The following is a 121,896-nucleotide window of genomic DNA, read 5'->3' as shown; positions in this document are numbered from 1 at the left end:
TTCCTTTTTTCAATATTTTATGTACTAAATAACGAAGTTCCTTGCCCTTCAAAATTTGTATTTGAAACATTTATTTTTAGTCCTGTTTCATTTAAAAGAGGAAGCACTTTGTGTAAGTCTTAAATCTGTCAATCAAATAAATAAACGTATTTTTACATACGGCCAGTCTCAAAATCATGTCCATGGCCCTTTGAAAAGTCGCGAGAGCTCCGCATAAGCCGATGACACTCTTAGGAAAGATGCTTGACTTTGTGATAAATGCGGTTTTCAAAATGTCTTCTTGCTTTACGCCAATCTGAAAGTATCATGAAGTCAGATCTAAAGTAATCATATACTAAGTCGATTTAACTGAGAATTATTTCTTCAATTGTTGTTGTTGCGTTCATATTACATGGAACAATGGTTGCCAGAGCGCACTTCGAAGAGAGGTTGGACTTCTGTTTTCCACCCCCAATTTTCAGCGAGAGCACCCTGGGGGATCCGGGGTCTCCCACCCCTCTCCACTCCCACCAATCCACATGAGAGGACTTTCGGATAGCCGCATATTTAGAGTGTCCCCAGTGCCCCCATGGCATCACCGTGCTTTTAGGTCTGTGAGTGAGAGATTATTTTTTTTTTTTATCACAGAACCACCGGGCTATAGTAAGGGCTGCTTATCGAAATTATCAGTTTGTTTGTTAGCATCTCTTGTATTACGAGCTTCTGTTACTTTTTCTTTAACTTTATATCGTAACGATAGGACTTTGCTCTTACAGGGAAGGCGTTTCCACCATCTGCCTTACAAATTGAATGTGGCCTGTTAAGACAGGCTGATCGACATGACTTTCGACTGATCAGTACATGAAAAAGCTAGTATGAGTTTAACTTTGATCCCATATATGAAATTAATAAATTTTGTACTCCAACTTTTAGAAAGCAATAAAGGAATGTAAAATTTATAATTAGATATTAATTAAGTAGCATAATTTTTCCGTAAATACATGCAAGCTCTTAATTTTCATGGAAAGTAACATTTCGTAATCTGTTTCAATGTATCTCTATGAATTTGAAACAAAGCAATGGGAATTAGAATTTAATGGCTAATAATCAATATGAATGTACTATAATAAAATATTCCTATTTTGGAAATACTGATTTTTACATTATGTGTCTTAACCTTCCAAACGTTACATGTTTAGCCCTGAAATTTCAAAGTTCTCAAAATGTCATAAATAAATGGTATTTTCTTGATTATATTTAAAAAAATGACTCTTTCAATTTGTACTTTGATATCTTTTCTGCCAATATACATTCTACCTGAAATCAGATACATTAAAAGGTAGCAGAAACTTTCATGTGTAATGATTTCGAAAGCCACCCTTTTGTATGGAATTTTCCATCTGTAACAACAAGAGGGTTAATACAACAGTTTGAATCCTAAATAAAATTAATTTAAAATAAAATACTATTCTGACATCAAAATTGTATAACTTTTATTCGAAAAAGTGTTCAAATAAGAAAATACAGTTCCTATTTACATATTTCAGCAATCGAATATTTATCACATTACAGTATTATATATTCAGGAATTACTTATTTTGGACATATATATATATATATCAAGTACAGGCAAAATTTAATTGTATCTAAAAATTGCAGACTATATATATCAGTTTAATAATAAAAATGTATCACAGATTACATTTTTATACATTTAGTACAATACAAAGTCCGTAATCCGGACTCATCGGGACTTCGGCGATTCCGGATTATAGATCATCAATTTAAATCTGGTAAGATGGCATGCAGAAATTATACAATTCAAAATATGAAACCGTAATTTATGAAATAAAGAGCAATTATGATCAAAAGGGTATCAGAATTTACAAAAAAAAAAAAAAAAAAAAAAAAAAAAGAGCTTAATATTTATTTGTTTACTTTATTAAACATTTCTTTCAATGCAAGTTGTTTAAGTTGATTCGTTTTTGTGCTAAACGCGCATGTGTAAAGCATACAAAAAAAAAAAAAAAAAAAAAGTTGGTGGCTTTGAAGTCCGGATCTTAATTCCGGATAATGGTCTTCCGGATTACAGACTTTTGTACCGTATAAAATATCCTTTCAAACTGCATGTCTTTAAAGTAAATTAAAATGTTGAATATTTCTCAGTACCTGTTTATTAGCCAGTGAAAAATAAATAAAATAATGAGTTTACTGAATGAGAATAAATTTTAACAGTGCGATGCAAAAAATAGCTTGAAACGTTACACACTTACAAGAAGTCCATACTAAATTGTCAGAAAATGACAATAAGAAATCAGGTGCGTATGGTCATCAAAATGCACATAAATTTGTATGCTTATGTAAAAACCAAGCTAGTTAGATTCTTCGTCAGTAACAGGTATTTGATAGCATATGCCTGAAAATCAATAAGTGCATGGTGGACTACACAAAGCTAAGAAATTCAACTGTATGGTCATGACACAAGTTGCAATTTAAAGGTTCCCCCCAGACAGACACCCATATGAGGTGTGAGACAACATATTCACAACATTACAGAAGCAACTAACTCGTTCAACAATGTCTCTACTAGACATTACAAAATTTTACAACCAGTTTTAGAGGATTTTAACATGCACTATATCTGCCATATAAGCCTCTTGACTGCAAGGAGCTAACTGACCAATAATTCTTCAGCCCATCTAATATTGTGTTCAACTATCATAAATCAGAGGATATGAAATACAACAGAAAAACTAAAAGGGCATGTCTAATTCCTTCAACAAAATGTGCCATACAGAGTAAGTTAAGCTGAATGCTGAAATTCTCAACTAGGGAGACTTGCTGCTAGTAAGATCTTAACATAATGAAAACAATAACTGTACATATCCTTGAAGCTATCTAATAACCGCTCCCATGCATTTAAATACTGATTATTTTTTTATAATGATATTAGTTATTTTATAATATTAAGTTTTTTACATATTTATAATAAGGATGTTAAGTTCAATGCAGCGTTTATACATGCAACCAACCAACAGCTGTCCATACTCTAGCACACCCTCATAAATGACAATGAATTCCTTTCAAGAAAAAATAAATAAAAAAGATGGTTAAGAAAACATTTTGAAAGACATTAAGCATTTTGGGCCTTGCAAAACTAACTTACAAACTAAGTAATTATTATTAAGCAACTGGCCACTGACTAAATACGGATGCTTTAGTTTCTTACCTAGTTTAACAAGGATAACATATTTAATGATTTATCACACTACTTGCTCTTAATATTCATAAAATCATTTTCCGCCTAGCTAATAAACAAGTATTCATCTCTAAACAAAATATTTAATTTCCATTCTTTAAATAGAAAATAGTTTTAAAAATATTTGTTCTGACATATATATTATGTTTAACAATTAATTGCACTTAAAATAGTTATAACTCAATAATAGCACATTTATATATCACATGTTTGTGTAAAGGCACACATTTGTGTCTGAGACAAATTATATGTAGCTATTTTATCCGATCATAATACTCCATGACTTAATATAAAAGCTACCAATACACAAAATACTGCATTATCAAGACAACAGATAAAAAAATACTAAATCCATTAACAGGAATTTTATCACAAAACAACTGATTTTAATATATGTCTCTTATAAATGCAGGCATAATATACACTGAAGTGACAAAAGTCATGGGATAGTAATATGCAAATATACAGATGGCAGTAGTATCACGTAGAAAATGTATAAATGCGAAGTGCTTTGGCAGGGATTTCATTTGTGTTCAAGTTATTCATGTGAAGAGGCTTTGACATGATTATGGCCGCACGACGAGAATTAACAGACTTTGAACGCGGAATGGTAGTTGGAGCTAGACGCATGGGTCATTCCATTTCGGATATCAGTAGGGAATTTAACATTCCGAGATCCACAGTTTCAAGAATGTGCCGAGAGTATCTAATTTCAGGCATAACATCCCACCATGGACAGCGTAGTGGCCGACCACCTGCACTTAACGACCGAGACCAGCGATGTCTGCGTAGAGTTGTCAATGTATACAGACAAGCAGCACTGCGTCAAATAACCGCAGAAATCAATGTGGGACGTACGAGGGACGTGTCCGATAGGACAGTGCAGCGAAATTTGTCTTCCTTGGGCTATGCCAGCAGAAGACCGACTCGGGTGCCTTTACTGACAGCAAGACATCGCCTGCAGCAACTCTCATGGGCTCGTGAGCATATCAGTTGGTCCCTAAACGAATGGAAAACCGTGGCTTGGTTAGATGAGTCATAATTTCAGTTGGTAAGAGCTGATGGTAGGGTTCGAGTGTGGCGCAGACACCACGAAGCCATGGACCCAAGTTGTCAACAAGGCACTGTGCAAGCTGGTGGTGGTTCCATAATGGTCTGGGCTGTTTTTACATGGCATGGACTCAGTCCTCTGGTGCAATTGGACCGATCATTGACTGGAAATGGATACCTTCAGCTGCTTGGAGATCTCTTACAGCCATTCATGGACTTCACGTACTCAAACAATGATGGGATTTTTATGGATGACAATGCGCCATGTCACCGGGCCACAATTGTTTGCGATTGATTAGAAGCACATTCTGGGCAATTCCAGCGAATGATCTGGCCACCTAGATCGCCCGACATGAATCCCATCGAACATTTTTGGGACATCATCGAGAGGTCACTTCGTGCCTAAAACCCTTCACCGTCAACACTTTCACAATTATGGACGTCTTGTGATGATACAGCTACTAGCTTCCCCCCCCTGCGGGCAAAGGTGCTGAAGTATAACTTCCTGTTTGTTCGCGGAAGAAATGGACCATACCTGCAAAAAGCAGGACTGCAGATAAAACCCCTTGGGAGTTTCCGGACACAAGGAACTAATTATGTTTCTCTTCGCAGATAACAAAACGAGTGAAATCTTTGTGTAAGAGATCTTCATGTGATTTTGAGGTGACAGGACGCATCTTTTACGTTCTAAACCACGCCAGTGGTTTCTGTAGAACAATAGTTTTTTATGCTGTAACTACAGTAAAAAGGACCCTTTTTTGCGTCCAATCTGCGTTAGCGGATATTGTATGATTTAGGGCTGTAATGATCAGTTTATTTTTATGTTTTAATCAAGAAATCTATTTTAGTTTATCAAATAAATAATTTAAAAGACAACCTGTCTTTCTTTCACCCGACACGGGTGTACTGATGTTACAGCTATAATAAATGGTGGCAGCGGTTCAGATGAGAAAATCCATGCAGAAATTACAGACCGTCAGGCTCTAAAAATTCATCTCAAGATTGTGGGACAGTCATTGTCCGGACATCAACAGTGTTTTGCAGATATTACAGACCGTCAGGTTCTGAAGTGCAGCACGAAAAGTTACGAACATCAGTTCGAAAAAGTGATTACAGCTCTCCGAAGCGACGAGATTAGAAAATCCATGCAGAAATTACAGACCGTCAAGCTCTAAAAATTCATCTCAAGATTGTGGGACAGTCATTGTCCAGATATCAACAGTGTTTGCAGATAGTACAGACCGCCAGGCTCTGAAGTGCAGCACGAATTTACGAACATCCGTTCGAAGAGTGATTTACAGCTCTTCGAAGTGGGGAATAGAATCCACGAAGAAGTTACGGACACCAGTCCAGAAAAAGAGGAACATCAGTCTCCTGAAATAACCTCATCTTTAAGCGCGGTGATAAAGGTGTTACTTGTGCGATCATCTTTGTGTTCGAGAAATTTACCGCAGTGAGCGTATGGGACAATCATTGTCCGAAGATCATCAGATCATTGTGATGTGTAGGGCATTGAAAAAGTGATATGTGGGTGATCACCCTTGTGATCAAGAAAATTTAGATCATCAGATCTTGTGTGTGTGCGTTATAGGTGCCTGGATCACCAGTGTCCATAAAATCTTAAATTGTGAGAAGTGAAGTCTCCAATCCAGACGGGTAAGTACCTTGGATTTTTATATTGAGGCAGTAAAGTAATTTAATTTATTTCTGTAAATCAGTATGTAAGTTCCTACAACTGTTTTAAGTCAACTTGTTCCTGTAAAGCTTAAAGAAATGTGCTTTTTGGGTTTTATGTTACAATAAGAAAGTATAAAATTTAGAATTTAAACCTGTGTTAATAGATTTTTTTTTATATCTGAAATGTTAATGTGTTGTGCTTAAATTAAACTTATATATTGGATTGTGTAAAGAGGTAGAATTACTGTAACTTGAAGATTTTAATGTTAGGTGGCATTCTGACATATCATTTCTAAGACGTTTTGAATGTTATAAATATTAGAATTTCAGTTAAGGTGTGTCAAACTTTTATTTGTGTAAGAACTGAGAATTTTTTTTTTTTTTTTCTATTGAAGGAGTAAAAGGGGAATGATAAAACCCCCAGTATCTTTCCTTTTAACTGTTGTCATATTAATGTTAATTACTAGCATATGGATAGGTATTGTGTAATTTATTGTATTTCTGAATGTATATTTTAACATATCCCAAATTTTGAGGAAAGTATATTGAATTATCATAAGCAAGTGTGTTTTACGCAACTGAATTTAAAGCTTTTCAGAGGATAATATTATTTGCAGTTTCATACGTCCTCAAGTAGACAATTTTTGTTTTTATTTTTAAATGCAATGTGCATATTATAGTGTAAACTGTCTTGTCTTTGTCTAACATCTGTAAAATAGGTTGTGAAAAAAATTATAAAATTTTAATTTTTACTCTCTCTTGTGAAAATGATATCTGTTTAAATCAATTGTATGTATCTGTAGCGTGAGGGAGCTAAAATTGTTAGGATCATAATTTTGGTTATATCATGGCATTCTTAGCAAAAGTTAGGAAAGAGGATCTTAAATCCTTGGCTGAAGAGTTAGGGGAAAAAGTTAGCCCTGAACTTAGGATATTGGGTTTAAGACAGCTGATTATGGGAAATAATCCTATGAGGAGGAACTAGTGAAAGGCCTGTTAGAAAATATCACTTCAACGAGGCTTGAGAGAGAAAAAAAGGAGCAGGAGAGAATTAGGAAAGAAGATGAAGAAAGGCAGGATAGAATTAGAAGAGAAGAAATGGAATTTGAATTATCCAAGTTACGTTTACTAGCCGCTAACGGAAATGACGCTGGAAATGGTGGGAATGAAGGAAATGGACTAAAAAAAAGCCGATACGATCTAAAAAAAATGATGCCAAAATTTGATCCTGAAGAGAACGATATCAGTTTGTATCTAGTCATGTTTGAGCGCCAAGCAAAGCGTGCAAATCTTCACCAGTCAGAATGGGTTTCGGTTTTATTGACAATTTTGCCAACGGACATAGTTCAGCTGATTATGCGAGAACCAGAACAGCAGGCTTATGATTACGCTTATATAAAAGGGATACTGCTTAAAAGGTTCAAACTTAGTCCAGAAAAATTTCGCATCAAATTCGTGCAATCTCAGAAACACCCCCAAACCACTTGGAGAGATTTTGCCTTTGAATTAAGGAATTACTTTGAAGAATGGATTGCAGGTTTGGAAGTTACGTATTTTGAACTTTTAAAAGAGCTCATGATAACGGACCAAATGAAGCGTCGTGTAAATGCCGAAGTGCGACAACTTTTAAAGGAGCTCATGATAACGGACCAAATGAAGCATCGTGTGAATGCCGAAGTGCGGCAACATTTTATTGACGAATGGTCGAAGATAACGACTCCAGAGTAATTAGCGGAAATGCTGGAAGAATATGAAAATGTGCGTGAACCCCGGAAGATCTCTCCTGTTCATAGTTCGGAGTCACAAAGGGGAAATACAAATAATTTAAATTCGAGGGATCCGAAAAAAGTATCACCAGTATGGAGGGGAAGATAGATATGCCTCTGAAAGAAAGGAACATCTCTGGAATCAGGATGAGCGTCAATTTGATATGAGAAGACCAATTAAGTGTTATTTCTGCAGTTCCACCGAACACTTAAGGCCTCAATGCCCGAAAGTTCAAAAAGATTTCAAATCGCCAGCTGTAGTAAATAGGGTACAGGAAATTGAAGAAGATTGTTTAGCCCCGTATCTAACGATGGCTAAAGTGAACGGTTTTGATCTTCCAGTTTTGAGAGATACCGGGTCATGCATTGACGTAATTTGCAAGAAATATCTCACTCCTTCGATGCTGACGGGCGAGACTGTTTGTGTAAAACACCCGTTTGATGAGGCCCCAATTTGTGTACCCTTAGCAAACATTACAATAGAAGGAACTTTTGGCCAAGTAACAACAAAAGCAGCGGTCACTCGAAATGAATTGGAACATTATCTGTTAGGAAACAGAACCGCCGAAAAATTAGCCGTAGATCAACAGGATAAACTTTTCTTTCAGGTGAAAACAGGTATTCGAGCTCCGAGTCAATCAAAGAATGAAATGGGGGAAAGTTGTCCACTGGAGTCTGAACGCGGCGAACTCGAACCCTCAAGCGAAGTTTCTCCCCTCATTATAGAAAGGGGTAAAGTCTTGTCTCAAACACAAAGGATAGAGAAAACCAATTTCTTTCTGCCTGAAACGAAAGTGAATGAACTATCACTGCCTACAATAAAATATTCTTTTATCGCCGACCTACAAAAGAAAAGTGACATTGTAAAGCCATCTTGTGACTTAGTCGCGTTAAACGATCACAGTAACTCTTGGGGAAAGGTGTACAAGTTAAGAATTACCTTTTCGGTTCGGCACGAACAAGAAACTGTAGATAAGCTAAATGACGTTTTGTACCAACCAGACTCCGGAGGTTTGCGAATGCCTAGAAATTCCGTAGGAGAATTGCCCAAGACACCTAGTAGTGTAAATTTACCAAGGAAAGTAGAAGAATCCCCAGTTTATCATTTATCTATACTAGTGCCTGATACTGAGCGGTCAAAGGGGATTAAATATAGCTACTTCATGAATGATGTAAATCCAACTTGTAATGAAGTGGTTTTCTCTGATGTTAAAGCCACATTCACGTGGGAATTGTTTTTTCATATGACAAGAAACCATGCATTATGGACAAATTAATATTGACAAACTCTCAGATTCAGAAACTTTGGATATGATGTACCGGAAAGTATCTGTTGAATTTGACAAAAAATTTCACACAGTGACAAAGTTGAATTTTACGAACAGATAACTATAGCTCATAATTCTTCCAACACCATGTACATGGTAAAACAAGGCAAGTTATTGGAAAAACTCTCGAGAAAACCATTTTCATGTGTAACAGAATTTGAACACCCTCTGTAACATATTTAACACTCCAATGATCAATTATGTAATAGGACTTTGTTAAAAAAAAAGAAAAAATGCACACGATACATAGTAGAAATGCCGAACATTATGAGAGAATGAGAGAAATAATGAAGGACTCAGCTTGCTTCAATCAGCCTGATTGATGCAAGGATGCATACTACACTGTACTTAACACATATCCTCAAATATTCATCATCACATGATCTAAAAGCTCCAGTATGTTATGAATTACCATTCACTAACTGGCATAACCACCATCTATTTAAGGGAAAAAAACACTGTCTACTCAGCCATGAGAAAAGAGTTCCAAATTATATATCACAGTTGTTCAGCCATCTCATTTACCCAAACAGTCCCTTAGCTGAACGTATGTCTTTCTTTCAGAGTAAGCAAACAAACATGCATTCTCTAAACAGTATGTGACATCCACGGAGATCTTATCTTCCAAATAAATAGTATAACAACTCTCCATACTATCACAACTCCCACTAATGCCCGTTCCATGATTCAAAGCAAACTTCATATATGTAAAATTGATTACAATTAATTTTAAAGGAATGCTAACTAAGAGCAATATTTACTAATTCTTGTTACACAAGAAATTCTCTTATGAAAGGAAGGTTTAGAGCAGCATATGCTTAGGTTTACTGCAACAGTTTAGAATTATCTTCCATTCAGGGTAAGATGAAAATCCATCATCATCATCATTTTCTCCACCGCCAAATTTAAAGACTGCATTGAAATGCATTTTCACAATGTTTTGTACACAATACAGAAATGTGAAATATTTTTAAATATTTAGAATGGAAAAAAAATGTGATATTAGTTATGCACATGGTATTCTAGCTTTCGGTTGCGATATGAAATATAATATTCAGTCACATTCATTTTAACACCTGCAGCTTGACATTTCCTCCTTCCTCACCAAAAGAAAACCTCCTATATAATTACCATAAAAGTACGGTTTCCCCCCCTTCCACATGGCTCCATGAAAATATGTACTCATACCTACAAATCCAACTCAATTGCATGTTTATCAACATTTGCATTGCAGCAAAAGACAATATTTTGATATCACCTCAATTTTTAGCATAAAATAACAAGAAGATAATTAGCGATGCAATAGCTTGAGAACTGTAAATATAGTCAGAAAACGCTGAATTGATGATAAAGCATACTTTAGTTAGAAGTAATTCATATTCTATCAATCATATTTGTATGTACCTTATGAATTAAAAATACATAATTCCATTATTTTTGTAGAGCTAAATTATTGTAATTTATTAATAAATCATGCTCAAATATATCTTTTATGAACTGTAATAAAAATTACACATTACATGTTGAGCTTGGATAATCAAGATTCTACTGCTGCTGCAAATGCCAAGCATTTAGCATAAATTTAAATATTAGAGTATAATAATAAAATCAAATATGATCAATAATTTACATCTTAAATTTCTTTTTTTAAATACAATACACTGGCAAATACTTCAAAAAAATCATTCAAAAATAACAAACAAAAATTATATTTGAAATATAATTTTTGTTTGTTGTACAGTACTGAAAGCCACCAGGCTTTCAGTATTAATTTTCAGAAACACTTTGTTAAACATTACAATTGTTACAAACCATAAATTGACCAAATATAGGTTACTGCATTACATCAAAAGAAAATATTTAAATGTTGTTTGTTTTTTAGCTAGAAGTAACAGCAAGAGAACTATATGTGAAAAGCTTAAAGAACTGTACACATATAACTATGAATTTCATGAGGTCCACTTAGGAGCCTTGTTAAAGTAGTCTGCTGAGCCCAATTACCCCTAAAAGCAATAGCATCTCCCATCTGCCTGCCAAAGTACTAGGCATGAGGTGGAGGATAATGCCAGGAAAAGGCACAGTAGATTTGACTCTCAAGATCGCCAAAAAGTTCAGGGACTTTCCTCTCAAGTCCTACTAGTTGCCTCAATGTGGCCTGGGGGGTGACAAAGAGTGAAGTACATCAGAGTTTCTCCTGGTAGGGCCACCCTAGGCATGAAGCCTCTTTACCCATTTAAATCTAATAGGCGAAGTCAGCTATCTACCTTTTGGTGCTCCATGTCTCTTGATGAACAGAAGCGGTACCACTCTCCTTTTTCCATGAACAAGACTTCCAATGAACCAAATTGTTCATTTTTAACATAACACTGAATGGACACTAAGTGGTTTTATTTCAATAATGTTTTCATCTCTAAATTTAAAATATTTGAGCTTTATTACTTTGCAAATATAAACAGTAATACTACTATATATTTCTAAAAAGTTGTACCACAAACTCTTTTCTTCCCCACTTTACATCACGTTTCTCATGTTTTATTTTATTTTTTGCAGAAATTGGCAGTTTGGCAATTAAAGATATGTCAGGCAAGACGAAGATATCATGTAAGTTCCATGCTCTTGAATGAAAAATCATTCAAGTTACATGAGTCTTTATAGTTGTTTCTTCAATTTTTTTTTTGCCACTATATATCCACAGTACCATAGCCAGTTTTCTCACCAGCAAATCTTCTTGCCACAGAACTAGGACACCTACATTAAGGGTAGGGTAGTGAACCTATCCTCAATATTTCATATTGTTAACATTCCATGACTGCCAGAATATTATGAATAGGCCCTCCTAACTGGAATACCACAAGTCTGTTTACAAAAAAAGACAAGAGAGGGGCATTGACATCACTTTCAGTCATGACGCCACAAAATAATAACTAACAGTTAATCAGCCACCAAATTTGCACAAACAGTTCATACATGACAGGAATTGTCACTTGTTCTGAAAACCAATTCTAAACAAAATGTTTACAAAACACCAGAACTGTTGGTATGGAATTCTGATTCCCACAACAGTTTTAATGGGAAAATTCAAAAAAGAAAGAATTTTGCTTTTTTCACTCGAAAATCATGATTCTATAGATTGTAAATTAGGTAAAAATATATCATTAGATCAAAGAAGCTTATTATTGTACTATAGAATGGAATGTGTTTTAAATGTTTAATTCCAAGCTACATCTAAAGCTTGAAACAAATTAGTTACATGCACAACATTATTTATCAATTACTATCTGTTTATGGGCTCCAGCATTAATGCATTTTAATAAACTGAAAAGGATTTCCATAAGCTGACAGCTGAACACAAAATCTTCGAGAAAAATCAAGTATAACAGATTCACTGATGGAAACTTTGAGGATCCAAATATAAAGAAAGGACAAAGTTTAGTCTGAGCTCTTGCAGACCCTAGAGCTCAAAGACCGTGTGTATTATGATGGCATTTACATCAGATATGGAGCATGAAACAGAGACATCAAATCTTGATTTGTACTGAGAGCAATTCTAATGCACTCACCTAGGGAAAGATGTTACAAGTTGCAAACCATCTCAATAAACAACAAAAGGTTTCAATACACGAACTTTGTTTTGGTTTTTAGCAGAAAAAGAACAGATTATGTGAGCAGTTTAACATGTTGACTGCCAACTATGTGATAACTTGTAGATTACATTCTTTTCTAGGACGCCAATTACGAGTTATATCGTACTGTGTTTACTTGCAAATTTTGTGCAGCTACGATTAAACTCAGAATATATCAGTGCTAATATCAATAGATAGCTTCTGAGAAAAAGAACAAAAAATCAATGCTGGCTTGCACGAACAGAAAATTTATTAAAAAATGAACAAAAAATATAATTATAAAAATTAATAACATATGATTAAATCGATTTGGCTTCTCAGACCAGAATTCGAAAAGTGCCATGGCAGTCAACGTGTTAAGAAATAGAAATATATAATTATGAACATTACAAATATATAATCATGACACATATTTTATACACTTTATCCTCAATGGAACAAAACCCAAGAAACAGACACTCTTATTACATTAAGTAATTTCACTGAATATTTCCTCTAAAATGAATTTATCAAGCTCTTAGCCACATTATAAAAATTATATATTACAAGTCAAAAATACTTTTAACCAAATTTCTCTTCTTATTTCAAAGAAGCATAGCACTTGTAAAGTGTTTTTAATATCAGGTATTCAACTGGTATGCTACTTTCGGTAGTAAAATTTACAAAAATATGAAAGTACAAAACCTCGAGTTACTCAAATGACTTAGCAACAGTGGATCACAATTAATATTACATAGGAAAAATAACTTTTAAAAGATTCAACAAAATAATCCATACATTCATTTTTTAGCACACTTGTTTCATTATCTATTATGTCATCTCCATTGGGCTAGTTGGGCATTTATTTGTGCTAACAAACTTTTGCATAAATACATAGCAAATAGCTGTAAAAAATAAAATTATTTTATTAAGAAAATGCATTTCAGTTATGTTTCAGATGAATAAATCATACTTATTATAAAAATGTGTTTTCACAAAATACAGCAGCATTCAAAACTTTAGACAATGAAAATTTTGTTTGATGCAAACATGTTAATTTTAAGATTTGGGAATCAGTATGCTTTACATTAACCAATAATGCATCTTATGCAATGAAATTTGAATGTGAGAATAGTTTGTAGAATAAATACTAGTTTCTGTTGCTCAAGATTCAAAAACCTTTTGATATGTACAGTTTAAGATGCACAAAACAAATAAGTAATGTTCCAAACAAATAAGTTTGTTGTTTGACTTCTGAATAAGTAATGTTCCTTTTGCACTTTTTGTTATGACATATTATTTAAGTTTAAAATACGCGTTAATAAAGAAATGTGTTTTAACTGAAGTTCAGCATCTTAAGCTACGAAATTTGATGCCAGTTACCTTTTTAAATTTCATTCTCATTTTAATGCTATAAAGTGCAATTTTTTTCCTCCTCACTGCTGACATAGAATCATACAAACTAACAGGTTTCTTATTATTAAAAATGTTAACATAAGGCTTTAAGTACAAAGGTCAAATATAAAGGGGCATTACAAAGCTTAATTTCCACCTTCAGATGTCCAGTTATTAAAAAGAAACCCAGCCAAATGTCAGAGAGAGTAAAAAGTCTTTAATCTGGACTTCGGAGATTCCAAATTATCGATTTTTCTGGATTATAGATCATCAGTTTAAATCTGGTAAGATGGCATGCAGAAATTATAAAATTAAAAATATGAAACCGTAATTTATGAAATAAAGAGCAATTATGATCTAAAAAGTATCAAAATAAAAAAAAAAAAAAAAAAAAAAAAAAAAGAGACAGAAAGCAGCTTAATACTTATTTGTTTACTTTATTAAAAATTTCTTTCAATGCGCGCATGTGTAAAGCATATATTACGCATAGTCGAAATTAGAAAATTGCAACCAGAAAACTATTTGATGTGTATCCGTGATATTTATAATGACGAGGAATTTGATTTAAATCATATCAAAGACGGAGTACATCGAGATGAAATACTACATTTAGTGAGGAATTATAAGCCGAACAAAATAAAAACATCTGCCCTGAAGATAAGGAGAGTGCTGGCAGATCAACTTCCAGTTCATTAAGTGTCGCGACGTTTCTCCCCCCTTCGCAGAGCAACGTGAAATTGATAAACAGATTTCGGAATGGTTAAAGAAACAAAGGATATGGCCTTCATCCATTTTTTGCAGCAATTCCACTTTTTGTTTGATGGACATCGAAACATGCTTTTGCTTTGTAGATCCTTTGGCAGCTCCAGAATCGGAAATTCTTTTTGACATAATCGAAAGTTCAGCTCTAACAGTCTGCAAAAAATAATAAGCCGGATCCAAATCGAAGATTAAGGAACAACGCAATTTGCAACATTACCTGAAATAGTTAATTAGATAATTTTAGCTTAGCTTATACCGCACGTTATACATTAAACGCGCATGGGTAAAGGTATTATGCGCATGCGCAAACGCATTATGCGTTTATGCATGTGCAGAAAGTTTGTAGCTTTGAGGTCCGGATTATAGATCATTCCAGATTATGGACGTCTGGATTAAAAACGTTTGACTGTAATAGCCAAGCATATCAGCCAGAGGCATGATGGCATATTTTGGAGAGAAAAGATATTCTATTCATATTTGTGAGCACACAAATGTGTCTTCTATAACGAAGCAGATACATCCATCCTCCTTTAGAGATTCTGCCTCCCTGTTTAATATATATATATATCTGCTGCGACATTTGCTTGTAAAACTGAGACTATTACCAGTCCAGAATTATAGTGTTTTACCATGAAATTGCTGTAATGTTATTCTTTGATAAGAATGAATAAAAAAAAATTAACTGGTAAATGCTTTCTTTTCCAAATAAGGCACTGCCAAAAAAAATATATGTATATATATATATTAGAAAAGAAATTAGCTCCCTTCAAACAAATTTAATTTCATAAACTGAAGCTCGTATTTATTCCAAGAATCATGTGTTTTGTACATAAATATGGTTTCTATATCAATTTAAAAGTTGAAAAACAGGAATTTTTAGTGATACAGTCAAAAGTCGTTAATCTGGACTCCTCGGGACTTCGGCGATTCCAGATTATCGATTTTTTCGTATTATAGATCATCAGTTTAAATCTGGTAAGATGGCATGCAGAAATTATAAAATTAAAAATATGAAACCATAATTTATGAAATAAAGAACAATTATGATCTAAACGGTATCAAAATTTACAAAAAAAAAAAAAAAAAAGCTTTATATTTATTTGTTTACTTTATTAAACATTTCTATCAATATAAGTTGTTTAAGTTGCTTCGTTTTTTATGTGATAATACATTCTCTTTAATTCTATAAACAGACATAATTTCTTGTTCAGTTACAAAGTTCCGCTGCTCAAGTCCTATAATTGCTGTGTCTACCGACTAATTTGTCAATCAAAATTTTTTCGTTTTCAATAACCTCTGTTACTTTCTTCGCTATCGGAAGCGAATTATAATGATGAGGAATTTGATTTAAATCATATCAAAGACGGAGTACATCGAGATGAAATACTACATTTAGTAAGGAATTATAAGCGAAATAAAATAAAAACATCTGCCCTGAAGATTAGGATAGTGGTGACAGATCAACTTCCAATTCATTGTGCGCCGCTGCGTTAAAAAGTTTAGATAAACAAAAGATATGCCTTTATCCATTTTTTGCAGCAATTCCACTTTTTGTTTAATGGAGTTCGAAACATTCGCTTTGTAGATCCTTTACATATTAGTAAATATATATCAGAAATTCTATTTGACATAATCGAAAGTTCAAGCTTACTTTCATAAAATTGCTCTAACAGTCTGCAAAAAATAATAAGCCGGATCCAATTCGAAGATTAAGGAACAACGCAATCTGCAACATTAAATGAAATAGATAATTAGGTAATTTTAGCTTAGCTTGTACCGTCCGTTATACATTAAACGTGCATTCGTAAACGTATTTTACGCACGCGCACACGCATATTCGCAGCCGTAAAGGTCTTACGCGCATGCGCAGGAAGTTTGTAGCTTTGAGGTTCGGATTATGGCTGTCCGAATTAACGACTTTTGACTGTATAAATTTTTATTTTAGTTCTAACACTAAACACATTTTCCTAAAAATTTTTTTAATTAACCTTAAATGCAAGTTTTTTTTTTTTTTTTTTTAAATTAAAATCTTTTCTTTAAAGGGGCCCTTGGGCTGACCTTACTTGAAATTTCAAAGTTACAGATGTGAGCAAAAAGAACTTAATTTTTATAAAGCCTTATAATTAATATATATATATATATATATTTCTGTAGACAAGGATTTCTAAAATACATTGGTTTCTAGATTTTTTTTTATTATTTTATAAAAAATTAAATTTTTTAAGAAAAAGTTTAATTTTTTTTATTATTTTATAAAAAATTAAATTTTTTAAGAAAAAGTTTAATTCTTGACTTTACTTGCTTGTTTCTTAAAAGACTTAATTAGTATTTTCCTTTTTGAACTTTAATTCTTAAATGTTAATTTCTAAGAGTACAACGTTATTGGAATTACTTTTGGTTTTGACTTTTACCCTTGCCTGAATGAATGACGAAACACGAATTGAATGATTGGAGAGTTACGTTTGGAGGCAACTTCCCCTTGATAAGTCTGTCTCCTGCCTACTCTACGATCATTCACATATGCATTTTTTAAAAAAAAATGTTTAATTTAATTTTAATTTATTAAATTAGTAGATTTAATTTCATGGATAGATTTTACACTTGATTTGCTTATGCTTCTGAATTTAAATGATATTGTAGATTAGTTCGAGAATTAAATCTTTTACATGTTTGCATATTTTTAAATTATTTTAAATTATTTTGGCTTTTTTCCTTTTTTTTAGAATTTAAATTTGCTTTTCTACTTTTTTACTTTTATACGTATTTGTTTAGAATTTAAATTTGTTTAAATATATATATATATATATATTGCTTTAATTACAATGTTTATATTTCAGAGAACTCCTTTCAAATGGATAGACAGTTAAATTTAAACAGAAAGAATAAAAATGATGATGGCACAGCAGGAAACTCATCACTAGCAGGATATAGCACTCAAAAGAGTAGGATTTAGCTCAACAAGAAAAAGAAATTTTCTTGATTCATTTTTATCATTTTGATTTTTTACACTTATCATAATGATATGAAACAACTTATTTCCTAAATTATCAATGAAGTTTTAGCTGCTAGCAGCACGAAATCATCCAAACAATAATGACATCTTAGTTTTAACAAACACGTAATGTACTGAAAAAAACCAAAGGAACACTTTGAAAAACTTTTAAAATCAAATACAGAAAAATAATGATTTGAAAAATTTTTTGCTATCAACAAAAAATATTAAATACTAACTTCTAATAAAAGGGGAGAGAAGAGAAAAGAATAGACTCCCCAAACAGATCTAGTGTAGCCTGTTGCAATAAAAATATCAGAAAGTATTCATAAAAAAGTATGAAGATGAAATCTGTATGGTTTCCAAAAGAACTGTAATTAGTATTCACCAACTGCAGCAGCTTATTAATAGACTTTACAACAGCCCAAAATTTGCAGTTCAAGTTGATGAAATAACTGATTTTTCCTAGTTGACACAATAATTAGTTAAGATAAGTGAAGGAAGTAGACACTGTGAATTATTGTTCAGGAGCATGCACAAGAGGGCTAGATATTTATTCATTTTAAGATTTGATGATTTTTTTCGGAAGTGAAGGTTTAAAATGGATTAGTTGTGCTGGTATCTGAAGATGAAGCTGGGGCAAACTGGGTGAAAATATAGGATCTGTATACTGTATACTGGAATATGTGATTTTTACTTTCTGGATGATGCATCAGGAAGCACTTGTAGATCCCCCCCCATGGGAAAAAAAAAAAAAACACTAAGACTAAATGTTTTACTCTGCCATGTTATGAAAATGATTAATTTTATAAAATGCTGGGTGGTTAACATTTGTCTTTCTCAAGCTTTTGAAAGATATGAGTTCTCATTATCAAACATTATTGCTAAATGAGGAAATATAGCGACTATTTGAAGAGATTGAATTTATACAGATTATTATAACTGAAAGACGAAACTATTATTTTTTCAACTGAGCAGAAATCCAATTTGGGTATTTTTTCCATGATCAATTACAGCATTAAAACTGCATTCATTGTCATATATTTTTAAAAACTGGATGATTCAACCATTTCGTTTCATAGAATCGGTTGTAACATTTACATTAAAATAAAAAATTAAATGTTTCATTAAAAAAAATGGCAGTATGGGAAAATTTAGTGGAAAATGGATCTTTAGATATATTGATAGCTATAAATGCTTTCATAACTGAAAATTATCTTTCCAAAGATTTAATTCTGAAAGTTGTAAGTGATCACTCAAAACACCTGGAGACTAAACAAAACTACTTACTTTCTAATTTTAATGTTGAAAAAGATAATTGGGTCAGTTACTTAACATTAAATGAAGAAGAATTTTCTGAATTATTGAGTGACACCGGTTTAAAACTTGAGTTTTTTAAAATAACTGTTAAATGAATTTGGACTGGAATTATGTCTTCTGAAATGGCATTAAATGCACTAACATTTCGCACTATGTATTATCTAAAGTATTAACATATATATATATATTAAAAACAGTCATTTCTAAAAGATGTCGAAGAAGCTCCATGTTTTGTAATGTCAAATATTCAACCAAGATTTAGGTCTTTAGATAAAAATAAACAAGCATGCATAACTCATTGGATTATTATGAATATTTGGCTTTGCCTTCAACACATGGTAAAACAACATTTGTTTACATAGTAAAGAATTGTTAATAATTTTTCCTTACCATTAAATATCACCAAATGTTTTAATTCATGTTTATATACCTCTATACCCAAGGTAGCAAAAATAGTTGCTTGAGTAAAAGCAACTGTCAAGTTGCAAAGTTTGAGAACTTCACTCTAGTTATCAAAGTGAATTCATTTTTATCAGATGACGTAAATTATTAAATACCATTCAGAGAAAGATATGATGGTTTATTCCTCATTTTAAACATGATACTAGGCATAATTAATTAGATACCATATATGAGCACCAATGTTTATTAGAGCTTTATTCAAAAGATGATCAAAATAATACTGATTTAATTTTCAAAGAAAAGAGCAATCTTGTGCAAAATGTTTCCAAAATACATACACATACAAAATAAATAAATAAAGATATAATTCCAACATATCTTTAAAAGGTTCAACACAGCGCAACAAAATATTTCCTAAAATAAATGTTTAAAGTTATTGTTAGAAATTGTTATTTTTTTCATATCTTATTAATATTGGGTAAAACTGTTAACATATCATTTCTGTTAAATTGCATAATATGCTAATTCATTTTAGTGTAAATAATTTTGAATATGGGATTTGTGTGGAAAATTTATTTACAAGAATTGTTGATAGGTAAACTTTAAAACATTTTAAGATAAATGTGAAAGGAGAACATGAGATTTCAACAGCCAAGGTGTAATCTGACACAATTACAGTAATATAAAATATGAAGACTTTTTTATGAATGAAGATGAACTAGTATACAGAAAGGTAAAAAATTATATACAGAAATGATAGAGAATGGTATACAATGTTAAAAAATTCCAATTTGATTTTCATACTGAGATTCCATTTTAACACCTGAAACTGTTCTAAGTAAGTAATCTTGAGAGGCATAGAAATCAGTGACGTAATTTCCATAAATTCAATACTGACAGTACAAAACTTTGAGCGTTCTTCAAAACAGCAATTCTAGATGGCAGTGAAAAAAATTTGCTATGTTGTATTCCATCAAAAATTTAAGTCACTTTGCATTCAATTTTCTTTTTTTAAATTAAGATTCAGCTGTGCACTTCATTCACTGGATCACTTTCTTATAAGGTTTGTAATCCATATTTTCCAGCAGTGAATTGAAATTAATTTGCATTTTGCCAGACATAAAATCTACAGAGTAAAAGTAACATCATATAGGAACATTTCTGAATAAGAATTCTGGGTGGGATGAATCTTTAAAAAAGTCATAATCCTGACTTAAATTCTATAAAGTGTTTGATGGAAGAACTTGAAAGAAGTTAGAAGTACTCAAATCTTAGCATTAATTTGCAGCTATGTAAAAGGTATGGAAATCCATTCTTTAAACAAAATTACAAAGATAATTCAATATATGTCCAGAAAATAAGATTTAATATTTGACAAAAAAGCAGCCTTTGTCTGATGTAAATTTTGAATAAAACTTGCTAATTTTAAGAGCGATCAGCTCTAAGTCCCTCTTCTTCAGAGACTGAAATATTTTTTAAATGAAAATGAAGAGGTGATAAACATTTCATATCAAAAGCAGGAAGTGCAGCAAAGTAAAAACAAATGTAGAGCCATCAATCTAGGAAAATAGTAATAAACAGTGAAAAATTGAAATATTAGAATTCTGAAAGCATTTGGAATTAAAAGCATGGAAAATGCACTATATTATTTTCTGTTACAATAATTTTCATCCATAATTTTATCAGGTCAAAAGCCTTAATCCAGCCTTCATATAATTTTATTTGTTTACTAATGTTTTTTGTACTCTTAAAATTTTAGATACTTGCTGCATTTGATTTTGCAATGTATACTATTAAATAAAGTTGTAGAGGCATTAGAAATTTTTTGAAAGCAGAAGAGATGAAAAATGAGCAATGCCCTCACTGGGACTCGAACCACGGACCTCTCGAATACGCGTTGAGCGTGCTGACCACTACACCACAAGGGCATGCCAAGAAGATCGGAGAAATAAATACCTTATAAAGTAACAGAAGTCCTTGCGAAAATCTCCTTTTGTCAAAAGAGTTTTGAGTATTAGGTCACTAGAGGGTGATGCAACAGGTGAAAAGTATTCAATGACAATGAAAACAACAACAAAAACACAAATATGTCTATGAATTAAACTTTCCATCGAGAAATACACGAAAAAAATCATAATAAAAATAAAGTACAAGTTTCAAAATAAATTTCTGTTTTAGAACAATAAAACTTGATAAAAAAATCTTACTTGTATTAAAGACACTCCAAGAAATATTCCTGCAACAAGATGCAGGTTATGTACAACATAATCCTGAACAGCTTCAATACAGCCTCGAGAAAATATAAATTCTGCAGCATTTGTCACAGACTATATTAAATGATATTAGGATATTAGTTTTGCAATCTATACCTCTTCAAATAAAAAAAAAGAACATTTTCAACACAGAAAACACTCTTTTATAGAAGAGGACAGTCTTTAAATACAACGAAAAAAAAAGAAAAAAAAAATTTTAAACAGCAGTGAATTTTACTAACAAATACAATAAGTTTCATAAGTTGCTTGCATTATAAATAGACTTCTTTGGCCTTTAATGGAGACTAATCAAGGATTAACTGACACACTGCTCATTATAGAGCAACTGTCTCTTTCATGATACAACACAGTGCCAGTTATTTTAAACAGTTTCGTTCACTATTTGAATGAATTTGTGGATGGATGATAAGAACCATATTCTAGATATAATCTCTTAATTTTAAAAATAGACTTTAAGTCTGCAAGCCATAACACATGCATGGCTTTCTACAGCATAGACACCATAATTACTTAATGCAAGTGTCCCATACACATCACAACACCAATAATAACATAACATAATATCAATTTTGGACAAAATAATCCAACCCAAGTTCACACTCCAAAATACAGGTTTGCTGAATGTATGTTTTTGTGGTATTCCTATGTGTAATGTAAACACAGTATATCCCTTAGAAAGCTCTCCATGAAGGCATTGTGATCTTAATAGGTTTCCCAATGAAAAGGAAGTTTTAATTTCCTTGATGTTTTACGATTTTCTTTGACCAAAATTAATAATTTTTCTGCCAAAAATGAACTAATTGTCAAATTAAGTACGAGTATTTGAATGTATGTATTTATTATAAAATGTAATGAAATAACTAAGAACATTAAAAAAATCTACCTTAACCCCTTAACTGTTGTGGGTGTATATATACGCCTTGTTCAGGTATTATATGCAAAGCTTTGGAATGCAACATCACAATGATCTTGACAGAGTATGCGAAGTAGGATACTATTTCAGAGAAGAGGGAGAGGAACTGGAAAGGGGATGTTTCTAAAACAGTGAAAGTAATTGACTGTGTGGTTATTGCTCGTGTTTCTGTTTGTGTAAATAAAACACACTTTTTTATTCAGTATCTTCCGTTTTTGTTAACTGTTTCTGTTACTGGCTTCTTTTCTCAAATATGCCTGACAGTGATGACTAATGACTGCGTAGTTATTGCTTGTTTGAGTAAAACATACTTTTTTTAATTCTGTGTTTTCCGTTTTTATTTATTGTTTGTGGAAGGTGCTATTTTTCTGAATATGTCTGAAAGTGAAATAGCTGATTACTTTCTGTCATCTTCAGGATCAGAAACCTCAGAATATGATGTTACGTCAGATGAAGAGAATTGCAACTATTCTCTGATGTTGGTACGACTTGATATGGAAAACTTGCCTATGGCATCCAAGCAATTCAGAAGAAATATATGTTTTGATAGGTATACCGGTTTTACAAGGCATAACACTGAAACCTGATATTGCACTTTACTGGTCTAAAAATAAATTGATCAAACCTCCACATTTTGGGATCCTATTTTATACATCTTTTTTTTATTATATGAACATAATTTTTATTATACTTTTACTCTAAACATTAAATTTTGTATTTTCAGTTTTTCTTTTATTCTTTAGTTCGTGAAAGTAAACAGTTTTCAGATAGCAAAACTTGCATTTATTTCCCCCCCAATACATTGCATAATGATGTTGCTTCTTCAAAGTGCAATTGCTTTATACATTGCATTAAACCCAAAGAAGCATTATCTGTACTTGGCAATATGTGCAAAAAATCAGATATTCCAACATCAGGCAATTGGAAGATGTAATTCTTAAAGTATTTATAAACATGCTCCATGATACCCTCTTGCTGATAATTAATGTTATTCTATATTTACGATATTTATTACTATGTTTTACTCCCTGTTTCTGAATAAAATCCTTAATTTTTCTCTCGGTAAAATGCATGTTTTGAAAGGATTACAAATACCCAATCAGATTCAAATTACTGAATTTTCCACTTTATTGAAATATCATTTTTGCAACCCTTTCTCGGTAATTCTCATTTTTTAGAACACCCTGATATCTTTTCTTTGTTTTTTGCAAATACAGTAACAGTAGTAAGAGCAATGTTAGTCTTTTGGAATATAAGAAATATATCATAAACCACTTTATGCTGGAGATAGTTTATTGCAAATCAGATCCTGCCAAATAGGTTGACTGCATGAATGTATTCATGGTTTCTCAAGTGGAACAGAACCTTAAAACAGTTCACCTTAAAAATTCTTCAACAAAGGCATTCCTTCCATTAGGTAGATTTAATTAAACAAATAAAACTGACCAAGTTGAAGGTTTCTTAAAATTTTAATTTTGGATTTTATGGTAAAAATAATTTGTAAAGCATAATTTTTTAAAAAAAAAATCATGATTATAATTATCCAGACATCTTCAATACAAAGGAGAAAAATTATCCCCAAAACTGAGCCACCTGCTCCAAAACTCATATACAAATGACAAAGCTCATAAAATAATGGGGAGTAAAAAACATTGTTACGACATTGTGCTAATTTTTTCAAAAAATGCATTTTTTTCTTTATTAGAAGGGCTATGAATTTGTATTATTGACTTAAGCACATATTCATTTGGTTTGGTGTATCTGGAATATTGACTTATCCAAGGATCGAAAACCAAAGTTCCACTGTATATGAAACAAGAAAATTTTGCTCCTCACATCCTTAAAACCATAACTAGAAATCTGGTGATTAATTAAAGCATATAAGGAAAAATGAATTATAAACATTATGATTTACTTTATTAGAGTATTCGATGTGAATGGTTACATTTTTCTGACTGTTCAAAGTTTGATAAAAAGACTCATAAGCTACTTCATTTTTAATTAATATCAGCAAATTTTCTGACTGTTCAAAGTTTGATAAAAAGACTTATAAGCTACTTCATTTTTAATTAATATCAGCAAAAACTAACAGCCTTAATGTTTGTTAATACAATTTTATATTACAAATAAGTAGTATAAACATCTTACATTAAGTAAATCCAGAAATTTTTGGTCTGATATACCACCAAAACAAACAGAAAAAATTTTAATTACATTTTTTTTCAATATGATATTCTTTTATCTAAATATGATTTTAATGTTTTTAATGAGCAGTTTCATGCCATTAAAAAAGTAATCTGAAAGTTTGTTTCTGACATTCCATAACTGCTCTTTTCCCATCATAATTAAATAAATCTCTTTCCATGGTAGATTTCAGTTTAGAGCACAGATAATAATAATCATGTGGGCTGTAAGGAGGTGGTCAAGTTCCTTAAAACTAAATTGCTGTTTTCGAATAGCTGAAAGAAGTACCCATCTTGCAGAAATTTTGTTCATGTAGAACATTCAAAACAACCGTTCGATAAATCCATTCTTGCTGCTACCTCTGACTTTCCTCTTGAACATGATCAATAATTTTTTATGACAATGTTTCCAATGGTTGACCTCACAAGAATCACCATCTATGAATTCTCTGCCCATGACGAATTGTTTTACACATTTTTTCACAGTAGAGCAGGAAGGCCAAGAATTATCACACATGATGCGTGCACTGTTTCATTTCTTTGGGATAAAGACATTTAGTCAAAAATCTAATCACAGAATATTACTCTTTTAAATATTTAAGGAAAAAATTAGCTCATCATTCTGGAAACAGTTTAAAAACGCATATAATTTCCTAAATAAAAATTCAGAATTTCCTCAGTTAGTATCACCACTACAGTACAAGAGGAATTTATTGACAATTTTTTTATATGTGAGGGCATAAATTTATGGATCTGCTTATGTAAATGCCTTACAAATTTATCATTAACATTCAAAATATATCAACTGTGACAATTAGAATACTCACTGACGCATTTTGCATTTGATAGCCACACATAATATTGATTAATCCACTCTGCAATAAAGAAGTATATTAATATATGCAAAAGAAAGATTATTACATTAATTAGACTATGTAAGATAGTTGACACGTTTTGTACATTGACCAAAATTTATTCAAAAATCCAAAAGTTCCTTTCAGATATTTCTCCTCATTAAAAAATTAAGATTTTTCTTTAACTAATATTGAGGTTATAAACCACTGACAGAAACAAAATATCTAACAAGTTTAAAATAAATTAATTAATTACAATATGCCCTCTTCAACTATGAATTAACCATGCACTTCTAGTCCAGTATTTATTTGACATTCTCAAAATTAAAATGCATTTGCAAAACCTTTTGCTATTCTTCATGGTCACAATAATCAAAAAGGAACACAGGCAACTATGCTGACAAGAAAATATAGTAATTTATGAAAAACTGAATATCACTGGCAAAACACAAAACTGTGAGGAAAAAAAAATATTTCCATGACTCATTTTTAAAATTTTAACTCTTAGACAGCAAAGGGTTTTGCTAAGAAAGTTGTATTCCCCAAAACAGCCATGAAATGCATTTTCTTTTAATACCAAAATTTTTATTAATTGCAAATTGCCCCTGGTATTTCAGACCTGGATTTATGCACTTTTAATGCATTACATTAATTTGTTACTTCTGCTCTTCACACTTTTCATGTTACATTATACAAAATTTGTAATACTGAACATAACAGGGTTGCCTTTCTCTTGATGACGAATACACATTTATGAGCAAGTAAAGGAACTTTTGTCTTGTTTATGATGCTTTATATCAACATAGATTAAAAAATTAAAAAGAATATAATATTTTCGTCCCTTAATAAATGCAAGGCTATTTTTTAAAGAACTAAATTTTAGTGAAGAAATTATTTTTGTCTTGGTATACAACCTATTTCAAGTAAAAGGGAATAACAATATTAATTTTTCATTTATATAGGCACTAAATCTAAAAATATTACTTTTGTTTTCCTTAAGTGAAGACACAGCAGATATGATATCACCAAGTGTTTAGTCAAAAAGCAAAAGATAGTTATTGCAAAATATTGTGCTTATTTTAAAGATAACAGTTTAGTGACCATAATTTGAGTGTTTACTTTAAATTTTATACACCATAGATGTTGTAAAAACTTTACAGTGATTAAAATGCATTAAAGATGTTGCTGGAACTGTTGCAAAAAGAAGTTAACAAAAAAGTACAACAGATAAATTACTGTTGCATTTACTTTATATAGTTCAAACTGTTTAAAAAAGTGATTAATCAATAAGAAAACAATATACGTAGAACTCCCATGATAAATTTGAATGACTTAAAAGGAGTTGTAAAAAATTTTGAAGTTACTAAAATAAATAAATAAATAAAAATTTCTGCAATACTTCTTGCTTTACACAAAATCAGTGTCAAATTTAAAACATTTACCTAAGTGTAAAACAATTTTTTTCTATGTTGTCTTAATTTTGATTATATCACTTGTTAATTATTTTTGTGATTAACAGCATCATTTGTACCTTCATTAATGTAACGATAAACACATACCTAGTGTCCCATCAAATCTGCCCAAACCACACAGCCCTTGCATGCCCAAAGCCAATACATAAAACATGCCCAAAGAACTGTACCTGACCCATAGTTTTCAAGATATATACAAAAGAAAAGTATACTTGATTCAAGGGGGGAGGGGAACCTTTATTGGAAACATGAACATTGATATTTGTATATGTTTACATAAGATGTTCAAAATATCCACTGTCAATATAGAGGCATGCATGTGTGTGCCATGGAATAGCTGACTGCATATGTTTCAGCATCATGGTGCCCACCAAAGCAGAGTAGCATGAAGTAACTATGACACTTTTTGTAGTAAAAATGTCTCAACAGACCAATTCCTTCAGATCCATAAAACTGGACCCCCCCACATCCAATCCAGCAGTCTGGATATTCCACATCCAGTCAATCACATAAACAAAAGTACTAAAATGTGTCAAAGCTCCATCATGCTGAAACAATAGCCCATGTACTACCACCAAGGATATTGTCATCTAGGAAATCAGTTAATTTATCATGGAGAAATACCAAGTATGAATGTCCAGTGAGCTGTTCAAGTAGCAGATATGGTCTGATCATGTGACTAGTATGGTGGCCCACACTTTTACAGACCTGAAAACCCAATGCCTCTGGAATGGACTGCATGAGGATTGGACCCTGACCACATACAGCTATTGAAGACCCCCCATCATGTGTGAAATATGTTTCATCCACCCACAAAATATGTGCAATGAAAGCATTATCAGCTTCATGTTGTTGCAATAGTCATTCACAAAACTTAATGCATCAATGAAAGTCATCTCGATGAAGACACTGCACAGCTGTGTACCAAAATGGGTATAACCCCTCTGAATGTAATAACCTGTGCACAGTACTGCTACTGGCATTTAGCTTCCTGGCATGAGGGTGTGTGTTCAACTTAGGAGTTTCTCCCATCTACCAATGTATTGCATCTTCCCATGCTGGACTAAGCCCACAGTGTATTCTTCCACCATCATCACAGAGATTGTGTGTGGGGTGGACACTTGCAGTATTTCTTAGTCTGTCATACAAGCTGCATATGATTTTGGAATCAGGAGGTGTCATAATGGCTAGCAACAGACATACTCTCCAGCAGTTTGTAAGGCATTAGCATTACACTTACTGAAGATAAAGTACATATCACAATATTCATGAATGGAATAACATTATCACCATGTGAAGATTACAGGTAGCTACTAGATTCAGCCTTTTAAATATGATTCAAACGCCATACTTTCCTTTTGCATTTATCTAGAAAACTATGGGTCGCACAGGAATAGTTCTTTGGGCCTTTTAATATTCCAAGCAAGGAATCTGGCTGTGCAGGGTTTGGGCAGTCTCGATGGGATATCCTGTATCAATGCTTTTCTGCATTGATACAGAGTCATCAATGCATTCTGCATCAATGCTTTTCTTTAATAGACTCCAACAGGTGTGTATAAGATTAATATGTTGTGCACACCAATAATCAATGCCAAAAAGTCATTTCTAAGAAGACAGCTTCCTCATACCTGAAAATCATATGGAATAGTGGATGGTCATTTTAGAAAGGATACACAGCACATGTAAAAAAAAAAATTAACTTTTTTCAAAAAAAGTGACACAAATATTTACATGAAGTTATCAGTTTTATGCATTAATTAGAGATAAACTCAAGAAAAATCAAACCTCAATATTATGAGGATTTTTACAACATGAGTAAGGGACAGCACATCTTTCAGGACTCAAATTTTGTACACTGCAGTTGAAGTAAATGTTTTTTGACCAATCCTTATATCCTTGATCAGATATTCCACAACACTGAAACTGAAATAAGACAAAAAGCAGTTATAGCAGCCTTCATTTATAACGCTGGCAAATGAACATATATTCCAATCTTAAAATAATAGACAGTAATGCTTAAACATTGCACTTTTACTTAATAGCTCATAACTGCAGATTTTGTTCCATTTTTTTAAAATTTCTTTACAATAATACCCCTACTAATGTTAATTAAGATACGTGGTTCTTTATTTCATTTTACACATTTGTGCTTGTAATTAACTTGCATTTGAAACTATCTACAGTTCAGAAAATGGTGATAAACAAAGCCTTATTGTCTCTATGTAAGAACTATAAATAATATGTATCAATGCATAAAAATTTATGCTAAATGCTCTAAAATGCCATACCAATCTTTACTACTTTTGTTTTCATCATCTTAAGTAATGTATATTGCAAATAGTGTTTGAAATTTTACGTGCGCACAGGCTCCTTGTATTTTTTACATACAATTTGACATCACTTGCATTCACAGCATCAATCTGTATGCTTCATAGTATGAGATTAAAATGTTTAAGAAAATCAAGCACTCCACCAACTGTGAAATAGTCTTAACAGTTTTTAACAACAAGGAACATGAAAGCAACAGATATTCATTATCAGATATATCAAGCGTATTGTGATAATATATGTGAAGTAAAGTATGAAAATAGGTGAGATATAAGAGCAGTTCAAATGAAAGTGGCCCTGCTGTAATAACTCTGCCATTTCAAGAGAAAGATGACTACGCATGCACCCATAGAGGACAGTGAGTGTTGGGATTGCAAGGGACATCATCAGAATCACATTAAGAGGCAGCGTTTGTATCATGGATGCCTCCAAACAGTGTCAATGCACGATCCTGCAATTTTAAACTGCAGGAAATGCAGGTGCTTCTGAAATCTATCACCAAATGCAAACTGTGTATGGCATGTAGTGTATGAAAGGCAGATCAGTATTCCGACAGTGTAGGGATTTGTGTAGTAGAAGCAGCAGGACTGACGACAGGCCACAACCTTGTCAAGTGCATGACAGTTTTTTTAATTAAATTTAAAATTTTGTTTACTAAATATTTATCAAAACATACATAAATAGAAGTAACATTGATGCAAAGGAAAAAATTCAATTTGTATTTATTTTTAGAGGTTGATATCTGTGATCTGAATCTAGAAGTCGATATCTCTGAGAATTTCTGGTGGTGACACTTTGCAATTCAAACGTATTGAGAGCAAAATATTAAACTTTCAGGTGAACATTTATTTCAAATAATTCTAATATGTTAAATTAACCACTAAATAACTGAAACAAAAAAGGAGCAAATTATGATAGACTTTTAAGTGGAAGGAAACTTGAGAATAAATAATGATAATTGTTTACCTTTTATTTATTAAATTTTTCTTTGTTGCATACAGAAAAAGATACACATATTTGTTATGTAAATAAACTTTACTTCTTATTAGAACTATCACCTGCAATACCTCACGGCATTTCAATTTTGATAGTTTGTGACCTTGAAAAAATATTACTAGCACATTTTTATCACAAGTTGTACATGCTCATTAGACAATCCAGCTCTTTTTTTAGACTTGCAATTCTGAACTGTGGAAAAAAAACTATTAACACAGAAATGTATTCCAAACAAAGTTATTATTCTTATGGCACAAATCTGTAACTCGGGTAACTCACATTTAACAGAAATGATTAATCAAACCTGTATATTCAGATTTTAGAATAAGATGTATTTAACAGTGTAAATTTAACTTCCTTTATAGGTTTTCTGGGGCATTATTCCCATTCATTTTCAAGGGCGATGAAAATGTAAAATTGGACTGAAAATCATTAAAATCTTAATTTTTTCAAATTGCCATAATAATGCTAATTAACTTATGAGAAACATACTTGTGGGCTGCATATGGGCCCTGAAGGGTGCCCTTTTGCGACCACTCTGTTAAAATACAAAAATGGCCTTATTTACTACAATTTTACAGTTATAAATCTGCAAAAGGGCATTCTTTTTTTTTTTTTTTTTTTTTTAAATCTTTTAGTTGACATTTTTTTTTTTGGAAGTTTCACAACAAAAGATTTGTCAAAATGTTATAAGACACCTAACAATACAAATTCATTCAACTGCTTCAAATTTATACACCGTATACACTTCTCAGATCTTTTAACTAAAATTGGATTATACAAAAACTATTCTTACCATTCATCAAATTAATTCTACTGTAAATTAAATTAATGGCCCCAAAATACCACCGCTCTAAATGTAAGTTTTTATGAGGATAGAACTGCAAGTAGAAATATAGGATGATTCTTTTTCAGTCAAAATCAGTTTCATTCCTTACTATTTATCTTGTTGACAGTACAGGTTACAGATCTTTTCAGTATCTGTACAGAAAAGCACTAAGAAATGGAAGCTCTATTCAATTAAATAATAACATATAGAAGACATGGCCAAACTATGGCTCTCTGACATCTTAACTGGGGCTCACGAGTTACTTGCAATCCTTTGCCCTCTGAAATGTGACTTGTTTTGAATAAACGTAGTTTAATTTTTTAACACAAATGGAATTTGAAATAGAAAACATGTAGTGCCACGTTTCTTTATAAGTTGCTAATTTAATTTCTGATATCATGTATGTAAAAATTTGATAGATCTCAAACTGCTGGCTTATTGTCAGAGCAACAAGTACATAAGACTACATATAATTCCACTTCGGGTAACTACGATTCCACTGCAGTGTACGTTGACATGTATAATTTAATTTATCATTTCTAAAAGCCTGCTTATGAGTTAAAAAAAGACGCTCTATTTTCTTTTAATTAACGATTTGTAATTTACTCAAAGTTGCCCAGTAGAAGAGTTACAAATTTTTATTTTCTTGTAACTTAACTTTTCTAAACACAAAAGAGTGGATATAAGAGGTATTTTTTCATATTTATATGTAACCATGCTAATCACATGTTCATTAATTTACTTAAAAAAATTTCTTTATATTCAAAACGTGTCTCATTATTTTATTATTATTTATTCAAAACCTATCTCCCGATATAAATTTGCACTTGTAGCTCTCAAACATTCATAAAATCTATCATGTGGCTCCCATTGTCTTGAAATTTGACCATCCCTGACATATAGCAAAATAAACCACTGGAAATAACTCAAACAGCACATAGACATAAGGCAAAGTCCCCTTAAAGACATGAGAAGTATAATATATAAATATAAAAAATAATAACATTATGTATCAGCAAAACATTAACTGGATTTGCACGAAAGAAACATCAACCTGAATAAAGTCTTGCAGCAGATGAAATCATATGCTAATTTTCAAGCTGATAAAGTCAAGAGTGGCCAGGCAAATTTAAATTTGAGTGAACAGGTTGGCTGCAAGGAAATTCTTGTAGTTTCTTTAATGCATAACATGAATATAAGCCAGTTTACCTTAAAAAATCCTCAATGAAGGCATCTTTTTCTTAGGCAGGTAGTCCTAATGTTATTTGCCATAATTAAATAAATAAATCAAGTTGATAAATTAATATTGAATCTTTTTCAGTAAACAGTTGTCACTCATAAAGTTGTCAAAAAAATTAAAATCACCTATTAAAATGTTTCCATTTAATAATGCTACAGATTTTTATTTCTACACACTAAAAGTAACTCAAGTGAGCTACACTGGAAAAAGTCTCAAATGGTTCCAGCAATGATCTTTGAGAGAAGAAGACTGTGACACTGAAAAACATGGCACCATGTTTCGTCTGATATTGTAAATGGGATATACAGTTACTAAATTGGCTATTAACTTTTCATATGAAAAATGGCTTATATTGTTGCTTATTTAATTAATGTAAGTTCTCAAAAACAGGCTTGATAAGTTATTTTCATCTTTTAAGATTCTGGAGACATGCTTTCAGCAACAATACATAATAGCAGAATTTCTATAAGTGCTCACATCTCAGGATGAAGAGGTGTGCAGATTAGAAAATTTTACAGATGTCATGGCTTTCTGAGTTTTGCTTACATATTTTCTTTCGAATTTTAACATTAAATTTGGTTTGATAGCACATAAATAACAAAACTATACATATTATACTTGTGGATATCAGTTTCCCTTAGAAAGTTTACCATGAAGGCATCCCCATGCGAGATAGCCCTTATGTGCTTTCCCATAATCAAACAAACCAATAGTTCTGGAGTATATAAATAAACTGTGCAAGAGAAAATTGGGAAGAAAACATGACAGTTCCATAAAAATTTTTAAAAAATAAAAAATACTTGAGCAGTTGGTGAAAATATGGAAACAACTGCTTAATCACAAATCTCAAGTCATATCATCAATGTATCCAGATGGAAGACTACATAAATTGGTTAATAAATGTAATTAACTATCTTTTAAATAAACTAGAACAAAATATGATGGAAATCCTTTTTCACTCATGCAGAATTTTGTTATTATCATCATAAACAGGAGATGGAAACAATGAAACTTTTAATGGTTTAAACAAACATCTGCAAATTTATTTAGTAGTTTCCCAACGATATGAAAGAAATCAATACTGCAAAACTGGCAGATTTCATTATTAAGTAGTCTACAATAATTACTATAAATTTTTAAAAGTGTAACAAGAAATAAGTGCCGATTTTGACATTTTAAAAAATGCACCTAATATTTTTTGAAAAAATGAGCAAGTTATTAAAAGTTCAATCACTTTTCTATGTACACTGCACCAAAAAAAAAGGGGCAGACAATTCTATATCTTCCGTTCTACTAGGCCGATTGACGAAATTCAAATTGCATTTTTCATGTCTCGAAAGCGTGACTTAGGATATATATTAGATTTATATATAGCATTGTTTTAACATAGGTATTTTGACACAAAATTGGACTTTTTCTGAAATAAGATAAACCAATTTTTTTCCATACTTTGATTCTACTACTTAAAATTATGTCAGACTGCCAAGTTTTGTAAAACTCGTATGAGTAGCTTTTAAAAATTTAGGTCTCAAAATTTAAGCTCGTCAATATTAATTGAATTTTGGTACATATTTATTAATATCTTTTTTTATTGTTCCTTTCACATTTCGAAATTTAGGTTCATTCCAAATAAATTTCACTCATTTTTTAAGATTTATTTTTAAAATTTCTATTTTTTTAAATTTTTATAAATTTTTTGAAAAAAATTTTGAATTATAACCTATAAAATGTTTACCACCATCCTAAAGTAAGTGTGTTTCTAAGCATAAATGAAAAAAAAAATAGTTTTTTTATTCAAAATTTCCCAAGATATACACAAATTTACATATTTTCGTGTTTTGAAATTTGGCATCTTTTTTTGAGCGATAATAACGCCAATTCTGGTTTATGGATTTTGTTACAGTGAATTGCCATAGCTATTTTTAACCTTAAATTTCAAATAAATTTTTACGGAGAATTAATTATATGAAATTTCCCCCCCCCCAATGATGCGTAATAAGTATTTATTAATACTATATGAAAAGCTATTTTTTTAAATTATTGATGACGATATTCAAATTTTAACCATTTTTTAAAAAAATTTCTTTCTTTATTTTATTTTGTTATCATTTTTTTAAATATTTGTAAGAGTAAATTTTTACTTTTGCCGCATTATCATCTGCTACTTAACTTTTACTGCATTGTCTAAGACTGAGAAAGCTCATTTGATGTTTATTTTCATAATGTTTTTAAGCAAACAGAATGCTGACAGTTTGGGTCATGGTCCGGCTTCAAATATATATATATATATGTAAGAGAAAATTATATGAATCAGAATTATAATATAAGTATAAATATTAATTCTTCCTCTCTATTCCAAAATCTTAATAACTTCTCTGCATTACGTCATTTGTAGATCACTCTTTGGCCCGCGCAGCTCTGATGGCGTAATAATTGCGAACTGAAACTGTCCTTGTAAACCAAAACTTTTCTCTTCGCGTGCTTCCATCTTTCATAACTACGCACTTCAGCTTTTGCTCTCTACTGTGCTAAGATGTAATTTCGCTGGCTTGCTTTCTATCTCGCCAATATCAAAAATGTAAAGCTTCTGTGGAAAGGCACGACTAGAGTGCCAAGTGATTGTGGCCACAAATATCAATTGCAAATAAAAATGGAATTAAAACTGCCTCGACTGCCAAGTTCTTTAGATATCACCAAGTTAGCATTACTAGCATACTGCGCAATCAAAATCTTCTTCAATATGGGTCTAATCACGCATCGACACTGCTCCGGCTTCTCCTTGTGCTTTTAATACTACAATTATTATTATTATTATTATTTTTTTTTTACATTTGCTAGTGCTTTAACTCTTTCTCATTAAAAAGGCTTCCCTGTCGCTATGCCTTTTTCTTTTTGAAGGGGGGATATGTAAGAGAAAATTATATGAATTAGAATTCTAATATAAGTATAAATATTAATTCTTCCTCTCTATTCTAAAATCGTAATAACTTCTCTGCTTTGCGTCATTTGTAGATCACTCTTTGGCCCACGCAGCTCTGATGGCGTAATAATTGCGAACTGAAACTGTCCTTGTAAACCAAAACTTTTCTCTTCGCGTGCTTCCATCTTTCATAACTACGCACTTCAGCTTTTGCTCTCTACTGTGCTAAGATGTAATTTCGCTTGCTTGCTTTCCATCTCAACAATATCAAAAATGTAAAGCTTCTGTGGACAGGCACGATTAGAGCGCCAAGTGATTGTGGCCACAAATATCAGTTGCAAATAAAAATGGAATTAAAACTGCCTCGACTGCCAAGTTCTTTAGATATTACCAAGTTAGCATTACTAGCATACTGCGCAATCAAAATCTTCTTCAATATGGGTCTAATCATGCATCGACACTGCTGCAGCTTTTCCTTGTGCTTTTAATATTACATATATATATATATACCGGGTGGTTATAATTAAAAATCCCCTATAAAAGGCATCCTACAGCGCAAACGGGTGAACGGAATGCAACGAAATTTTGTATACACGAGATGTGCTCACAGAATTTCGGAAAAAAAATTTAGTTCAAAATGATAACTAGAGGGCACCTTTCCTTTTTGTGAAATTTAACACAATAAACGACCAAAACGAAATACAGAAACAATGTTAACAATCCAGAACAAGAATTATGAGTAATAAAATGCAAAACCGGGAAAAGCTGTCAGTTGTATGAGAAAAATGTCGAGATTTGCAGGCTTGCAAAGAAGAGGAAGCTTTATGTGAAACAAGTTAGGGTATAAAACGTTTGCAGACATTGTCATGTTTAAGTTGATGTTTCTGGCGGTACTAATGACGGTCTCTTTAGTTGAATGTGCGTTATTGGGGAAGCTGTTTTAAGAAAACAAGGGAAATGCTTCTGCTGCAGCTTGTGAATTTCGTCATAGAAATAATCTATGGCGTGGACCAATGTGTACTAAAAGTAGCAAAGCCATAATTAAGAGATTTGAAGAGACAGGGAAATTAGGAGTTCAACCTGAAAGAGGGCGTAAACGTGTCACCCCAACACTTGTTGATGCCGTCAAGACAGCTGCTGATGCATAGTTCAGACATCAGAGTTTCGAGGCAGTAGTGCACATGCAGTTTCTTTACAGATAGACTATTCTTACAGCACCATCCAAAAAGTACTCAAACATAATGCACTACTTATCATACAAGATCTGCCATACACAGGAGCTGCTTGATAGGGACAAGCCACGTATCTCATTTGCAGTCAGTTTTCTCAACAGAATGACTGTTAATTTGTCATGGTCTTGGAATACTCTGTGGAGCGATGAGGCTCATTTCTATGTCAATGGGACAATCAACATACAGAATTGCCAGATTTGGGCTAAGAAAAATGTGCGGATCCACATAGAAATTCCTCTACAGTCTCCAAAGGTCACTTCTGGTGTGGATTCACGGCGACATTTATCCTTGGCCCATTCTTCTTTGAGGAAATTGGTGAATGTGAGCCAGTCACATGTTCCATTATGGGCCATCAGTACCATGACATGTTGCAGACGTTTGTGGTACCGCAACTACAGCAAAGGTGGGTCCTTACATCGACTATTTTCATGCAGGATGGTGCACATCTACATATCCATGGCTCCATAAAGACCCTATTGCTCCAACACTTCACAGAGGAATGTGTTATTAGTGGCTCCTTCCCTAATCCATGGCTACCACGTTCATTGGATCTAACTCTGTGTGATTTCAGGTTATGGGGCTATTTAAAAAGTCTGGTGTATCAGAGGTGTTGTGACGTTGAATGATGTAAAGAACTCCATAATGCTTCATGTGCAAAGTCTCACAACCGATCAGTTATGATCTGCTGTTGAACACACTGTCCATTGACTTGAAATCAACTTAAATCAAAATTCTGAACATTTTCTAAATTTTCATTCTACAGTCAAAAGTCGTTAATTCGGACACCCATAATCCGGACCACAAAGCTAAAAACTTTCTGCGCATGCGCCGCGTTGACACATGCGCATAGGCGTTTACGCGTGCGCGTAAGACCTTTTACGACTGCGCATATGCGTGTGCGCAAGTGCAGAAAACGTTTTCGCGTGCCCGTTTTATGTATAACAAACGGTATAAGCTAAAATTATCTAATTATCTATTTCCATTAATGTTGATGATTGCGTTGTTCCTTAATCTTCGAATTGGATCCGGCTTATTATTTTTGCAGACTGTAAGAGCAATTTTATAAAAGTAAACTTGAACTTTCGATTATGTCAAATAGAATTTCTGATTCTGGAGCTCCCCAAAGGATCGTACAAAACGAAAGTATGTTTCGATGTCCATTGTCCATAATGCAAAAAACAAAAAGTGGAATTGCTGTAAAAAATGGATAAAGACATGAAGAATGTGACAGAGAGGTTAGTGAAAACAAAAAAATTTCGATTGACAAGTTAGTCGGTATTCTCGGCATAGCAATTAACGGGACTTGAACAGCAGAACTTTGTAACTGAACAAGAAATCATGTCTGTTTATAGAATTAAACAGAAAGTATTATCACATAAAACGAAGCAACTTGAACAACTTACATTGAAAGAAATGTTTAATAAAGTAAACAAATAAATATTAAGCTTTTTTTTTTTTTTGTAAATTTTGATACCATTTAGATTATAATTGTTCTTTATTTCATAAATTACGATTCCATATTTTTAATTTTAGAATTTCTGCATGCCATCTTACGAGATTTAAACTGATGATCTATAATCCGGAAAAATCGATAATCCGGAATCGGCGAAGTCCCGACGAGTCCGGATTAACGACTTTTGACTGTATAGCAGTTTTTCTTTAACCCTTTCGCACCGGTGCACCTTTGTTTAAGACGCTCGTTCAGGACGGAAGCAAATTGAAGGCAGTCACCGTACAAGATGGAGGTTTTGCATCGCTAAGCCTAATTTTATAAAAAAAAATCAGAAAAAAAAAAGTTTCACCTCTAGCATCGTAATTCTTGGTATCATTTTAGATTATTACTTGAGCTCTTATATATGCTAAAATTAGCACTTAATAACATTTTTTTCTTTATGTTACATGAAAATATACTTAAAAAATTGCATTTCTTGGAAAATAATTTTCGGAAGTGCTATTCAAATTATTCCAAAGTTTTAATTGATAAAATCCTTTAATAAAGTTTAAAATTAATAAAAAAACACAATAAAGACTATTTACAGTAAGAAGTAACAAAATTTAAAATGAAGACTGAATGTGGTAAATCTCGAAGTGAGGAGAAGTATCACTTAACTCTTACAAAAAGTATCATTTTCTAACTCTTTAGAAAATGAATCATCACTTTCATCTGCGTTAGTAAATGGTTCATTAACCATAACAGGGTATTCTTCTTCTAATAAATAGCGCCTTCCCGCCATAACAGACTGGAGGTGAGGCTTTCCGAAATAAAAAGAGTAGAAACGGAAACATATCTGAAGGCAATGCAAAACATAACAGAACTCCACATAGTAACCCTAAAAGACTGTACATAGTAGACGGAAAAAAAAAAAAGACGAAAAAAGGAATGGGATATAAATCAGACACGCGAATATTTATATTACTACACAGTGATTTAAAGAGCCCCTGTTTACGCTTCCCCCCCACTCTCCCAACAGTTGATGAGTAAAATACCAAAGTCAAGGTCAGAAAAGGTATTCATTTCAAAAGTAATGGGCATAGGATGCCATCTAGTGGCCTTCGGAAAAACATTCCAGCTTTAAATGTGTATACGCATCACCCATCCTCTGAATGCAATCTCTAGTGATATGTGGATGGGACGCCCAGCTGCAAGAGACATTTTTATGAAATGCATATATGGGACGCCGTCATGAAAGGGTTAACAGATATTGCAAGCAAAATAATTTAAGTAAAAAAAAAAAAGAGGAACTTTTCTGAAAATAGAAGACAGAAAATTGCTTCATGCAGCCGAATTCCGAGTATGTTGGTTAGTTAAGCCTTTAACAGTAAAAGCTTAACTAACGAACATACTCGGAATTCGGCGATTATCTGAAAAATTCCAGATAGTCGAGCGTAACTGGTTAAGAGAGGAAGGGGTTAGATTTTTCAGCTAAATAATGCTTTTGACATTTCGATATGTGCATCATATAAAAAATAGCCCAATGGAACTGAAAAATAATCTGCTTAGCAAGCACAGTTAAAATCTTTTATCTCTGCACAATATCGCAAACGTTATTGAGCAATATGTGTACCTTTATTCTTCCGCATGTGATATTATGCAATCGGAATCAACAGCTGACAGTATTCGGAGAATAAATAACTAAATAAAGGAAAATGCACCTTTGCTTCATCCGGTTTTCACCGCCATGCAGCCATATTTATCGTCGAGCAGGACACGTCAAGCTCTACGCAATATCCCTGCCATACTCATATTGATTGAGAGATTTACCAATCTGGGGGGTTTTTCATTCTAATTTTGAACAGACTGCGTTAAATTTCTGGAATAGAATCATTCTTCGCTTGGGTTGATAGACCGCAGAACTTTTAGTCCTATTCAATCCAGGTTGGAAAGAGACCCAAAAAAAAAAAAGTCCGTTGCTTGCTTTGCTGTGAACTGTAATGGTTTCAATATTCGAGATTTTGCGGAGAAAGGGGAGAACCCCCAACTTCCACACTGTATAATGCATTTGAAAAAAAAAAAAAAATTTTGATTATTCGATTACTTTTACTTTATTTATGCCATTCCAAATATTATTCCTTAGAAAACTAACCTGTGTTAAAACACACTTACCCATTTTTGAAGTTTATCTCTACTTCAGCAGTTACTGCAAATATATTATAAATATTCATACATGTGCTCATAATATAAGCATACCAATCATAATAAACTCGAATACAAATTGACCAGGCAGAATGAGAATGTAAATTATTAAAGTCTTGATAGAAATTCAAACGTGTGTAATATTGGGTGGGAGCAAAAGAATACAGAATGTACTGGAATTTTCTACCGTTTTCGCAATTCTTTGACCAACAGAACAACATGCCCCTGTCTGTACTCGCACGCACCAAAGGTTACGTTAATGCAGAGAAAGGGTCAAAAAGTTATTTCTGGGAGTATGATTCATCATCTGACGCTCCATAAGGAAGAAAAGTTGTTTATTTAGTTTTGGCTTTGGTACGAGGAAAAAATGTGCGTTTGTTAAAAAAAAGCACTAAAAGCAAAAAAGTAAGAGAAAAAGTAAGCACCTATAAGGGATTTTTTCTTTTATTTTCAAATATAAGGACTTATAAGCACTTGTAAGGACCGCTACGAACCCTGGTTACACATGAGAAAAACCACGAAAATGCACCTGTAACCAGCCCGTTCGCTAGGATTCAAGCCCCGAAGTGATCTACCAGTGTTTAGCGACTTTACAGCTTGGCCTTTTGAAATGGAAGGCAATAACTTTATTTAAAATTAATGTCAGAAATACCAAGATGTTTAGAAAAGTTGGATGCTTTTTTAATACTTGCCTGAAGAAATACTAATAAGAATGCCTGAAGAAAAAGAGTAAGCCATTAAGAAGAAAAAATAAATTTTTGCATAAAATTTAGTACTTTTTTAATTAAAAATTTTTTAGTTTTATGATATCTGATTCTTGCGATTTCAAAAACAAAATATTTGACTAAAATATGAATAACACTTTAAGAAATTAAATGTAGGATGATAAAATTGTGTCAACCAATGGGCACAATGATAAAACTGTTTAAAGCAATGTATACAAGTCATCCTAAATTAAAATGTCGGATATACAACTCTTTCATTTATATACCTTTTCTGAACAGAACATTGAAAGGCATTTTCACGGTGCATTACTGTATTTTCTCTTTTAATATATGCAGTTTTCAAATGCATTGCAATCTGGAAGTATTCCTCCAAAAGAAACACAATTCATATAAATAAAATCAAATTCTGGAAAATTTATATTAATAAATATATTTAAAATGCACAGTTCGAATGAATGAACAGAAAATTTTAAAACAATTATCTGAAGAAACAATGCAACAAAAACAATTAAAATAAAAATTTCAAAATTACCTAAAATAATAACTGACTTAAGGGAAAGGAAAATTGGTTGCCATATATTAAGAAGTTTGCTAAGTGAACTAACTATTCTTGGCACAAACAACAACAACAACAAAAAAAAAAAGTGAAAATATAAGTTTTTGAATTTCTCCGTAAATTTTGCACCAAATTTTACAAAATTTAATATTTAGGAATAAATTGAGTTGTAGAATCGAAATATGCGAAAAAAAAAGGGCATGTTATTTCAGAAAAAGTCTGCTTTTGTGTCAAAATACCTATGTTAGAATAATGCTATACAGTCAAAAGTCATTAATTTGGACACCCATAATCCGGACCTCAAAGCTACAAACTTTCTGCGCATGTGTCGTGTTGACGCATGCGCATAGGCGTTTACGACTGCGCGTAAAACCTTTGCAGCTGTGCATATGCGTGTGCGCATAATACGTTTACGCATGCGCGTTTAATGTATAACGGACGGTATAAGCTAAAATTATATAATTATCTATTTCAATTAACGTTGCGGATTGCGTTGTTCCTTAATCTTCGAATTGGATCCGGCTTATTATTTTTTGCAGACTGTTAGAGCAATTTTATAAAAGTAAGCTTAAACTTTGGATTATATCAAATAGAATTTCCAATGCTGGAGCTCCCAAAGGATATACAAAGCGAAAGTATGTTTCGATGTGTATCAAACAAAAAGTGGAATTGCTGCAAAAAATGGATAAAGGCATATCCTTTGTTTCTCTAACCATTCCGAAATCTGTTTATAAATTTCATGCTGCTCTGCAACGGGGGGAAATGCCGCAGCACGCAATGAATTGGAAGTTGATCTGTCAGCACTATCCTTATCTTCAGGGCACATGTTTTTATTTTATTTGGCTTATAATTCCTTACTAAATTTAGTATTTCATCTCGATGTACTCTGTCTTTGATATGATTTAAATCACATTCCTCATCATTATAATTCGCTTCCAATAGTGAAGAAAGTGACACAGAGGCTATTGAAAACGAAAAAATTTCGATTGACAAATTATTCAGTATTCTCGACAAATTATTCAGTATTCTTATCAGTATTCTCGACACAGCAATTATAGGACTTGAACAGCGGAACTTTGTAACTGAACAAGAAATTATGTCTGTTTATAGAATTAAAGAGAAAGTATTATCGCATAAAATGAAGCAACTTAAACAACTTACATTGAAAGAAATGTTTAATTAAGTAAACAAATAAATATTAAGCTCTTTTTTTTTTTTGTAAATTTTGATACCCTTTAGATCATAATTGTTCTTTATTTCATAAATTACGGTTTCATATTTTTAATTTTAGAATTTCTGCATGCCATCTTACCAGATTTAAACTGATGATCTATAATCCGGAAAAATCGATAATCCGGAATCACCGTAGTCCCGACGAGTCTGGAGTAACAACTTTTGACTGTATATATAAATCTAATGTATATCCTAAATTGTGCGTTCAAGACATGAAAAATGCAGTTTGAATTTTGTCAATTGGCCCAGTAGAACGGGAGATAAAGAACTGTCTCTCTCTCTCTTTTTTTTTTACTTGCGGAGTGTACATCAAGCATATAAGTAACACAAAGCACATCGTAAACTTCTATCACTAGATTAAAATTTACTGTTATTAATTATTTAAAAGTTATTAAAATTAGTTAAAATTTAATGATGCATTTAAATCCACATCCAAATAAACATCAGGAGGTTGCTAAATTTGTTACTTAATAAAATGGGCATTTATTTGGCGAATGCATTATTGCAATTTTCACCAGAAGCTCTTGTAGATGTAAGTAAAATAAATAATATAATATGGGCATAACTTCTTCAGTGCATGATAGAAGCTAGACTAAATTTAGTGGAACAACATGTCTCTAGCTGCCACTCTGATCACCAACAGTGTATAGCAGATGCTAGCTCTAAGCTTTATAATGATAGTCACAAATTTCAAGTTTTTCAGATATTGCAGCAGAAGACCAAAAATTTGCCAATACCTGATTACAGCATAGCCTCTAAAATGCAAGCAGCAAATAAGATAATGACACCATATAATTTTCAAATTAAAAATTACTATCTCCAAGTCTACGTAGAAAAAAATGCTGCAAAAGGCATGCTCATTTTCTTCATTCAAACAGAAAATGATGGTTATTTTTCTGGATTTAGAACTAATTAAAGACTAAGTTAATTCTTTATGTAAAATAAATAACAATAAGACAACATTGTTGATTGGAGAACAAATTTGGATGCACCAATATCATTGGACATCCAAATTTGTTTCATTGGACATGCGAAGAACTGCAATCGATCTCTGGAGCCCAGTGCCACGCAGACATAACCTGAAAAACGGAATGATTTATTTGCATTTTTAAAAGCCATTATATGAAGCTAAATGGTAACTGTTTTCACATAAGTTGATTCATATCGCATTTGACCTTTGTGTACTGGCATTAGTTTCTGTTCTGTGCTTATGGTTTTGATAGATTTATTGGTATAAACAAACTGGGAATCACGGATCTTTATAAGTGAGCCTGTGAATTAAAGGGGCACGTGCATTTTTTGTTTTTTCGTTAGGAATTTCTCCTTCTTTTTCTTCATTTTTGTTCTTTGCGTTTTTGTTATTAGAATGTGGGTAAGTGCATCCAGCTCCTTTTTTTTTTGTTTATCTTATTTGCTTTTTTTGTTAGGAAAGTGCATTCAGCTGACTATAGCAGGTGTAACATCGCCAAACTTCTGTGATGGAAAAACTCAAGACCAGTTATCCTTTATTCCATTTATTTTGAAACTTAAAATAAGCTTTCTTGGTTAATTAAAAAGTAACATTACAACATTATTACAGAAGGGGAGATACCATCAGCTTTCTCAGCGCATAATGCATCTTACTCGCTCACATTTCTCCGGAAAGTATATCTCCTTTTTGTTTTCATTACTCGATTTACTAGGTCATTATATATAATGTCTTGAATGCTCATTATATATAATGACCCAGGCATTATATTTTGGTATATAATGTATTTACTTTACATATAATGTAATTATATATAATATATATGTTGGACGTGATCAGTAACAGATATTCCACCAATGGGGATCTTTTCTTGACAACTTTCCGGTCATCTGGCGAACACTGTTTTTCAATCTAGAAAAGCAGAAAGTTTTCTAATATAAATCTGATCTCACACAGGGTTTGAGGATGAAATATTTCTGGGCGTCTTTTGAAGAAGTTTTGGGACATGTGTTGAGGTTATATTCAGTTGCATTTCATTAGTGATTAGTGATGGCTTAGAAACCTTACTTAAAAACTTGTCCAAAATCACCAGACACTCAACATTTTTGTCTAACTGGAAGACATATTCCGAAAATTTACATTGATGGTAAAGGTAATAAAGGTACGAAAAGATGTGTTGCGTGCTCTAAAAACAAGGAAAAGTGAAAGCAAACTACGTATTTTGAGTGAAAAATGTGCAATGTAGGACTGTGTGTCAATCCTTGTTTTGAATTATTTCACACAAAACACGATTTTTAAATTGGAATTTAATTACCTAGAGGTAATTCTTGCTCAGTTTTTCTCTCTTTTTCTAAATTCCGCATTTGTAATTTTGTTTTTATGTTTATAATATTTATTTCTGTGTGTATTGTTATGATTTTCGTATTTTGCCTGTTTAATTTATTTCTATTAATTCTTTATATTATTACGCATTAAAAAACAAGTACATTAAGTATGCAACTTTTAAAAATTGAAATAATTATATCAAAATGCTGATTTTATATATATATATATTTGTAAAATTAGGCTAAACTGCTGAAAACGTGCGGGCCGGTGGCGACGATTCATTTCAGCAGGTGCAGTCCTATGACTGTGCTTCGTTCTACGCTCACTAGTCTTTAAGGGGTTAAAAAGATACCATTTCATGACAATTTGGTTCAGGTTATTTAAAACAGCTTCAAAAATCATGTAAATGAAAGCTTTTTTAAAGAAATGAGCATAAAAATAAATCCATAAATGAGTTACATAAAAGTATTTAACAAATAATTCAGAATTTTATACATATATTTTAGTACTAATTAGCATAAAATACATAAATGGAGATATATAAGAAAAACTATATAATAGAAAACTGAAAAAAAACTAAAATTTTACCTCTGTTTGAAAGGCATCAATGACATTTTGCAGGTTGGTATCATCCCTGTATTTAACAATGGGTTCCTTAGATAAACCTTCTTTTACGATATTGATAAATTGATTAGGAAATACAAAGGCAAACACTGTCAGGGCCATTTCACCAATAAACAGCAGCAGCAATGTAAAAGAATACTACAAAATAATAATAATAATAATAATAATAATAATAATAATAATACTGTTCTTTTCTTCAATCAAATTTCCACAGCAGAACCAACTAAGTAATTACAAAATCAATACAATATGAGCATTATAAGATATATGAATGTCTATTGGTGTTTTTACAATATGCTGTTCTGATGGTACATTTACATTATCCACCCAGCGATGAGGAAGAATCACTGGCAATGCACTGTGTCACCAAAGTAGGCAACCCAAAATATAACAAACAAGTATTTTATCTGACAGTCCACTAATGATTGCATGCCTCTTATGCCAGCACGTAATGGGGAATTCCCATGAAGCAAATGATCGAATTGTATAAAAATGTACTGTTAAAGATTGGCAACAAAATATTTGAATGAAAGTAAAAATTGGTTTCAGATTATCCGAATATCATTTACGACAGTTGTTTGCTTTACTTATTGTAGGTTTAAAGCACGGTTTCTTAAAACTTTTTGGTGTAGGGACCCCATAATATTTACAAAATTTTGTGGGACCCCATAAGCATTGCACATATAAGGTACACGCACAAGTGAAACAATTAATTTCTTCATTTGTATTGCAATATACTATTGCAGACTTTAATTTTCAAAGTAAAATTAATGTTTCTATTATAAAAAAATGCATCAACACATTTTCGTTTTTCTTTGTCTGTATTGTCTTATCTATTTTCAGATACATTATGTAAAAATATTTGATAATTATAAAATTATTATAACAAGTGAAAGAAATGTCAAAGTTCCTAAAATTTTTGGCAATCCCCTACTGGCAGCTCCCGTGACCCCAACTGAGGTCACGACCTACAGTTTAAGAAATGCTGGTCTAAAGAATATATGTCTGGTAAGCTTTTGTCATTCTTATAGTTCTTGTTGTCTCGATATGTTTCCGAATACAACTACATACATATTGATGCAATTAATTATCTGTGAGAAGTATGTGTGGCTAGTACAGAAAAATGTTTAAAAAAAAAAATTTTTTTTTTTTTTTTAATAAAAGCAATTCTCTGATATTTTTTTCAAGCTAAAGCAGGTCGATGTGTAAATGGAGAACAGTGCCACATAGTTGTGTAATGTAAGAAATTCTACAATTCTCTGATTAAAAATAGGTCAATATGTATATGGAAAGCAGTGCCAATTTGCTGTGCAATGCAGAAAATTCTGCAATTCTCTGATTTTTTTTTTTTAAGTTAAAATAGGTTGCTGCGCACATGGACCAAGAAAATAGAAAGTTAAATATTTTACTGTGGATGTTTGTGACTTTTTAATTTAGTTTATTTACTATTGTTTTATGAAATTTTGGCTGTTTCATTATGGATGGTTCTTGCGTTTTTAATTTTATATTTTTCATAGCCGTTTTATGTAATTTTCAGTGTGTAATTTTCCTTCTTTTTAAAATGGCTACATTTTTTCAGGTGTTAGATTGGCATAAAAGTAGTTGCAAACATTTGGTGATTGCAGGAGTGCTGGGTGGATAATGCAAAATGTATTGTTCTGATTTTTGGCTCCAGTTAGAAGTTTTTCAGCCTAGAATGCTTCTTAGGATCCCATAGAGAATGCTTCATTAATTATGACACAGAAGCAGAATCAGAAAAAATTTCAGCATGTTTTTGATAGAGTAGAAATTTATCGTCAGCAGAAAACTTTTGCACTCTCATCCTTCATATAAAATCTAATGCAAAGTACACCAGATTAAGTGGAAACAGTCAAACACAGAACTGGAAATTAAAATAATGCTTTGTATAGAAAATTTCCAAAGAATACCAGTAGACTGTATACAAACTTTAGCAGCTACACCTTATATTCTAGACTTTGATCCTCTCTCATAACTTGTATTTAACCAATCAGGCTAAGGCAGATACAGATAAACATCCCTTGTTATTATTATTATTATTATTATTATTATTATTATTATTTTGTATAATACAGGAAATTAACTAACTCCTTAATGCACTCAACTGAGTTAATTTGGATACACTAAATTATTTTCATGCAGCCAAGTAAATATGTCCAAGATTTTTGCTTTCCCCTGCAGATATGAATATAACAGAATATACCCACTACGATTCTGAATTAAAATAAAGAAAGAGGTTGATGCATTAAGGGGTTACTGTATTTCTTGTAGTTACACGCACATTTCACTTACCAAATATACTTAAATACAGTGTTAATGATCTGCCAATCAACATGTGGCTTCTTTAACTCACTGATGACATGCTTGTTCCTTCCACACATTTCACTTCACAATACCCTAAGTAAACCTAAGTAAAAAGAACACTACCTATGCTTCTAGTTAAAAAAAAAAAAAAAAAAAAAAAAAAAAAAAAAAAAAAAAAAAAAAAAGTTATGGCTACTGATTAATTGCATTTCAGTGTCATAACACTGAAAGAGGAATCATACAAGCAAGCGAGATTAGTTACAGGAAGCATATCATGATATTCATCATGGTAAAATTTAAAGTGCATCATATCCTAAACAAGAGATCTTGCTTAAACTATTAATGACAACATTTAAGGGACAGTTGCAGTGGCTCATCAGTGTCAGACTTCATGTTACAGGAACACAAGTTGTTGAAAACTGGAAAAGCATTCATTCAAAGCATCTGGAAGGTTACAGCTCTCATAAGATATTACAAATTTTTAACAAACGTTGTGTTGGAGTGACTATAAACTGCCCTATCTTCTAATTTTGCAATGAAATTGACAAACTGACAACATAGCAAGTAATATACTCATCTGTTGTTTCATTTACTACGAAACAGAACATTCTGCTCAAAAAGAAAATTAAAAAAAAAAAAAAAAAAGAGAGAGAGAGAGAGAGAGAGAGAGAAAAGACAAAAAGAAGTCTCTTTTTCATGTATGCGTGCATTTTAAGGCAAGAAAAATGGAGAACACTTTTAGAAACCAGAACAGTAACATGTAGTTGTACAAAACAGAAAAAACATACTATGAAGGTACTATACTACCTGAACAATGTATTGTCAACAGCATTTGTTGAAGAATAAGCGAGTCTTTTTTTAAAACAGTTGAAAACATAACTCCGTAAATTTTAATGGTAGTACTTACAGGCAACGTGAACAACTCAATAATACAGTACAAAGTCAGAAATCCAGACGTCCATTATCCGGAATGGTCTAAAATCCGGACCTCAAAGCCACAAAATTTTTTTTATTAATGCTTTACGCATGCGCATTTGATTTTTCCTTCCATAATAAAACATGTGGAGATTTTCACTTAAAACTTCCGATTTTTAATTTCACTCATGAACTAAATAAAATACCTCGTTATGGGAAAACAATCACGTAAGCATAAATTTGTGAGATTAGTAATTTGGCTCCGTAGATGAGTATCTACTTGGCATACATCTCAAACCAAAACATTCACCTATTTTTTATATCCCTGATGTCGACATGACTAGTTATTATTTATTATATTTTGCTTTCATCACCGCATGTTTATCAGTACATGACAGCTTCAGTAATAACTCATGCTGTGATGTCTAAACTTTTTTTATATTAGTAATTAAATAACAAGAGTATGGCAACCTTTTTATGTAAACATTATGTTTAGCAATGATTATAGATTTTTTAAATGCTTTAAGAAATGTTGACGAGGAAAAATTCAACAAAAATTTCTTTTCATATGCTAAAAATAGATTTTGTTAATGAAACTCATAGGCCAAAATATTACATTTAGTGCTATAACTGATATGTTATTCACCATAAATCCAGAAGCGGCGGCAGAATATGTCGGCACAGGATGGGAGAATTTAGGGAAGATGAAATTTTTGGAATTTGGGGAAGTACCTAGCAGCAAAATTAAGGGATGAGAAGTTTTTATGATTTAAGGAAAGTACTGGGATCCAAAGTTTAGGCACGGTGAAAATTTAGAACTTAGGAAAGCGCTTTGAAGCAGAATATTGAGGACCCGTAGAGACTGCACCAGCAGTATCGGACGCCGGCCCTAGATAAAGCCTTAAGTATATGTGGGAATTTATTTATTTATTACTCGGATTAGTTTGAAGCACGTGCAAGAAATAAATGTAGGTATACTAAATAACTAAACTAATACAATTTAGGCTTAATTCAATAGGAGCAAGACAAAATTTAGTGAAACAACTTGGCTTTTGTCGCAAATCTTGTGATATACAGCCAATAATGTATAACGGATGCTATTATGCTAGGCTAAAATTACCTTTAAGGCATTTAATTTAAAGATTAAGATTTGATTTAACGCTGATTTTAAGGCATTTCAATGAATGTAGCAGACTGCGCTGCTCCCTGATCTTCTAATTTGATCCAGCTTCTTATTTTTTGCAGACTGTTATTATTACGGCAATTTTATAAAAACTAAGCTTGAACTAATTCAGAAGTCAAACGACAAAAACTAATTCAGAAGTCAAATAACAAAAATCAGCGTAATATTTTGAAAATTACGCTGATTTTTGTTGTTTGACTTCTGAATTAGTATTTAGGCGTGTTATTGTGTCTTAATTAAGCTTGAACTTTTGATTATGTCGAAAAGAGTTTCCAATTCTGGAGTTGCCAAAGGATCTACAAAGCGAAACCATGTTTCAATATCCATTAAAAAAAAAAAATAGAATTGCTGCAAAAAATGGATAAAAGTATATCCATCTCAAAACTATACAAGGAGTATGGCATTGGAAAGTCCACTGTATATGACACAAGAAGAAAGGAACTTTTTGAATTTTTTAAAGAAGCATATTAAACAACTTACATTAAAAGAAATGTTTAATAAAGTAAACAAATAAATATTAAGCTTTTTTTTTTGTAAATTTTGATACCCTTTAGATCATAATTGTTCTTTAATTCATAAATTATGATTTCATATTTTTCATTGTATAATTTCTGCATGTCATCTTACCAGATTTAAATTGATGATATACTATCCAGAAAAATCACAAATCTGGAATCGCTGAAGTCCAGAACAGTCTGGATTTCGGACATTGTACTATATTTGCAAAGTGCTGCAAAGAGTATTTGATGTAAGGGTAGATAGGACTGATCAAAATGTCTCTGGACATGCTTCTATACCAGAAATTTCTTTGCACCAAAAAACCATAGCCAAGAATATGTGAGCTGATATAACCAATAAGCATTGTGAACTCCAATGTCTGAAAAAAAAAAAGTCTTCAACATCTGAAAATATGCAGAAAATTATCTATGGGCATATATGGTTTATTCTAATGAACATGTTATTTCTCTTACTAAATCCTTCCTGCACGTTTATGATTCCACTAAAAAATGCAAATGAAGTGAATTTAAGTAACAAGGGAGAGCTTTGGCAACCTTGGCCCAAAACACCATGGCCATTTCTTATGGCTGGTTGGTGAGTTCACTTTGCTACTGTAATTATGGAAGATGGCACTTCAGCAATAAACAGAAGCCAAGTTCCTAACATTATTTGTGTACATTTTTTTTTTAAATGGAAATTGTGGACTTTTAAGGATTTTTAACACCCACAAATTAAAAAAAAAAAATAATTGACCTCCCTCTAAAGGGAGCTGAAGAAATTACTTATGCAAGTGCTTTTACTCTAGCAATAATGTTCTAAAAATAAACAAAAACATATAAAATGCATTATTATTATGTTAATTATTATTATTATTATTATTATTCACATAAATATCAAAACAAGTTTTGAAATACTGATATGGTTTAGGAGCAGGGTAGCTGAATGCCACTGTCTTGAGCTGGGCATTTAAGAAAAGGCATAAATGTTTATAATTGTATAATATCTTTGTGCAATGGAACACTTAAAATACAGCTGAGCTGAAAGTCCTCTCGAGGTGTTTGGTGATAGGGGAAGAAGGTTGGAAGACCATTGGAGCCATCCCTTCAGCTGTTTCTCAATCAAGGTTGAAACAGAAATTTTCCTTCCTTGTGAAAAATTCCCTTCCCTCACTGAGAACGTTGTCCATTCAATTACTGCATGGACAACGTTCTCAGTGAAGAGATGGCTGAATGACCGATGAGCCTGGGCTTTTCTAACAAATGCATTATGCTGCAAGTGTCTGGCCATTTTAAATAGCAAGTTTGAAAATAAACTAACTCTTCACAACTTTTCAAGTAATTAACATTAAATTAACCTTTTTAAGACGGGCGCCTCAGTCATTGAACTGCTCTCTTGGGACAGTGTGCTGACAGGATGCACTATTTTACTGGGAAAAGCAATTTGTGCTGCTAAGCCTACCTTTGGAAAAAATTTACATAAATTAAATTTGTGGTTGAACTACTCCAATTTTTGGCACATTATGAGAAGAACACTCAGGCATTTGTTAGAATTAATTTGGAAACTTTACCACTTCCCACTTGAAATATAAAATATGTTTTACTAAACAATGTACAAAATATTCACTTCAGTGCTAGCCAAACTTAAAATTAAAAAAAGAAAAAAAAAAAAAAAAGTATAAAACCTCTAAAACAACAAGACGCATAACTGCCTATTGAGAAAAATTTCTAAAAAAAAGGAGTTCAGAAGCGTTAAGAATATCCTCATGCGTTTATATTGGCTGACAGCTCTGTTTATTTACATTACTCAGCCCTTGATTTCCACTTTAATTCTGAGAACAAATTACTAAAAATAAAAAAATAGTGCAGTGGAACCAAGACATTTCCCACTCTCGATAAATTCCACCTGCAGTTGGTGACCAATACATATATGAATACGAATAGGGATATGAATATAGTGTTTTGAAACATTTATAATATTCAAACATACTTTAAAGAAGGCTTATGCGACCACCAATTTAAAAAAAATTCATTTTTAAAAATTATTCATTAACACAAGCATTTAAATCACAACGTAAGAAAATTTTGCAGTTTAAAATAACAGATAAAAGATTACAATACATAAAATTTAATATGCTGATTTTAAAATTATATTAAAACAAACATTAAAAGATACAAATAGTCCATAACACTAAAAATTTTTGTATCCTGTTCATCTGAAAACTTTTCAAGTATTTTAACTTATTTAGCTCTATTTTTCTGTCTTTCATTATCTGAGTCCATTTGCTTTAACATACAAATCAATATTTCTATTAGTCTCTGCATCACCTGCTACAGTATGTGCTAATTTATTAATGTCTTTAACAATAACCCTTTGGAGAAAAATTTTCTTTTGCTTTGAGAAATCAATTTCTTTCTCAATCAGTTTTGCTTGAATTTTTATTTGAAAATATTTTTTGTTCTAAAAAATTGCATTAATTTTTACACTGGCTTCTAAAAGTTAAGCATTAAAATTAATATTAAGCATGTAAAACAACATAAAATGAACAAAAACGGAAACGTGAAGCTTTGATTAACATTAAATTACATATGTTAGCAAATGCATTTATTCGTAGAAGAAAAGAAGCATTAGAATAAAAATGAAACAATATTTAATTTTCATAAATGATATGATGTTACATTTAGATGATTAACAAACTGATGCTTAAAGTTAAAAGCAAACAAACAAAACCTATACTAATAAAGGTATGTGACCATACCAGGCATTCACACAAACTTTATAGTGACTGCCCATGCTTTATTAACCAATAATGTTATTAGCCATCACGGATGCTAACAGTGGCCATTCATTCATTAGGGCAGTTTCCAACTATCTGCAGGAGGTAAATTTGCAGAGACAGCGTACCTGAGGCCACGCCAAAGAATTTTAAGGTGAAGGAAATACAGCAGCCACTCCAAAAAAGAAATGACTTCACTCTTCAGGTACCCGTTAAGAATGTTGACCCAATGGGCATGGGTATTATCATCCTTAAGAGGACACTCTTTTATATAACCTCTCTTTGATTATGTATTATGATCTTCCAATTTCCAACTACAACCTCTTTTTTGATTAATCCAGTTAATTAGCTATGATCTTGCTTGCACTGAATACAAGATAAGTGAAATTACTGTATTCTCTACTTTGATAATTTGTTGCGAAATTGTGAGGCTACAAAAAAATGTTTTACAGCAAAAGATTATGAGACTGAATAAAAAAGTCATAATTTAATAAAATAACAACAAAGAAAAAACTGTAAAGGCTAAACTTTAGTTTCATATCAAAACCGAAAATAAATTCTTTCGATGAGACAAAAAATATTACATTCAAGTCAAATGCAAATTGCAAAACTGAATCCTAGTTACTACTCAACATGAAAATTCAAAATGCATATGGTTTACTAACAAAGGAGGATCTTTACGATATAATCGAAGACTTTCCTTTAAGTCCTATTACGGAACAGTGGAGTAAATGGGATTGGCAATGTTGTACAATGATAAATTTATTTATTGAAAGCAGCCAAATAATTCATATTAAACATGAAACTACTGTTAAAGCCACCTGGGAAAAACTCAGACAGTTACATGAAAGGTCTAATCTCTCAAGAAAACTATTTCTTTTGCAAAAGCTTTACAGTTAAAAACTTGAGGAAGATGAAAATATACAAACACATATAAATACACAACTGGAGTTAGTCGATAAACTCAAAGCAATAGGTGAGGACATAAAAGATGATCATGTTTAAGCACTTTTGCTTTGTTTGATGCCTAATTCTTACGATATACTCATAACAGCTCTTGAAGCGAGTACAAAATCAGAACTCAATCCAGAATTTTTAAATGGGAAATTAATTGACGAATTTAACAAGACAGTTGAAAATAATTCATCAGATTCAAAGGCATTTAAAGCCGCGTTTCAAAACAAATCAAAGAGAGAAAAGTTTTGCTCATACTGTCACAAAAATAATCACTTTACATCAGAGTGTTATCATATAAAATCGAAACAAAAAATAAACCGCGCCAAAACTCAAATAAAACATATGCGGATTTTAAAACATGGCAAGCAAAGAATGAGTGTAACCCTGCGATGAATCAAAAAGAATAAAAAAATAAAACACTGGGAATTGAATCCAGATGTGGTGCCATAGCTCTGTCTGCTGACAGCATCATACGTCAATCAGCAGAGAGTTTCGTTTTTGACAGCGGTGCAAGTAATCACGTAGCAAATAATAAGAAATATTTCGCCGAATTTAAAGCCATAAATCCATCAGATATTATAATTGCAAATGGGCAATGTGTTAAAAATCAACGACAATAGGAACTGTCCATTTTAAAACATTAAATGCTAAACAAAAAAATAACTGAAGTTCTGTTATCAGAAGTTTTGTGTGCTCCTGGATTAGAAAGGAATTTAATCTCAACCAAGCAAATAATGGAAAACAGACTTTTGGTTCTGTTTGAAGCAAATAAATGTATGATTGTGAAAGGGAGATCAAATTATTCTAGCATGTTATGCAACTAACAATCTTTACCAAATTAAACCAATCGACATTAATAATAAACCATCAGTTCATGTAGCATTTCACTGCAAAAATGAAAATTGTATTCAACTTCGGCACAGACGCCTTGGTCACAGTAATGATGCCGCGATCAAACAACTTTTAAACAAAGAACTCGCTGAAGGAATTAAACTATATAATTGTAAACATTCCAAATTCATTCAGTGCATAAAATGTAAACTAACTGATTTCCCGTATCGCAAAGAATCAAAATTCAGAGCATCTATACCACTTCAACTCATTCACACTGATACCCTGGGATCAGTACAAACACCATCTGTCAGTCGTTTCCTATACTTTGGAACTTTTATTGATGATTACAGTAGATTTACAATGGTTTGCCTAATGAAAAAGAAAAATGAAGTAATTTCTAAACTAAAACAATTTGTTGCTCTTACAAACAATAAATTTGGAAGAAAGGCAAAAATCCTAAAAACTGATAATGGTGGTGAATACACAAGTAAGGAATTTGAAGAATATCTTATAAAACATAGTATAAATATTGAGCTAACTGTACCACACTGTCCAGGACAAAATGGAATCAGTGAATGCAAAAATAGATCTTTAAGGATGCTATCACACGCCGGTTTGTTTCAGAAGAACAACTGTTTGAAACAATTTTTCCGCTTTGTCACAACAGCCAATCATCATAGATCGCTTTGGGGTTAACACGGGAAACTGGTTACCCATTACAAACAAGCTGATAGCCGATTGGTTGGAAACGAACAACTTGCAATTTTTTTTAGAAATGAAGGAAAAAGTCACACGTCTTTCTTTCAGTAGTAAACCAGGGAGAAAATTGTCTGAAACAGTTGTTCGTGTGAAACAAACGCCGTGTCATATGGGCCTAATAGAGATGACAAGATGTCTTTTAGCTGACTTGGGTCAATCTCACACATACTGGGCAGTGCTGACTGCAAATTATCTACAAAATCGTATACCTACAAAACCAAATGCAAAAACACCATATGAATTATGGAATAACAAGAAACCGAACCTCTCTCATCTGAGGACTTTTGGGTCAGAGGCTTTTGCTTACATCCATAAATCTAAATGGAGTAAACTGGATGATACTGCTGCAGAAGGAATACTCGTTAACTACGACAGCAGAAGTAAAGGCTACAGACTTTTAATTCCTGGAGACAAAATCATAATAAGTCGATCTGTATGATTTATTGAAGACACTGGAACTAATGAGCCTGTAAGCATCTCTTTAAACCAGGAATCCTAAGGAAGAAAGCTCAGAACAAGGAAGTAATAAAAATTAAAGAGCCAATAAAGAAGAAATATAATAAGTCGATCTGTATGATTTATTGAAGACACTGGAAGCATTTCTTTAAACCAAGAATCCTAAGTAAGAAAGCTCAGAACAAGGAAGTAATAAAAATTGAAGAGCCCACAAAAGAAGAAACATCAGAACCCAAAGAAGAACCGCTAGAACTCAGAAGATCGGACAGAATCAGAAAAGGTAAATCTCTTGATACGGTTTTTCGATGCAAAATATCCAATCTCTCCCGAACCCAAAACTTGGAAGGAAATTCAAACTTTGGAAGAAAATGAAAAAAGAAAATGACTGACAGCTGTTCAAGAAATTAATTCACTAAAACTTGGAAAGTAGCTGATTTACCAAAAGGAAGAAAACCAATAGGCTGCAAATGGTCTTTCAAAACAACTCAATGCAGAAGGGAAAACTGAAATATACAAACAAAGCCAGATAAGCTGCAAAAGGATTTAGCTAGAAGTTTGGATCTGACTATGATGAAACCTTTGCTCCTGTAGTAAAATACACAACTCTATGAGCTTCTTATGTACAGCTTTATATAAAAACATGTCTGTCAGACATATCAATGTCAAAACAGCTTTCCTTCAGAACTAGAAGAAGAAATCTACATGACTCAACCTGAAGGAAACTCAGAAGCTGGAAATGAAAACAAAGTTTGCAAACTTGTAGAGACATTAGGTGGTTTTTTTTTTTTTTTTTTTTTAAGCAGGCAAGATGAAAAATTAGCAACGCCTTCACCGGGAATCGAACCACGGACCTTTGAAGAAATATCTGCCCAGCGTGCAAAACCACTACGCCACGAAAGGAAGGCGGGAGAAATACCTTATATATTCCCCCCTTTTAAAGGGCAACTCAGGTTTTTTTGGGGGACTCAATCGCCAAATCCTGGGTGTGGAGAATCCTCTTCGAACACCTTTTCTTTAGTTCGGGTGCCACTGTAGAGACATTAGGTATTTTTTGGAAGCAGGCAAGATGAAAAATTAGCAACGTCTTCGCCGGGAATCGAACCACGGACCTCTGGAATACCGACACAACATGCAGAACCACTACACCATGAAGGCACGCTAGGAAGGCGGGAGAAATACCTTATAAGCTATTGAAATCAATATACGGACCAAGCAGATAGAGCTTGGAATCTGAAAACTAGAAAAATACTTCTAAACATTATTATTTAAACAAAGTAAAGCAAACCCATGTTTATTTTTCAAAAACATCAATGGAAAATTTACGTATATAATATTATATGTAGATGATATACTTATAGGAAGTGAAAAAGAAGATGTCATGGAAACAACCCAACAACTAAAAGCTAAACTGGAAATCAAAGACCTAAGAGAAGTCACCTACTACTTCGGCATAAACATAGAAAGATCGAAAGATGGAACCTTTGCCATAAACCAGAGTTTCTTAAACTGTGGGTTGCAACCTCCGAACAAGGGGTTGCCAAAAATTTTAGCAGTTCTGATATTTCTTTAACTTATTATAATAATTTTACAATTACCATATATTTTTATGCAATGTATCTTAAAATAGGTAAAGATTAGACAATACAGTTAAAGAAAAAACGAAAATGCTTTGAAGCATTCTTTTTATAATATAAACGTTCATCTTACTCTGCATGTGATGTCTTTGCATTTTGTCTGTTATTTATTTAAAATTTCCACATTGTTCTATGTCTTAAAATTAGAAATTAAAGTTAATGACCTAAAACTGTAATAGTATATTACAGTACAAGTGAAAAAATTGACAGTTTCACTCACGTGTGTGAATCTGAAATACACAACATATGCACACAATACCCTGAACAGAAAAAAGGATCCAGGAGATATGAAAAGAATTTTAGATTAAATGAAATTATTTTGAAAGGTAAGTGATATTTCTGGCTCTTTGAAATACACATGAAATAGCGTTAATATAAGATAACGCTATCCACAAAACCAGATTAAAACAGCCTGTAGCTTTAGATACAGCAATCTTTTAGGAACTTCAATACTTTGTTTTATCTGGAGGGAGGGAGAAGATTATGAGGAATTATAGGGTGTCCTAAAATCTAAAGCTGTAGACTCAGAACTTGCAGACCAAGGCACACAGAAAGCAGAAGAAATAAAATACTTTACAGCCAAAAAAAAATCTGATCCACAAGGATTTAAATTGGAATAAATGAAATATTCTGTAACGGCTATTATCAACAGCAAAAATGCAATGCACATGATGGCATTTGTGGCGATGGTTTAAGCCCCAATACAGTCAAAAGTCGTTAATTCGGACACCCATAATCCGGACCTCAAAGCTACAAACTTTCTACAAACGTCGCGTTGACGCATGCGCGTAAGACCTTTACCGCTGCGAATTCGCGTGTGCGTGTGCGCAAAATACATTTATGAAAGCGTGTTTAATGTATAACGGACGGGATAAGCCAAGCTAAAATTATCTAATTATCTATTTCAGTTAATGTTGCAGATTGCGTTGTTCCTTAATCTTCGAATTGGATCCGGCTAATTATTTTTTGAAGACTGTTAGAGCAATTTTATAAAAGTAAGCTTGAACATTTGATTATGTCAAATAGAATTTCCGATATATATTTACTAATATGTAAAGGATATACAAAGCGAAAGTATCTTTCGGAGTCCATTAAACAAAAAGTGGAATTGCTGCAAAAAATGGATAAAGGCATATCCTTTGTTTATATAAACTTTAACGTTTGTTTATCTAAACTTTGTTTATCTTTAACGCCGCGGTGGCATGCAATGAATTGGAAGTTGATCTGTCAGCACTATCCTTATCTTAAGGGCAGATGTTTTTATTTTATTTGGCTTATAATTGCTTACTCAATGTAGTATTTCATCTCAATGTACTTCGTCTTTGATATGATTTAAATCAAATGCCTCGTCATTATAATTCGCTTCCGATAGCGAAGAAAGTGACAGAGGTTATTGAAAACAAAAAAATTTCGATTGACAAATTAGTCGGTATTCTCGACACAGCAATTATAGGACTTGAACAAGAAATTATGTCTGTTTATAGAATTAAAGAAATGTATTATCACATAAAAAACGAAGCAACTTAACCAACTTACATTGAAAGAAATGTTTAATAAAGTAAACAAATAAATATTAAGCTTTTTTTTTGTAAATTTTGATACCCTTTAGATCATAATTGTTCTTTATTTCGTAAATTACGGTTTCATATTTTTAATTTTATAATTTCTGCATGCCATTTTACCAGATTTAAACTGATGATCGATAATCCGGAATCGCCGAAGTCCCGACGAGTCCGGATTAACGACTTTTGACTGTACTTCAAATTTTCAGAAAGTTTATTAAAAGGTAAAATAAAAAATTAAATGCATAATGATAGGCCGATGTCAAAAGTCGACCATGAACAAGCAGGAACAGTAAAGTACAAGTGTAAGTCAGTCTCTTGGCAACATGTTCAAGGTCTTTACACTTGCGCTATAACGAGTGTGCACAAGTACAGCATAGCTACATAGATGATACAGCATGCAAATGTTAAAACACAAAAATTCTCGCTGAAATGCAAAAATCCCCCCCACACACACACATGCCGAAGGCATGAGAGGTCGAAGATACCTAGGGTTAAATTTGACTCTTCTGCCAGAACAAGTAGTCTGCACCGGAGGTATAGTGCCATTCGGTCTTACTGTAGGAATCTGCTCAAGAACCAATGCCCCAGCCCCAGTACCTGAAACTAAAAATGCTGGTTTCAAGAGATCAATACTGATCACATATTATTTGACTATTATAAAAAGGGTAAAATTTTTATTACTTCAAATGGGCTATCACAAGGGCGAGTCACTGGTGGTTTTACTGCAGCATGTCTCACAAACATGTTAGTGAATAATTCTAAAGCTGGGTGCACGAAATACCCATTGTTAGCATGGGCTGATGTAGGTATCGGTGCCATCTCTCTCTCTCATTGCCTCACATAACTTCTGTAAAAATGAAATTGGATCAGAAGAATTAGAAACTTGGGTGGGTTGCAAAAATTCTGCAGGAAGACGAATAGTTGCTCCATACGCCATTTCGAAGCAAGTTTCTCCCAAATCATCTCTGTATGTTGCTCGAAGACTGAGGAATACAACTGGAGGGCTCATTGTGCATTGGACATTATTATGGCACATTAACGCTTGCTTTAGTGAACGACGGAATCTCTCAAGTAATCTATTAGCTGCAGGGTGGTATGGAGAAATCCGAATTCGGTAAGCACCAAGAATGTTATTAAGGGCAGTGATAACATACATGACTCAAATAGTCGGCCTTGATCGGTACTTAGTAGGACCTCCAAACCTTGCAATCGAATGGGTAAAAAAATGCTTCAGCAACAGTTTGCACTGAAATATTCTTAAGTGGTATTGCTTCCAGCCATCAGGAAAATTGGTGGATGAGGGTTAAAAGGTAGGAGTATCCTTTCAAAGGTGGCAAGGGCTTGACTATATCCAAAGGCACATGCTCAAAAGTCAAAACGCTAACTGGGCACAACTAAGGACTGCAACGGACTGTGAGCATGCTATAGGACTTCTGACCTCTGGCAGTTGCGCAAGCACGAGTCCAAGCACCACAGTCTTTTGACACAGAAGGCCATACAAAATGAGAGAGATTGAGTCTTTTTGTCAATCGTATACCTGGATGAGAAAGTGCATGGAAAGAATCAAACACTGTCTTTGCAACTGGTTAGGAACAAAAAGATGGATCTTGTCACCACTTACGTCACAAGTTCTCCAGGTATATATTTAAACTAGAAGAAAGCTCCATCTCTTTTAGTTTTAATGAGCTACCTTCTGTAGACATTAACTGAGTTTGGAATCATTCTGCTGCGACTCAGCATTCACTACAAAGCTTATTACATCCAGCTTACCTATAGCAGCAATTTGTGACAATGTATCTGCACAATATTTTCTGGTGCAGATGGTGGTGTATTTAATTATGGCAAAGCACACAAGGGCTATCTGCCTAAGGGGAGAGATGCCTTCGTGGAGGACTTTCTAAGGGAAACTGGCTCGTATACACATTACACATGGGGAAAACCACGAAAACGCCCATGCAGCCAGCCCGTTTGGGGGATTCAAACCTCGGACCGAACTACCAGTGTTCAGCGATTTTAACGCTCGGCCGCTGGTGGGCTTTCTGGTCCAGGAATGTACTATATATCAGTACTGAATTGGGCAATATAATTCATATCTTATCTGCCTGGAGGATGCAGAATCTGATTTTTTTTCCAAATAAAAATATTAGAGGCTGATCATGTGTGTATACTGTAAAATGCTGTGCCTAGAGATTATGCTGAAAATGCTTTACAGCGTAAAAAATAGACAGTAATTCTCTATCATATGTGACATACTAGTTTCAGCTTGAGTTAGTTTTCAGGGGGAAAACTAGTGGTTGAAATTGCAGGGAGTGCCAAACAGCTCCAATAGCCATATCTGAGGTGTCAACCATTACCGACAAGTGCTGATCAGGGGTATGGTAACCAAGTGTCACTGTAATTTGCTACATCAGTTTTACATTTTTCAGAGGCAGTAGTTGTTTCTGAGGTCCAAAGAATACGACGTTTAAGGTTTTTCTTAGAATCTTTCAAAAGAGAATGAAGGGTGCTTAGGAAGCTGCTGCCTTAGGCAAAAATTGGTGATAAAAATTCAACATTGCTATAAATCTCTTGCGTTCGGACACTGTTACAGGTTTACGGAAGTTAGAAGTTATTGCAATTTTTTTCATGAAGGGGCCGAATACCAGAAGGGGTAATCAAACAACATAGGAATGATACCGATGACTTCAGCAGGATTCAATTATAGCCCATATTTCTTCAGTTTATCAAAAATTAAACAAAGGTGGCTTTCCTGCACATTTTTACCTACTGAAGCCAAAAGTAGATCTTCAAAGTAGGGAATGCAAAAATCTAAACGAGAAAGTACTTGATAAATAAATCTTTAGAATGTTTGACCTGCATTTCGTAAACCAAACAGCATTAAAGTCAAATAATCCAAATGGGGTGGTCAAAGCTGCTTTGGGCACATCTTCTGAATTAACAGGAATTTGATGGTACGTATTAGCCAAATATCGAGTGTTGAGAAAATATTTTTTCCAAACAATATCTGTGTAGAATCTTGAATATGGGGGTACAGGATACAAATCAGAAATAGTCATAGCATTCAGGTGATAATAATAACCAATAGCTTTATGGACCATGTGAAGAGGGCTGGCCTAAAGATTCTTTGTAACATAAGGAATTCAACACTTCTCTTGATGCTTGGAATAAATCCAGCAACAAACGATGAGGTTTAGAGAACACGGGAGGACCTTTAGTCTCAATACAATTGAAAATTGTTGAATTCTAATTGGTTACATAAGGATTAGTGGGTTTGGGATACTCAGTTAGTAATCTATCAAATTTAGAATCACCACCAGATATGCTCAAAATCAAAAGAATTCCCAAACAATTCAATACATGATGACAAATCAGCAATACTAACAAGCAATTAATACTTCTTAAGAAAATCTACATGCATAATTGGCTGATTTACACCCGCAACAACAAACAAACAAGTAAAAGTATAACATAAATTTAAATTCAAACTAAGGAGTTTAGTGCCAAATGTGGGAATTCTAGTTCCATTGGTGGCAAATAAAATCAAATTCTGGGAAAACCTAGAACACACAGCATACTTTTTAGTAATACTGACACATTCACACCTATATCAATAAATATTTTATTTCTGAAGAGGGTCGACCAAGAGTATACGATTCACCTGGCGTCCACTATTTTGGCTAGAAAGCGATCACCCTATTTGTTTCCCTTTTGGCAAAAGGAACACACAGACTGACATTTCCTTGCTTGTTTCCGAACTTTACATGATAAAAGCAAAGCTCATTTGTTCACTCTTTATAATATTTAATATGTTCACGTGACCTGTTGCACTGGTACGAATGCCAAAAATTACACTTAGGACTGTGAGACTTCAGAGTTCTAAGGTAAACTCACTAACTTATTTGGTTAGTTGTGCTAGCTGAAGTTCCAAATGAGTAGCAGCAGATTCTCTTGGCTCAGGGGTCACAAAAGGCATATTCACATACGAATGAGAAACAAGCTAATATTATCAGCAACCCTAGCTAATTTACTCAAATCATCTTCATCCACAGCAGCTAAATTAGATTGTGTACTATCAGGTTGCCTGCAAGCCACAAAGATCTTAAATGTGCACCTACGGTATCACCTGCCAAAGTATGCATATGAGTTAATAACAGAAAAGGGCATTGATCGCCAAGCTCAACCTTGCAAGAGAGTAGAAATTCAATGCTTCACTCTCAGAATGCACTGAAATCAATCTTTCTTTTAGGACATCATATTTTCCAGTAGCAGGAGGTTTTAAAATTATATCACCAACAGAATTAAGTATATCAGAGTCTGTAGCAACAACATGGTTAAATTTTGTTAAATCTGAAGTTACGTTAGAAAAGGGAAACTGCTGCGATTTCAGTCTGACAAACAATAAGGCAGGGCTAGTTTCCCAAAAAGGAGGCAATTTTATCAAAACATTCGACACGTCTGTAGCTGCTCTTCGGCTGCAACGTCATCAGTGGAATTTTCAATATGCGACATTACCAACTTTCTACAACTAAGTGTTACAAATATTAATACTGTTACAAAATGTCCAGGCACAGTAAGATAGCTTCCCCGCAAAGCAGGTTTAGGGTTGCCATAGGCAAGAAATCACCCATTTGGCGAAATTTGGTGACAAAATTGGCAATATGTCATAGATGGATGGAGAACTTTCTGGAACAAATTCTTACTGGTTTAGCCTAGAATACAAATCAAAAGCTACGTAAACCCTGCTGGTATGCGGAGAGTTAGTCAGTCAGTGAGAGTCCATCAAGTAGATAGTCAGTGAGTGCCAAGTAGGTTGTCGAGTGCACCGAAAGAGTCTCTTAGTGTATCACGAGTTAGTGCATCATCAAGTTTTATCTTAGAATGTGTTGAGCTCCAGGACAGCTGAACCGAGGAGTTGGGAGCTGAACTCTAGTGTAAAATAGAGTGCATCGCAAGTTGTAATGTGGAGATTCTCAAGAGTACGTGGAGTTCTGAGAATGCTCAACCAGAGTCAGGAGCTGTACTTTGGTGCTTTGCTGTGAAGCTGTCTTCACCGTTATAGCCTGACAGCCTGAAAGCTGTGTTGCTGATTGTTACAGCGTGGTTATAGTAGTTTTTCAACAACTGTAAACATGCTATTGGAGCTGTCTTGAATAATCTTCTTCAACGGCCAGACAGCTGAGGATGGACCCTTGCCTTCCTCAGAATCGAATTCCAAGCTCGGCCATGGACATCCAATTAATTATTTTTTAAAAATCTTAAGTTTGTTTCCAAACAGTCGAGCCACTTAAGTTTAGGTCTCCCTCTTTTTCGGGTGCCGAATGGTCTGGCCGAGATCTTATTAGTTACATGATTTTCATCCATTCTGCCACAGGTGTTCTGCTCATTTAATTCTCTGATTCCTAATATATTTTACTATATCTAGGTCTTTAAAAGATTTATAGAATTCAGAGTTAGTTCTCCTTCTCCAGATATTGTTACATTTTATGCCACCAAAAATACTTGTCAAATTTTTTCTTTCAAAGACAGATATGACACTTTTAGCTTTTTCTGTCATTGCCCAGGTCTCAACAGAGTATGTAAGAATGGGTCTGGTTAAGCTTTTATAAATTGTCTTGAATAATACTGGTCAATAAATTGTGTCTCGATACTTCATCAAGTGTCGTCGTTATTCACTCCAAATCCATGAACCCGTACGTTCGTAAAGAAGGAAAAAATATGCAACATTACTTAAACATAACATAAAGAAATAGAAAACCTATCACACATCCATACCCATTAGAATACATAATGGAATAAAAATGCATATCAATGAAAATATAAAATATTCACTATATAAAATACTGTACGCATTAATATAGAAGAAAAATCAACACCCATGAACCAGTCCTAGCTGCACTCTTAAACACATTACCTGGGAAAATTAACCAATATCAGCATTGATACACTCAGAAATAAATACTTTCACAAAAATATTCCTGATTTGTAGATCCACAATAGAATCATTTCCTCAGATACTGCTGCCATGGAATCTCAATATTCAGCTTCTTCGAATACTTCACTATGGCCAAGCATAACTGCAGTGTTCTTGGTTCATCAAATGTGGCGATGCCACATTTAAGCCACAATACTCCAAATTTATCAGAAAGTTTGTAAGGATCTTAAGTTTTACTAACGTTTATTTTATTTTAAATCTTTACTATCACTTCTTATTTTCTACTTCCGGCCAGAATTAAAAGCGTTAACTTATGCAAAATTTGTCTGGCAAACGCCAAGTACTTAAGTTGTTGCTTTTTGCCAAGCGAGAGAGAGGAAGGAGTTAGTCAAAGCAGGCCGCTTGCCTTAGAAGTTTTACTCGGTTGCTGTTTGCCTTCCAGGCCAGAGGTTTAATCCTCGTGATAATTTTAAACGTATTGTAGTGTTAACAGTTCTCTGTACTACATACTGCTTCCTGTTAATATCCGGCCAATCTTACACGTAGGCCCTTGTTGATTATTCCAAATTTAAGTTAGAGTTTAGTTATATTTTTATATTATTACGTTCAGACCACAAGTAGTTGGTCTCTGTATTCTGAAGTACGGAAATTATTGTAAAGAGTGAAAAATAAAGGGTTTCGTATACCCTTCCTGTGTATCTTGTCTACTTCCCACAGTTATTGAACATAGCTTTAGTAAGCTCCCTGTTCCGAGTCAGGTCTGTGCATGTTCCCAAAGAAAGTAAGGCGGAACATTGAACCTGATAGTGGCGCCCAACGAAGAAGAATAACCATGGCCGAGTTTCAAGAAGAACCTGTGCTGCCTGCAGAAGCGGCTCAGAATCCAGAAATGCCAGCTGCCGCCCTGGAAGGATTTGGTTACATCGTCCAGACCATGCGCGCTTCGATGAAACCAGAAGCAACATTTAATGGAAACTCACCGGTAACCAGTTTTTTGGAAAAATTGGATGACCACTTTACGCTCTAACCCGTGCACGAATTTCAAAAAGTTACCTTAGCTATCAGCGCTTTGAGGGGCCAAGCACTTAACTGGTTCAAATGTATAGGCAGAAGTCTCTTGGGTCAAGCAGGAAGTCCCACCTATACTTACGAGAATTTCAAGACTGCCCTAGTAAAAGCCTTTCCTGTCGTAAGGGATCGTGCGAAATTAGAAACGGAACTTTTCAGCATATATCAGCAAAGAATCGAAAATCTCTCAAGCTTTATTTTAAGAAAAATTCACGTCTTCAAACTCTTGTATGGAAACCGTCCGGATCCTGAGATAATTCAAGTGATTTTGCCGAGGTTACTTCCCCAAGTGCAAGACTTTATTGAATTAAGAAATCCGACTACACTGGAAAAGTTATTTGAGCTAGCAATCCAGTTTGCAAGTAGAAGAACGGCGGACATTGAAAGAAGACGCCAATATCAACAACGAAACCAATTTGGTGCGGCAAGACCACAGCAAAGTCAACACACGGCTACGGAAGCAAAGCGAATCAGTGGGCAAGGAAACCCGAGCATTCAAAAACAGCCGGCGAACGTCGACAGTTCAATAGCAATCCAGGAAAAAAGTCTCAAGGCCAGTGGAAAAAGAAGGAAAGCATGGAAACGAAAAAGGATTTAAACTAAAACGGATTTCTGCTGACGGGAGGGTGCAGAAATCCGAAGGCCAAGAAAACCCCTCTTCCTTCAAGTTAAATACAGTAATGATGAAAAATTTGACTCTTCCGAAGATTGAAGTGTTGGTGAATAATATCCCAGCCACCGCACAGGCGCGCAGCGTTCCTGTGTGGCAGAAGATTTTTTTAGGAAGTATTTTCGGAAATACCGCATATATAATTCGGATAATACGACAGTGTTAGCGGCGCAAGGAGAAAGATGTAAGTGCATAGGTAAATTACCACTATACATCCGTATCAAGGACGAACAAGTAAAGGTTATGTTTTTCATAGTAAAGAATCTGCAAGCACATATTATCTTAGGAATAGATTTTCTTTCACAGGTACAAGCAACGCTGGATTTTAATGAAGCGTCCCTTAAGCTGACAATGAAACCAGTTCGAGAAGAAAAGGCTGAACCGCCGATGTTAAACCTTGACCACCTGCCTAACGAAGACCAACGAAGTATCCAACAAGTGGTAAGTGAATTTGCTTCATTATTTAGTGATATTCCAGGATTTACTCAGGTTACTAACCATAGTATTGACACCGGAGATTCAATGCCAGTTCGCCACAAAGCATACCGGTATGATAAGAATAAGGAAAAATTATAGAATGGCATATCATCGATATGCTACGTAAAAAGATCATAACGCCCATCTCAAGTAGTTATGCTAGCCCGGTGGTTTTATGTAAGAAAAATAATGGCTATCCATTGACACATCCAAAAAGGTGGAGATTCGCAATTGACTACCGTAAATTAAACTCCATAACTAAATATCCGGTATATCCGTTATCTATTATTGAAGAAATTCTAAGGAACATAACATCGACCAAATATATGACGACTTTAGACTTAACGACTGGTTATTTTCAAATAGGGCTTAGGCCTGAGGACGTGCCTAAGACTGCTTTTATAACCAAGTCTGGCCCTTATGCATTTCTGCGTATGCCGTTTGGCCTTTGAGGGGCACCGGCAACATTTCAGCGATGTATGGACATTGTGTTAAGGCCTGTTCTTGGAAAGTCCACATTTATCTATTTAGACGATATCATTATTCCTAGTGATAATCTCGACCAACATGTACAGGATTTAAGACAGGTGTTTTCTTTATTAAATGAGGCCGGTCTAAAAGTTAATGTCGAAAAGTGCAAATTTGCAGCCCCTGAATTAAAATATTTAGGTTACAAAATATCTCAGAAAGGAATCGAGACAGACAAATCAAAAATAATTGCTGTACAAAAGTATCCGACTCCAAACACGGCGAACAAGCTCTCTTCTTTTCTAGGACTTGTTCATATTATAGGTCCTTTATAAAAGATTTTGCAGCTATTGCTGAACCATTGTTAAAATTAAAAAGGAAAAAGGCAAGATTCTCGTGGACGGCCGAAGCCAATAGTGTGTTCGAAAAATTAAAGCAAGCATTAACGCAAGCCCCTGTGTTGAAATTTCCTGAAAAGGATGAGAGTTTAGAAGTTTCAGCGGATGCTTCGGATTATGCGGTAGGAGCGGTACTTTCACAAAATCAGCAGCCCGTGGCATTTTTTAGCCGAACTTTAAATCAAACACAAAGAAACTATTCCGTGACTGAGAGAGAGGCACTTGCAGTTCTGTTAGCAGTGCAAAAGTTCCGAGTCTATTTTGGAAAGGCGCCAATAACAGTGTACTATGATCATGCAGCGGTAACTAGATTGTACTCAGGGAAAAACTTATCCCCAAGGTTAATAAGATGGGCACTCAAGTTACAAGAATATAATCTGGTAATCAAGCATACCCCCGGAAAGGAAAATATCGTAGCAGATGCCCTATCCAAAATTAAAATAGATGAAGGTAATACTGTAAAGGTGGCAATGCTCACAGCATGTACAATAAATTCCCGAGAAACTGTAATAACCGAACTGGGTAAGGATCCTGAGTTTGGAAGCATTTATGAGTATTTAAAGGATCCTGAAAATTTTAGCCACCAAGATATTGTGGCGATAAAAAATAGGGCGGCCCATTACGAACTAATAGATGGTCTATTATTTTATACAAAAACTACGAATTCCAACAACGAATTTCGACCTGTTATCCCAGCTAGTCTTAGATTAAATATCCTGCAGGAGTTGCATGACAGCCCTTTAGCTTCTCATGCTGGTATTCGAAAAACTATACAACGCGTACGTGAGGCAGTCTATTTTCCTGAACTGCAAAAGTTAACAAGGGCGTATGTCCAGTCCTGCCCAACATGTCAAGCAGTTAATTATATTAATTTCCGTCCGACCGGGTTTCTAAATAGTATTAAATCCGAATTTCCAAATGAAATAATTGGCATCGATTTATTGGGCCCTTTCCCAAAAAGTCAGTTAAATAAAAGTCGCTATCTCCTTGTTATGGTTGATCATTTTAGTAAGTGGACCGAAATTGTTCCCTTAAAACGAGCCTCCGCGAAAGTAGTTACTGATTCTATTTTAAATAAATATATTTTAAAATACAGGGCGCCCCTAAAAGTTATATCGGATAATGGTCCTCAATTTGTAAGTAATGTATTTGAAGACATGTGCCAAAAACTGGGCATACGTCATTAAAAAATGGTCCCGTATCGGCCGCAATCAAATATAGTGGAACGGGTCAATAGAAATATAGTGAAAATTATCCGTAGTTATGTTAAAAATTTTCATAAAAGCTGGGATAACTATGTCAATGAATTTGCTTTCGCCCTTAGGATCGCAAAACATGATACAACGGGCAAAACTCCTGCTGAGTTATTTTTAGGCAGAAAGATTATAACGCCGTTAGATAAATTATTTTATGTGCTACAAAGAGCCCCAGAATTTAAAATGGGTGACATAGAAAAATTAATTAAAGAAGCAAAAAAGAATACTGAAGTAGCACAGAGAAAACAGAAGCTTTATTATGACATGAAACAACGGGGAGTAACTTATAAAGTAGGGGATGAAGTGTTAAAAATTGAGCATTCACTTTCTACAGCACCAGAAGATAAAACTGCCAAATGTTTTCCACGATTTGAAGGACCTTATGTCATAGAAAAAATAACTCATGCTGTAGTGGTGTTAAAAGCCAGAAACGGTGAAACATGCTCCGCAAACATTGATCAAATAAAACCCTACTATGATCGTAATAAAATGCAAATTTTCAAAGATCTTTTGCAGGATCCGGCACGGCAGACACGGCAGGCACAAGCTCCAGAGGTGGAACAACGTCAAGCACAAGGACAAGCCATTAGGAGGCAGGAGCAATTGAAAAGAAAGTTTCCCCGCTGGAAAATTGAAGGTAACAAGAAAAAGAAGCCGTTCCAACGTCCAGAAAAGAGAGCTCACGAACACCCCCAGAATGAAGAAGGGAGAAGTACGACGAATGCAAAGAAGAAGGCCAGGAGAAATAACGGCAACTACAACCCGGCTCCCAAACGGAAGATCAACTCATCGGACATTACTCTCCGCAGCAAATGTCGCCGAACTGCGGAAGGGCCACCAGCGGCGGAGGAAAAGTTACAAGGAAAATTTGAACGGCCAGCAACGAGGTCCAAGCAGGAATGCGAAAGAAGTGTCCCGGTTCCGCCAAGACCAGCTGCCATCAAACGGCCAAGACCACAGGCAGAGGCGAAAAAGAAGGTATTCAAGGGTGACCGAACTGGAGGAAATAGAAAGCTTCTAGAGGAAGGCACTGAAGGGCAAGCCCGCACAAGAAGGAGGATAAATCAAACCAGAATCTGCACTACCTTCCAGGACTGGGCTCAGAAAAGAATGTCCGAATATCACAAAGATAAGTAAAATTTTATGTTACTTTGCAAACTTAAGTTAATCTTTCATTCTTACTGCAAGTGGCAGATTTCAAGAAGTTTTACCTCATGTGAGGTCTACCTTTATCGCCAAAAAGGCGAGAAATGAGTTGTTACCGATTTTGGTATTATGTTTTTCAATTACTCGCGCGTAAAACTAAAGTTGATGTATAATAGGAATGTGTAAATACTTACATATCGTAAAAGTTATTGTATAAATTTTATTTAAAACATTCTGGCAAGAAAGAAGTTTTAGTCTGAAAGACTTTTTGAAATGTAGTATTTCAATGTAGAAGAATTGGCACTTGCTTTGAAAAGAATAGAAGTTAACAATGTACTACTAATGTATGTTTTAAAATGCGTAAAATTAACGGCATGTTAATATGTTCTTATATACAATGTGAAATGTTATTTTAAATGTTAAGAAATACTATGATATGGTAAAAGTGAAAGTAATGCCAAAAATTTTAAACTTATTCGTGTGACTGTAAAAAGACCAAATTATGGTGAATATGTGTTAAAGGTTGAATGAATGTAGTTAGGCTCTCTGATGCTACACTTCAGAGTTAGCCACTTTCAGTATAGTACCTCAGGGTTTAGAGTTGAAGATAGGGTGTGTTACGAGGTCTTGTCATGTTGAATTTTAACACGTTAGTGTTTTGATTGTAGGAGGCAGTGTTGAACACGTATACATAAACACATTTGTGTTTGGTGTTCTTTTACAACACATGTCAGAGAGCACGGGGAGAGATAATTAAAATAGTCATGAATGAAATAAGAATGTTAAGAGAAATATAAATATGCATGTTACTTGCCATTTCATTGTGTAACATTTCATTAAACTAGTTTTCCTTCCAGATCTCTGGAAGGAACCAGATTTGAATAAAAGCTCCTGTTTAGATGCAGTACAGATGAAAAATTGGGTGTCCATGGAGCTGCTATTGTAAAAACAAATTTTTTTTTAAATTTCTAGTTTCTAGTGAGAAATGTTTGTAAAAGATTGGCCTCGCATTAGATTCTAGAACTAAAAGTTTTCAACAAGGTCGTTTTAGACCTCAGTTTCAAACTAATTAACTCTGGCGGGAAGTATATAAGGATCTTAAGTTTTACTAACGTTTATTTTATTTTAAATCTTTACTATCACTTCTTATTTTCTACTTCCGGCCAGAATTAAAAGCGTTAACTTATTTATGCAAAATTTGTCTGGCGAACGCCAAGTACTTAAGTTGTGGCTTTTTGCCAAGCGAGAGAGAGGAAGGAGTTATTGGAAGCAGGCCGCTTGCCTTAGAAGTTTTACTCGGTTGCTGTTTGCCTTCCAGGCCAGAGGTTTAATCCTCGTGATAATTTTAAACGTATTGTAGTGTTAACAGTTCTCTGTACTACATACGGCTTCCTGTTAATATCCGGCCAATCTTACACGTAGGCCCTTGTTGATTATTCCAAATTTAAGTTAGAGTTTAGTTATATTTTTATATTCTTACGTTCAGACCACAAGTAGTTGGTCTCTGTATTCCGAAGTAAGGAAATTATTGTAAAGAGTGAAAAATAAAGGGTTCGTATACCCTTCCTGTGTATCTTGTCTACTTCCCACAGTTATTGAACATATCTTTAGTAAGCTCCCTGTTCCGAGTCAGGTCTGTGCATGTTCCCAAAGAAAGTAAGGCGGAACATTGAACCTGATAAGTTCATTAAAAGGAAGACTGAAGACCTTAATAAACCATAAAATAAACTATTTAAAATTAAAAAGTAAAATACAAAATTAAATACACGATGATAAGCCCTAGTCAAACGTTGACCACGAACAAGCAGGAACAGTGAGGTACAAGTGCAAGTCAGTCTCTCGGCGAAAAATTCAAGTCTTTATACTTGTGCTATAACAAGTGTGCACGGGTACAGCACAGCAAACGTGGAAACTGCATACAAATGTCAATATACAAAAAAATTTCATCGGAATACAAATATTCCATCACAGCATTACCAACACCTTTAAAACTTTTATGCATATTCCTAATAGAATATATGCAGAATTAACACAGAAGCAGCATTAAAAATTGACATAAAAGTTCTTTCAGTCTTTAAAACTATGTAAAAAAATATATCATAAAATGCATAATATCAGGTTTTAACAAAAGTTTCCTGCCACCACAAACAGTTCGTGTTGGCATGTTTATTCATATTTTGTCAAACATTTTTTGGTATTTGAAGTAAAGAAACTTGCTTTAGATTGCTGTGTTGTGAAATTTGTAAAAAAAAAAAAAAAAAAAAAAAAAAAAAAAACTGTTATCAAATACAAGGTGTCTGAAATGGAACTATCATGTTACCAGATTAGAACTATCATTGACTTCCAGTTCTGTTGCAAAACATCAGCTACAGAATGTCACCAAATCATGTGTACAACTTTAGATACTGATGTCATATCATATGACAATGCGAAGGCTTAGTATCGAAAGTTCGAAAACAAGGACTATGACATTCAAGAAGCAGAGTGCTCTGGCCAGCCTCCTGATGTTGATAAGGCCCACCTGAGGGTACTTCTGAAGTACTTCAGAATGCATCTCCTTGAGAGCCCGTTAAGGAGTTAGACGTTAGTTCCATTCCATTAGTTGTGCTATGCATCACATAAACTTTACATACAAGTTCAATCACTGTGTGCCACATGAGCTGTCTCAATCACATAAGAATAGACTTGTTTGGCCCTGCACTAATCTGCTCGAATAGCAACACAAAGACAAAATTCTGGTCTGGTTTATCACTTGTGATTACTTCAACAACACAGGCTGAAAAGGGGGGTTGATCTGCACCATTGAGCCAGTCAGCAGCGTCACAAAGTGCAATTTTACCGACAAAAGGATCATTTTTTGTATCTGGTGGGATTGCCATGGTATTGTTCACAAAGAAAGAGTACCTGGAAAAAGGTAAAAATCTCGACAGTAAGGTGTACAGTGAGATGATATTCTGTGCTGATGCTGCTATCAAGGAAAAACATCAAACTGAATTCCGGCACAAAAGGTGATGTTCCATCAAGATAATGCAAGACCATTTACCAGCTGGACTCTGTACGGACTCGAATGGGATCTTTAGCTCCACCCACAATATAGCCATAACATTGCTCCTTTGGACTTCTACTTTTTCTCACACCTGCAGCTAAATCTCACTGGTGCTGTCTTCCATTCTGCACAGGACATCCAAAATGAGGTTGATCTGTTTCTGGACTTGGGACCACCAAGTTTCTGGGCTGAAAGCTTTGAAAAACTACCAACATTTTGGCAGAAAATCATAGATTTGGGTGGCGATTACTACCCGCACTAAGGATACTGTTTTCATGTGTTTTCCCCCAACTTTATAAAGAATATTTTTTGGCGAAAAACTTTCGTTACAACTAACTAAGTCATAAATAAAACTATGTACAATGAAAACCTTCAATTAAAGTCAGCATGTTATTTTTTATGTAAAAAAAAAAATCCTCCAATCTAGCTATGAAAGGTTAAACAAATTGGTACTTACGTATTAATGCAACCAGGCCAGAATTCGCATAAATCGCCAAATTTGGCGACCCTACTTACGACAACCCTACGTGTTATACGTAGTTTTTCGTAAAGAAATTATTTTTCTTACTGGTTAGATTGAATGCTCTGAAATACTTTAATTACTTTTTTGCAGAATTACTTTTTTGTTTACTGTACCTAACAGAAGCGCCGTTACCCTCATGGAAAAAATTTGCGAAAATATCAAGGAAGGAAGCATCATTTATTCAGATTGCTGGAAAGGATACAATACAAGTGAGTTCGAAAATGCTGGATTTCTGCATGGAACTGTTAATCACAAATATAACTTTGTGGATCCCAACACGTGCATTCACACGGAACATGTAGAGCGCATGTGGGGCTCAGCCAAATGGCGCAACAAAAAACAGAGAGGAACAGCCCTCATCTTGACTCATACCTTATCGAAGTTATATGGTGCCAAGCTCAAGCTGTTAATGGCGAAGACGGTTTTCAATCAGTGCTAAAAGCAATAGCCAAAAGATTTCCGCCGAAAAAATAATTCTGCAACTTATTCAAATTCGAAACCGGAAGGGTTTAATTGCTATTTTATATTTTAAAACAAAATAATATAAAAAACTGTATTAAAAATTATCTGCAATTAATAAATGTACATTTTCTTTCTATTCATACTTTTTTACTCAAACTTACAAATCGCGCCAACCTGGTTGCGATAATACGTAAGTACCAACAAATTTGCAGAAAACATTTATTTATTTTTCAGTAAAACATGCACTAGAAATTTTCAGAATGAACAAGGGGAATAAAGACACATTATCCCACATACAAATAATTTTCCTGACCAAACCTGAAAGTGTTCTTAGACATATTAAAGATGTTTATTGCTATTAAAATCATAAGCACTCAAAATTATTAAAAAATTATAAACATTAATAAAGCTATATTAAGAACAAAATGTAACTAAAATACTTACAAATTTTAAAAGACAAGTATTTTCACGCAGTGCCCCTAGACAGCCAGCAAAACTAATGATGAAAACTACTCCTCCCAAAACCATTACTACTATAGATACATGTACAAAAAGCTCAAAAGCACTATTTACTTCAGGAAGACCTTTGTAATTATACTCCTCTAAGAATGACCAGCCACCAATTCCAACAACTGCACCTCCAACAAGCTGCAAATATATGTCAGTGTTTTATTCTCTTAAATAACATTCAAACTTTATTTGGCCTATTTGATTCAATATAAAATAGGCTATAACCATTCAGTCACACAAGGCTAGGCTTAGACAAATTCAAGATCAAATTTAATTTTTTTAATTAATGATAACTTTACTGAAAAATAATTACCACTACTTTTTTCACACATTTGCTTAAATATCAAACAAATATCAAATCACCTGTTCCATTGTTATTAAATGTTGCAAGAGCTAAAAATTTATTAAAAATATTAAAGAGAGTTTGTAAAGAAAACTTTTCTTGGCAACAGCTGTTTTAACACTATTGATAGAAAATACGAGAAACATTTCATTAATTAAATTATCTACATTAGTATACACATACACACACATATATATATATATATATATATATATATATATATATGGTTAGGGTAGAGAGAAGGGTATCCCTTGTATCATCGTGTAGTTCTTGTTTCATTTATGGTAGCCTGAGTAGTTGACATATTATGACATAATCGGTTGCATTATTGTGGTAAATTCGTAAGGGCTTGTGGTGAGCGTGTGTTGGTTAAGAAGTATATTGCTTGTTTTGTGGTTTAGATGGTAAAATGGCTGAATGTGGTAAGATTCATTTGAAGCTTCTATACAATTTGGAAAGAAAGGGGACAAGAACATTACATGACTGGTGTGTAAATGAAGATTTACTTAGTAGCCGTTATTAACTGTTCTGTTTGTAGGAAGGAAACGCATATGATCGAACGTCGATATTTTTTACTCTTATTTTGTGAATTTATGTGATGATGCCAGTACACAGATTCTAATTCAGATAATTTTAGGAAGTTTTTAGATGCTGTTAAGGAATTTTGTTTGACTGAAGACGTGTTAATTCGCAAATAAGGTAAGGGAATATTTCCTTTGTTTAGTGCAAAAATGAATTTCCTTTTTTATGTTATTTCATTGTTTGATTTAAAATGAAGTTTATTGAGATTATACAGTCAAAACTCGTTAATTCAGACACCCATAATCTGGAATGATCTATAATCCGGACCTCAAAGCTAAAAACTTTCTGCGCACACGCCGCGTTGACGCATGCGCATAGCCGTTTACGCGTGCGCGTAAGACCTTTATGACTGCGCATATGCGTGTGCGCTAACGCAGAATACATTTTCACGTGCGCGTTTAATGTATAACGGACGGTATAAGCTAAAATTATCTAATTATCTATTTCAGTTAATGTTGATGATTGCGTTGTTCCTTAATTTTCGAAGTGGATCCGGCTTATTATTTTTTGCAGACTGTAAGAGCAATTTTATAAAAGTAAACTTGAACTTTCGATTATGTCAAATACAATTTCCGATGCTGGAGCTCCCAAAGGATCTACAAAATGAAAGTATGTTTCGATGTCCATCAAACAAAAAGTGGAATTGCTGCAAAAAAATGGATAAAGACATGAAGAAGGTGACAGAGAGGTTAGTGAAAACGAAAAAATTTCGATTGACAAGTTAGTCGGTATTCTCCGCACAGCAATTATGGGACTTGAACAGCGGAATTTTGTAACTGAACAAGAAATTATGTCTGTTTATAGAATTAAAGAGAAAGTATTATCACATAAAACGAAGCAACTTAAACAACTTACATTGAAAGAAATGTTTAATAAAGTAAACAAATAAATATTAAGCTTTTTTTTTGTAAATTTTGATACCCTTTAGATCGTAATTGTTCTTTAGTTCATAAATTACGGTTTCATATTTTTAATTTTAGAATTTCTGCATGCCATCTTCGAGATTTAAACTGATGATCTATAATCCGGAAAAATCGATAATCCGGAATCGCCGAAGTCCCGAAAAGTCCGGATTAACGACTTTTGACTGTATACATATTTTTTGGCTGCTCCTTTGACTTTTTAAGTGAATATAGTTCAATGTGTACATGGTAGAAGTCAAGGGATTGCACAAAGCCTAGTTTGGGCAATTCTCTGATATTTTTAGAGTGAAATTAGGTTGATGTGTACATGGATACCGAGTATGTGCAATTTTTCGTCTATTTATTTTGGCACAAAAATAGTCACCACACAAGCCAAAATAGCAAGTCAAAGAAATGCACAAACTCGATATCCATGTACTGCCAAAAATCAACAAGGTGTACCTGTAAATATACTTTTACCATATATATATATGTATAAAAACTAAAACATCAGTTAATAAAAATATAAAAAGAAAAAAAAAATCTGAAAGGTTTCAAATTTTAAATTACGTCCAAACGGGCCTTTTTTTAACATTTTGTGTGTTACCTATATTAATTAAATATCATGTTCTTCGCACTTAAACCAAAAAAATCAGTTTAAGAGCAATATGATAAAATAATTTTAAATTGAGGATATCTTTAGAATTTCTGATAAAATCTCGCACGCTGGAGATAAAAATGTTTTTTCTGTACATCGTTGCCATTGCTTGCTTTGAAATTCTAGAGTTTGTTAATAAAAAATTAGTTAAAGTTTTACAAAATATGAAATCGATAATAAAACAAATTCCAAATTTGGGCTTCCAGATGCCCATATTCGCAGGCTGATTACGCCATTCAAAATTTGATGGCTGTGGTACCGTTGTTTTATGACAGTGCAAGAAACATACATACATTTATGCAGATTCTTCATTATTTAATTTTTTCAAATATAATACAGGTCGATGATATTTGGTGGCAACTGTTTGAAAAGTGAAATGTACATTCAGAGTGATTGGACGCAAAATCGCAAAACAAAAACAATAGTCCCTTTCGACTAACAAGCAAAAATTAATAAAACTATTAACATGCACTGTTGACAAGGGTTTATTTTAAGCCTCATCAAAGCATCACTAACAGGCAAACTTAACTTGCAGGTTTTTATGTGCAATTTTATTTGAATTTTCAGATTCAGTTTAAACAGAGTTAAGCTTGCAACAGTATTTATTACTATTTACAAAAAAAAATTCCCTAAAAAATTGCTGAAAAATTTTAAGTTACTATCAATGAAAGAGAAGCAATGATTCTTTATCCCCCTCCCAAGATGTGAATTACAATATTTAGTCAACTCATTTATGGTTTTTCAGATCACAGCACATTTTCTTATAATTATCTTGTTATTCTGATAAGGAGCGACCTTGGTCAAAGTAGATGTTTAAATACAGTCTTTTCTGTCCATGTTGTAATTTTTGTTTCAGTACAATGCTAAGAATAAAGAGCTCAAAAGTTCATTTTTGTTACATTATGCTTTTTTATTTCCCCCCTCCTCCCAAAAAAAAAGAAAGAAAAAAGAGAGAAAGAAAGAAAAAGAAAAGGAAAGGAAACACCGCCAGTCAGTCTGCTTGTAAAATTTGTGTTGTATATAGACAATGTTTCTGATGACACAATTCGAAGGCAGTTTGAGGAGTTTAAGCATGGAAATTTTAGCCTCGACGATGAACAACCATCCTCAGTAAACATGGACTTATTAAAAGAAATTATTGTTGAAAATCCATGTTGTATAATTCAGGAACTATCACACAAACTAAATATTCCAAAAAATACAGTATATGAATTTGAAGAATAGGGTACAACTCTGATATATGCCCTAATTTCACCAAATGTGGTGATATGTGTTCTGCGATGGTTTTTGGTGCGACTGCCTGTTGTATGGCAACCCTGTTGACATTGAAAAATCTTTTGCTGGAGCTCGTTGGTTAACGTCTGTGTCCAAGAAGTTAGGGAAGGGGAAGATAAAATGTTGAATTGAAGTTCGGCAAAAGCAAGTATTGTGGCCATCCTGTTGAGGGGCAGTGGGTATTTCTGCCGTTATTGTTTTTTTTTTTTTTTTAATTGTTTGAAAGTTATTTTAGTTATTTTGTTGATTAGTGCATAGTGTCTTGATTGTGCAATTCGTAGATGTTTTTTAAAGTTGAAACAGAATGCTGTGAACATGGTATTCTTTGAAATTTATTGTTGTTGTGTTAATTTATTAAAGCGAGGTGTGAGTAGCTTGTAGATTCATTCATTGCCTAAATTGTGCAATTCGTAGATTTTTTTTAAGTTAAAACATATCGCTGTGTACATGGATTCTTGTCAAATACTTTTGGTTAGAAACTTTACGTTTTTGCTATCTATACTTTCTGTTTTTGTTTCGGATTTTTAGCTTCAATTGTGTGTTCAAAACGTGGTTTTTGCATATATGAAAACTACGTTTTTGGAGACATTTTAGACTTAACGTTCGAAATGTAGACAAAAAATTTAGATAGTAATATGGCAGCATGGGGTTTCGGGCGCATATCAGAGTAGTTCCAAATTTAGAAAAATGCTGTTTCCAAAACACAATTTTAAAAGCAAAAATTTAAGTAAAACATCCAGAATTGACCAATTGTCGAGGTGTTTGTCTTCCATTATGACAATGTTGGTTAATCTTACATAAGCGGGGTGAGCACAAAACTTGGCGAGAGTTTTTATTTGCAATTTCGATTTGGCTGTGCTTTCCGGCTGTATGTTTTCTTGTGGCAAAACATAGATCTTTATCTCAGCGATTGTAATGACAGTAAGTTTAGTGTAGCCAGATTTTTTTTAAAATTTAATTTTGAACTATTGTGCTTATTTTTAAAAGTTTTACTGTTTAATATTTGCAGAAGGTATATTGTGTTTATTTTTAAAAGTTTTACCATTTAATATTTGCAGAAAGTTAAACTGTTGTTGGTGGGAGAATGTTAGATTTCAGATGGCATGTAATTTATAATTTATGAATGTTTTTATTTAATTTTATTTTGTTAATGTTTTTCAGGTCAGTTAATTATTTTTTTTTTTACTTTTGTTTCTTACATATTTCAATCGAGAGACGTGGAATGTTTAAAGTGTTGAGCGAAAGTGGTTCAGTGTGTTGAATTTACGATGATAGTAACTTGTATATTTTAGCGAGTTTATGATGCATCCATTGCTAGTGAATTTGAATATATCTACATGATTGACAATTTTTTTATGCAAGTCAAGAGACATTTGGTACGTATTATTTTTGTAATTTTTAGTTTCCTGTTTGTGACTTGAATTTTGTGTACAGTACAAAGTCCATAATCCGGACTTGTTGGGACTTCGGCGATTCCGGATTAAGGGTTTTTCTGGATTATACGAGGGCTATCCAGAAAGTAGATTACGTTTTGGAATAAAAAAATAAACAAAGTATAGGAAACAAATTTTATTATATACAGATGAAAGCCACACTCAAATACTACTTTTCTACATAGTCACCATACAAATTAAGGCATTTATCGTAGCGATGTACGAGCTTGGAAATTCCTTCGTCGAAAAATTCGGCCGCCTGCGCCTTCAACCACTTCGTTACCTCTTCTTGCAGCTGTGCGTCGTCATCAAAACGCTGCATAGCCAGCCACTTCTTCATTGCTGGGAATAGGTGGAAGTCGCTCGGTGCCAGGTCGGGACTGTACGGCGGATGAGGAAACAACTCCCACTTAAAAGATTCAAGAACTTTACGAGTGACATTTGCCATGTGGGGCCGGGCGTTGTCGTGAATCAACAAGATCTTAGAGCTCAACATTCCTCTGCGCTTGTTTTGAATTGCTCTTCTGAGTTTTTGGAGAGTTTGGCAATACCTTTGAGAGTTTATTGTAGTGGCTCTTTCCAGGAAGTCCACCAAAATTACACCTTTTCTGTCCCAAAAAACAGTCGCCATCATCTTCCTTGCCGACATTGTTTGCATGCATTTCTTGGGTTTTTGGGGAGAACTTGTGTGCCCCCACTGCATTGATTGCAATTTCGTTTCACAGTTCACATGTTTCACCCATGTTTCGTCACCAGTAACGATGCGATCGAGTAAAGAGTCACCATCCTTATGGTAAGCGTCCAAAAAGTTCAACGCTGCAGCCATTCGCTGATTTTTGTGGTCCTCTGTCAAGATTTTTGGAATCCATCTTGCACAAAACTTGTGGTAACCAAGCTTTTCACTGATGATTTCGTGCAACAAACTTCGCGAAATTTGTGGAAAACTCAAAGAAAGTTCCGTTATTGTGAAATTTCGATTTTCACGGACTTTAGCATCGACTTTTTCGAGAAGTTCGGCGGTCACTATGCTGGGTCTCCCACTTCGATCTTTGTCGTGAACATTGGTTCGGCCATTTTGAAATCTTATGACCCACTGACGCACTCCACCTTCAGTGATAATGTTGTCCCCATACACTTCACGAAGCTGCCGATAGATTTCTATCGGTTTACAGTTTTTTGCAGTCAGAAACCTTATTACTGAGCGCACCTCGCAGCTCGCGGGATTTTCAATTAACGCAGACATTTCAAACCGTCACAGTATCTGAACGGAGCATAGCACGAACCTCTCACTAGCACGGCTAGATGCAGACTGAGCTGCGCAACGCTCTGACCCCAAGATGGCCGCGCCAGCCCCGCCCCTAGCGGACACAGACGGAAACGTAATCTACTTCCTGGATGGCCCTCGTAGATCATCAATTTAAATCTGGTCAGATGGCATGCACAAATTATACAATTAAAAATATGAAACCGTAATTCATGAAATAAAGAGCAATTATGATCTAAAGGGTATCAAAATTTACACACACACAAAAAAAAAAAAAAAAAAAAAAAAAAAAAAAAAAAAGAAAGAAAGAAAGAAAAAGAAAAAAAAACTTATTTGTTTACTTAATTAAACATCTCTTTCAATGTAAGTTGTTTAAGTTGCTTCATTTTTTGTGCTAAATGCGCATGCGTAAAGCATATATAAAAAAAAGTTTGTGGCTTTGAGGTCCGGATTATAGATCATTCTGGATATTGGACGTCCAGATTACAGACTTTGTACTGTAGTTTATTTAAATTTATGTTTTCGTTTGCAGTAATTTACGCTTATGTTGTATTTAGCGCCATTTTTATTTGGCGATGTTAGATTTTACATCGCTGTTTCTTTTTGCAATTGGGAATTGAAGTTTGACACAATGCGAAGTTTGACTTCACCAACGAAAAGAGTTTGGTGCCAACTTACCACACTTTTGGAAGATTAGCCATAATGTTCAAATCTACATTTCGCTGAATGTTACACAAAGATTATTTGAGTACAAATAGGATGTTCTGATAAGGAAAATTTGTGTCCTCCCCCATATTCCTCAGATTTTCACCCAAGTTCACTTCCTTGGAGATTATCAAACAGTGCCTCAAAAACTGCTTTACGGATAAACCTAATGACATTTTTAAAAAAGGTATTTTCTAAATGGTGGAGAAATGGGAAAAAGTCATAGAATACAGTGGTGTCTATATGATTCAATGAAATTTTCTCATGTTTTCATTTGTATGTATCATTAAAAATCTACTGAACTTTCTAGGTGATCCAATACATATTATGAAAACCTGCATGAAAAAATCAGGTCTTCATGCTGATAATTGGTTTTATGGTTCAATAATACCTTTCCATACTACACTGCACTTCATGTATTACTGAGCCAAGAACAGTGCAACGGGTAGAGTTGACTTTAAGGTACCCCTTGTATTATGGCGAATTTGTTGTTTGATTTATCGCCAAGTTGTTATTTCATTTATGGTAGTCTGAGTAGTTCAATGTTATGGAAACCCTATTGTGACGTAATCGGGTGCATGATTCTGCGAAATTTTGAATCATCGGATGTGTTGTAGACGGTAGAATGGCCGAGTGTAGTAAGATTAATTTGAAGCTTCTGTACGATTTGGAGCAAAAGGGCAAAAGAGCTTTAATTGACTGGTGTGTAAATGAAGGTTTACTTAGTAGCCATTATAAGTGTCCTGTATGTAGGAAGCATATGCATCTAGTCGAATGTAAAAACTGTTTAGATGGATTTGAATGGGTTTGTAGGAAGAAAGGTTCAGATGGTCATTATGTGAAGCATTCGATCAGAAAGAGTACCTGGTTTGAAAAAAAGTCATTTGAGTACGATTGATATTTTGATTTTTACGTGGCTCTGGGTGTACGAAACGAACTCGAAAATCATGGTAAGCGAATATTTGCTTTTGGTAGTACTTAAATGTATAACATGTTTTTCCTTTTTTATGTTATTTTATTGTTTGGTTTAAAATGTATTTTACTGAGATTATGTATTTTTTTGTTTGCCTATATTGTACAATTTGATGCTCCTTTGACTTTGTAAGTGAAAATACATCGATGTGTACATGGACAAAGTAAAGGGAGTGCACAATGCAAGTTTGTGCAATTCTGGGATTTTTTTAAAAGTGAAAATAGGTCGACGTGTACATGGATAAAGTCAAAGGAGCACGCAATGCCATTTTTGTGCAATTCGAGGATTTCTTTTTAAGTGAAAATAAGTCGATGTGTACATGGAAACCGAGTTTGTGCAATTGTTTGTCTTGTTATTTTGGCTTTGTGTAGCGATGATTTTTGCGCAAAAATCGCCGCTTCGCAAGCCAGAATAACAAGTCAAAGAATTGCACAAAACCGGTATCCATGTACCGCCAAGGGGTACCCTTAACTATACTTTTACCCAGTGTAACAGACAGTTAAATATGTGTGAAAAAATAACCACTAATAAGAACACGTATAAAAGGGAAGTTAGTTTGTTCTGATCAAACACTTGAAAGGAAAATTAGCAGAACTGAAAAAAGATCAAAGTGAAACAATAATGCGGGCAGAGCTTTGATAAAACAATACATTTGGGGATGAACTTGCAGATAATAAATGAATATTTACTTGTGTAAATACTGAACAGAGATGATGAAACCTTAACAGAGATGGTTCAAAAATATATTTATGTTTAAGGAAGAAGCATAATGGGTTGATCTTTACAATATGGTAACTGGTAGTTTGGCGACATTTTGGAGGCAATAAAGGTTACTACCTGGCACTTTGGTAATAATGTGAGCAGTACTCAGTTCCGATTACGCATTATTTTGTGTGAGGGAAATGAGAGATCATGGGATATGTCATGTGATATTAATGGACGAATTACGGTTCTTTAATCGGAAAAGGGGGGAAATCGGGAAATTTGGTATTTGGCTTTATTCTGTGTTGTGTGAAACAGTGTTCGTGAATTTTTGGATCCCATGGCCGTAACTAAAGTGAATTCGAAATGGGTATTTATGTATGTATTAATTTAATGTATGTGCTCATTTATATTTTAAGTAGTGTTTTTGAATTTAATTATATTTTAATTAAATGATAGTTATTTTGTGAATTTTATGTTTGTAGGAATTTGGTATACGTTTTAGTTGAAGTAAACATGCATGGAAATAATTTAAATATGCGACACTAAGTATTTGTAATGGTTGCGGTATGAATTCGTTGGTGACGTGTATAATGTAATAGATGATTTAGAGGTAAAAGTTTTTGGATATTTTATTTATTTTATATGTGGAAATGTTCATTACTTTTTCGCGATCAGGTAATTTCATATATGTTCTTTTTACCGGGTTTAAAGATTGAGAAAATTGTCATGTATTTTCGTGAAATTTTTCTAATTTATGAGAAAAAAAGCAGTGTACATGGATATAGTGAAGAGTGTGCGCAATGCCATTTTTGTGCAATTCTGGGATGTTTTTTTAAGTAAAAATAAGTCGGCATGTACATGGTTTATGTGTATGTGTTATTTTGAAAAACGCGTAAGGAGTATGGTATTGTACACTTTTTCCCAATTTTGCAGTGAATATTTGTCATGATTAAGCAGTTTTGTTAGATAAAATTTCTAGCATAAGTGTAATTTGGCTAGTAGATTGTTGGAAGAAGTGTTCAGTAAATAAAAAGAAAAGAAACATGTCTTTACTTCGTGAAGACAAAATGGCGGCGGGAAAAAAAAATAGAGGGCTGCTGTAGGAGAGTTGGTCGCCAAAAAAACGCCAAGTTACCATAATGTAAAGATCAACCGCATAATGCATTCAGATGATTCCAAGTAAGGAATTGGAAAATTTTAAATTGATACAGTCAAAAGTCGTTAATCCGGACTCGTCAGGACTTCGGCGATTCCGGATTATAGATCATCAGTTTAAATATGGTAAGATGGCATGCAGAAATTACAAAATTAAAAATATGAAACTGTAATTTATGAAATAAAGAACAATTATGATCTAAAGGGTATCAAAATTTACAAAAAGAAAAAGCTTAATATTTGTTTACTTTATTAAACATTTCTTTCAATGTAAGTTGTTTAAGTGGCTTCGTTTCATGTGATAATACTTTCTCTTTAATTCTATTAAACAGACATAATTTCTTGTTTAGTTACAAAGTTCCACTGTTCAAGTCCTATAATTGCTGTGTCGAGAATACCAACTAATTTGTCAATCGAAATTTTTTCGTTTTCAGTAACCTCTGTGTCACTTTCTTCACTATCGGAAGCGAATTATAATGACGAGGAACTTGATTTAAATCATATCAAAGACGGAGTGCATCGAGATGAAATACTACATTTAATAAGGAATTATAAGCCGCATAAAGTAAAAACATCTGCCCTGAAGATAAGGATAGTGCTGACAGAGCAACTTCCAATTCATTGCCTCTTCCCCCCCCGGCCGCAGAGCAACGTGAAATTGATAAACATATTTCGGATTTTGAAACATACTTTCGCTGTGTAGATCCTTTACATATTAGTAAATATATATCGGAAATTCTATTTGACATAATCGAAAGTTCAAGCTTACTTTTATAAATTTGCTCTAACAGTCTGCAAAAAATAATAAGGCGGATCCAATTCGAAGATTAAGGAACAACGCAATCTGCAACATTAACTGAATTACATAATTTTAGCTTAGCTTATACCCTCCGTTATACATTAATCGCGCGTACGTAAACGTATTATGCCCACGCGCACACGCATATTTGCAGCCGTAAAGGTCTTACGCGCACGCGTCATGCACGTATGTGCAGAAAGTTTGTAGCTTTGAGTTCCGGATTATGGGTGTCCGAATTAACGACTTTTGACTGTATTAGTGACTCTCTAGATCCAACCTTTGGTGCAGGTATATAGACACTCAGACAACTCCAGGAGTCTTCAAAAAAAGGAAAATAAAAGAAAGACAAAAGGGAACAGCTTGCTAACACTTAGCTTCTGAGACTATATGATGGCAAAATACAAGACAAGAAAAAATGTATAAAAACAGTTATAACTAAATTATAGCTACTATAAAGATATTGTGTATTATTCTCCCCCTCCTCTTAGTTTCTCGTTTTAAGATTTGCATACTATTTACTGATTTCCCATCAGTAATTCTTAATATTGCTAGAGGCTTATATGGTGGTCATTGTAATAAGAAAATACCTACATTTTTGAATACATAATATAATGTATATTTATATATAACATAAATCTTCAGCTTCATTGGCAATTAACAGGCATAATTATAAAATTTTATTTATTTATTTTTTGTTTGATTTTGGAAGCAATTTTATTTTTTGTTTATATTTAATTTTTGTAATAATTAGCCCAGGATGTTGGTGGAACTGATTATCAGACTATGTGAGGAACTGTTGCATTTCGATCAGGGTAAAACATTTGAAGGCTATCTACCTAAGCAGAAGGATGCCTTCATAGAGAACTTTCTAAAGGAATATTTATACTACACATGAAAAAAACAACAAAAACTCTCATGAACCAAACCATTCACCATGACATGAAACTGTATAAATTCCCAGTATCCAATGGTTTTATCACTCGTTCATTCATGGGCCCATTTTTTTTTTTATGTATTGAAAATCGTTAATGTTTCTAAAATTTATCAATGATGAGTTTACAAATTAAGTCAATGATATGAAAAGAAATTTTCAGTTTATGTAAACAGCAGCGTCTGTAGAGACTTAAAAATCAGTTTTACCTACCCGATTAGTGGGAATCCTACGCTTTTCGTCGCCCGGCACAATTACTTCTAATTTCTAGCACCTGCCGCCCAGCAATCCCCTAAATTTTCAAAATTTTGCTGCCTAGAGAAGCTGCACCTATTGCACATGCTCTGGCCCTGTACCTGGCTTGTATGACAACTATGGTAATGACAGCTACAGAAGATAGTACAGCATCCTTATTATTTTTTCTTACTTTATTTCCATTATATGCTTTACTTCGTGAAAAATGAGAGCTCACTTTAACTGTAGTACCAATTAAGATGCAAGAAACTACGTACTGTGCAGTGATTATGATACAAATGTAAGCCAGAGAGGTCAAAAAGGCTTATTTTAAGTAACAGATGCTAGTATATTTAAAAGAGATGGAAAAGCAAATAACAACCTAAAAATCCCAATATAGCTGGGAAGAGATGCAAAATAGGACAAAAGAATTCATTAACAGGATGTACTGATATTAGGTTTCAGCCACTTCATTTCTCTTATATGTATAGTTGGAATTACCAACAATTCCACTAATATTCAATATTCCTACCGATTTTCCTTATAAATGCACCTTAGTAAATAATATAATTTTCAACTTAGATGTCTCTTCCTTTATTGAAATACAATTAAAATTACTTTTAATTTATTATTCCATGCTCATTCTATTTCATTTTATGATTATTACTTAATATTACTGCAAACTTTCGAGAAAGGATCGTATACCGTTGAAGGGAAAATTTCGGTTTGAGACCTCGAACTCATGCTTTAATTCCCACACATAATTTTATTCATTTATATATATATACACACAATTCGTTGTTCTTGTTAATTACATTAAAGTTATACGAGTTAATATCAGTAAAAGTGATCGCAAATACCAAAATTTTACAACTTTGCAGAAAATTTACATACCCAAAATATTAAATTGAAAAAAAATAGAGAATATTTTGTGCACGAACTAATATAATCTTCAGACCGCCTTATTCGTTCTCGAATCATGATACAAATTCTTAATTACTGAGAACTAAAATTTTAGCAACAGTGCAAAATTAATGAATTGCAACAAAATTTTTACAACTACAAACTACTGTTGTTACGAGCTGGAAACGGATTTCCGGTATTGTGGGTATGCTATTGCCATCAAAGAAGATATAAGATTCAAATTCATTGGTTGCACGGCGTTCTATGTAAAGTTCCACGAAGAGGGCGCTCACATAGCGAACACGCCGGAAGATTCCGTTTTCAATATTACTGATTACTGTGGTATTTTACGTTGATAGAAGTGTTTAATTTTTTGTTTTATTTTGATAAATGCAGAAGTATATACTTTTATAAAAGGAAATTGTGATAGTTTTGTGTGGCTGTGGGTTTAGCATGAAAGCTAAAACTAATTTATTATCCAAAATAAAAGTGTTTTCATTTCCTAGAAATCTGTCACTTAGGCGCCTTTGTTAAGCTGCAGTTCATAGAGAAAACTGGACTGCCCATAATTCATCCACTCTCTGCAGTACTCATTTTATTATGGGTAGTTAATGTTTATAAGCATTTTCTATCATACTAATGGATACGTAAACATATATGGTAAAGATCTTTGACAAAAATCATGAATAATGTATCAGCGGTGTTTGGCGATGCTTTGGCTACAATTTTCGCCTGCTGAGGTTATGTTACCACCGGGGCACTAATGATTCATTATGTTTTAAGAGGTCATGTAATCTTTTATGATCTTTAGTTAGATTTTTTTTTTTTTCCTTTTCAGTTTTTAAGCATCCAGGAATTTTTAAATATATTAATATAATTTTAAATAATTACTATTTTAAATATATTAAGTAAAAACAAAAGGCAAATAGTGCCATATCTGTAACTACCATGTTGATATTAATCTCGAAATGTGTAGTAGTCATCAACGTAGCAGAAAAGATAAATGTTTTATATCCTGTTAACACCTGCATTCATAATGTACAGTCGGTCACAAAAGTATTCGAACACCGGTACCCTATCAGAAAATGACAAGATGGCGTTTTTTTTCTCTTTCTCTCTGTGTGTCGTGTTATTCCATCCTAGGTTTTCTTCTCCCCCCCATCTTGGAAAAAACTGGAAAAAATTGGTTACGATCTCTTTTTGAATGGGGAGATGCCATTTTGAGAAAAAGCTGACGACCCTATCTTGGAGAATGAACATGACCGCTCTACACACCCTTTCACTCTCTCTCTCTCTCTTTGAATTGGGAAGCCATTTTGGAAAAAGCAGACGACCCTATCTTGGAGAATGGAAATGAACGCCTCTCCCTCTCTCTTTGAAATGGGAAGCCATTTTGGGACCCTCTATTCTTGGGGAGGGAGAAAACTGAAGTCTGCATTTCGCTGTCTCTGAATGCGGAAAGCCCTTTTGCGAAAAGCGGACCCTCTTCTTCTGATCTTGGAGAACTGGAAATGAACGCTCTACACGATCTCTCTTTGAATTCAGAAGGTATTTTGGGACCTTCTAATGTTGGAAAACTGAAATGAACGCTCTACACCTTCTCTCTCTCTCTCTCTCTCTTTCTCTGAAATGGGTAGCCATTTGAAAACTCCCTAACTTTGGAAAAAAACAGAAATGAACGCTCTACACCATCTCTCTTTGAAAATGGGGGGGGGTGTGTCATTTTGAGACCTCACTCCCCTAAACTTGGAAAAAAAACTGAAATGAATGCTCTACACTTTCTCTCTTTGGACATGGGTAGCCCTTTGGGGACCCTCTCCTCTTGGTAGAAAAAAAAAGAACTGAAGTGAAGGCTCTACACAATCTCTCTTGGAATGGGATCCATATTTCGGGAAACGTGGATCACCTCATGCTGGAAAACTGAAGTGAACCACCAAGATTGGACTCTATATAATATTTTTTTTAAATTGACATCATGACCCTCCTCCCATTTGTTATTAAAAAAATTGTTTTTTTTTGTTTTGGTTTTTATCCCATTTCCGATGTGATTTCAGAAATGCAATTCCATAACAGTTCAATTTCATTCGAGGTTAAATGATCTAAACAGTCTTTGACCCACCCATCCGTATGATTATTTTCTTCTCCTTCCTGTTGCACCAAATTTTGTAAGTCCATATAATCATTCCATACGGGAAGGGCTGGATCCTCACAAGGCTGTCTTGAAACACTTGGAGTCTCTTTGGGATGAGTGGAGGGATCTAGGATGTCTGGACCCGGCTGCGATTCTACCTCCATGATTTCTGGAACCGTTGGAACTTGTTTACCCGGCTGAAATTCTACCTCCATGATTTCTGGACCCGTTGGAACTTGTGAACCCGGCTGTGATTCTGCCTCCATGATTTCTGGACCTGTTGGAACTTGTGGACCCGGCTGACATTCTACCTCTACGATGTCGGGACTTTTTGAAGCTTGTGGATACGTCTGACATTCTACCTCTACGATGTCGGGACAGGTTGGAGAAGAAGAAGAAGAAGAGGATACTGGAAGAGGTTCTGTCTGTGAGGAGTCCGAAAGAGGTTGCCTGTTTGAACAAGCCGGGGAAGAAGAAGAAGAAGAAGAAGAAGCTTCTGGATTCTGAAGCGGATCTTGGACGCCAGGTAGGTTCCGGTAAGTCGACCGTTTTTTAAGAGGTAATTTTTTTTCTTCCTCCTCATCTTCAATTGTGATGACTTCAATTTCATTCCGTTGCCGGGTCGATTTTGTTTCGGGCCATGACGACGGTTTGGTCCAGCTCCTCTTATCATCTAAGGAAGGGATGGGTAAAGGTGGCGGAGGGTTTTCTTCTTCTTTTTCTTGAAACATCATCGGCAATTGGAAAGAAATCTCCTCTTTCAATTGTTTCCAAAGCGAGTACGAGCACCGATCGACGAGAAAGAGACTCTTCTGGGTTGTGACGATGAGATATTGCGTTTTCGGGGGAACGACATAGTTTTGAAAAGGTCTTAGAATATATTTCTTATATTTCATCCTGTCGCTGACTTTAAAACTTCTTTCCTTTTTCCAATCCAAGGACGTCCAGAGATAGAGGAAGCAGGGAGAGAGGAGGAGGAGGGAAGGGAAGGTCACACTCTCTTTCTCTCTATAAATAAAAGGGGAGAGCCCCAAAGTCGTATTTTTGTCCAAGTGGATCATGAGGAGGCATCCCCAGCTCACTACGTGTATTCCTTTCAAATATAAATATGTTGATCTTTCCTTTTATATCATCCAAGGAGTCGTTTATCTGAAAGCCTCCGATTTTTCAAAATGTGCGGGTTATTATACCGTGGGGAGTTATCAAAAGATGCGGGACGAATTTTTGTCCGACGAAAACGTGTTGATGGCTCGTGACATTCCACCTTTGGATGCACAAATTTTGTTAATGAAACGAGCCAAATATTTTTACACGTCCCACTTTCTAACCGTCTCGCAAATGAATAGGATTATGGATCGTCTTGAGAAGACAAAAGGGATTCTCGTTCATTTTAGTGAATGGTTGCATAAATGTTTGCACGAACCTCTCTCGATCGAGAAGACTGGAAAGAATACCTATTATATTCTTCTCGAGGACTCTCCTCCTTCGTCTCATCATAGAGAGGCCACGACTTTTGAAAAAATCCTCGAGCAAGAAAAAATAGAATGGTGGAACAAATACCCCATCCCTCTCCCCGAGCATCAAGAGGAGCCTGTTCAGAAGAAAAAGAAAAAAACCTTTCCAAAAGCCTATCCTCATCCTCCTCGATAATGATGGGGATGAGGAGAAGCCTGTTCAGATTCCTCTCAGTTTGTCAAAACCCGTCGAGGATGAAAAACCTCTCCCTTCCTCAAAACCCCTTGAGGAAGAGAGACCCCTCGAGAAGGAGAGATCTCTCCCATTGTCAAACCTCCTCGAAGATGAAAAACCTCTCCCTTTCTCAAGACCCATCGAAGATGAAAAACCTCTCCATTTATCAAGACCCCTCGAAAATGAGGGACCTCTCTATTTGTCAAAAGCCCTCGAGGATAAGGGAACCAAAACTTCTCTCTCTTTCGAAGAGGAGGGACCTCTCAATTTGTCAAGACCCCTCAAGAATAAGGGAACCGAAAATCCTCTCCCTTTCTCAAGACTTCTCGAGGAGGAGGAGGAGGAGAGACCGCTTCATGTCTCAAGATAGGACCCCCCTCTATCTCTTGAGGATCCGACGGAAACGATTCCTATTGAAAAACCATCTATCAACGATCCCCAGAAAAGGTCTTCGGAGGAGATTAGACTTCCATGTAGAAAACGAATCTGCCACAATCATAATAATAATAATAATAATAATAATAATAATAATAATAATATACCCCCTTCTCAACAACAGAATCCTACAACATTTGCAGATAAATGCATTCAAACCAATCCCTTTATAGTAACCCTTTTGATTGGAGAACCCGTGCATTAGCCTCGAAAAATAAAATGAGATTCTAGACTGTTTCTATGACCAGAATGTTAAGCCAATAGATAGGTCTAGCTCAGAATTTTTCTTTTAAAAGAAAATAAATAAATAATCCAAAGACTATTCGTAAATATAAATGGTAAAGTCTTGAGTCGGCTGGAAAAAAATTGTCAGAGCTGAGAAAAATTCTACAACTCAAAAAAAAAAACTTTTTGTTAATTTTTATCATGTCTTAGACATGATAAAAATTAACGACCCCCTTCCCTTTTCATCTGGGAATGTTGTCTCACTCTTTTGAAAAACAAATCGTGATTCATTCATGGAATGATTGCCATTAGAGAAAGGATGAGTCATGGTCTATTTCTAGAAAGGGTGAGACATCCTTCCCAGACAAAAAGGGAGGGTCATTAATTTTTATCATGTCTAAAGACATGATAAAAATTAACCAAAAGTTTTTTTTTTTATCTCAGCTCTGAGAAATTTTTTTTCTCCCAGCCGATTCGAGACTTTACCATTTTTTTTTAAGAATGATTTCTCTCTGATCTATTATTTCAAAATTCCAAGTTTCGCTTCAGAACCATCTATGCTGTTGAAGAAGTAACGTGATATATGTATTTTTTTTAATGAGTTCTGTCAAGATTGAATTGTGCAGGATCGACCTTGCGAATTTCTTCTCTGTGTCTTTAGATAATAATGATACCGAACTGCTTTTTGTAGAGCGCAATGGAAAAAACCTTTTGTATGGTTAGGACAATTCATGTGTTCGATCCCATTGTATTTGAGAATCTCTTGCGTCGATCCCGAAATGTAATAAATGGATCTTTGCAACCATTTCTCTAAAAACCGCCGTTTCATTTCTCCTCGCACCCAAATCATGGAAAAAGGTTCCGTCAACATCGTTAACACCCATGGAAAATAACTGTACGGAATTTCTCCTTCGTACCACGACAAGCCGTGATAATAATCACTCGCCCACACAGCGGTTCGTTTTTCTTTCTCGGTGAGCATTTGCCATGGAAACGGGGGTTTAAAAACAAATACCCCTCGAGAAGTACCGTCCAATGTGACGTAAGCCAATTCTTTCACAATAAAGGCTCCTTGAGAATCGTAGAAACCTTCAAAGTCGAGCACGAGTTTCATGTTTTTTATTTCTTTTTCTTTCCAAGGTGACCTTTATTATTATGATGATGGATGTGTATTGAGATACGCACGATATTATTCAAAAAACAAATATATATACGAATGTGACCTTTCCCAGAATTCATACGACCTGTCACGTGCAACCTTCTCTCTCTATATATATAAAAGAGGAGACGGCGAGAGAACGCTATCCATTTTTTCCTTCAGGACACACAGCGAGAGAGAGAGAGAGACAGAGAGAGAGAATTTTGTTTTCTTTTTTTCCTCAATTGAAGAAGATGGACATTTTGAGTACCAAACCTCTCAAAGATTCCTACATTGTTCTGGACATGGAATACTTTCACTGTTATAATCCAAAGACGGGAGATATATGTTTCATCTTGAAAGAACTGGGCTACATCACTTGCGATTTAACCTTATGCGGATCCATGATTTTCTCCCTCCTGTCCATTACGATGACTTATCGTCCCGCAATCAAGCTGTGGTCAACCAGACTACAAATAATCGACACGGCCTGCAATGGACCGAGGGTCATCTTTCCTACGAGCATCTTCCTACAATCCTGAAAATGCTGACCGAAAATGTGGAGGTGATCTACGTCAATGGATACGATAAAGCCGAATTTTTCAGCAAGCTCTGCCAGCGATCCGTTTATGAGTTTTACATCCCAGGGAAAACCGAGTGGCGGAACAAGTCGAAATGCACGCGACACCAATATTTCCAAAAGATGATTCATTGTGCCGAGAACAAGGTGAGAAATTTTCGATACCATTTGATGGAGGGTAGTTACGTTTTCCGGAAATTACATTGTTACACCTCCGAGAGCAAAGCTGTCGAAGACGAAGAGGAGGCGGAAGAATCTCCCCAGGAGAACTCGTGCGACGATGAGGAGGAGGAGGAGGATGAACTTTCTAATAATAATAATAATAATAAATGTCTAAGTTGGGATGCTTTAGAGACCCAAGAATATTGGTCTCAACCCTTATCTCACCTAGACCTGAAAGAGGATCCTCAAGTGTACTCTTTGTGGTCCTCTTCTAAAATTTGGTCTTGGAGAGAACCCTTGAATGTTCATGAATGAAATGGTATGTAAATCCCTAGAGAAAAAAAATAGAAAAAAAAAGTTCTTTTTTTGTAATATGTTGATTTCTTTCCAATCCCATTTCTTTTCCATAACTCCAGCCCAATCGACGAGAAGAAGAAGAATTTTCCAAGTTACACAAGACGAATCTTCCAAGTTACACAAGACGTAGAAATATTTCACAAGGATTTATAAATCACACGCTCCCACATGATATATGTATAGAGAGAAAAAGACCCTCTGTTCTCTAGCCAATACGTCAAGACTTCCCTAAACTAAGAGAGACCATGAGTACCGAGGAAACCTTAGCAGAGCAACTGGAAAGACTTTCAAAGAGATTAGAAGAGTTAAGACGGGATAGATTTACAGTTCCGCCGACTAAAGAGGAAACTTTCATCGATTTCAACAAACCGCTGTACTTTCATCCTCTACCCCAAAGAATGAGACGAATGGACTCGCCGTTGAACAGTTCCAATGAGAAACAAAATGTCACTTATTTGAATAGTCAATTTCAACACATGAATATTTCATAAGTATTTTTTTGTTTTTTTTCCCTAAAGCGAAGGGAGATCGGATCAGTAGTTTTTCCCTTTTCATCGTCGAAAAAGATTGGGAGGAAAAATCTTTCTCAGCTCTCTCAGAAAAATTTTTCAGCCTTAAAAAAAAAAAAAAAAAAAAAAAAAAAAAAAAAAAAAACTTTTTGTTAATTTTTATCATGTCTTAGACATGATAAAAATTAACTCTACCCCCTTTTTGTCTGGGAATGTTGTCTCACACTTTCTAAAAATAGACCATCACTCCTTCTTTCCTAAAGAATAGAATTCCAAGAATGGGATCTGGTCTATTTTTAGAAACGGTGAGACCCTATTCCCAGACAAAAGGCGGGTAGAGTTAATTTTTTTCATGTCTAAAGTTCAGGGTCCATCCATCTTCTTATGTGAAACGGTGACCCTGACGAGATCGAGATAAACAAGTCCTGTGAGTTGTTTTGTAATCTTGACGCGATCCAAGAAAGACTTTTTATTTTTTTTTTTGAAATAGGCGGGGGTGGGGAGAGAAAATATTCTCACGACCCTCAGATATCTTTTCATAAATATATTTTTTATCAAAGTGTTTCTTTCATTCCGATCCTTTTAAGAGGTTGGAATGACCCTGACATTTAGATGGGGTCGCGATCCCGACAGATGTCGCGCGAGTATAAAAGTGTGTGTCCTCCACGAGATTTCTTCAGAGAACAGAAGAAGACGTGTACTGAGCTGGTAAGTCCCTTTGATCCTATGAATATGGTTATCTATAAACTCGATTTGATTCTTTGTTTCTTTTTTTAATAATCATAATAATCATAACTTCATTTAAAAAGAACTCTCTTCTTAACCCTTTGAAAAGAAAAATGTCTCTTTCAAGACGACGACTCTAAAACGTTTTATTGTTTTTTTCCCTTTCTAGATCTTCCCTGTTATACATATATACCTTTTCGATTCTTTTTTTTGCTCCTGTTTGTGGAAGACATCACCGTATTCATCGCCATGGCGTGTTCAGAAAACTTTATCGTGCTCGATCTAGAGGGTTTCCAGTCCTACAACAACAAGAAGGGTGAATTTACCTACGTTTTAAAAGAATTGGGCTATGCGACAAAAGATTTTTTGACCGTGGGATCGTTGACGTTTGCTCCTCCTCACCCCTTCCACCAACTGAATGAAAAAAACCAAAAGACGAATGCCTGGCTGACGAGAAACCGGCACGGACTTCGTTGGAACGAGGGTCATATTCCCTACAACCATTTAGGACGCATTCTCCAATCGCTCACTCACAGCTTCTCCACGATTTATGTGGTGGGATGTCAGAAAGCTAAATTCTTTGCTAAAGCCTTGGATTATCAAAAACCCGTGACGGAAATTTATGTGCCAGATGGAATCATTTGGAAGTATCGGGAAAAATGTGCCCGACATCATCAAAGGATGAAATATTTCCATTGTGCCGAAAACAAAGTGCGCAACTGTCGATGGCATATTACGGAAGGAGATTTTCATATCAATCACGTCTATCCAGACGGAACGGAGAAAGAGGAGAGGATTCAGGAGGAAGCAGACAATCCTCTGCAAGCTTTTGATAAGGCCTACGATCAGTTAGAGAAGGATCCGTCCCCAAAAGCGTACGATAACCTCATCCAGAAATGGGATAATCTGTCCTGTTTCCAAGTGATGGAACATCCGGATGAGCATACGCCTTTAAACTTGATGGGCTCTTCTACTTATTCTTCTTCTTTGTCGTCAACTTCCTCCAATAACTCGAGGAAGACGGAGGGTTGGGGAGACATACCTGAAAATATTCCCCATTACGATCCAGCAGCCTGTTGGGACGAACCTTCCAAAGAATCTCATGAGACCCCCAAAATATCTTCACAGGATCCAAAGACAAAATCCACTGAGTTTTGGGACAATGAACGGACGACTCATGATCCAAAATCCACTAAGACTATGTCCACTGAGTGTTGGGACAATGAACAGACGACTCATGCTCCAAAATCTATTGAGACTATGTCCACTGAATGTTGGGACAATGAACGGACGACCCATGCTCCAAAATCGACTGAGACTATGTCCACTGAGTGTTGGGACGATGAAACCGAAAAGACGACAGAGAATTGGGATGACCGTTCTCAAAAGTATTTGAATTGATATATACATAAACTCAGGAGAAAAAAAATAAAGAAAAGATTTTTAGAAATAAGTAGGGAAAGGTTCTCCGCTTTCCCTATATTTATGGAAATGGACTGAGAAGAGAGAGTGACGAATCAGGAGACCAAAAAAAATGGGTCTTGGAAGGAATGAGTGCAAATGCATTCGATTCCTTCCGAGACCCATTTTTTTTGGGTCCCTCTCTCATCCAATCTTGGAAAAGAACTTTGTCCTATTTTTCTAGGTCCATTCAAAAAAAATAAATCTATCCATAAATTTTCTTAAAAGAAAAAAAACAAAAAGATCCTTTACCTCATGACGGTCCAAAATCGAGAATCTTGGAAAACGTTATCCACTCTCTCCATCCAGTCAAGCTTCTCTGTAGAAAATCTAGTAGGTGCATCTGCATTCTTGAACACCCGGCAGTTATTATTGGACGCGAAACGTCGAATGCTGAAATAGTTAACAGTGAGCCCATTCTTAAAGAAACGGGGATGTTTTATTCATCCAGTCGAGTGCGGAAAAATTTCTGAGAGCCGGAGAAAAATTTCTCTAACTGAAAAAAAAAAAAAAAAAAAAAAAAAAAATACCCCCCTTTTAGTCTGAAAATTGATGTCTTCAATTTTTCGAAAATTGAAGACATCAATTTTCAAATTTTCAGACTAAAAAGGGGGGTAATTTATTTTTCAGAAACTTTTCCCAGCCGACTCGATGTGAATAAAACTTTACTGTTTGTTAAGAATGCTATTTAATGGATCGATTTCAACCTATCGAGTTTCGCTTGAGTTCCGGCCGTGCTGTGGGCCCACCTGGATACAAGTTTTCCCCTTTTGGAATAGAATAAAACTTTACTGTTTTTTAAGAATGTTATTTAATGGATCCATTTCAACCTATCGAGTTTCGCTTGAGTTCCGGCCGTGCTGTGGGCCCACCTGGATACAAGTTTTCCTCTTTCGGAATAGAATTTCCGTCAAGGTAGGCTACTTTTCCTCTTTTTGCATTTTTCATGTCATTTCATTTGTATTACAATATACTGAAAACGGGCGTTCGAACTGATTTCTAGGCTATTTCTATACAAATGGAGCTCGATCCAAGAAAAAAATGATGTCTTTTTTTATTTTGTGGACTGCCAATTTGAATTGGAATATACTGAAAACGGGTGTTTGAGTCGGTTTTCAGTATATTTCAATACAAATAGAGCTCGATCCAAGAAAGAAATGATGTCTTTTTTTTTATTTTGTGGACTGCCAATTTTGTATTGGAATATACTGAAAACGGGTGCTTGAGTCGGTTTTCAGTATATTTCAATACAAATAGAGCTCGATCCAAGAAAGAAATGATGTCTTTTTTTTATTTTGTGGACTGCCAATTTGTATTGGAGTATACTGAAAACGGGCGTTCACGTTGGTTTTCAGTATATTCCAATACAAATGGAGTTCGATCCAAGAAAAAAATGATGTCTTTTTTTTATTTTGTGGACAGCCAATTTTGTATTGGAATATACTGGAAACGGGCGTTCACGTTGGTTTTCAGTATATTCCAATACAAATGGAGCTCCATCAAAGAAAAAAATGATGTCTTTTTTTATTTTGTGGACAGCCAATTTTGTATTGGAATATACTGAAAACGGGCGTTCACGTTGGTTTTCAGTATATTCCAATACAAATGGAGCTCCATCCAAGAAAAAAATGATGTCTTTTTTTTATTTTGTGGACAGCCAATTTTGTATTGGAATATACTGAAAACGGGCGTTCACGTTGGTTTTCAGTATATTCCAATACAAATGGAGCTCCATCCAAGAAAAAAATGATGTCTTTTTTTTATTTTGTGGACAGCCAATTTTGTATTGGAATATACTGAAAACGGGCGTTCACGTTGGTTTTCAGTATATTTCAATACAAATGGAGCTCCATCCAAGAAAAAAATGATGTCTTTTTTTTTATTTTGTGGACAGCCAATTTTGTATTGGAATATACTGAAAACGGGCGTTCACGTTGGTTTTCAGTATATTCCAATACAAATGGAGCTCCATCCAAGAAAAAAATGATGTCTTTTTTTTATTTTGTGGACAGCCAATTTTGTATTGGAATATACTGAAAACGGGCGTTCACGTTGGTTTTCAGTATATTCCAATACAAATGGAGCTCGATCAAAGAAAGAAATGATGTCTTTTTTTTATTTTGTGGACAGCCAATTTTGTATTGGAATATACTGGAAACGGGCGTTCACGTTGGTTTTCAGTATATTCCAATACAAATGGAGCTCCATCGAAGAAAAAAATGATGTCTTTTTTTTATTTTGTGGACAGCCAATTTTGTATTGGAATATACTGAAAACGGGCGTTCACGTTGGTTTTCAGTACATTCCAATACAAATGGAGCTCCATCCAAGAAAAAAATGATGTCTTTTTTTTATTTTGTGGATAGCCAATTTTGTATTGGAATATACTGAAAACGGGCGTTCACGTTGGTTTTCAGTATATTCCAATACAAATGGAGCTCCATCCAAGAAAAAAATGATGTCTTTTTTTTATGTTGTGGACAGCCAATTTTGTATTGGAATATACTGAAAACGGGCGTTCGAGTCGGTTTTCAGTATATTCTAATACAAATGGAGCTCCATCCAAGAAAAAAATGATGTCTTTTTTTATGTTGTGGACAATCAATTTTGTATTGGAATATACTGAAAACGGGCGTTCGAGTCCTTTTTCCGACTATTTCTATACACATTCCACTATATTAAAATGACGTCATGGTTGAGTCCAAACAGAGTCGTCCTCGGATAGAGTCGTCTCCGGACAAAGTCGTCCCCGGACAATTTTATACCGAATTTGTATAGAAATATACTTAAAATGGGCTTGGAGGGGGGCGGAGTCCAAACAAAGTCGTCCCCGGACCATCTTGATGACCAGACATATTGCCTTTTCAACAGCCCGTATTATTCTGAACAAAAACGTGGAATACTTTTATAGAAAAGAGAAGAATTGAAAGTGAAAGTCAAAAAGCAAAATGGGATCGGCTGGGAAAAATTTCTGAGAGCCGAGAAAAAATTCTGAGTCAGAAAAAAAAAGAAAAAATATATAATATATATATTATATAATATATAATATAATATATATATTATATAATATATATATTATATAATATATATTATATAATATATATTATAAATACTTTTTGTTAATTTTTATCATGTCTTCTAGACATGATAAAAATTAACTCATCCCCCTTTTGTCTGGGTATGTTGTCTCACCGTTTCTAAAAATAGACCAGAACCCAGTCTTTTCTTGGAATTTAAAAGGATGAGTCATTTTTTTTTTTACATCTCAGAATTTTTTTCTGAGCTCTGAGAAATTTTTCCTAGCCGATCCCATTTCGTTTTTCGACTTTCACTTTCAACTCTTCACTTTTCCTATCCACTGTCGTTGGAATTGTGTTCACTGGAGGCTATTTCTTTTTTTGCAATCTCACTTTTAGTTTTCTCTGAGATTCTTTAGAAATGGCTATACAAATTTCACCATCTATATAGAGATGATGTCCAAACAAAGTCGTCCCCGGACCATCTTGATGACCGAATATGTATAGAAATAGTCTGAAAATGGGCTTGAGGGCCGGTTTCTGGACGATTCCTCTACAAATTCGGCCGTATCCAGAAAAACAAAAATACATAGTTTCTTTTTGGGTGGACAGGCGATGATAAATTTCTTTTTCTCTCTCTCTCTCCCAATATTGGAGGAGAGAGTGGCCCAAAAAAATGGGTCTCGGAAGGAATCGAATGCATTTTGAAATGCACTCATTCCTTCCAAGACCCATTTTTTTGGTCTCCTGATTCAACTCTCCAGTCTATGGAAAAGGGAAAGCGGAGAACGTTTCCCCTTCTTTAAGCGACTGGAGACCATATCGCATCATCATCATCATCATCATCACCATCACCATCGTCCTCTTTCTGATACTTTTCAACGAGGGCTTGATGTCTCTGGATGATTTTGGGGAGATGATGGATCCCGAATTGAGTGATGAAAAAGAGAGGACTCTTTTTCCTTTCTTGTTCGTCTTGCACAGTCTCTCGGAGGGTGATATACGTTTCCCCGTCCTCCTCAATTTTCGTCAGAGGTCTCATGAATATTTTACACATCCAAGGGAAGAGCGACTTGTTATGCAGGGATTTCGAAGCGACGAAGGCTGCTTCATTCGAAGTGAGGACAATCTGGTTCGGTTGACCCCATTCTTTGGAGTAGTTGTCCAAATCGCCTAGTCGAAGAAAATGGTGTCGATTAGGAAAAAAGACTTGGAGAACACTCGTCGTATGCGAGACGTTCGTAGGCAAGAGAGTCAAGATATCTTTGGCATTCCAGTACAGGAATCCTAGATCCACATACGCGTGCACGTAATAGTCATCGTTATATTCCAGTTTGAGCAGCATGGCTTTTGTATTTTTTTTTTCCGTTCTCAAGGCGAAACACTCGTCTGATATGAACAAGAGCTCGCTGGCGATCCGTTTATATAGACTCCTCAGAGAGAGAGAGAGGAAGAGGGGAGGAGGAGGAACAAGGTTGATGAATTCTAAAATAAAAAAAAATGATAACGAAATGAGATCGGCTGGCAAAATATTTTCAGAGCTCAGAAAAAAATTCTGAGATGTAAAAAAAAAAAAAAAAAAAAAAAAAAAAAACTTTTTGTTAATTTTTATCATGTCTTTTAGACATGATAAAAATTAACTCACCCCCCTTTTATCTGGGTATGTTGTCTCACCGTTTCTAAAAATAGACCAGAACCCAGTCTTTTCTTGGATTCTATTCTTTAAAAGGATGAGTCATGGTCTATTTTTAGAAAGTGGGAGACAACATTCGCAGACAAAAAGAGAAGGGAGTTAATTTTTATCATGTCTAGAAGACATGATAAAAATTAACAAAAAGATTGTTTTTTTTTTTTTTTTTTTTACATCTCAAAACTTTTTTCTGACCTCTGAGAAATTTTTCCTAGCCGATCCCATTTCGTTTTTCGACTTTCACTTTCAAGTCTTCACTTTTCTATAAAAGCATTCCGCGTTTCTCTTCAGAACAGTGCGGGCTGTTGATGAGGCAACATGTCTCTCTCTACCCAAATCTAGAACCCTAGTCACGAGAGAATATGAGACTAGAAAAATAGTTTAGCTTATTGATCTAAAAAATGTCCCATGCTAGAACTCAGAATTATAATCAGAGCGGGGCTTTCCAGTATCCACTTCCAAGATTTTAGATTTGTCATGGGTGACATGTTCCCAAATTCATAAATTCTTCAATTATAGTCCCTTCTTTGACAAATGGCTAAGAAATTCTTAAAGAATATCATGATAAAGATTTAGCTATCTATATATAACATTATGTTTTCTTTTCAAAAAAAATCCAGTCTTGATCGAAATGGACTTTACGCACAATTTATTGTATCCCCCCCTTTTCCAAGATTGGTTTGAAGAAGTGATCAAAAAAAAATGGGTCTGGAAGGAAAAGGGTGCATTTCGAGAAAAGAAAAGAGGACCCTTTTTCTCTCGCAATGCACCCGTTTCCTTCCAGACCCATTTCTTTTGCCTCCTCAGAACTCTCTTTCTTAAGAGGGATTGAAAGAAAGAGGCTAGATGGAAAAGTTTCTTTTTTTTTTCTTTCGAGAAGATAAAAAAAAATTTGGAGGAGGAGCAAATTTTTTTTGGGTGGTGGTGGTTGTTTTTTTTAGAAGGTGATAACTTTAGTGACATTTAAAGAGACCACCAGAGGATCCGTTTGAGTCTCGACGACCTTTTCTTGACGGGGGTCTGTCTGGCAATAAGCGCTGGCATATTGTTTAGGGTAAGTAGAAGAATCCGTCATGCCTGGATGAGGCGGTATGCAGCGCACTCCCAGATTAAAGAGGGTGATGAAGGGAAATTTCTTTCCCGGATAGAGCAGTCGGTAAACGGGTTGATTGGGTACAACTCGAACCAGCGGCTGAGTTAAAATGCTATACACCCAGGCCAGAATCTGATTATTTTTAGGATTATTTTCGGCCAGATGTAACATTTCTTCGCTGGAGAGGACATATCCCTCTTGAGAACTGCCGAGACTCTCAAGATCTTTTATTTTCCTGAAGACGTGGTGTTCGTCGAAAAACACGGAGAGAATGTCCCAGGTTCTTTTACTGGAAGTATGAATCAGAGGCAAAATGTCCGTAGCGTTCCAAAACAATCTTCCGTCATCCACATAACAGCGAATGCTCACAAACTCATTATATAAGATGCGGATCATCATCTTGAGTAGAAATATGGATACGCACAGCAGTCTCTCTCTCTGGGAAATAGAGTCTGTCGTCCACTCGCCTCTCTATATATAGGAGAAGACCACGTGATGGGCGACGTGACGGTTGACTTCTAGAAAAAAAAATCAACTTTGTCTATCTCTCTCTATGACTTTCTATTTTTTTTCCTAAAGGACACCCCGTCACCTTTTCAAAAGTCATGGGATTGAGAGGAACGAAAAAAACAACCATCCTTTGTATACTACTTGTGACCTTCTCCTAGAGACCCCTGTCATTTTCTTCTCGAGAGCTACGTGATGAAAGCTTTTTTTTTATTCTAAAGTTTATCAACTTTGTAGACACATGACCCCGTCACCTTCTCAAAGGCCATGTCGTATGGAATGGGACCCTTTTGGTTTTTTCTTTTGAGAAAATAAAAAATAAAACAACTCTATAATCATCTCTCTATGACCTTCACAAACACTCATGTTTTATCATTTTTTTTATTTTAGAATTCATCAACCTTGTTCCTCCTCCTCCCCTCTCCCTCTCTCTCTCTCTGAGGAGTCTATATAAACGGATCGCCAGCGAGCTCTTGTTCATATCAGACGAGTGTTTCGCCTTGAGAACGGAAAAAAAAAATACAAAAGCCATGCTGCTCAAACTGGAATATAACGATGACTATTACGTGCACGCGTATGTGGATCTAGGATTCCTGTACTGGAATGCCAAAGATATCTTGACTCTCTTGCCTACGAACGTCTCGCATACGACGAGTGTTCTCCAAGTCTTTTTTCCTAATCGACACCATTTTCTTCGACTAGGCGATTTGGACAACTACTCCAAAGAATGGGGTCAACCGAACCAGATTGTCCTCACTTCGAATGAAGCGGCCTTCGTCGCTTCGAAATCCCTGCATAACAAGTCGCTCTTCCCTTGGATGTGTAAAATATTCATGAGACCTCTGACGAAAATTGAGGAGGACGGGGAAACGTATATCACCCTCCGAGAGACTGTGCAAGACGAACAAGAAAAGAAAAAGAGTCCTCTCTTTTTCATCACTCAATTCGGGATCCATCATCTCCCCAAAATCATCCAGAGACATCAAGCCTTCGTTGAAAAGTATCAGAAAGAGGACGATGGTGATGGTGATGATGATGATGATGATGATGCGATATGGTCTCCAGTCGCTTAAAGAAGGGGAAACGTTCTCCGCTTTCCCTATTCCATAGACTGGAGAGTTGAATCAGGAGACCAAAAAAATGGGTCTTGGAAGGAATGAGTGCATTTCAAAATGCATTCGATTCCTTCCGAGACCCATTTTTTTGGGCCACTCTCTCCTCCAATATTGGGAGAGAGAGAGAGAGAGAAAAAGAAATTTATCATCTCCTGTCCACCCAAAAAGAAACTATGTATTTTTGTTTTTCTGGATGCGGCCGAATTTGTAGAGGAATCGTCCAGAAACCGGCCCTCAAGCCCATTTTCAGACTATTTCTATACATATTCGGTCATCAAGATGGTCCGGGGACGACTTTGTTTGGACATCATCTCTATATAGATGGTGAAATTTGTATAGCCATTTCTAAAGAATCTCAGAGAAAACTAAAAGCGAGATTGCAAAAAAAGAAATAGCCTCCAGTGAACACAATTCCAACGACAGTGGATAGGAAAAGTGAAGAGTTGAAAGTGAAAGTCGAAAAACGAAATGGGATCGGCTAGGAAAAATTTCTCAGAGCTCAGAAAAAAATTCTGAGATGAAAAAAAAAAAAAAAAAAAAAAATGACTCATCCTTTTAAATTCCAAGAAAAGACTGGGTTCTGGTCTATTTTTAGAAACGGAGAGACAACATACCCAGACAAAAGGGGGATGAGTTAATTTTTATCATGTCTAGAAGACATGATAAAAATTAACAAAAAGTATTTATAATATATATTATATAATATATATATTATATATTTTTTCTTCTTTTTCTGACTCAGAATTTTTTCTCGGCTCTCAGAAATTTTTCCCAGCCGATCCCATTTTGCTTTTTGACTTTCACTTTCAATTCTTCTCTTTTCTATAAAAGTATTCCACGTTTTTGTTCAGAATAATACGGGCTGTTGAAAAGGCAATATGTCTGGTCATCAAGATGGTCCGGGGACGACTTTGTTTGGACTCCGCCCCCCTCCAAGCCCATTTTAAGTATATTTCTATACAAATTCGGTATAAAATTGTCCGGGGACGACTTTGTCCGGAGACGACTCTATCCGAGGACGACTCTGTTTGGACTCAACCATGACGTCATTTTAATATAGTGGAATGTGTATAGAAATAGTCGGAAAAAGGACTCGAACGCCCGTTTTCAGTATATTCCAATACAAAATTGATTGTCCACAACATAAAAAAAGACATCATTTTTTTCTTGGATGGAGCTCCATTTGTATTGGAATATACTGAAAACCAACGTGAACGCCCGTTTTCAGTATATTCCAATACAAAATTGGCTGTCCACAAAATAAAAAAAAAGACATCATTTTTTTCTTGGATGGAGCTCCATTTGTATTGAAATATACTGAAAACCAACGTGAACGCCCGTTTTCAGTATATTCCAATAAAAAATTGGCTGTCCACAAAATAAAAAAAAGACATCATTTTTTTCTTGGATGGAGCTCCATTTGTATTGGAATATACTGAAAACCAACGTGAACGCCCGTTTTCAGTATATTCCAATACAAAATTGGCTGTCCACAAAATAAAAAAAAGACATCATTTTTTTTCTTGGATGGAGCTCCATTTGTATTGGAATATACTGAAAACCAACGTGAACGCCCGTTTTCAGTATATTCCAATACAAAATTGGCTGTCCACAAAATAAAAAAAAGACATCATTTTTTTCTTTGATGGAGCTCCATTTGTATTGGAATATACTGAAAACCAACGTGAACGCCCGTTTTCAGTATATTCCAATACAAAATTGGCTGTCCACAAAATAAAAAAAAGACATCATTTTTTTCTTGGATCGAGCTCCATTTGTATTGGAATATACTGAAAACCAACGTGAACGCCCGTTTTCAGTATATTCCAATACAAAATTGGCTGTCCACAAAATAAAAAAAAGACATCATTTTTTTCTTGGATCGAGCTCCATTTGTATTGGAATATACTGAAAACCAACGTGAACGCCCGTTTCCAGTATATTCCAATACAAAATTGGCAGTCCACAAAATAAAAAAAAGACATGATTTTTTTCTTGGAACGAGCTCCACTTGTATTGAAATATACTGAAAACCGACTCAAACACCCGTTTTCAGTATATTCCAATACAAAATTGGCAGTCCACAAAATAAAAAAAGACATCATTTTTTTCTTGGATCGAGCTCTATTTGTATTGAAATATACTGAAAACCGACTCAAACACCCGTTTTCAGTATACTCCAATACAAATTGGCAGTCCTCAAAATAAAAAAAAGACATCATTTCTTTCTTGGATCGAGCTCTATTTGTATTGAAATATACTGAAAACCGACTCAAACACCCGTTTTCAGTATATTCCGATACAAATTGGCAGTCCAATAAATAAAAAAAAAGACATCATTTCTTTCTTGAATCGAGCTCTATTTGTATTGAAATATACTGAAAACCGACTGAAACACCCGTTTTCAGTATATTCCAATACAAAATTGGCAGTCCACAAAATAAAAAAAAGACATCATTTCTTTCTTGGATCGAGCTCCATTTGTATAGAAATAGCCTAGAAATCAGTTCGAACGCCCGTTTTCAGTATATTGTAATACAAATGAAATGACATGAAAAATGCAAAAAGAGGAAAAGTAGCCTACCTTGACGGAAATTCTATTCCAAAAGAGGAAAACTTGTATCCAGGTGGGCCCACAGCACGGCCGGAACTCAAGCGAAACTCGATAGGTTGAAATCGATCCATTAAATAACATTCTTAAAAAACAGTAAAGTTTTATTCTATTCCAAAAGGGGAAAACTTGTATCCAGGTGGGCCCACAGCACGGCCGGAACTCAAGCGAAACTCGATAGGTTGAAATCGATCCATTAAATAACATTCTTAACAAACAGTAAAGTTTTATTCACATCGAGTCGGCTGGGAAAAGTTTCTGAAAAATAAATTACCCCCCTTTTTAGTCTGAAAATTTGAAAATTGATGTCTTCAATTTTCGAAAAATTGAAGACATCAATTTTCAGACTAAAAGGGGGGTATTTTTTTTTTTTTTTTTTTTCAGTTAGAGAAATTTTTCTCCGGCTCTCAGAAATTTTTCCGCACTCGACTGCATGAATAAAACATCCCCGTTTCTTTAAGAATGGGCTCACTGTTAACTATTTCAGCATTCGACGTTTCGCGTCCAATAATAACTGCCGGGTGTTCAAGAATGCAGATGCACCTACTAGATTTTCTACAGAGAAGCTTGACTGGATGGGGAGTGTGGATAACATTTTCCAAGATTCTCGATTTTGGACCGTCATGAGGTAAAGGATCTTTTTGTTTTTTTTTTCTTTTAAGAAAAATTTATGGATAGATTCATTTCTTTTTGAATGGACCTAGAAAAATAGGACAAAGTTCTTTTCCAAGATTGGATGAGAGAGGGACCCAAAAAAAATGGGTCTCGGAAGGAATCGAATGCATTTGCACTCATTCCTTCCAAGACCCATTTTTTTTGGTCTCCTAATTCGTCTCTCTCTCTTCTCAGTCCATTTCCATAAATATAGGGAAAGCGGAGAACCTTTCCCTACTTATTTCTAAAAATCTTTTCTTTATTTTTTTTCTCCTGAGTTTATGTATATATCAATTCAAATACTTTTGAGAACGGTCATCCCAATTCTCTGTCGTCTTTTCGGTTTCATCGTCCCAACACTCAGTGGACATAGTCTCAGTCGATTTTGGAGCATGGGTCGTCCGTTCATTGTCCCAACACTCAGTGGACATAGTCTTAGTGGATTTTGGATCATGAGTCGTCCGTTCATTGTCCCAACACTCAGTGGATTTTGTCTTTGGATCCTCTGAAGATATTTTGGGGGTCTCATGAGATTCTTTGGAACGTTCGTCCCAACAGGCTGCTGGATCGTAATGGGGAATATTTTCAGGTATGTCTCCCCAACCCTCCGTCTTCCTCGAGTTATTGGAGGAAGTTGACGACAAAGAAGAAGAATAAGTAGAAGAGCCCATCAAGTTTAAAGGCGTATGCTCATCCGGACGTTCCATCACTTGGAAACAGGACAGATTGTCCCATTTCTGGATGAGGTTATCGTACGCTTTTGGGGACCGATCCTTCTCTAACTGATCGTAGGCCTTATCAAAAGCTTGCAGAGGATTGTCTGCTTCCTCCTGAATCCTCTCCTCTTTCTCCGTTCCGTCTGGATAGACGTGATTGATATGAAAATCTCCTTCCGTAATATGATATCGATAGTTGCGCACTTTGTTTTCGGCACAATGGAAATATTTCATCCTTTGATGATGTCGGGCACATTTTTCCCGATACTTCCAAATGATTCCATCTGGCACATAAATTTCCGCCACGGGTTTTTGATAATCCAAGGCTTTAGCAAAGAATTTAGCTTTCTGACATCCCACCACATAAATCGTGGAGAAGCTGTGAGTGAGCGATTGGAGAATGCGTCCTAAATGGTTGTAGGGAATATGACCCTCGTTCCAACGAAGTCCGTGCCGGTTTCTCGTCAGCCAGGCATTCGTCTTTTGGTTTTTTTCATTCAGTTGGTGGAAGGGGTGAGGAGGAGCAAACGTCAACGATCCCACGGTCAAAAAATCTTTTGTCGCATAGCCCAATTCTTTTAAAACGTAGGTAAATTCACCCTTCTTGTGGTTGTAGGACTGGAAACCCTCTAGATCGAGCACGATAAAGTTTTCTGAACACGCCATGGCGATGAATACGGTGATGTCTTCCACAAACAGGAGCAAAAAAAAAAGAATCGAAAAGGTATATATGTATAACAGGGAAGATCTAGAAAGGGAAAAAAAACAATAAAACGTTTTAGAGTCGTCGTCTTGAAAGAGACATTTTTCTTTTCAAAGGGTTAAGAAGAGAGTTCTTTTTAAATGAAGTTATGATTATTATGATTATTAAAAAAAGAAACAAAGAATCAAATCGAGTTTATAGATAACCATATTCATAGGATCAAAGGGACTTACCAGCTCAGTTCACGTCTTCTTCTGTTCTCTGAAGAAATCTCGTGGAGGACACACACTTTTATACTCGCGCGACATCTGTCGGGATCGCGACCCCATCTAATTGTCAGGGTCATTCCAACCTCTTAAAAGGATCGGAATGAAAGAAACACTTTGATAAAAAATATATTTATGAAAAGATATCTGAGGGTCGTGAGAATATTTTCTCTCCCCACCCCCCGCCTATTTAAAAAAAATAAAAAGTCTTTCTTGGATCGCGTCAAGATTACAAAACAACTCACAGGACTTGTTTATCTCGATCTCGTCAGGGTCACCGTTTCACATAAGAAGATGGATGGACCCTGAACTTTAGACATGATAAAAATTAACTCTACCCGCCTTTTGTCTGGGAATAGGGTCTCACCGTTTCTAAAAATAGACCAGATCCCATTCTTGGAATTCTATTCTTTAGGAAAGGAGGAGTGATGGTCTATTTTTAGAAAGTGTGAGACAACATTCCCAGACAAAAAGGGGGTAGAGTTAATTTTTATCATGTCTAAGACATGATAAAAATTAACAAAAAGTGTTTTTTTTTTTTTTTTTTTTTTTTTAAGGCTGAAAAATTTTTCTGAGAGAGCTGAGAAAGATTTTTCCTCCCAATCTTTTTCGACGATGAAAAGGGAAAAACTACTGATCCGATCTCCCTTCGCTTTAGGGGAAAAAAACAAAAAAATACTTATGAAATATTCATGTGTTGAAATTGACTATTCAAATAAGTGACATTTTGTTTCTCATTGGAACTGTTCAACGGCGAGTCCATTCGTCTCATTCTTTGGGGTAGAGGATGAAAGTACAGCGGTTTGTTGAAATCGATGAAAGTTTCCTCTTTAGTCGGCGGAACTGTAAATCTATCCCGTCTTAACTCTTCTAATCTCTTTGAAAGTCTTTCCACTTGCTCTGCTAAGGTTTCCTCGGTACTCATGGTCTCTCTTAGTTTAGGGAAGTCTTGACGTATTGGCTAGAGAACAGAGGGTCTTTTTCTCTCTATACATATATCATGTGGGAGCGTGTGATTTATAAATCCTTGTGAAATATTTCTACGTCTTGTGTAACTTGGAAGATTCGTCTTGTGTAACTTGGAAAATTCTTCTTCTTCTCGTCGATTGGGCTGGAGTTATGGAAAAGAAATGGGATTGGAAAGAAATCAACATATTAGAAAAAAAAAGAACTTTTTTTTTCTATTTTTTTTTCTCTAGGGATTTACATACCATTTCATTCATGAACATTCAAGGGTTCTCTCCAAGACCAAATTTTAGAAGAGGACCACAAAGAGTACACTTGAGGATCCTCTTTCAGGTCTAGGTGAGATAAGGGTTGAGACCAATATTCTTGGGTCTCTAAAGCATCCCAACTTAGACATTTATTATTATTATTATTATTAGAAAGTTCATCCTCCTCCTCCTCCTCCTCATCGTCGCACGAGTTCTCCTGGGGAGATTCTTCCGCCTCCTCTTCGTCTTCGACAGCTTTGCTCTTGGAGGGGTAACAATGTAATTTCCGGAAAACGTAACTACCCTCCATCAAATGGTATCGAAAATTTCTCATCTTGTTCTCGGCACAATGAATCATCTTTTGGAAATATTGGTGTCGCGTGCATTTCGACTTGTTCCGCCACTCGGTTTTCCCTGGGATGTAAAACTCATAAACGGATCGCTGGCAGAGCTTGCTGAAAAATTCGGCTTTATCATATCCATTGACGTAGATCACCTCCACATTTTCGGTCAGCATTTTCAGGATTGTAGGAAGATGCTCGTAGGAAAGACGACCCTCGGTCCATTGCAGGCCGTGTCGATTATTTGTAGTCTGGTTGACCACAGCTTGATTGCGGGACGATAAGTCATCGTAATGGACAGGAGGGAGAAAATCATGGATCCGCATAAGGTTAAATCGCAAGTGATGTAGCCCAGTTCTTTCAAGATGAAACATATATCTCCCGTCTTTGGATCATAACAGTGAAAGTATTCCATGTCCAGAACAATGTAGGAATCTTTGAGAGGTTTGGTACTCAAAATGTCCATCTTCTTCAATTGAGGAAAAAAGAAAACAAAATTCTCTCTCTCTCTCTCTCGCTGTGTGTCCTGAAGGAAAAAATGGATAGCGTTCTCTCGCCGTCTCCTCTTTTATATATATAGAGAGAGAAGGTTGCACGTGACAGGTCGTATGAATTCTGGGAAAGGTCACATTCGTATATATATTTGTTTTTTGAATAATATCGTGCGTATCTCAATACACATCCATCATCATAATAATAAAGGTCACCTTGGAAAGAAAAAGAAATAAAAAACATGAAACTCGTGCTCGACTTTGAAGGTTTCTACGATTCTCAAGGAGCCTTTATTGTGAAAGAATTGGCTTACGTCACATTGGACGGTACTTCTCGAGGGGTATTTGTTTTTAAACCCCCGTTTCCATGGCAAATGCTCACCGAGAAAGAAAAACGAACCGCTGTGTGGGCGAGTGATTATTATCACGGCTTGTCGTGGTACGAAGGAGAAATTCCGTACAGTTATTTTCCATGGGTGTTAACGATGTTGACGGAACCTTTTTCCATGATTTGTGTGCGAGGAGAAATGAAACGGCGGTTTTTAGAGAAATGGTTGCAAAGATCCATTTATTACATTTCGGGATCGACGCAAGAGATTCTCAAATACAATGGGATCGAACACATGAATTGTCCTAACCATACAAAAGGTTTTTTCCATTGCGCTCTACAAAAAGCAGTTCGGTATCATTATTATTTAAAGACACAGAGAAGAAATTCGCAAGGTCGATCCTGCACAATTCAATCTTGACAGAACTCATTAAAAAAAAATACATATATCACGTTACTTCTTCAACAGCATAGATGGTTCTGAAGCGAAACTTGGAATTTTGAAATAATAGATCAGAGAGAAATCATTCTTAAAAAAAAATGGTAAAGTCCCGAATCGGCTGGGAGAAAAAAAATTTCTCAGAGCTGAGATAAAAAAAAAAACTTTTGGTTAATTTTTATCATGTCTTTCGACATGATAAAAATTAATGACCCTCCCTTTTTGTCTGGGAAGGATGTCTCACCCTTTCTAGAAATAGACCATGACTCATCCTTTCTCTAATGGCAATCATTCCATGAATGAATCACGATTTGTTTTTCAAAAGAGTGAGACAACATTCCCAGATGAAAAGGGAATGGGGTCGTTAATTTTTATCATGTCTAAGACATGATAAAAATTAACAAAAAGTTTTTTTTTTTTTTTTTTTTTTTTTTTTTTTTTTTTTTGAGTTGTAGAATTTTTCTCAGCTCTGACAATTTTTTTCCAGCCGACTCAAGACTTTACCATTTATATTTACGAATAGTCTTTGGATTATTTATTTATTTTCTTTTAAAAGAAAAATCTATTGGCTTAACATTCTGGTCATAGAAACAGTCTAGAATCTCATTTTATTTTTCGAGGCTAATGCACGGGTTCTCCAATCAAAAGTGTTACTATAAAGGGATTGGTTTGAATGCATTTATCTGCAAATGTTGTAGGATTCTGTTGTTGAGAAGGGGGTATATTATTATTATTATTATTATTATTATTATTATTATTATTATTATTATTATTATGATTGTGGCAGATTCGTTTTCTACATGGAAGTCTAATCTCCTCCGAAGACCTTTTCTGGGGATCGTTGATAGATGGTTTTTCAATAGGAATCGTTTCCCTCGGATCCTCAAGAGATAGTGGGGGGTCCTGTCTTGAGACATGAAGCGGTCTCTCCTCCTCCTCCTCCTCGAGAAGTCTTGAGAAAGGGAGAGGATTTTTGGTTCCCTTATTCTTGAGGGGTCTTGACAAGTTGAGAGGTCCCTCCTCTTCGAAAGAGAGAGAAGTTTTGGTTCCCTTATCCGCGAGGGGTTTTGACAAATCGAGAGGTCCGTCATTTTCGAGGGGTCTTGATAAATGGAGAGGTTTTTCATCTTCGATGGGTCTTGAGAAAGGGAGAGGTTTTTCATCTTCGAGGAGGTTTGACAATGGGAGAGATCTCTCCTTCTCGAGGGGTCTCTCTTCCTCAAGGGGTTTTGAGGAAGGGAGAGGTTTTTCATCCTCGACGGGTTTTGACAAACTGAGAGGAATCTGAACAGGCTTCTCCTCATCCCCATCATTATCGAGGAGGATGAGGATAGGCTTTTGGAAAGGTTTTTTCTTTTTCTTCTGAACAGGCTCCTCTTGATGCTCGGGGAGAGGGATGGGGTAGTTGTTCCACCATTCTATTTTTTCTTGCTCGAGGATTTTTTCAAAAGTCGTGGCCTCTCTATGATGAGACGAAGGAGGAGAGTCCTCGAGAAGAATATAATAGGTATTTTTCCCAGTCTTCTCGATCGAGAGAGGTTCGTGCAAACATTTATGCAACCATTCACTAAAATGAACGAGAATCCCTTTTGTCTTCTCAAGACGATCCATAGTCCTATTCATTTGCGAGACGGTTAGAAAGTGGGACGTGTAAAAATATTTGGCTCGTTTCATTAACAAAATTTGTGCATCCAAAGGTGGAATGTCACGAGCCATCAACACGTTTTCGTCGGACAAAAATTCGTCCCGCATCTTTTGATAACTCCCCACGGTATAATAACCCGCACATTTTGAAAAATCGGAGGCTTTCAGGTAAACGACTCCTTGGATGATATAAAAGGAAAGATCAACATATTTATATTTGAAAGGAATACACGTAGTGAGCTGGGGATGCCTCCTCATGATCCACTTGGACAAAAATACGACTTTGGGGCTCTCCCCTTTTATTTATAGAGAGAAAGAGAGTGTGACCTTCCCTTCCCTCCTCCTCCTCTCTCCCTGCTTCCTCTATCTCTGGACGTCCTTGGATTGGAAAGGGTGACTTTGAAAAAAAAAAGAAGGTCATGGTTGGATAATTTTTTGTTTATTAAATTATTACTTTCACTTTCTCATTCCCACACACATTCATCTTTTTAAGAAAAGAAAAAGAGGTCATGGAGATAAGATTTCTTGGAAAGAAGAGAGGAAAAAAAAAACAAATAAAACGGACGTCATAGAGCCTCTATGTGTGTCTGTGTGTGTCTATATAGATATATAAAAAGACGAGAGTACTGGGCGAGATCATTTCTTTTCCATTGGGAGCCATGTCGCTATTATACGTTTTTCCAACTCAACGGATTTCGAACGGGGAGGATTTGAAGACGCTAAAGCAAATCTCCAACTTGAAAATTTTTTTGGCGTGTCATTGTGCGACATTTATTCCGCATTTACCACCTCATCAAGCGATCGTTTCTTTCAACCAAGATGTCGAATCCTCCAACCTGCTCGTTCAGAATATATACAGAAATTTATTCGAATCGCAACAAACGAAAGAGGAATCTCCCTTCTCTTGGAATCGGATGGATCGAGCTTTAAGACGGCCCATTCAAACAGACCGGCGATATACAGATCCGCGCACGAGTTTTCGGTGGAAGAATATTTTTCTCACGAAACGATATTTTACGTTTGGAGTGAGAACGACGGCTGAGGACGAAGTTCATATTGTTCAGACCACAGCCGCTCCTCTCGCCTATTACGAATCATCGTCCCCCAATCTGAAGGAAAGAAGTTTTAAAGTCAGCGACAGGATGAAATATAAGAAATATATTCTAAGACCTTTTCAAAATTATGTCGTTCCCCCGAAAACGCAATATCTCATCGTCACAACCCAGAAGAGTCTCTTTCTCGTCGATCGGTGCTCGTACTCGCTTTGGAAACAATTGAAAGAGGAGATTTCTTTCCAATTGCCGATGATGTTTCAAGAAAAAGAAGAAGAAAACCCTCCGCCACCTTTACCCATCCCTTCCTTAGATGATAAGAGGAGCTGGACCAAACCGTCGTCATGGCCCGAAACAAAATCGACCCGGCAACGGAATGAATTTGAAGTCATCACAATTGAAGATGAGGAGGAAGAAAAAAAATTACCTCTTAAAAAACGGTCGACTTACCGGAACCTACCTGGCGTGCAAGATCCGCTTCAGAATCCAGAAGCTTCTTCTTCTTCCCCGACTTGTTCAAACAGGCAACCTCTTTCGGACTCCTCACAGACAGAACCTCTTCCAGTATCCTCCTCCTCTTCTTCTTCTTCTCCAACCTGTCCCGACATCGTAGAGGTAGAATGTCAGACGGATCCACAAGCTTCAAAAAGTCCCGACATCGTAGAGGTAGAATGTCAGCCGGGTCCACAAGTTCCAACAGGTCCAGAAATCATGGAGGCAGAATCACAGCCGGGTTCACAAGTTCCAACGGGTCCAGAAATCATGGAGGTAGAATTTCAGCCGGGTAATCAAGTTCCAACGGGTCCAGAAATCATGGAGGTAGAATCGCAGCCGGGTCCAGACATCCTAGATCCCTCCACTCATCCCAAAGAGACTCCAAGTGTTTCAAGACAGCCTTGTGAGGATCCAGCCCTTCCCGTATGGAATGATTATATGGACTTACAAAATTTGGTGCAACAGGAAGGAGAAGAAAATAATCATACGGATGGGTGGGTCAAAGACTGTTTAGATCATTTAACCTCGAATGAAATTGAACTGTTATGGAATTGCATTTCTGAAATCACATCGGAAATGGGATAAAAACCAAAACAAAAAAAAAACAATTTTTTTAATAACAAATGGGAGGAGGGTCATGATGTCAATTAAAAAAAAATATTATATAGAGTCCAATCTTGGTGGTTCACTTCAGTTTTCCAGCATGAGGTGATCCACGTTTCCCGAAATATGGATCCCATTCCAAGAGAGATTGTGTAGAGCCTTCACTTCAGTTCTTTTTTTTCTACCAAGAGGAGAGGGTCCCCAAAGGCCTACCCATGTCCAAAGAGAGAAAGTGTAGAGCATTCATTTCAGTTTTTTTTCCAAGTTTAGGGGAGGGAGGTCTCAAAATGACACCCCCCCCATTTTCAAAGAGAGATGGTGTAGAGCGTTCATTTCTGTTTTTTTCCAAAGTTAGGGAGTTTTCAAATGGCTACCCATTTCAGAGAAAGAGAGAGAGAGAGAAGGTGTAGAGCGTTCATTTCAGTTTTCCAACATTAGAAGGTCCCAAAATACCTTCTGAATTCAAAGAGAGATCGTATAGAGCGTTCATTTCCAGTTCTCCAAGATCAGAAGAAGAGGGTCCGCTTTTCCCAAAAGGGCTTTCCGCATTCAGAGACAGCGAAATGCAGACTTCAGTTTTCTCCCTCCCCAAGAATAGAGGGTCCCAAAATGGCTTCCCATTTCAAAGAGAGAGGGAGAGGCGTTCATTTCCATTCTTCAAGATAGGGTCGTCTGCTTTTTCCCAAAATGGCTTCCCAATTCAAAGAGAGAGAGAGAGAGAGTGAAAGGGTGTGTAGAGCGGTCATGTTCATTCTCCAAGATAGGGTCGTCAGCTTTTTCTCAAAATGGCATCTCCCCATTCAAAAAGAGATCGTAACCAATTTTTTCCAGTTTTTTCCAAGATGGGGGGGGAGAAGAAAACCTAGGATGGAATAACACGACACACAGAGAGAAAGAGAAAAAAAACGCCATCTTGTCATTTTCTGATAGGGTACCGGTGTTCGAATACTTTTGTGACCGACTGTACCTCAAATCGTACTGAATGCTCTATAAATATTTGTACTGTGATTTGCATTAGTAAAAACAAAACATATCTAATGATCCAAATTTCCAACGAATTAGTTATTATGTGATGCAATAGTGAGGTTTTATCCTTACAATATCCTTATTAATATTAATATGATTCTTTTGTTAAGGGAAAATTTGAAAAAAAGACTTCTTCAGATTAATCCTTCATAAAAAGCACTGCAATCCTTTCACTATGAAAGCCATAAATTATATTTTATAATTTGTAGAGTAAAATATAATCATTAGTGAAAAAAATCCAAGAATATTAGTTAATTCAATATTACCCAACAAACATAAAAATGTGTGTAAATAGTTATAAACATAATCCAAGGCATAGTTGCGAAGCTTAACTTCCTCGCAAGCCATATTTACATTTGAAATCGCCAAAAGATAGCTGCAGCCGTGTTCGGTTTATTCCTAATGTTTCGGCCACGGAGTATTATACTCCGTGGTTTCGGCCAAGGAGGTTAGAATTCTAACCTCCTTGGTTTCGGCAAACTTTATCTGTCTGTCGGAACCTAATTTGCAGCTATTGTTAGAGCACCGTGTCTGCGTGTTAGATACGACAGTGTGTTGTATTTTATATGTGTTGGGTACGTGCTCAGTGATGATTACAAGATGTACACAAACATCGTTTATTCTACATTGCTCACTATACTAGACAGACAGACAGACAGACAAAGTAGACAGATGTCTTGTTTTGCACCCGCTAAGTCTTTCTGCACCGATGGGCGAAAAATCAAGCATAGGTGCGAAGGAAAGGTATATAGAAAGAGGGGCAATTTCGTATTTGAGGAGAGTAAAAAGGAACTTCGTACATCTTGTACGAGTTCAAAAGGCCAGGAAGAGAAGATGGGACAAAATAAAATTTAAAATAAATGGCCCAAAAATAATAGAGAGAGAAAAAAAAAAGGGCCTATAGAAAGAAAAGGAAAGGAAGTAGAAAATACCCTAAAATACGATTGTGTCCATGAGTGTAGTTAAAAGGAGAAGAAACTGTCTTCATTTACAATAAATAGTGTCTCACAGGTGTGTTTGTGTAGTGAGTGTGTTTGGTAATGGTGAATAGATGTGTTACTGGGGAAAAAACAAATATTGACTCTGTTAAAATGCTTCGTATCAAGGTATTTAGCATGGAATATAAAGTAATATGTACGCTTGCATCCTGAGATATCAACAAAGGTCATCAAACCAAAGTATATATTAATTTAACCAAAGTAACTTATGCTACTTTCATTCTCAACATTTTCATACATTTTTCAAAAAGCAGCAGCAGACTAACAACATAGAACCATATACAATACAAGACCACAACCGCACACACCAAATATATATATACATATATATGTGTGTGTGTGTGTAAATTACTGAGTATATGTATTAAAAACACAAATTAAACAGTATTTATTAATTTAACTATCATAATTTATTACAAGATTAATTATTTTACTATCATAATTTATTACTAGTTAAATAATGTTAATATAACACAATGAGGCACACTGTTATTTATATAAGCTCATAGTTCTAAAAATTCATTTAAGGCGGTGAAGAATAAACCATCTCTTACATATGGACATTTAAAAGATAGCAAAGTACAGTATGAGAAAAAATCGGTGAGGTATAATATTATTTAAAGGCGAAACTATATTCAAGCGATCTAGAAAGAAAAGAGAATCCAGAAGATCCCAGAGGGAAATAGCGCGATGCCCAAATTATCCCTCTCATCCCCGAATTTTCCGTCTCTCGAGATTCCTTAAGGGCTTTGTAAGTGTTGACAGACGTGAACTGATAACGCTGGCGTCTGTTTCGAGTTGATACACGAAGGAAGCCACAAGCAATGGCAATTTCAAGTATTTTTTAATGCTTTAAACTGATGAAAAATTAAGATTTATTTATTTAAAACCACTTATTTATAGAAATTTGATTTAGTTTAGATGAAAGAAAAGTACTTATCTTAAAATTCCAGGCTTTTGGAGTACATCCTTACATTGTCCGCTGTTTTATTCTCGTCAACATCGGAGCCGAAATTCATTGGAATGATATAGGTTTTGTAGGGGAAAAATAAACATTTTTCAAAGAAATTTAATTGATAATCACCAAGAGGAAAGGAAATATTTTCACTTTTTTACGGAGCGCAGCGATCGTGCTGCCGCTTGCCTCGGTGATCACCACAACCTCCGCTCACTGACAGACAGACAGACAAAGTAGACAGATGTCTTGTTTTGCACCCGCTAAGTCTTTCCGCACCGATGGGCGAAAAATCAAGCATAGGTGCGAAGGAAAGGTATATAGAAAGAGGGGCAATTTCGTATTTGAGGAGAGTAAAAAGGAACTTCGTACATCTTGTACGAGTTCAAAAGGCCAGGAAGAAAAGATGGGACAAAATAAAATTTAAAATAAATGGCCCAAAAACAATAGAGGGAAAAAGAAAAAAAAAGGGCCTATAGAAAGAAAAGGAAAAGAAGTAGAAAATATCCTAAATACGATTGTGTCCATGAGTGTAGTTAAAAGGAGAAGAAACTGTCTTCATTTACAATAAATAGTGTCTCACAGGTGTGTTTGTGTAGTGAGTGTGTTTGGTACTGGTGAATAGATGTGTTACTAGGGAAAAAACAAATATTGACGGTGTTAAAAATGCTTCGTATCAAGGTATTTAGCATGGAATATAAAGTAATATGTACGCTTGCATCCTGAGATATCAACAAAGGTCATCAAACCAAAGTATATATTAATTTAACCAAAGTAACTTATGCTACTTTCATTCTCAACATTTTCATACATTTTTCAAAAAGCAGCAGCAGACTAACAACATAGAACCATATACAATACAAGACCACAACCGCACACACCAAATATATATATATATATATATATGTGTGTGTGTGTGTGTGTGTAAATTACTGAGTATATGTATTAAAAACACAAATTAAACAGTATTTATTAATTTAACTATCATAATTTATTACAAGATTAATTATTTTACTATCATAATTTATTACTAGTTAAATAATGTTAATATAACACAATGAGGCACACTGTTATTTATATAAGCTCATAGTTCTAAAAATTCATTTAAGACGGTGAAGAATAAACCATCCCTTACATATGGACATTTAACAGATAGCAAAGAACAGTATGAGAAAAAATCGGTGAGGTATAATATTATTTAAAGGCGAAACTATATTCAAGCGATCTAGAAAGAAAAGAGAATCCAGAAGATCCGAGAGGGAAATAGCGCGATGCCCAAATTATCCCTCTCATCCCCAAATTTTCCCTGTCTCGAGATTCCTTAAGGGCTTTGTAAGTGTTGACAGACGTGAACTGATAACGCTGGCGTCTGTTTCGAGTTGATACACAAAGGAAGCCACAAGCAATGGCAATTTCAAGTATTTTTTAATGTTTTAAACTGATGAAAAATTAAGATTTATTGATTTAAAGGCACTTATTTATAGAAATTTGATTTAGTTTAGATGAAAGAAAAGTACTTATCTTAAAATTCCAGGCTTTTGGAGTATATCCTTACATTGTCCGCTGTTTTATTCTCGTCAACATCGGAGCCGAAATTCATTGGAATGATATAGGTTTTGTAGGGAAAAAATAAACATTTTTCAAAGAAATTTAATTGATAATCACCAAGAGGAAAGGAAAAATTTTCACTTTTTTACGGAGCGCAGCGATCGTGCTGCCGCTTGCCTCGGTGATCACACAGCCCTCCGAAATCTATCCCTCCGCTCACTATATTTATGGTTAAAGATAATAATAGATACAGTTACAGTTACATATATAACATCTCCCTTTTTTATAAAAAATAATAATAGTAGTAAAATTAAACATATTCTTTTAAATAATAAGGTTTCTTAACAGTCATACCAGATCGAGTGACGTAGTTATGTCCATTTGAAAAATTTGATGATACTATACCTCTTTCACTATTTGGTGACA

The 121,896-nt window shown here is 34.7% G+C and overlaps 1 protein-coding gene across 2 annotated transcripts; it reads right to left on the bottom strand.

The window, feature by feature from the left end:
- Positions 1 to 1,455: 1,455 nt before the first annotated feature.
- Positions 1,456 to 88,741, bottom strand: LOC118188494 (tetraspanin-14-like). Of its 2 annotated transcripts, XM_085809720.1 has the most exons (7): positions 88,543 to 88,741; positions 75,624 to 75,827; positions 45,802 to 45,975; positions 29,013 to 29,150; positions 25,729 to 25,776; positions 21,740 to 21,859; positions 1,456 to 13,566 (listed from the first exon to the last, which is right to left on the bottom strand). In XM_085809720.1, the coding sequence occupies exons 1-7, from the start codon at positions 88,627 to 88,629 to the stop codon at positions 13,498 to 13,500; spliced, it is 840 nt and encodes a 279-aa protein (XP_085665846.1). In that variant the 5' UTR covers positions 88,630 to 88,741; the 3' UTR covers positions 1,456 to 13,497. The 2 variants fall into 2 exon arrangements, with proteins under 2 accessions (XP_085665846.1, XP_085665847.1); XM_085809721.1 differs by lacking the exon at positions 45,802 to 45,975.
- Between the last annotated feature and the right edge of the window lie 33,155 nt (positions 88,742 to 121,896).

Source organism: Stegodyphus dumicola, chromosome X2 (genome assembly GCF_044657685.1).
Source record: "Stegodyphus dumicola isolate Sdum_Otavi_A_Nest chromosome X2, ASM4465768v1".
NCBI classification, from domain to species: Eukaryota; Metazoa; Arthropoda; class Arachnida; order Araneae; family Eresidae; genus Stegodyphus; species Stegodyphus dumicola.
The sequence above is the reverse complement of the archived record's forward strand: the minus strand, read 5'-3'. Positions and strand labels throughout refer to the sequence as shown.

Bases quoted from the DNA above. Each gene is read 5' to 3' on its own strand.
- LOC118188494 (XM_085809720.1), bottom strand. From the start codon at position 88,629: ATGATTCGAGAACGAATAAGGCGGTCTGAAGATTATATTAGTTCGTGC. The intron at 25,777-29,012 runs GTTTGATTTTTC...TCTTTATTGCAG, and splicing joins AAAATCCTCATAATATTGAG to AGTGGATTAATCAATATTAT. The intron at 21,860-25,728 runs GTGAGTATTCTA...CATTTAATATAG, and splicing joins ATCAAATGCAAAATGCGTCA to TCTGTGACAAATGCTGCAGA.